The sequence below is a fragment of the Alnus glutinosa genome, chromosome 8 (assembly GCF_958979055.1).
Source record: "Alnus glutinosa chromosome 8, dhAlnGlut1.1, whole genome shotgun sequence".
Lineage (NCBI taxonomy): Eukaryota > Viridiplantae > Streptophyta > Magnoliopsida > Fagales > Betulaceae > Alnus > Alnus glutinosa.
In genome coordinates, this window is record NC_084893.1 from 7,827,720 (window position 1) to 7,971,898 (window position 144,179).

A 144,179-nucleotide genomic window follows, 5' to 3' on the forward strand; every position below is an offset into this window, starting at 1 on the left:
TTTATCAGTGTGCTCATTTCTTCTTTTACAATTCCTCTCTCCATTTCAGGTGTTGATCCCAATCTTGTAAGTAAGATATTGGATCCCTCTCACTTGAGCAAGATATCAGATACATTCAGCAATCTTCAACTAATTATTCAAAAGCATGGCCCTTGGGCTTCCGCATGGGTTGGAGAATCTGGTGGTGCATATAACAGTGGCGGCCGTCATGTGTCTGACACATTTGTGAACAGCTTCTGGTAATCTTGGTTGTCTCATTACTTCCATCATTTCCCTTTTCTTTTTGTACCTTTAGCATTTTATCGCAGCAAAAGAAGAATTTACTATTTTTTTTTTTTATATTAATTGTGTCATCCATTCCAGGATAATTCTTATCTATGTATGAATTCTAGGTACTTAGATCAGCTTGGAATGGCATCCAAGTACAATACTAAAGCATATTGCAGGCAGTCTTTAATTGGTGGGAACTACGGTCTCCTCAACACAACAACGTTTGTTCCCAGGCCTGATTACTACAGGCAAGAAGCCAAGAGCATTAACGTTGTTTCTTTTTTATTTTTTTGCCCGAGGGGTAGTTTACAAAGTGTTTGAGTATTTGTCCTTGACAAGCTTATCTAATTAAATATTGTTTCCTTCTGTTTGGTATCTTTTTTTTGAGTAGTGCGCTTCTATGGCATCGACTTATGGGTAAAGGCGTTCTTGCTGTTGATACCGATGCTTCATCATATTTACGCTCTTATGCCCATTGTTCGAAAGGAAGAGTAAGGCTCTATTATATGTTGATTTTGTTCCAAATTATTTAGAAGGAAACAATTTTGTGGGCAATATTTGGATTAATATTTGTAGGTCTGTCTTTTTTTTTTTGTCATTTCCTGTGACCATCGAAATCCAAGCTTTGGCATCAGTATTTTCATGACAGGCCCAGATTTTATTAGGTGCCAATTATTGCACATGCACCACTTGCGTTTCGTAACTGCACCAACTTGGCTCATCTGTGAGACCTTTTTGTTTTACAGTTGTAGGCTCAAATCTCCGGATTTGGCTTAGGTGCTGTAAAAAACACTACATAATTTTTTCAACGGTTCAGATTTAATTACACTCTTTCTCTTTTTCATGGAAAACTTAGAATTAAATCAGGACCGTTGAAAAAATTACATGATATCTCTTCCAGTTTTCCTAAGGTCACAACTAGGTTCTGGCGCTCAATTGAGGCATGTTGCTTACATGTGGCTTTGTCTATTAATTTTCAAGGATATTCAAGTTTTCTCCGTTTCTTCCTCCCCAAACATGGATTAGATTGGGAATTCATTTACTTGCAATTTTTTTAGATAAAAAAGATTTCATTGAGATTGAGACTCTTTCATAAGCTGTTAATTTTTCATACAGGTATTCAGATTGCTGTTTCTACAATATTGCTTCTTGTTGCTCTCTTATCATATCTTGTATTCCTTATTTTGATATGCTTATTCTGACTATTGTCATCATTTTTACAGGCAGGTATAACTTTACTCCTGATCAATTTAAGCAATCAGACTCGTTTCATAATTGATGTCGAAAATCATATGACCCTTGATTTCCATGCAAATGGGAAAAAAATTCAGATAGAAAGTTCTTTCATGCATAATCTTAAGAACACAGTTTCTTGGGTTGGAAGGAAAGCTTCAGATGAACCATTATACAGAGAGGAGTACCACTTGACTCCAAAAGATGGGTTCCTTCGAAGTGAAACCTCAGTTCTAAACGGAGTTCCATTAAAGCTTACAGATGAAGGAGAAATCCCCAAAATGGATCCTGTTCTTAATGCCCTGAATTCTCCATTATATATTGTGCCAAGGTCCATTGCTTTCATAGTGTTTCCCAACTTTGATGCTCCTGCTTGTGTATAGTTCTTCTCTGTACTCTCCTCTTAAGCTTATTTTAGTAGCTTAATTGTATAAGTGCATATAATAATGTCTGTGATAATTGTAAGTTATATGATGTATTAACAGCAAGTTAAAGCCTCTTGGATAAGAAATTTATGAGGAATAAGATACCATTTATAGTTTTGCTATTTGATATTGTTACTATTTTTGATCAAGGGATAATATTTATCAAGTTATTATCTTGAGTTTTGTTTTTATATCAAACCACTCGCTGAAATTTTAATTTTTGCAGTCAACTCACTGAAGTTTTTCTATTTACAAATTGGTTGTTTTCTTCAATTTGTCATCCATCCTATATTATAGAATTGACATGAACTTTCAATAATACCCTTAAAAATTGTAAAAAGAAAAATAAAATAATTTACGGCAGAGGAACAAACCTTAAGCCCTTACATTATCGAAAAACGAGAATTGGAAATTCAAAGGGGAAGCCTGGCGATTAGGCGCATCGTGTGCAAAAGTGAAAAAAATAAAAATAATGGTCAACGGAAATCATTTTTTATTTTCGTTTGATTGTAAAAGTTTCTTTAATATTTGAAAAACGACTTATAGTTTTCAAAACTGTAAATCATTTTTTGAATTTAAACTCTTCATTCTTGCACGCACGTTTGTGAAAATCCGGCTGGTGTCGGAATCTGATCAGTACAGCTGGTTACAGCCGAATGCTTGCCGTATGCCGAATTCCAGCCAAATTAGGCCAGATTTCGATGAAACTGGTCGACCAATTTGGCCGGATTTTGGCCGTACTAGTTAGATTCCGGCCATCTGGTTCGCCGGAATCCAGTGACAGCAGCCTGACGTAGCCGAATTCCGGTGGCGGTTGTCGGAATCCGTTTTATGTCATTGGTAATTTTTTCGTACGAGCCAAACGCCGAATAATATTTTTAGGGAAATCATTTTTTTTGAAAAATAATTTCGTTGAAAAAATTTTACGACGGAAAACATTTTACGTCGAAACAAATGAAGCATAAATCGCAATGCTAAACGCACTATAAATCTGAAATTTTAATGAGTTGCACATGTCTATGGTGCTGAAAGACCATGGCCATACATTTAAACATTTAATGTTTTATAGTTGAGATTTCAACAACGTATAGGAGTAGAATCTTGTTGTGCACGTGAGGAGGAGGAGAGGAGCAAATCCAAGGAAATGACAAAGGCATGTAACTGCAATAGATATAAGAAGATGTGTAGTGAGTTAACTGTTTTTTCCACTTTTTGTTGTTGCAGTGAATTTGGTTGCCATCGATCCAACAATGGGATTTATCATCACCTTGTTTCTCCTCCTGGTTTCTCTTCCTGCAATATTGTTGGCCCAAGAAATTAATTTTGCGAAAATGCTTATTGCTAAGATTGTTGTTAATGGCACTACAACATTAATTGGTGAAACTGATAATAATTACATTTGTGCAACAATTGATTGGTTTCCTAGTGATACATGTGGTTACAACCATTGTATGCAGCAAAATTCTTCTGCCATAACTTTGGTGAGTATATATATATATATATCCTCTCTCATCTATATTTATACAACATGGTTTATATATATATATTTGTTCTAACACCAAGAAATATTATCACTCGTTTCAAAAACTTAAATTTCTTAAAAATAATGAATTTATTCACTTAATTATCATTGTTTTAATGGTGATTACGATTGATATGAAATCATTAAATTGCATGCTGGACGACATTGAAATGATTTGAATCTCCTGTTCAATTAATGTGGTTTTGGTTTGTTCAGGACCTATCTAATCCTCTACTAGCCAAGACAATCCAAGGTAGGTTTGTCTGCTTTATTATCATTTAGAAACCTCTTCTATTCAAGACATTCTAGTATTCTTTAGTGGGATGAACGAGGATAAGTATATAAGAAATGATAAATTTAATCATTTTAATAAATATTTTAACATTCATCTTCATGTGTGGGTTTAAACTCACTTTTAATAAGTAATTAAGACCCAATATGTGACATATTTATTTAAATATTTAACGTGTCAAGCCTCACTTATTTAAATGAGGGATAAATTGTAAAGTCAGAGTTTGAATTCAAGACTGGTGGCTTTGACCATATTAAACTACTACTTATTTCAAAAGCTTAAGTTGATAGAAAATAATAAATCACTACAAAAATAGCTGCAGTTTGACACGTGTCTACAGTACCCGTTACTGTAGACACGCGTCAAATTTGACACGTGTCACTAGTGACACGTGTCAAATTGTGGAAGCGTCAAAAATGGACACGCGTATGAAATACACGTGTCCAATTGGACACGTGTATTTTATACGCGTGTGCAAGTGGACACATAAGACACGTGTCCAGTTCGACACGAGTATTTTATACTCGTGTCCACTTGCACACGTGTATTAAGACACGTGTCCAGTTTGACACGAGTATTTTATACTCGTGTCCACTTGCACACGTGTATTTTTACACGTGGCAAATTGGTATTTTTTGCCAAAATAAACATTAAAAAAAAAATCAGTGTTGTATTAATTTTTTAAAATTAAAAAAAAAAAATTAAACTCATTATCTTATTAATCATACAAATCTTTGAAAATACGGTGTACATAACTTATACACATAAAATTAAGTTTGAAAAGTATATGCTATATGTAAATTTTATATTTGAAATTTATACTTTTTAGGTTCTTTATTTATATGTATATAGTATACTATATTGTACTATATACATAATTAACCAAATTTGGTGCTATATATCTAATTAAACCAAATAGTTCAAATTAGGGTTCAGTTTTGTACACCATCTACGTTTAGAAACAAAAAAAAAAAATTTAAACATAACAAAGTTAAAAAACCTATAATTAATACTATATATATAGATATGCATGCATGTAAACGGTTTAGAAATTATATACAGTAACCTTTTTATTTATGGCTATATATAGTAATTGCAATTATTTTTAGAATTCTGCGCTACATAATGAATTAAATACTTATAGTTTAGTCCCTCATATAGTACATATATACATTTAGGGTTTATGGCTATATATAGTACATACCCTTAGGGTTAGGGTTTATAGCTATATATAGTATATACACTTAGGGCTAGGGTTTATACCTATATATAGTATATATACTTAGGATTATGGTTTATCGATATATATAGTATATACACTTACGGTTTGGGTTTTAGGGTTTATAGGTATATATAATATATACACTTAGGGCTATGAATTATAATTTAATTGATTTTACGTTTAATGAATAATAATGTCAATATATTTTTCACGTTTCATTATTGTACACTTTTAAATATATATATATATATATATATATATTAAATCATGAGCAGTTCAAAATTAAATAAAACCGATATATATAGTATATACACTTAAACTTATGATTTATAGCTATATATAGTATACATACTTAGGGTTAGGGTTTATCGCTATATATATTATATACACTTAGGGTTAGGGTTTATAGCTATATATAGTATATACTTAGGGTTAAGGTTTATCGCTATATATAGTATATACACTTAGGGTTAGGGTTTTATGTTGTATAGGTATATATAATATATACACTTAAAGCTATGGGTTATGATTTAATTGATTTTACATTTTATGAATAATAATGTCAATATATTTTTCATGTGTTATTATTGTATACTTTTAAATATATATTTTAAATCACGAGGATTAGGGTTAGGGTTTATGACTATATACAATACGTACCATTAATTAGGATTGTAGTTTATAGCTATATATAGTCTATGCACTTAGGGTTAGAGTTTAATTTTATGGTTAGATTTTAGTTTTTATTTTTTATTTAGCTATATGTACGGTATATACATTTCAGGCTGCATGGGTTTATATTTTTTTTTTTATGTGGTTAAATTATATATATATATATATATATATATATATATATATATATATATTTTTTTTTTTTATGCATGCAAATACATTTCGGGACGTGTATTTAAATACAAAATAATATATAGTACATATACTTAGGGTTATGGTAGTATAGTATATATACTTATACTTAGTGTCATGATTTAAATTTAGGGTTTATATTTAGTTTTAATTTATAGTTTATGTTTTAGTTTTAGGTCTTAGGGTTTAGCAATGTGTACATGCAGTACATGCAGTGCATACACGTTATGGGTTGCATGGGTTTATATAAAATATATATAATATATTAAATATATATATATAATATATTAAAAAAAAATAAAAAAAATGACATTTGGAGACGTGTATTTACATACACGTCCCCAATTGGGCACGTGTACTACGTACACGTGTCCAATTGATTGGCCAGGTACTGCGCGGGAGTTCTCCCGCGCGCCACCTGGCCAATCTTAGGATATAAATTATATTTAAATTATATATTATTCAAATTATATACTTTTTAAATATATTTTAAATTCAAAATTTTATATTTAATTTATATAAAAGAAATGGGTAGCTTCCAGAGGAAGCTACCCATTTCTTACGTAATTCTCTCTCTCTCTCTCACTCTATCTCTCTCTCTCTCTCTCTCTCTCTCTCTCTCTCTCTCTCCGTCGAGCTCTGGCCGGCGACGACAGCCCATTCCGGCGACCCTCCCTCTCTCTCGCTCTCCCTAGCTCTCTCACCTCCCGTTCCGGCCGGCCAGTACTGTCCAGTACCGGCCCTCTCTCTCTCTCTCTCTCTCTCTCTCTCTCTCTAGCTCTCTCTCTCTCTCAGCTCTCGCCACTGTCCCCCGCCACTGCACAGCCCTCGCGTCCGTTCAAGGTATTCCCTCCACTTCCGGCCTCTCACTCTCACTCATCTTCTCAATCTCTCTCTCTCTCTCTCTCTCTCTGTCTCTCTCGGTTTACAGTGCATATCTAACATTTTGAGCTTTAATTTTTTTTTTTTTTTTTTTTTTTTTTTTTTTTTTTTCTGTCAAAAATTCCAGGTACACGTACAAGCTTGCACTACAAAAATCACTGTGAGTTATTTTTATTTTTGTTTTCAATTTTTTGCTATAAGTTTGTATATTTTATTAATTTTTTTTGTGATATTTGTATAATTTTTTTCATTGTCTAGTTTGTGCAAATATGGAATATATACTTGCAGATTTTTTATTACTGATTTTTTTATTACTGAATCATTGTCTAGTTGGTGGAAATATGGAAAATATGGAATATGGAAATATGGAATTTATTGGTGATTATATTTAATTTTTTTTAAAAAAAAACTCTTGATGTGAGGATATTTGAGATATATTTTAGTGTGCTACTATGGATTTAATGTGCTATTGTGAATTTTGGTATTTTTATGAAGTGGCAAAAAGAAAAAATATCCGCTATCATCTTAATTTTATAAAAATATGATCGTGAGCAATAATGGCAAAGTAAAATTAAAATACAAAATTATAATCAACATATTGTGCTATGAATATATATAAATTGTGGGGAAAATAAATTGTGCTACTAATATATATAAATTGTGGTATTTTCGGGAAAAAAAAAACAAAAAAACAAATATTCCACTGTCCACCATTTACAATCATATTCGTAAAAAAAACCTTAAAACAAACGTCATAAATCATCAATTGCGACGAATTTGTTTTTTATCTTCCATTTTTAACGTTAACTATTCATGTGAAGAGACTACATATTTATAAGAAGAATTTGGTATCTTCGGATAAAAAAACTCAAAAAAAAAATACTAAAATTTCTCTCATATGCATATATAAACTTTATATCCTAAAATCATAACCATAAAACCAACACAATAATAAACCCTTAAATAAACTTTGAATCCTATACGTTCTAAAAAAAAACCCTTACCCTAAACCCTAAACCCTAAGCCCTACAAAAAAATCCTACACTTTCTAAAAAAAACCTAAACTGCTAAACCCTAAACCCTAACAAACCCTAAACTCTTATAAAAAGAATAAAATAAAACCCTAAACCCTTTAAAAAAAATAAAAACTTACTACACTTTCGAAAAAAACAACGAAAACCCTAAACCCTAATCCTAAATCCTTACAAAAAAAGATTCCTACACTTTCTTAAAAAAAACTCTTAACCCTAAACCCTAAACCGTAACAAACCCTAAAACCCTAAACCCTAAACCCTAATCGCTTTAAACCAAAATAAAACCCTAAATCGTAAACCCTAAACCCTTAAAAAAAAAAAATTTACCTAAAACCCTAAACCCTAAACCCTTAAAAAATAAAAACCTAAAACCCTAAACCCTAACCCTAGACCCTAGACCCTAACAAACCCTAAACCCTAAAAAAAAAAAAAACCTAAAACCCTAAACCCTAGACCCTAACAAACCCTAAACCCTAAACCATAAACCCTAAAACCCTAAACCCTAAACCCTAATCGCTTAAAAAAAAAAACCCTAAATCCTAAACCCTAAACCCTTGAAATTTTTTTTTTTACCTACAACCCTAAACCCTAATCGCTTAAAAAAAAAAAAACCTAAAACCCTAAACCCTAACCCTAGACCCTAGACCCTAACAAACCCTAACCGTAAACTCTAAACCCTAAACCCTAACAAACCCTAAATCCTAAACCCTAAACCGTAACAAACCCTAAACCCTAAAACCCTAAACCCTAAACCCTAATCGCTTTAAACCAAAATAAAACCCTAAATCGTAAACCCTAAACCCTTAAAAAAAAAAAAATTTACCTAAAACCCTAAACCCTAAACCCTTAAAAAATAAAAACCTAAAACCCTAAACCCTAGACCCTAACAAACCCTAAACCCTAAACCATAAACCCTAAAACCCTAAACCCTAAACCCTAATCGCTTAAAAAAAAAAACCCTAAATCCTAAACCCTAAACCCTTGAAATTTTTTTTTTTACCTACAACCCTAAACCCTAATCGCTTAAAAAAAAAAAAACCTAAAACCCTAAACCCTAACCCTAGACCCTAGACCCTAACAAACCCTAACCGTAAACTCTAAACCCTAAACCCTAAACCCTAAACCCTAACAAACCCTAAATCCTAAACCCTAAACCGTAACAAACCCTAAACCCTAAAACCCTAAACCCTAAACCCTAATCGCTTTAAACCAAAATAAAACCCTAAATCGTAAACCCTAAACCCTTAAAAAAAAAAAAATTTACCTAAAACCCTAAACCCTAAACCCTTAAAAAATAAAAACCTAAAACCCTAAACCCTAACCCTAGACCCTAGACCCTAACAAACCCTAAACCCTAATCGCTTAAAAAAAAAAAACCTAAAACCCTAAACCCTAACAAACCCTAAACCCTAAACCATAAACCCTAAAACCCTAAACCCTAAACCCTAATCGCTTAAAAAAAAAAAAACCCTAAATCCTAAACCCTAAACCCTTGAAAAAAAAAATTTTACCTACAACCCTAAACCCTAATCGCTTAAAAAAAAAAAACCTAAAACCCTAAACCCTAACCCTAGACCCTAGACCCTAACAAACCCTAACCGTAAACTCTAAACCCTAAATCCTAAACCCTAAACCGTAACAAACCCTAAACCCTAAAACCCTAAACCCTAAACCCTAATCGCTTTAAACCAAAATAAAACCCTAAATCGTAAACCCTAAACCCTTAAAAAAAAAAAAATTTACCTAAAACCCTAAACCCTAAACCCTTAAAAAATAAAAACCTAAAACCCTAAACCCTAACCCTAGACCCTAGACCCTAACAAACCCTAAACCCTAAACCCTAAAAAAAAAAAAAAACCTAAAACCCTAAACCCTAGACCCTAACAAACCCTAAACCCTAAACCATAAACCCTAAAACCCTAAACCCTAAACCCTAATCGCTTAAAAAAAAAAAACCCTAAATCCTAAACCCTAAACCCTTGAAAAAAAAAATTTTACCTACAACCCTAAACCCTAATCGCTTAAAAAAAAAAAACCTAAAACCCTAAACCCTAACCCTAGACCCTAGACCCTAACAAACCCTAACCGTAAACTCTAAACCCTAAATCCTAAACCCTAAACCGTAACAAACCCTAAACCCTAAAACCCTAAACCCTAAACCCTAATCGCTTTAAACCAAAATAAAACCCTAAATCGTAAACCCTAAACCCTTAAAAAAAAAAAAATTTACCTAAAACCCTAAACCCTAAACCCTTAAAAAATAAAAACCTAAAACCCTAAACCCTAACCCTAGACCCTAGACCCTAACAAACCCTAAACCCTAAACCCTAAAAAAAAAAAAAAACCTAAAACCCTAAACCCTAGACCCTAACAAACCCTAAACCCTAAACCATAAACCCTAAAACCCTAAACCCTAAACCCTAATCGCTTAAAAAAAAAAAACCCTAAATCCTAAACCCTAAACCCTTGAAAAATTTTTTTTTACCTACAACCCTAAACCCTAATCGCTTTAAAAAAAAAAAACCTAAAACCCTAAACCCTAACCCTAGACCCTAGACCCTAACAAACCCTAACCGTAAACTCTAAACCCTAAACCCTAAACCCTAAACCCTAACAAACCCTAAATCCTAAACCCTAAACCCTAAAAAAAAAATAACCTACACTTTCTAAAAAAAATACCCTAACCCTAAACCCTAAAAAAAAATCCTACACTTTCTAGGAAAAAAATCCTAACCCTAAACCTTAAACCCTAACTCCTAAACCCTAAACCTTAAAAACATTTTGACATACACTTTCTAAAAAAATACCCTAACCCTAAACCGAAAAAAAAAAAAAAATTCCTACACTTTCTAGGAAAAAAACCCTAACCCTAAACCTTAAACCCTAACACTAAACCCTTAAAAATAAAAAAACAAAATCCTACACTTTTAAAGAAACAAATAAAACCTAACCCTAAACCCTAACAAACCCTAACCCTAAACCCTTTAAAAGAATAAAAAAAATAAAAACACTTACACTTTCTAAAAAAAAACTAAAACCCTACATAAAATAATCCTACACTTTCAAAACAAACCATAACCCTAACCCTAAACCCTTAAAAATAAAAAATGAAATATATTTGTACACGTTTATACTGTAAGCCGTATGATTTGTCTTGTCCTCTTAACCCTATACAGATAAACATGGACAAGTCTTGGATGTCAACACCTAGGGGTACGACACGGTATAACGATGGGTGTAGGGCGTTTGTGGCATTTGCCGTTAGTAATTGTACGGCCGGCGATGGAAAAATTTACTGCCCATGCAAGTATTGTCGAAATAACCAGCGTCACACTCCTGAGTACGTTCTTGCCCACCTGACTGGAGGTCGGGGGATGAATCCGGGATACAATTTGTGGTATATGCACGGTGAGACTACGACTGGTTCCGCTACTCCTGGTCAGTGTTCGAGTCATCACAGTGGCACAGAGGCCGCTGACCGTAGCACTGAACATGGTGATCATGTCACAGAACAGGAGGGTGTTGCCGTGGAACAGGATGATAACATGCACGCCATGTTGCGTGACGCCTTCGGCGTGCACGATGTTCCTGAAGACGTCAGTACTCTTCCGCAACAAGTTGATGAAGATACCTCGTGCGGGGACGCATTGAAGTACCAAGAGCTGTTAAAGACTGCCGAGAAGCCCCTTCACCCTGGTACGAAGCACAGTAAATTGAGTGCTACTGTACACATGTACAACTTGAAGTGCGTTGGAGGTATTAGTAACAAGATATTTTCAGACATTCTCGAATTCATCAATCAGTTGTTGCCTCCTTGCGATGAGGCATTGCCAGATAACACGTATGAGGCGAAAAAGTTCCTAAGTGGCATGGGTCTGGGGTATGAGAAGATTCCGGCGTGCCGTAATGACTGTATGTTATTCTGGAAAGACAATAAAGAATTAGATTCATGTACCGTATGTGGAGAGTCTAAGTGGAGGGCTGATACACATATAGATGATGATGGTGAGATCATATCAGCGAGAAAAAAACGCCCGGTGAAGATCTTGAGGTGGTTTCCACTCATCCCACGGTTGCAGAGGTTATTCATGTCTAAGCATACTGCGCCCCATATGAGATGGCATGCAGAAGGCCGCACTAGGGATGGCGTATTGAGGCACCCGGCCGACGGTGAGGCATGGAGATCGTTTGACATTTTACACCCAGATTTTATGGCAGAGAGTAGGAACGTCCGGCTTGGTTTGACAGCAGATGGATTTAATCCATTTGGGAACATGAGCACATCCCACAGCACATGGCCCGTAATGCTTGTGCCGTACAATTTGCCACCTTGGATGTGCATGAAACAGTCGTCCTTCATCCTTTCCATGGTTATCCCTGGACCGAGCTCACCAGGTATGGATATTGATGTTTACCTTCAGCCATTGATTGATGAGTTGCTGGAACTGTGGAATGTAGGGGTACGAACATTTGATGCTTCAAAGAAGGAAAATTTTATTATGCGATCTCAGTTGATGTGGACGATAAACGACTTTCCAGCGTATGCAGATTTATCTGGTTGGCCTAACAGGGGTGCGAAGGCATGTCCTTGCTGTATGCAATCGACGCGTTCTATACGCTTAAAGAACGGATGCAAATTTTGCTATATGGGGCACAGGAGATATCTGCCGCCTGAACATCTGTGGCGGCTTAACAGGAGGACATTTGACGGTACTGAAGAATTTGACAGCGCCCCGATTGTGCCATGCGGATACGAGGTTCTCCAACAGTTGGACGGAGTTGCGTTTGGGGATGAGACCGCGGGTAAGAAGAAGAAACGGAAGAAGCGGAAGAAGGGTGCAGGGAGTTCCGATGTTATATGGAAGAAGAAAAGTATATTTTTCAGATTGCCGTATTGGGAAGACAATTTGCTTCGGCACAATCTTGATGTTATGCACATAGAGAAAAATGTCATGGACAATATACTTGGCACTATTTTGGATATAAAAGGGAAAACGAAGGACAACTTGGCAGCTCGGCTGGACTTGCAGGAAATGGGGTTGAGACCTAAGTTGCATCCGTTCACGGCCGCCAATGGTAAAACGTATATTCCCGCTGCCTGTCACACCATGACTAGAGAGGACAAAGAAAGTTTTCTGAAGGTTCTTCGAAATGTAAGGGTCCCGGACGGATACGCCTCGAACATTTCACGATGTGTTCGGCTGAAGGACCGTACAATTTTCGGGTTGAAGAGCCACGATAGCCACATACTGATGCAACAGCTTCTTCCAATTGCACTGCGTAAGTCATTGCCTGATAAAGTTGTTAGACCTCTTGTGGAGATTTCGGCATTTTTTAGAGGCATATGCTCAACAAAGCTATCACAAGAAGATATGGACCGACTGCAGGGTGACGTCTGTATCACTTTGTGCAAACTAGAACAGATATTCCCTCCAGGGTTTTTTACGAGCATGGTCCACTTGGTCGTGCATCTTGTGCGCGAGTGTAGACTCGGCGGACCCGTGCAGTATAGATGGATGTACCCGGCGGAGAGGTAAAATTCAGCGTAATATGTAAATATATAATTTGATTTAAATGTAACCATAATTGACGACAATTAAATTGTCGTGTATGTGTGTACACCAGGAGTCTGGGGCATTTCAAGTCTACTGTGCGCAATAAAGCGGCTCCTGAGGGGTGCATTGCGGAGGGGTACATAGCGACCGAGCTGGTAACGTTCTGTTCAAGGTATCTGAATAACGCACCAACATTCCACAACAGACCTCAGAGGAATCCTGATGGATCCAAGGGGGCGGGCACGCGTGTTACCCTGAACCGGTTGATAATGCACCAGATTCATCGTTATATTGTGTTCAACTCTGAAGAGTTTCACAATTTGCGGACGTAAGTAGTGTTTATATATTTAACAGAATTCGAATAACGCATCTAATTGATTTTACTACATAATTGTATACGCTGAATGTAGGATGCACAAAGACGCGCTTAGGCGATCATGCACTAGAGGTCGCATTACGGAGGCTCTTATTGAAGCAGAACATCATGAGCAGTTCTGCGAATGGTACCCTGCATATGTAAGGAAATAGTTGTAATTTTTAAGTTGGATAAAGTTATGCGGGTTCAATATAATTACCCAATACACGTGTTTAATATTTGTAATTATAACATAGGTCGATGGCCTTGACGATCAACGTAGGGAGGAATTGGGCCACAACTTGGTTATGCGTTGTAGAGGGCTGAAGGAGACAGCGGTCAAGTACAACAGGTACGTGGTAAATGGGAAATTGTTTCGCACGCTTGCCCATGATGTGGGAAGGAGGACTCAGAACAGCGGCGTATGTGTTCCTACCGTTGAAGGCGAAACGTACTACGGGCAGTTAACCGATATAGTTGAGGTCGAGTACTATGACAGGACTACGTACGTCCTATTTAAGTGCAATTGGGCAGACCCCACGATGGAAAGAGGATTCACAATAGACGAGTATGGCCTAGTGTTTGTCAACTTCAATCACCTCGTCCACAGGGGAGAACTGATTCAGGACGAGCCGTACGTGCTTACATCTCAGGTGGATCAAGTATTCTACGTCGAAGATGGAAGGAACCCAAATTGGGTTTGTGCGGTTAGGACCAAACCGCGCAACGTGTACGACGTTGGCCAGGGGGATGGGAGTAATGAGGATGGTACAACCTACCATGAGTGCGTACCGCTCGTACTAGCCACTGATGACCTACCTGATACGAATGATGAATTCGAGTACGACAGGCCCGATATTGATCCGATTGAAGCTCCCGTGATACAATGATTGATGTATTTCTTGTGAGTATAATTAGCTTGAACTCAACACACTTGACTGATATATAAATTGTTTGTACAATTCGCTTGAACTGAATAAGGGTTTCTATTATTATATGCAAATTTCGTTGTATAATTTGCATATTCATTAAAAATATATTACAAAAAATATTCTAATTAATTTGTCTACATTTATTCGCAGGTATTGATGGACCAGGGACGCCATCCTTATGCATATCGGGCACCTCGCCCACCCGTGCCCCCCATGACCACGCCCACTGATTCGACGCCAGTATATACTGCGGCGTGGCCACCCCACCCAGACGGGGCTTATAGACCATTGTTGCCGGGTATGGTGGCCGTGCCCACGTCAGATCACGGGCAGACCAGCACAGCTGGAGTTGGCAGCTCTCCATTGTCGGAGCCGCCGACATTATCTCAGTTAGGGTTCACCCAACCGGGTAACGCCTATCGATGGTGGGTGCAAGAGGGGGTGGGGTCACAGGGTTATGCGCCGTACTTTCCGTATACGTATAGTCGACCTATGACGTGTAACCCTGATAGTGAGACGCAGGATTGTAGATTTCCACTGTCACAGACCGGGGAGATGCAGATGCCGGCTGTGGGGTTGGGACAGATACCGGCACAGGCGGCGATGCAGGGCCAGATTTTGGGGCCGAGACAGATGCCAGCATCGGGGGCGAGTCAGGGCCCGGGGCAAGTAGAGAGGCAGATGCCGTTACCTGGTGAGAGCCAGATGCCGCTTTCCGGTGAGAGTCAGATGCCGCTTTCCGGTGAGAGTCAGATGCCAGATGTGGGGGGGAGCCAGACTACCCATGAGGAGGACGTTGCGATGTTGGGTACCGATCAGTTGGCCCCCGGTAGCCCCCAGGGTATGGATTCAGATGATGATCAGCATCCTCCACCAGCCGGAGAGGTTGGCGAGGAGGTTGCAGGCGACCCAGCGACGCAGCACATAGGGACTGGGCAGATTCGGTTGATGGGTAAGTACATATGTAGACATCCTTAAAACTCATATTATGTTACCAAAATATTTTTTTTGGTTTGGAAAAAAATAACTATTTGATTACATTTTGTTTATATATGTGTGTGTGTGTTATTTAATGTTAACCAATTAAATTAATGTTGAATATATTTTTTCATTAGGGTACAACCCAGACGGGACCATTTATTATGAGGTGATTGACGACCCAGCGAGAAACTGGGTGCTCCCGAGGGGGAAGAAGGTTGTATTGCAGTACAATGCTGCTATACAACCTGTAGGACGAGCCTGCAATCGTTTTCGGCGGGAAGTGGGCAAGATGATCAGGAGTGGGTCCTACATACACATGCGGGACGAATGGGCGAGGGTAAATAGGCAGATTAAGCAGGCAATGTGGAACGCACTGATGGTATGTTTATGAATATAATTTAATTATTTATTTGAATTAAACTTGAGCTTAATGTTTAGGTTGAAGTTTTTAAACCTATAATGCTTTGATTGAAATGTGCAGGAGGAGTTCTATCTACCTGTATCAGTTGACATGCGCAGGGCACAACAGGAGGCGTGGAATGATATTGGACGTAAGCACCGCTCGTGGAAGTCGAGGTTCAAAACCCAACTAGGAATTGGAGACGGTGACACGCCCGAGAGTATCCGTGCGAGAATGCCGGAGAAATTTTTTGAGCAGTATGATGCAGAAGATGTAGAATTCCTGCTGAGAGATTGGTGCAGAGAGCATAAAATCGTATGTAGGCCAAAAAATTGTCAACTATTTTTTAATAACAGTTCATTTAATTTTAGTTTTAATTTAAGTGTGTCAATTGTTACATGTTTACTTTCATGTTCAATGCGTAGGCAACCTCTGAACGGATGAAGAGGTTGCGGGAGCGGAATGACCTACCCCATTGTGCGGGATCTAAAAGTTATGCCAGATTTAATCACGAGAAGGTAATTAAATATATATGTTTATGTTTTTAATATTTGTTGGTAATTGTTTTTCTTTTTCTTTTTCTTTAAACTATTTTTATCGCTATCTGTTTGTTATATATGTCAACTGCATGACGACAGGCATGTACATCTGGCACGCCCCCCACTCGCGCCGCGTCGTTCGTGAAGACCCACACAAAGAAGGACGGCACTTTCCTGAACGACCGTACACGGGTCTTATGCGTATGCTACTGATTTAGTTTACTAATATTTTTAAATTATGTGTGATATGTCATTATTCAATATATGACTTTTTCATGTTGACGACGTACAGGAGAGGATGACGCAGAGTTTAGCCAGTGATCCAGCCGCCACGCAAAGCGTCTCCGCAGACACGGTGCGTTGGGCACCGAACGACGCTTACGAACAGGCGATTGGGAGGCCTGAGTATGCAGGGAGGGTTCGGCAGGTTGGCCCGAACGTCACACCTGTTCGAGGGACATGTTTTTCATATAGGCCTCGGTCACAGGGGGGACCATCTCAGGGGACGTCTCGGGATTGGGCCGAACAGTCTCGGAAGATGGAAGAGATGCAAGCGGAGCTACATGCTGAGCGAGCGAGGAATGACCGTTTGGAGCAGCGCGTGCAACAGTTCGACGGCATAGAGCAGCGCTTGCGAGAGATGGAGGTCTTCATGTCCTCCATGGCAGTACCAGCACCATGTGTTGGTAATCAGTCTTCTCCTGCACACGTAGGTAGTACGTCGTCCGTTGGTAGTGCATCTGCAGGTATGGTTTATATTGTGTATAGGACAAAATTAATTTCAATTTGTTTTCATTACCCCTTTAATTTTGCAAGTAATATTATATACTTTAATTGTCTATATTATTTGCAGGTAATTCGACAACGGTTGGTACGTTGTCGCCTGTTGGACGACAGCTGAGCCAGCACTCCACTGTCGCTACACCTTCGCCCGCTACACCATTCATTGCGCAGCAATCGCCGGTGGGCGAGAACACGCCTGGGACGGTACCTCGTGATTCGCAGAGACGCCTTTCAGATTTGTAGATATTTTGTGTAATTATTTTTTGTTCGTAAATATTTGCTTGTTAACGAATATGTTATTAATTATTTGTTTGTGTAGTATGATTTCGTGTTGGTTTTGGGTAAAATAAATGCTGCGTTATTTGTGGTCGAAAATTACAAAATTTGAAAAATTCAAAAAAAAATTTAATTAACCCAAATAAATTTTATAAAACAATAAAAAATTTATTTTTTTTTTAAAAAAAACTAAATTCAGTTTTTTATTTAATTAAAATTTTTATTTAATTTTTTAATTGTATTTTTATTTTAATTAAAAATACAATTAAATAATTAAATAAAAATTTTAATTAAATAAAAAACTGAATTTAGTTTTTTTTTTAATTAAAAACATTTTGACACGTGTATCGGAATACACGTGTCAAATTTGACATGCGTATTCCGATACACGTGTCAAAATGTTTTGACACGCGTATTTGGAATACGCGTGTCTAATTTGACACGTGTATTCCAATACACGTGTCAAAACATTTTGACACGCGTATTGGAATACGCGTGTCAAATTTGACACGTGTATTCCAATACACGTGTCAAAACATTTTGACACGCGTATTGGAATACGCGTGTCAAATTTGACACGTGTATTCCGATACACGTGTCAAAATGTGCAGTTTGTAACATGCACATTTGACACGCGTAATACGCGTGTCAAAGTACACGTGTCTAAATGTTTGACACGTGTACGACACTGTACACGTGTCAAACTGCACGTGGCTATTTCATACCATTTTTGTAGTGAATTTAGATCGAGTAATGCTAGAGACTATTTTTTTATCCTCCTAAAGTCAATGTGGCTTTTAAAATCAGTGATTTTAAAAGTCACATCAACTTTAAAAGATAAAAAGATGATACAATGATGGTTCCTAAGATTACTCGTGTACTTTATCATTAGCATATCCTTTTGGAACGTACACTTGGACCTATATATACAACATAATATTGCTCTCTTTCTTGTTGGATTAATAGCTTTCAAGAATTTGAGGCTTAGAATTGGAGGTTCTCTGCAAAACCAAGTAATTTATGACGTAGGAAGTCCAAGGTACCCTTGCCATCCATTTCAACAAGCAGCAGACGTTTGGATTAACAACCGGATGTTTATACATGTGGAGGTGGGATGAGCTGAACCAGTTTTTCAATAAGACAGGGTAAGAGAATACAAACCGTCTGTTAAATGCTCTCTTATTAACAATTTATTGGGCTATGCGCACTGGCGAAGTCAGGGACTTACCCGATCCGTGTGGAGGGGACACTTTGCACGGACTCAAGGTTTACTCGACAGAAGTGGGTACATAAAATGGCGGACCTGCCTTGGATGGATCCCTTGTTGATAATGAAAAAAAAAATGCTCTCTTGTTTGCCTGGTGAAATTGCAGTGATATTGAAGAAGTGTACGTGCATGCTTCCTAGTCATGTGATTTTAGTTTGACTCTTGCGTTTGCAGGGCAGTCGTGACATTTGGCTTGAATGCTCTCTATGGGAGGAAGAAGTAGGATACAAGTATACTCTGGGTAGGAGATTGGGACCCTAGTAACACTGAGGCTCTAATGAACTATACAATCTTAAAGGGATACCAGATTGATTCATGGGAATTTGGTAAGTAGTTGTTAAATCACTAATTATTCGCCTCTTATTTAATAACTGAGGCTCAACATGTGAAATATTTTATTGAAATGGAAGGTCAATGATGGAGACAAGATTCGAATTCATGACCTTTACTCTAATTCCCTGTTAAATCATGACCACTTATCCCAAAAGTTTAAACCGATATAAAATGATAAATTGAATCATTTAATTTATATTTTAACAGTACCAATGGACTAAGCTCTTTGTTGTTCCCATTACTGTAGGCAATGAGTTGAGTGGAAGTGGCATTGGTGCAAGAGTTGAAGTTGCACAGTATGCAAAAGATGTGATCAACCTTAAAAAAAATATGAATGAGTTGTATACAAAATCCAATTACAAACCTAAACTTGTAGCCCCTGAAGGGTTCTTTGACCAGGACTGGTATATATACTCAGCTTCTTTAGGATTAGGTTCAGGCATAGTCGATATTGTGACACATCATATCTACAATTTAGGTGCAGTAGATATGCAACCATGTTTCAATGCTGATGTGACAGTTTTTCCTTTACATGCCTTTAGCTTATACAATCTACTCCATTACAGGTAATGAACCCAAACTCATAAGTAAGATACTAGATCCTTCTTACTTGAGCAACAACATATTAGGCACATTTAGAAATAATGAAATATTGAAGGGATGATTCAAAAGAATGGTCCTTGGGCTTCTTTATAGGTTGGAGAATCTGGTGGTGCCTTTCAGAGTGATGGTCGTCATGTGTCAGATGAAATTGTGAATAGCTTTTGGTACTGTTGGTTACCTCATGTCTATTTATTGTTCTTTCGTTTTATTAGTGAAACAAAAACTTAATTACTCCAAAATGTTATGTTTCTTGTCTTCGAATTTTAGGTACTTGGAATGGCAGCCAAGTACAACACTAAGGTATATTGCAGGCATACTTTGGTTGATGCTAACTATGCTCTCCTCAACAGAACCACAATGGAACCTTGCCCTAATTACTACAGGCAAGAGCAAATGTTTAAAGATGTAGTTTTTTTTTTTTTTTTTTTCGCAAAAGGGTGGGTAGGCTTATCTAATTGAGTAGTGTTTGCTTTTGTTGAATGTCTTCTTTTGAATAGTGCACTTCTATGGCATCAACTTATGGGAAAAAGAGTTATTGAAGTTCATGGACTTGATGCTTCACCATATTTACGCCCTTATGCTCATTGTTCAAAAGGAAGAGTAATGCTCTATCATATGCTGATTTTTTTTTTTTTTGATTTTTTTAATTTTTTAATTTTTATACTAATTATATATAGCTATTGTCATCATCTTGTTGTAGGCGGGTGTAATTTTGTTGCTGATTAATCTGAGCAACCAGTCTGATTTCATAATCAATGTTTATAACCACACGAACATCAAGCTAAAGGAAAAGGAGAAAAGGAGAGGAGATAGTCCTTTCATGCGTAGTCTCAAGGAAAAAGTTGGTGCAAATGGAGAATCATTGATGAGAGAGGAGTACCACTTAAGTCCAGAAGATGGGAATCTTCAAAGCCAAACCTCACTTCTTAATGGAAATCCTTTGAATGTCAGCAATGGAGAACTCCCAAGATTGGACCCTGACTTTCGTGAAGAGTACGATCTACTATGCGTTGCACCTTTATCTATTGCCTTCATAGTCATTCCTAACTTTGAGGCTCCAACTTGTGCGTAGCTTGCTTCTTTAGCTTCATTTTGCTGTCTTTTATATACATATAATTGTAAAGATAATGGTGATTGTAAATTGAACTCCTAATATAGTTGCAACAAGTTATAGCATGAGAAATAAAAAGGTTTGTGTGATAAGATACTGTTAGAATGTTTCTATAATTATATATTTTGAATAAAAAACTGGTTTTGGTGAGATCACTTGTCATTCAATCATTCATAGACCGTTATAAATGCATGCCGATTTATTTCTTTAGGTAGTTTGATACTATTTTATAATATTTAGTAGATTATAGTTACTCTTCACGCTAGCTTATTTATCACACTCATTTCATATCGATTGACGTGATGTGTTTTAAATGGTTCCTATCAATCACTTGAAAAAAATAATAATTAAAAATTAAAAACATAAAATGTCAACTGATGTGAAATAAGTGTTAAATTCTCTAAAATTAATTTAACTTAAAGTGTTCCTCGTAGCGTCTCCACACTAATTAACACGTAATTACCTGAAATTACTACCTTTAACAGTAATTATCAGAGTAAAATATAGCGGAAAGCGAAAAAAAACAATTATTTGAGTTGAAGCTAAGTAATCTCAATAATGTCATTTATAATCAAATATAAACAAAGAGATTCCAAGAGAAGTAATTCATCTATCACAATAAACATTATTGTCTTAACTATATTATGCAAATCTACGTGCACAAGCTTATCGCTTAGCATCTTCAACCTTGTGAATCATTCAACTTAGCTTTCCTAAAAACCGGTTAAACTGGAAAACACCGAGATGTTTTACTGGTGGAAAAGTAACTGCTTGAATCTATGAATTAGTAAGTAAATTATCACAAAATTTGTCATGCAGTGAGACTTATTTTACATAATATAAGCATTGTACTTTAGTAACTAAAAATGTCATAAAAGATTGCCCAGTTATAACATGTTTGCATGATAAAAACAGATTATCCATTCCATAAGCATTTACTTACCTCAATCGTTTATCTTCAATTTCCGACATCTTAAAAAATTAACTTCACGTTTATGCAAATCATACTCTAATATTAAAAATACTAGCTCATAACCCGCGCTATGCGCGGGATTCTTCATTATAATTTAATTTCAAAACTTATATCACAATATATCCTAAAAGTTTAAGATGATAAGAATGAATAAATTTAGTACTTTAATTTTTAAGTACTAAGTTTTGAGAATAATAGCTAGATTAAGAACACATCCTAGCATAGATAATCAGGGTTGAAAATGTAACATTATCATGTTTAACCCCCGGCCACTCTCAAGCATTATCAAGTTTAATCACATTACAGTACTATCCTTAAGAACAATTACATAATCTTGTTCGAAATTCTATTTCATAACTTAAAAAAGATTAGATAGTTGTATGAATTCCAATTTATATTAAAATTTTTAATTTATATTTAAATGTAGCAAGACACAATATCTAATTTTTTAATTTTATTTTAGCAGACAATAAAGTTAAAAGATTGATATATTTTTAACAATAAATTTATAAACAGTATCATTTGAGCTCATAAATTAAAATTTTTATGTAAAAGAAAATCTATTGCGAAAATAGTACACTTTCGTATAAGAAAGAACATATAATTTGACCTCATATTTCAACTAAAAAGTATAATTATAATAGAAAAAAATAGCAAGAAGAAAACATGGTTTAATCTAATCACCAAAGCGTTAAAAAAAAAATTCTATGATATTGTTAGTCTAATAACTACTATATTTAAATACAAATAAAACCTATATAATTCTGAACATTTAAAAAAAAATACAAAACAAACTAAACAAAATATCTTTTATGAATACAAAATAAAACAAAATATTTAAGTGAACATTTAACACAATCAAATAAATCCTCACATTATGTTCAATGATTAATATCTCTCTGATGTTTTGAAAGTATTTATATTCCTTTTATGCACAACAATCAAATAAATTTTTGTCTTGTTTTACTTTCAAAAGGCATAAAAATACTTTAAAAAATGACTAAAATTGGAGTAAACACATGGTTTAATATAAATAAATATTAAAGTATTAATATAAAATTAGTAGGTATCTCTTAGTGTGATACCTATTTTATTTCAATACAAATAAAATGCAAATAATTCTGAATGTTTGAAAAAAATAAAAAGAAAAATAAACTTTTTCTTTTTCTTTTTCTTTTTTTTTTTATTTTTATTTTTTTTTTATTTTTTATTTTTATTTTTATGAAAATTTATTCTCAAAGCTATACATGGTTGAAAACGGAAAGTATAAAGAAAAAAAAAATAGCAAAAAGAATAACTGGATTATAATTATAAAAATGTATAGCACACAAAGATACAAAAAAGCTACAAAGTTTTTGTTTAAATAGAAAACCCAGACTAAATGAATGTCAAATTTAACCTCTGCAAAAGAAAAGAAAAAAAAAAAAAAAAAAAAGAAAGAAAGAAAGAAAGAAAATTAATGGTACAAAATAATTTAAAAACAAAAACAGTTTATGGTCTGTCAAAAAAGATTGAGATATTGCATGTTATAATTAAAATTTAAGATTATCTATGCAGGAGAAAACATATAATTATTTAGTTTTGTTTTAATTAGCAGACAATAAAGTTGAAGGAATGATATACTTTTAAGAATAAATTTTGTAAATAGTAGCATTTGACCTCATATTTCAACTAAAAAGTATAATTATATAACAACTCAATTTATAAATTAAATTTTTTTTGAAATGGTATTTAGTAAATAATAAAATCACATGCTATCCATAAGGAGAGAATCAATATATTGTATTGGATTAAAGAGAAAATTGGATTATACATTCAAAATATTGCATTGGATTGAAAAGAAATATTGGATTATACCTAAAGTACTTTCAAGTTTATTGTTTTATTTGTTGGTCAGACATATTGTACAAAATCAAAATCAAATACACAATTAATCTAATATTTCAATAAAAAATTAATTACAATTTAGACAAATTTTACTTATTAACCAAACTCATTTCTTAGATGCATGCAATCCAAAATAAAAAGAGAGAAGCTAGCTAGTTGAGATTTTTTTATTTTTTTTTTTAAAAAAAATAAAAAAAAATGCCGGTTGTTCTAAACAACCTAAAGAACAAATATCAAGGCCATAGCTAGTCTAGAAGAGCTAAAAAAAAATAGCGTGAAAAAAGAAAAAAAAATAATGTATTAATTGGAATAAGTAAAACATGATGCGGAATGCTTAATTAACCTCAAATACAGAACAAACTAAACAAAATATTTTTTATGAAGATAAAATAAAACAAAATATTTCAGTAAACATTTAACACAATTAAATAAATCCTCACATCATGTTCAATGATTAATATCATTTTGGTGTTTCGAATGTATTAGTATTCATTTTATGCACAACAATCAAATAAATTTTTGCCATGTTTTACTTTCAAAAAGCATAAAATCACTTTAAAAAAAGGGCCAAAATTGTAGTAAAACACATGGTTTAATATAAATATTAAAGTATTGATACAAATTAGTAGCAATCTCTTAGTGTGATACTTATTATATTTCAAAACAAATAAAATGCAAATAATTTTGAATGTTTGAAAAAAATATAAAGAATTTTTTGTTTTTTGAAAATTTATTCCCATAGTTATACATGGTTGAAAACAAAAAGTATAAAAAGAAATAAAAAATAGCAAAAAGAATAATTGGATTTTAATTATAAAAATGTATAGCACACAAAGATAATAATAATAATAATAATAATAAGCAACAAAGTTTTTGTTTAAGTAGAAAACTCAGACCGAATGAATGTCAAATTTAACCACCACAAAAGAAAAAAGGAAAAGAAAATGGTACAAAATAATTTAAAAACAGAAACAATTTATGGTCTGTTTAAGAAAATTAAAATATTGTATGTTATAATTAAAATTTAAGATTATATATATGCAAGAGAAAACATATAACCCATTGTCAACCACTGAGAGTTATCAAAAGGCAGATTTTCTTTTTTTTTTTTTTTTAAAAAAAAAAAAAATAAGAAAGAAAACATGTTAGGGTCAAAATTATTGTGAATTTGTGAGATAAGCCTGAAATAATTAACTTACTCCAAGTTATGAGTAGATTAGATCTTTTGAAGAAGGACTGAGGTGGAGAGAAGGGTAAAATGGAAAAACTCCTGAGCATTCAGTGATTTGATAGGATAAGAAGATGATGGATCGAGGACTTGAGGTGGGGAGAAGGGCAAAAGTTAAAATATAATTTTGACCCTTTCTAGCATTCCCGTGATGCCATTAAGGAGAGGATGGAATGAACTTTGAAGTGAGGAGAAGGGCAAAATGGAAGAAAGAAAAAAATGACGGAAAAAAATTGAGTAAATTTTTATGAAGCATCTCGAAACCTTGGGAGAGGTGTTGATGGATTGAGGTGAAATGCCTCTGTCGCCAAAGCAAATAAAAAGAAAAACAAATAAGGAGCAAAAAACGTCATATATGATTTCAAAACGCTTATATTTGATTTCAAAGAACAAAAAGACGCCCGGGTTTGTTTTGTTTGATAGAGCGCTTGCAACATGAGGACGGCGGGGATCGAGGACATGGCGGAGCTGTTAGAGAAGCAAGTGGCTTCTAAGATATCGAAGATGACCTTGGAGGAAGACTTAATGGACCCTTGCTCGCATTCAGCCACTATCTAAATTTGACGGGTATCACCGAAACCCATCACAGGTATATGGGTCTTATTGATGATTAGTTGGTTTTAGAAAGATTAGATGAAAATACTTCATTGTGTCAAGTTTCTTCTTTTTCTTGGTTGCTAAAAAAATAGATACATGGAGTTTCTTAATTTCAGTTTTTGGATTTGAAAGGCTTTGCAATGTTTTCTGTACATTTTCTCGACATAAAACCCACAAATAAATATAAAAGAAATCTAACTTATCAAAAAAGAATAAAAAAGAAATGTATAAAAAGAAAACTTACTCAGAGTGTGGGAGACGTCGTAGAAGATTGAACAGAGATAAGAGAGTTCCAATTTAATTTTCTAGGGAAAGTAAAGAGAAAACGTAAGAAACAGAGTGAAGAGAGTTTTAGAGGATGCCTGGTTTTAAATCCAGTAACACGAAGAAATCAAAACGCACGAAAACTAACGTTTTAAAAAAAAAATAATGAAAACGTTTGGAAAAAATTGAATGAAGAAATCAAAACGGATGAAAAGAAACGGTTTGAAATGAACGTGGAATGTGGCAAGGCACTAAAAGAATCAGCATTTGCAATAAGAGAGGCATTACTGTCATCGTTTCAAATGAAGAAAATCATTAGCTCAATCTTACCAATTAATGGGTTAATTAAAGGACCGGTTTAGTTTTTGTAATGACCGGTTCATGCCACGTGTCCATTGTTTAGGCTCTTTCTTAGGCAAAACTCAGCTTTTATATATATATATGATTACGTACTAAAAATCCTAATCTTACAAGTGAAACCCTAATTAACATATTCTAACTTCATCGATTGATCGATCCTCGAGGGTCGAGCGACCGATGCCCTGCCAGTAGCTATATTTACTTCATTTAATCTATCACAACCTAATTTCATGCTCAACTAAGACTCTTAATGATTTTTAAAAGTCCTAATATACATCGTACATCATGCACATACGTTTCAATCAATCATGGCCTCATACGTTGCTTTAAAAACATTAAAGGTACAAGCTTTTGTTCTTATTATAATAATACATTGCTAATCAACCAAGGAAAAGTGTCTTAAAGTACTACAATATAGATGCTTTGATACTGTTTTAACATTAAAAGAAAATCTGTCATTAGGGTTCATACTTTTCATGCAAGAATCAACTTCATTTCATAAAAATGCCAACTCTAACTCATGTGAGATGAAAACAACTACTCATGCTTAAGTACAAAAATCATACTAATAATCATGCATAAAAACTGAAGATTAAGGATTGGGTTAAGCCTTCACTACAAAAAAACTGGAATTTAATGATGTTTTTTTAAAGGATACTATTCAGGATAAAACGTCGTCAATCACTAGGTGTCATTTATTTCATGATGTTTCCGTTTGGTCTTGACGACGAACAATGAAATTTATGGACAAAGACGTTTCCATCCATACCGCACATTCAAAGAAACTTGCAACTAAAAATTTCATAAATTTTGCAATATAAGTCCCATATGTTGCTCGACAGAAAAAAAGAAAAAAAAAAAAGAAAAAAAAAGAAAAAAAAAAGAGGGAATAAAAAAATGGGAGAGAAGAGAAGAGAAAGTTACCTACAAAATGTTATCCTCTAAAGTGAGGAAGAGAGTGGTTGGAGGTGGATAGACGATCCTTACTCGGTGAAAGTGACAATCCTTATGAAATGAGAGAGAGAGAGAGAGAGAGAGAGATTGTGAATAACTTCAGTTTTGCTGCCAGCTCCCTTATGCCATGAACTTATACACTACAAAAAAAAAATTGGTGTTTAGTGTTGTTTAATTTAGCACCGCTTGTACTAAACGGCACTAAATATCACTGTTTACTGTTCAAACAACGTTAAATTTTGTGCCGTTTGTTTCCCAAACGACATTAATTTTTGTACAAAAAATTTAGTTATATATTTTTAGTGGAGAAAGAGAGAGAGAGAGAGATCCTGCGCAAGAGCTACTCTGGAGCTCCTGTGAATTAGCTCCAGGAAGTAGAAGAAAAGAAGAGGAAGAGGAGAAGTAGAAGGATGAGGAGGAGGATTTTTTTATTTTTTATTTTTTAACATTAGCATCGTTTAGGGGTTCAAACGACACTAACAATTTATTGTCGTTTAAACAGTAAACGACTCTAAATTATTAGCAGCGTTTCACTATTCAAACGACACTAATGATCATTTAGTGTTGTTTGAACAGAAATGCCATTAATTTGCACTGTTTGAACAGTAAACAATGCTAATTTGAAATCTCGTCCCTATGTTTAGCGCATTTTTCAAAGCGACACCATTCAAACGGCGCTAAATGAAAAGTGCCATTTTGTTTTCCAAAAAACGACACTAAATACCGGTTTTTCTTTTTTGGCAATATATGTTTTATATATATAAAAAGGATTGATTTCATGACTCATATTATTGGTAGAAAACCACATAAAAGCAATGGTAATATGCTTGGTATTATAATAAATGGTTGTGAAAAGTAACTTTACTGTAGAAGTATTATATGCTCAAGTTAGACCATAGAGTAAAAAAAGCTAGGCATGTTTATTTATCTAAGCATAAGTGATAAATAAAACTCAAGTGACACTTCCTTTCCTATAAGGATGAGATAAATGGTGAGGTTTTGGTTTAAAAATCATGGATTAATGTGAGTTCAATAATCAATAAGAAAATGAGCCAATGTGGATCTTTACTCAAGATGGATTAACTGAGGATATGATCATCTCCAAGATTTTCAGATGAAGACATAGTTGTGTTTGTTTCAATGAAAAATAATTCTTACCAAATGGGATGAATGGATTGCCATTTTTTTCTTTTTTGCCTACATTTGATGCTTATTTTGTATTTATGTGAAGCCTAGATAGAAATATATCTTATATTTTCAATTTGCTTTAAAAAAGATGAAAGGGAGAAAATGCATAATTCTCTTATTGATTTTCTTTCTCAATCAAACCTCCAATTCAACCCCACTTTTTGTGAATTCAATTGAAATTACACCCTAAAACATGAATTTCGACACTGATTCATTGAATCGATCGAGTTCTATAGAATTTTATTTAAGTTCTTTCCAGACAAGTCAAATTTAATGCATTATTGGGCAAGATTTTAAATTGTCCTACTCTTGATGGGTTGATTGTTGGAATTGGTGTGCCAAGCTCCAATTGCATTAAGTTGCTTTTCTATAAATTGTATAATATTGAACTATATATATATATATATTATTGCTTGAGTATTTCATATGATATACATGTAAGCATCCAAAGTTACATTGTATTTGATTAATGTGTGAGTAATGAGATTATCACACAGAAGATCATAGTCATATGTCGTTGTAATTTGTAAAAGATAGTTCGTGGTTGTAAATGGAACTGAGAAATTCATCTAGACTATAACATGTCAACCTTATCGATCTATCTTGATTAAGAGAAGCAGGTAGGGCTTCGAGTTGATATGTTGGTGTAAGTGCAAGGTAGTGCCATGCACCGAACGGTAACCACTTGAGTCATCATTCTTTCAACACTGTGATTAAGAATGATGTACATGCATGACAACTTATAACAGTTACTCTAAATCTTGAGAAGATTGTGAACTCAGATATGAAGTGTCGGTCACTTTGATGTACAAGAATGCGATCAAATCACTGGTCAAAACTTCTGTGCGTTGGGTGATCGCATCTAGCATTGTAGGAACACTTTCTTCAAGAAGGAATCCAAATCCTTTGTTAGAAAGAACAAAGGAATAAGGAATATTCCCCTTGATGTATATTTTATGAGGTTGATTATTCTAAAGCTCAGGCCTGAGTGTTTCAGTAGAATTTATTGAAACTTAATTTGTGCAAGGTGAGATGAAAAACTCACAAGGTACAAAAAAGATAAATCATGTAATTAAACCAGGATTATCAAGGAAAAGAGATAGTGAACTAAATAACAGTGTATTAACTTTGGTTCGACTACAGAATGATTCCATGGAGGAGTAATATGTAATAAATAAGTATGTCCTGTGAAATACTCAATTGTAATATGTAATAAATAACAGTGTTTAGTGGAATAGGGTCAAGTGAAATACTCATAGACCTATTTGAAGCTAATTGTATTTTTTCTGTTAGGTCCTTATTTGAGCTGATCTAAATTGACCAGATAATATTAGCATCGGTTATATATTTATATATGTTGGATTACTTTATTTAATAAAACATGGGCTAGAGGAATGAGATTCCTAAGTGGCTCATTACTTAGAGATGATTGGGCTTAGAAGCAATTTAATTGCTATAGGCTTAGAAATTAATTTCTATGGGCTTAAGCTAATTAAGAGCTATGGGCTCTTGGAATTAATTCCAAAGGCTTAAGTTGAGATAAAAGAAGCATTGTGATTTATGGATTAAACCTAAGCCTATGCTGGAAAAATATGTAGTAAAGGGATAAAGTAAAAACCTATCCTTGATGCATGGCAGGATGATGCACGATAGTGCATCCTAAAAGCTAGGAGGAGTTCTATTCCTCCTATGACTCCTATGCTATCTCAGCTACATCTTTTGAATTATCTCCTAACCCTATCATATGAGTAAATCCAAGTCTATAAATAGAGGGTTATAGTGAAGTATTATTTACTAATTTACTATTTCAAGTTGTGAGTCCACACTCACTATGGCTGAGTCAAGAACACGAAGAACACGTTCTTCAACATGCAAGGAGCAAATCAACCAAAGTGAATTGGCCCTAATAGCCTAGGAAAGGCCGATATCGATTGTGAGTACTCTAAATATGTTAGTTTAAATTATCTAGCCTTGTTTATCTTGAAGAAAAAATTTCTGGAATCAGTATTTTGCTGCGTCTAATTTGATTAATGCGTGATCCCTAGTAAGTGGTATCAGAGCCAACTTCAAGAAAACTTGGTATAGATTTTATACATGTCTTGTGTTTATCGGCTTTATTGATATATTGTTTTTGTTAAATTGATTCAACTGCTCCGAGGATTTTTGATTAATTGTTCTCGATCCTAAAACATGTTTTTAAACATGTAAGGATCTGAGTTGGAACGTTTCAACTCAATAGGAGCAACTTTGTTATTTGTTTATTACTTATTCTGTACCAAATTGTGTTGTTGTAATTTTACAACAATAGCTGCTGTAATTACAAATTTTTAAGGACGATTTAGACAAGTCCTAAAATTGTTTTGGGATTGTTTAATGCATGCAAAAATCGTAATCGATGTAATGGTTCGAACGGATTCAAGTTTCAATGAGAATCGAAAGAGATATGATCTATTCTTCATTTGTCGATAGATTTGAAACTTTTTGAATTCCAGCAGCAGCTGGTGTAATTTTTTATTTTTGAGGATGTTTTAAACAAGTCCTACAATTGTTTTGGGATTTTTTTTTTTCCGTATGTAAAAATCGTGATTGACACAATGGTTCAAACGGATTCAAGTTTTGATGAGAATTGAAAGAGATATGATCTGTTCTCCGTTCGTCAATGAATCTGATTTTTTTTGAATTCCAGCAACAACACTTTGATTTTGAATTTTTAAGCATGAATGTTGATTATTTAAAAATTGAAGTGACAAAATGGTATTTTGAATTTTTTCTCAACACGTTTCATGATATTTTCTAATGTGAACCAAGTCTAGAATTTTGAATTCCTATTACATGTTAAGAACTTGTATATTCTCTTGTTGATGCATAATCAAGGAAAGAAATTTATTTGATTATGGAATATGTTATATAAGGTATATAACTTGTTATTGATCAAAATAAAAAAAGGTTACAAGTTGCTTGGATGTGTTTTTTAGAAGTTCTAGGAATTAGATTTCAAGTTCTTGAAATAAAAGCACATTGAATGAAATCAATCTTGTTTAAATTTATTAGTGCATGATATTCATGTTGTCAATAATTTGAAAAGAGTTTCATATTATTGAAACATGATCTGCTTTCATAAATGTTTTTGGATGTATAATGATTTGATCACCACGTATGAATTGACACGAGTTTTACTCGTGATCAAGCAAATGATGAGATCCATGGGTCTTATCTAAAACTATGGCGTCGCTTGGTTCTGATGGCTGGCCGTCACTCTTGGAGTGCAATACCTAAGGTTTCACAACCTAAGGGGCGGGAAGCCAATGGATTATTTAGGGTTTTCCCAAATCCTAAAATTAATCCATAAATTCTAAGAGTATGGATCCAAAAATCCTAAACCTAATAATTTTGGGATCTAATTTTCCTAAAGTTATTTCAGGTTATGATAATTTCCTTTAGAAGAAGTTGAGATTTTTCACAAGACGTAAAACTTGAGAATTCCAACTTAGTTGGAATGAGATGTTTTAAGATTCACAATTTAGGAAAGTTATGAACAAGGACTCGAATGATGTAACTTAATTTGATTAGGGTTACCATGTCAAGTTCGGATGAAAGGTTTAGGATTGACAGTATTTTCCTTAATGGGAGTGGGAGATAAAACTCCAAGAACCTAGGAGATGGCAAAGTTTCTTTTGGAAGAATGGTTCCTAATTCGATTAGGTCCACCTTGTCATATAAATTAGGGCTTCTATTTTGGAAAATAAATTGGATTAAAGATTCTATTATATTAGAATGTCTATTACCTAATGAGAAAAGGAACCTAACGTAGTTAGGATCGCTTATAAGATTAGGAGGGTAATCTAATTAGAAAAGCAAGTTGCAAATGTAATATGATTACAATTGTTTTAAAGAAAGCCCCTAAGTTTAAAATATTAAGTGGGAGAAAGAATCAATATTGTTGATTCTTACAGTCTCCATCATAGGTCTATATGTAATGATGAAGTAAGGGTACCTCACCTTGGCCATGGGCCTTGCTCCCTTCGGAGGGTGTCTTTACTTTGCGGATTACAATGTTAGATTTCCTTTAGGGATAAAGGAGATTATGGTTATGTAATAAGAATGACCACGGTTCCATGGTGTTACTTGACAATCACATCAAATCTACTTGATGGTACACTTCACCCATCATGACTTAGAGAGTCACGGCATGCTGCAGGAAGTGTACCGTGCGATGTTGAGTCACTTTCAACACTGAAATCACCTATTGATGGTACATGGGTTAGAGGATTGAAGCTGTTGTCCTCCCTTGCTGCTATGATTGGAAGAGATGCTGGATGAGACACGTCTGTTGTACGTGTTACTTGTTGAGGAGTATCTCTAAAGTTGGTGTCCTTACTTGTTGTTTCATGCGTAGAGTCACAGGTTGAGCTCACATGGGCTAGAGGACTTAGGGAGTGGTCCTCCCTTGCTGCTAAGACTTAAAGAGATGCTTGAAGTGCCATGTCTTGTGTACGTGTGACCTATTGAGTAGTAGATTTTCGGTAGTCTGCAAAGGGAAAAATAAGCTCATCAAAGATAACATTTCTTGCTACATAGACACAACCAGTAGGTATGTGTAAATATTTATATCCACGATGTTGCAGGCTGTATCCAATGAAGACACACAACTTGGATCTGAACTCCATCTTATGTTTGTTGTAGGGTCGAAGATGAGGCCAGTAGGCACATCCAAAAACTCGAAGGATGTTGTAGTCTGGAGATCGAAGGAACAACTTCTCAAATGGAGAGATGTTATCAAGGATCTTTGTGGGTAATCTGGTGATGAGGAACGTGGCTATGACAAAAGCTTCATTCCAATAACCATGTGGGACGAACGAAGCAGCAAGTAATGTAAGCCCAGTTTCCACAATATGACGATGTCGTCTCTCCACTGTGCCTTGTTAGTGGTGACTATATGGACATGCCAACCTGTGTAGAATTCCATTAGTTGAAAAATATGGGATCAGAGAACAGAATTCACCCCCTCCATCAATTTGGATGGATATTAGTTTGCGAGAAAACATTCTTTCAACATGTTTTTGAAACTTTTGGAAAATGACGAGCACATCTGATTTTCTTTGAATTGGAAATACCCATATAAATTTGCTATAGTCATCAACAAAGGAAACATAATATTGATTTTTATTGCGTGATAATGCAAGAGAAGGTCCCCATACATCACAAAATATTAATTTAAAAGGAAAAGTGGAAACAGATAGAGACAACGGAAAGGGAAGACAATGACTTTTCCCTAATTGACATGCATTATAGATTGATGTAGTCATTCTTTTGGAGGAAAGCTGAAGTTGAAATGGGAAGCAATGTTATTGATGATCTGAGAGGATGGGTGACCAAGTCGTTTGTGCCACTGATCTGCAGAAGTTCTTTCACCAATGTAGGCGACAGGGGAAGATGTTGATTCTGTAGAGGGGATCAGTGGGTAGAGTCCATCTTTACTCCTGCCTTGAAGAAGTATAGTTCCCGTTGTTTTTTCCTTGATATAGAACAAATCAGAGTGAAATTCCACAATTGCGTTATTGTCATGAGCAAGTTTATGAATAAAGAATAAATTCTTGGTGAGTTGAGGAACATGCAGCATATTGGGTAAACAAATATGATGTTTAGCAAGTAAATTAAAAGCACCATAATGTGCAATTTTCAAACCTTGCCCATTACCAACTCTAACTTGCTCACTCCCTGTGTATTCCTCTACTTGTAGGTTCAAATTGTTGAGATTTGCAATCATGTGGTTTGTTGCAGCTGTATTTGGATACCAAGAGAGATCGGGTTGATTGGAAGGAGCCAACATGTATGCAGTCATGGATGAAGACTCATCACCCAAAAATGAGTGATCAAACCGTTGATAACATTTTAGTGTTGTGTGTCCAGTTTTGCCACAGACTTGGCACATAGGATGATTGTTAGAGGTAAAATACTGCTGGCTGTGTGGAGGGCCATGACCACAGTCACATTCCCTTCCTGTAGAGCAAATAGATGAATTGCCTTGGACAGAGTTGTAGTTTGAAGAACTAGAGCTGCGATTGTTTGTGGTTTTTGTAACCACATTGGCAAAAGGAAACAAAATATTAGGTACTGTTGTTTGTTGTTCCAACTGAGATTCAAATGTGAGAAGGTGACCATAGAGTTCTTCCATTGAAATTGGATCAAGCTGTGAGGTGATAGTGGTAACAAAAGAATCATACTCCGAATTCAGCCCAGATAAAATATAAGAGACCATTTCACAATCAGTGAGTGGTTTTTCAATAGCAGCTAATGTATCTGCAAATTCTTTCATTTTCTAAAAGTAATATGCGATAGAGAGAGTATCTTTCTTGAAAGTTGTGAGGTTAACTTTGATCTGTATCATACGGCCTTGATATTTCGCCTTGAACATTTTCTCTAAGGCTTCCCAAAGAGCCTGAGATGTTGACTGTCCCACGACTTGAGTAAGAATTGACTCAGTCATTGTAGATAGTAGAGCATTAAGGATCATTTGATCCTATTTTCGCCATTTTTGGTAACCTGGATTTGGAACCAAATTGGATGACAAGTCAGTGATGGCTTTTGGTGGTGGTGAGATATTGCCATCCGCATATCCAAGAAGATCCTGATTTTCTAGATATGGTGATACTTGGTGTTTCCACACAAGATAATTTGTTTGTGTGTGTTTGGTTTGAATGGAGTGTTGAAGAGAAACAACAACCATGGTGGAAGCAGTGGGTGCAGCCATGAGGATTGAGAATTTTATTTTATTTTATTTTATTTTTTATTTTTATTTTTATTTTTATTTTTATGGTGGTCAATGAAGAGGCTCTAATACCATAAAGAAACAAATAGACACACAAGACTTGATTTGGCTTCCACACCCATAGACGGCTTTGTTGCTTGTATTTTATTGAACTAATATTTAAACTAAGACACTCTTATCTTATCTTGCTTTTGTTGCTTACACAATTTACACAATCTTGCTGTTTGAAGTATCTTGTTACATGGTTTACTAACTATCCTCATAAACCTCAGTTTGTTGCGGAAGATTTGGTGTAACAGTTTTGGGTTCTCTAATACTCTCCTCTCAAGCTTATTTTAGTAGCTTGTATAAGTGCATATACTAATGGCTGTGATAATAGTAAGTTATATGATGTATTAACAACAAATTAAAGCCTCTTCGTGCGGTAAGAAATTTGTGAGGAATAAGATACCATTTATAGTTTTGCTATTTCATATTGTTACTATTTTTAATCAAGTGATAATAATTATCAATATATTATCTAGAGTTTTGTTTTTATATCAAACCACTCCCTAAAATTTTAGTTTTTGCTATTAACTCACTGAATTTTTTCGAGATTACAAATTGGTTGTTTTCTTTTCTCCAATTTGCCATCCATCCTCTAATTATAGAATTGACATGAACTTTCAATAATATCCTTAAAAATTGTAAAAAGAAAAAGAAAATTATATATATATATATATATATATATATATAGGTTGGCCACCCCCTAGCTGAGGAATAGGGGAGCCTTTCTCCTTGTGAGGGGTGGAGGTCCCCCTCTCAATGGCAATGGGGCAGCGTCCACCTCCTTAGGTCACCCTTCAACAAGGTTAGGGACTCGGGCCATCCCTATTTGTGAGCAATTAAGATTTTTTACAATTTTTTGTTCAAAGAGGAGGATTGAGGGGGCAGATAAATTATAAGGGGTGCGAATCCCTTCAGGCATTACACTTATCTTTAATTATTTTTAATAATTTATTAATATGAATTATTGGAATTTCGTATGAGTTTTGTTAGATAATCAACAGAAAAATGTTCAAAAAGAATTTATTTGGGATCCATGCAAATATCAAGGAGTTAATTACAAAAGCTAAACAATTTGTTATAAAGAGAAAAATCAGAGGATTGTAACTTGGCAAGGTTTGAGCTCGCTTAGGAAAAAAAAAAAAAACAAAAGAAAAAAGAAAAAAGAAAAAAGAAAAAAGAAAAAAGAAAAAAGAAAAAAGAAATTTTTAATTTTTAATTTTTTTTTTTCTAACTAAAGGAAAAAGAACTTGAGTGCAACAAACACACCCTTCCACTTTCTCATTCAATGACAGCCTGAAACAAAAAAAAAAAGAAAAGAAAAGAGTGTGCACCACATTTATTTAATCATTAATTGCTTTTACTACAACTTCTTTCAATTGAAGGAACGTACTGTTATTCTGTTTAATTTGGTTATTAATTAGAGCAATGTAATTAATTATTAATGTTAGTAATAGTGGCGTTGCTCCCACTTCTTGTATATATGAGTAATGCTACACATTATCCCCTTGTCCTCCTTTTGTCCTCCCAAAATTGATGTGGCTCTTAAAATCACCATTGAATTTTTGATATATCATTCTTGGATTTTAATCCAATGGTGATTTTAAGAGCCACATCAATTTTGGGAGGACAAAAAGAGGACAATGGGATAATGTGTAGCATTTCTCTGTATATATTACCTTTCTCTCAAACACTATATAAACTATTCTTTTATATTTCTTTTTTCAAAGCTTTAACAAGTCCTTTAGCCCCTACGTATCCTTGGTTAGTTTTCTTTTTCTTGTTTAATTTTTTTTTCTTCATATTTTGTGTCATCTTTTTGTCTAAATATGAAATTTGAATGAGTTATGCAATAGATATAAGAAGTTGTGTTGTGAGTTAACTGTTTTTGCCACTTTTTTTTTTTGTTGTAGTGAATTTGGTTGCCATCGATCCAACAATGGGATTCATCATCACCTTGTTTCTCCTCCTGGTTTCTCTCCATGCAATATTGTTTTCCCAGGAAATTAATTTTGCTAATATTGTTGTTAATGGCACTACAACAATTGGTGAAACTGATGATAATTACATTTGTGCAACAATTGGTTGGTTTCCTAGTGGTACATGCCGTTACAACTATTGTATGCTGCAAAATTCATCTGCCATAACTTTGGTGAGTGTATATATATATATGTCCTCTCTCATCTACATTTATACAACATGGTTTAAATATATATATTTGTTCTAGCACCGGCCAAGAAATGTTATCACTCATTTTAAAAACATAAATTTCTTGAAAATAATGAATTTAATCACTTAATTATCATTTTTTTTAATGGTGATCACGATTGATATGAAATCATTAAATTGCATGTTGGACGACATTGAAATGATTTGAATCTCCTGTTCAATTAATGTGGTTTTGGTTTTTACAGGACCTGTCTAATCCTCTACTAGCCAAGACAATCCAAGGTTTGACTGCTTTATTATCCTTTAGAAACCTATTCTATTCAAGATATACATTCTAAGTATCATTTAGGGGGATGAACGAGGATAAGTACCATACAAGAAATAATAAATTTAATTATTTTAATAAATATTTTAACATTCATTTTCATGCATGGGTTTAAACTCGCTCTTAATAAGTGAGAACCAATATGAGGGATATTTATTTAAATATTTAACGTGTCATGCCTCACTTATTAAAATGAAGGATAAACTGTAAAGTTAGATAAGTTTGAATTCATGACTGGTCGCTTTGACCATATTAAACTATTACTTATTTCAAAAGCTTAAGTTGATAGAATATAAATTATATAAATAAATATTCTAACACTATGTCCTTTAGAGTAATGCTAGAGACTATTTTTTTATCCTCCACATCATTTTTTAAAGATAAAAGGAGCATGCAAAGATAATGACTAAGATTACTTGTGTCCTTTATCATTAGCGTATCATTTTGGAACACTTGGACCTATATTGCTCTCTTTCAATGTTTTTGAGTTTTAGAAAAATATGGGATCAGAGAACAGAATTCGCCCTCTTCATCAATTTGGATGGATATTAGTTTGGGAAAAAACATGCTTTCAACATGTTTCTAAAACTTTTGGAAAACAGTGAGCACATCTGATTTTCTTTGAATTGGAAATACCCATATAAATTTGCTACAGTCATCAACAAAGGAAACATAATAGAGATTTTTATTGCGTGATAATGCAAGAGAAGGTCCCTATACATCACAAAATATTAATTCAAGAGGAAAAGTGGAAACAAATGTAGACAACAGAAAGGGAAGACAATGATTTTTCCCTAATTAACATGCATTGCAGACTGATGCAGTCATTCTTTTGGAGGAGAGCTGAAGTTGAAAACAGGAAGCAATGTTGTTAGCAATCCGAGAGGATGGGTGACCAAGTCGTTTATGCCAATGATCTACAGAAGTTCTTTCACCAATGTAGGCGGCAGGGAAAGATGTTGATTATGTAGAGGGGATCAGTGGGTAGAGTCCATCTGTACTACTGCCTTGAAGAAGTATAGTTCCCATTGTTTTTTCCTTGATATAGAACAAATCATAGTGAAATTCCACAATTGCGTTATTGTCATGAGCAAATTTATGAATAGAGAATAAATTCTTGGTGAGTTGAGGAACATGCAGCATATTGGGTAAACAAATATGATTTTTAGCAAGTAAATTAGAAGCACCATAATGTGCAATTTTCAAACCTTGCCCATTACCAACTCTAACTTGCTCACTCCCTGTGTATTCATCTGCTTGTAGGTTCAGATTGTTGAGATCTGCAGTCATGTGGTTTGTTGCAACTGTATTTGGATACCAAGAGAGATCGGATTGACTGGAAGGAGCCACCATGTATGTAGCCATGGATGAAGACTCATCACCCTTAAATGAGCGATCAAACCGTCGATAACATTTTAGTGTTGTGTGTCCAGTTTTGCCACAAACTTGGCACGAAGGACGATTGTTGGAGGTAAAATGATGCTGGCTGTGTGGAGGGCCACGACCACGATCACGTCCCCTTCCTTTAGAGCGAGTAGATGAATTGCCGTGGATAGAGTTGTAGTGTGAAGAACCGGAGCCACGATTTTTGTTGGTTTTTGTAATCACATTGGTAGAAGGAAAAACAATATCAGGTACTGTTGTTTGTTGTTCCAGCTGAGATTCAAATGTGAGAAGGTGACCATAGAGTTCTTCCATTGAAATTGGATCAAGCCATGTGGTGATAGTGGTAACAAAAGAATCGTACTCCGAATTCAGCCAAGATAAAATATAAGAGACCACTTCACAATCATTGAGTGGTTTTTCAATAGCAGGTAATGTATCTTCAAATTCTTTCATTTTCTAAAAATAATCTGCGATAGAGAGAGTACCTTTCTTGAAAGTTGTGAGGTTAACTCTGATCTACATAATACGGCTTTGAGATTTGGCCTTGAACATTTCCTCTAAGGCTTCCCAAAGAGCTTGAGATGTTGACTGTCCCACGACTTGACTAAGAATTGACTCAGTCATTGTAGATAGTAGAGCACTAAGGATCATTTGATACTGTTTTCGCCATTTTTCGGTAACCTGGATTTGGAACCAGATTGGATGACAAGCTAATGATGGTTTTTGGTGGTGGACTGGTGGTGGTTGGATACTGCCATCCACATATCCAAAAAGATCCTGACTTTCCAAATATGGTGATACCTGGTGTTTCCACACAAGATAATTTGTTTGTGTGTTTGGTTTGAATGGAGTATTGAAGAGAAACAATAGCTATGGTGGAAGCAGTGGGTGTAGCCATGAGGATAGAGCTTTTTTTTTTTTTTTTTTAAAAAAAAATATATGGTGGTTAATGAAGAGGCTTTGATACCATAAAGAAACAAATAAACACACACAAGACTTGATTTGGCTTCCACACCCATAGACGGGTCTGCTGCTTGTATTTTATTGAACTAATATTTAAACTAAGGCTATCTTATCTTATCTTGCTTTTGTTGCTTACACGATTTACACAATCTTGCTGTTTGGAATATCTTGTTATAAAGTTTATTGACTATGCTCACAGTTTGTTGTGGAAGATTTGGTGTACCAATTTTCTCCCCTCAAGCTTATTTTAGTAGCTTGTATAAGTGCATATAAAAGTGGTTGTGATAATTGTAAGTTATATGATGTGTCTTGGAGAAGGTAGGAACTGAAAATGAATGTCTAAGGAGCTTATTAATCAATTGATTTGCCTTTATATACTAATTCAGTTCCATTTGTGTTTTGATTGTGATTGATGGGCTGCCATAGCTCGAGCAAGGAGCAAGATTTATAATGAGAAAAGTGCACATTATTGTGAGGCAGCTTATTGAGACCGGTATAAGTTCCATGGAATGGGTGAGGTCAAAAAGGAATTTTACAAATTCTTTGACCAAGCCACTAGCAAGAAGGCTGGTGAGTAAAACATCAAGGGAGATAGGATTGATACCCAAATTATGACACTGTGATTGATACTTAACCTCTGTGATTGGAGATCCCATGAATGAGGTTTAATGGAAAACGAAGTCACAAGTGATCATGTTGATGTTTATTCTATGTTTATCCATTATCTTGTTTGAGAAGATAGTGATGAGTCCATCCCTATGGTGTAAGCCAGTACAAGATGCAGAGTGATTAAGAATGAGTTTAAAACTCTTAATGGATCCATAGTCCCTACATGTTGCGATGTGGTGTTTTCTGCACACACTCTTGATGGATGTCATTTATGTGAGTATGGAGGTGGTGTCGCCTCCTATGAGACTAGGGTAGGTCTCTAGAGCGCTCATAAAACCCAGGGGCGCATGACGTGTATAAGGCGCCAACTCGCTATAGAACAACCCAATTTTTTATTTTTATTTTTTTTGAGAAAGTTATGTGGATGATAAGTTTGGTCAACTTGTGAATTTGGTTAAAAGAGTTTAACTCTACCACGATTTCATTAAGTTCCTACTTATTTATCCTAGGTGTGGTTAAAACCTTCGAGTACCACATTGACGCATGCTTTCAATCTCTTTATATTCTAGTGTTCGTGTTCCAAAGGGATAGCTCAATCGGCTAGGAACCACGCCTCATGAAGCGGAGGTTACTAGTTCGAATCCCCCCTCCCCTCTCTTGTGTGGACATATCAAAAAAAAAAATTATATATATTCTAGTGTTTGTAACATATGGGGGATTGTTGTATTTGTTACAAACATTATTCCTTTTTTTTTTAGGTATATAAAACATATTACCGTTTCTTAAAATGTTTATGAATTTTTATGAAGAAGAAAAATCAGTTTTTAATAATTTGGTCTTAAAGTATTTCGACCGTTTTTTTCTTCTTCTTAAAGAATTATGACCATTAGTCATACAATCTCAAAATATATCTGTTTGATGTTTAGAAATCACTAAATCTTGCTTTGACCGTTTGGTTATTAAGATGCATTAACATTTTAAACGGTTTTTGACTATTAATATTTTAAAACGTTTTTTTTTTTTCAGTCATCAAATCCTTGTAACTGTTGGTCATGGGCTTTAAGATAAAATCTGATGCCCACTTCTCTTGCTTTACATGTTTTGTTTTTGAGCCTTAAAGAACGTACAGAGAAAACGTTTTGACTGTTAGTAATTAAAGTACACGTTTCTTTACCGTTGGTTATTTATTTTATAGCCTTTTGTTCTTCAACGTACAGGTTATGACCTTTTGGTCAACTTTTCATTTATGACGTTTAAAGCTAATCATTTTCAATGAGTATATATATATATATATATATATATATATATATATATATATATATATATATATATATATATATATATATATATATATAGCTTACAAAAGGTTTTAGAGAAAACACCGAAAGGTGTGTTGAAAAATATTTGTTCTTCAAGTCATGACTCATGAAGCCATATTACATGTTTGTATTTGTTACAAACATTATTCTTTTTTTTTTTTTTTTTGAGGTATATAAAACAACCAACAGTTAAAAGGATTTGATGACCTTGCTATGCAAGTCTGTTTTGAGAATCTCCAAGAGATAGCCCATCCAGCCAGAGTAAACACATAAAGCTACATACAGATTTTAGCTCATCTGAATCAGAATTTTAGTTAGCATCACAATATCATTTTAATAAAGGAGAATAACCACAATATGACAAATCAAAATCAATTGTGCCCTTTAAGTATCTCAACAATTTTGAGATAAGCATCACAATGCTCAACATTAGGATTATGAGTATATCTACTCAACATGCCAACAACATATGCAATATTAAGGCATGTAGAGTTTGTCAAAATATCAAGCTATCAATGAATTGTTCATATTTTTCTTGTAATACAGCATCCCCGTGATTCTTTATCACATGTATTTTTGAATCATATGGTGTAGACATAATCGCATAATCAAAGTGCTCAAACCTTTCAAATCTTTTAAGCATCTTTTCAACATAATATGTCTGACATAAAATAATGCAATCATTATCTCTAAGAACTTTAATGTCCAATATGACATTAGTTCTACCCATTTATTCCATATCAAAATTAGATGCACGAGATCTTTTAGCTTAATGCACACTATCAATGCTAGTTCGTAAAATAGATAAACTAGTCACCAACAAATAATGACACATTCATTATTGTAAAAAATTGCTATGCATTTGCCTTCATGGTTAATCTATATGCATTTTTGACATAATTACCTTGTCAACCTTTTAAATGCCATTATTTAGGAGCTTGCTTTAATCTTACAAGGATTTCACCAATTTGAACACTTGTGTGTTCTTGAACAAGGATTATAAGTCTATTGGGCTGCTCCATATAAATCTCTTCACCATTTAGAAAAACAACTTTGACATCCATTTGATTTACAACAAATTTATAAATAGAAGCAATGTCAAATAACATTTTATAGATGAAATTCTAATAACCAAAGAATTGGTATCAAAATAATCAACATGTCGCCTTTGCTTATGGCCTTTAGTCATCAAGTGTGCATTGTATTTATCTATTATATCCATTTGGTTTAAGCTGCTTCTTAAACACATATTTGCAACCAAGCTATTTAGTCTTAGGAGGTAACTCAATGAGTTCCAAATATGGTTAGATATAATCGATTCTAATTCATCATTTATAGCTTCTAACCGAAACAAATGCATCAAATAGATTTAATTGCTTCATCATAATAGGTTCGATCATCATCAACAATATAAGCAATAAAACATTACCGAAATTCCTTTCTTTTCTATCTCGCTTGCTTCTCAATTCTTGCACATCATCAACGGATTTATTAGAAGCAAGAGAAAATCCATGCTTTAATTTTTCCTTATTTTTTAAAGGAAACACATGCTCAAAGAAATAACATTTTCAGATTCAATAATAATATTGTAATCTAAAACATCAATCTTGATGACAAGAAATCTATAGCATGAACTATTACAAGCAAAACCAATAAAATCACAATAAAAAATTCTAGAACCAAGTTTCCTCATTTTTAGGCTCGGGTAACATATGAGCTCTAATAGGAACATCAATAAGCACATATATTTTATTTCTAATCAACATGTAGGAAAATTGAAAGCTAAATGATACCGATGAAAATTTAGCAAATATTTTTAAAGTATTCATGCTAATTTAGCATACCATAGCTAATGTAAGTGCTAGATGCTATTTCTTTTTTCAAATAGATCAATCAACGTATGTTGCTTATAAGATACAATATTCATATAATTATAATTTTTCATCAGCTTTAACTCAATCAAGGACTACCTTCATCACTTGATTTTTTTTTTTTTTTTTCATTTTAAAATAAATGAAATTATATATCATGTCTTAAAAAAAAAAAAAAAAAAATCAAGGCATATGAAACATAATTTAGGAACTCACAGCGGAGCCAACAATTTTACTCCAAGATCCTCTAAAATAGGCTAAGTCACCACACAGTAACTAGGTGTCATAAAAATCGAGCAATTCGGTATGCATTTATATCTTTCTCCTACCATTTGCTTAACTGCAAAAATCTTCAGCAAAGTGGAATTATTTGCACACAATTAGCAATGCCTTTTTTTATTCTTTACAACATGAGTAATCCTTCACTTTTGTTATTATTAAACGATGTGAATGTTCTCCAACAAACTCAGTACAACACAATAGAAATTGCAAAGTTCTAAAAATCTATAAAAGACTCAACTTTTATTGCAAGATTCGTGACCTAATAAGAAAAGATTATTTGACAAACAAATTAAATAACACAAATTTGAGTTCAAATAATCAAAAATTCTTTTAGTCAAAATATTTTTACTTCACATGAAATTAAGCTTTTCTTCTGACAAACAAATCAATTATCAGATAATTTTTTCACAACAAAGTCTTCATCTTTTCAACCAAAAATTAATACCATCTTTCTTGTATGCAAATTGCATACCTCAAACTCTAATAGTATTTGACTTCTCATAAGTTCAAATACCATTGTTATCACCCTAATCAAAATATTTGTGTAACCATCAACACAGATCAACCTTTAAGATTGTTGGAAATAATTTTGGATGGTACACAAAATTCTTATTGAAATAAAATAATATCAATCTGAAAAAAAAATCAACAATTAAATAAATTATTGTTACATAAATAATTGGTTGAAAATATTCTTGTTGATACTAGACCATATTAATCAGAAATAATAATAAAAAATAAATACAGTACAACAGATTAAAATTAAAGCAAAGAAATATCTCACAATGCTATAGAATCTGCAAGAGCGTTGTCCTTAAAGGAGAGTATATAACTCGGTGTGATCAGATCTCTTAACACACAATTTCCCAGGATTAGACAATAGCGTCTATCTTCGTTAAGGATACACTTCCAAGAACGAAGATCAAATAGAACAACCCTTTGATCAAAGTGTATGGGGGACTTCGAAATATTTTTCTTTGTAGAAAAACTAATAATATAATATATGGCCTCATGTCTTGAAGAACAAATATTTTTCAACACACCTTTCGGTGTTTTCTCTAAAACCTTTTGTAAGCTATATATATATATACTTGTTGAAAATGATTAGCTTTAAACATCACAGATGAATTACTTCTCTTGGAAGCTCGTTGTTTATATTTGATGATATATGATATTATTGAGGTTACTTAGTTTCAGCTCAAATAATTTTTTTTCTCGCTTTCTGCTATATTTTACTCTAATAATTACGGTTAAATGCAGTAATTTCAGCTAATTAGGAGTTAATTAGTGTGGAGATGCTACAAGGAACACTACAAGTTAAATTAATTTTAGAGAATTTAACACTCATTTCACATTGGTTGACATTGCATGTTTTAATATTTTTTTTTTTTTTTTTTTTTTTTTTTTTTTTTTAAAGTGATTGGGATGAACCATTTATAACACGTCACGTCTGTCGATATGAAATGAGTGTGATAAATAAGCTGGTGTGAAGAGAAACTTTAATCTACAAAATATTATAAAATAGTATCAACCTATCTAAAGAAATAAATCAGCATGCATTTATAACGGTCTATGAATGATTGAATGACAAGTGATATCACCAAAACCAATTTTTTATTCAAAATATATAATTATAGATACATTCTAACAGCATTTTCTCTCACAAAGCTTTTATTTCTCATGCTATAACATGTTGCAACTATATTAGGAGTTCGATTTGCAATCAGCATTATCTTTACAATTATATGTATATAAAAGATAGCAAAATGAAGCTGAAGGAGCAAGCTAGGGCAAGCTACACACAAGCTGGAGCCTCAAAGTTAGGAATGACTATGAAGGCAATGGATAAAGGTGCAACTTTTATAGGAGCGTGCTCTTCACGAAAGATAGGGTCCAATCTTGGGAGTTCTCCATTGCTAACATTCAATGGATTTCCATTAAGTAGTGAGGTTTGGCTTCGAAGATTACCATCTTCTGGACTTAAGTGGTACTCCTCTCTCATCAATGATTCTCCATCTAAACCAACTTTTGCCTTGAGACAACGCATGAAAGGACTCTCTCCTCTCCTTTTCTCATTTTCCTTCAACTTGATGTTCATGTGGTTGTAGACATTGATTATGAAATTAGTCTGGTTGCTCAGATTAATCAACAGCAAAGTTATACCCGCCTGCAGCAAGATGATGACAATGTATAAAAAAAGGAAATTGTATAAAAAAAGGAAATTGTAACTAAAAAAAAAAAAAAAAAAAATTCAGCATATGATAGAGCATTACTTTTCCTTTTGAACAATGAGCATAAGGGCGTAAATATGGTGAAGCATCAAGTCCATGAACTTCAAGAACTCTTTTTCCCATAAGTCGATGCCATAGAAGTGCACTATTCAGAAAAAGACATTCAACAAAAGCAAGCACTGCTCAATTAGATAAGCCTGCCCCTTTTGAAAAAAGAAAAGAAAAAGAAAAGCATATTTAAACATTTGCTCTTACCTGTAGTAATCAGGGTTGGGTTCCATTGTGGTTCTATTGAGGAGAGCATAGTTTGCACCAACCAAAGTCTGCCTGCAATATACCTTAGTGTTGTACTTGGCTGCCATTCCAAGCTGATCCAAGTACCTAAAATTCGAAGACAAGAAACAGAACATTTAAGAGTAATTAAGTTTTTGTTCCACAGAGAAAATGAAAGAACAACAACAAACAGCCAATTAGGCAACCAACAGTACCAGAAGCTATTCACAAATCTATCAGACACATGACGACCACCACCTTGAAAGGCACCACCAGATTCTCCAACCCATAAAGAAGCCCAAGGACCATGCTCTTGAATCATCCCTTCAATATTTTTGAATGTGCCTAATATGCTGTTGCTCAAGTAAGAAGGATTCAGTATCTTACTTATGAGATTAGGATCATTACCTGCAATGGAGTAGACTGTATAAGCAAAAGGCTTGTAAATGAAAAACCGTCACGTCAGCATTAAAACATGGTTGCACATATACCTGCACCTAAATTGTAGATATGATGTGTCACAATATCGACTATGCCTGAACCTGAATCCTGAAGAAGCTGAGTATACCAGCTTCGGTCAAAGAACCCTCCAGGGGCTGCAAGTTTAGGTTTGTAATTGGATTTTCTATACAACTCATTCATATTGTTTTTAAGGTTGATCACATCTTTTGCATATTGTGCAGCTTCAACTCTTGCACCAATGCCACTTCCACTCAACTCATTACCTACATTAATGGGAGCAACAAAGAACTTAGTTGATTGTTACTATTAAAATATAAATTAAATTATTAAATTTATCATTTTATATCAGTTTAAATTTTTGGGATAAGTGGTCATATTTTAACATGATCTTAGAGTAAAGTTCGTGAGTTCAAACTTTGTCTCCGTCATTCACCTCCCATTTTAATTAAATATTTCACGTGTTGGACCTTAGTTATTAAACAGAAGAATACGTGGTGATTTAATGGCTACTTACCAAATTCCCATGAATCAATATGGTATCCCTTTGAGATCGTATAGTTCATTAGAGCATTAGTGTTACTAGGGTCCCAATCTCCGACCCAAAGTATACTTGTATCCTGCTTCTTCCTCCCATAGAGAGCATTCAAACCAAACGTCACGATTGCCCTGCAAACTCAAGATTCAAACTAAAATCACATGACTAGGAAGCATGTAGGTACAATACTTTTTCGATATCACTGTAATTTCATAAGGCAAATAAGAGGGCATTTATTTATATGACAAGGGATCCATCAAATGCAGGTCCACCATTTCGTGTAACCAGTTTTGTCAGGTAAACTTTGAACCCGTGCAAAGTATCCCCTCCACAAAGATCGGGTTAGACCCCGTTAATAACAGAGCATTTAACAAACAATTTGTATTCTCTTACCTTGTCTTATTGAAAAACTGGTTCAACTCATCCCACCTCCACATGTATAAACATCCAGTTGTTAATCCAAACAATGAACCGTGTCCTGCTTGTTGAAATGGATGGCAAGGGTAGCTTGGACTTCTTACGTTATAAATTACTTGGTCTTGCGGAGAACCTCCAATTCTAAGCCTCAAATTCCTGAAAGCTATTAATCCAACAACATTGAAAGAGAGCAGTATTATATATGTTGTATAAATAGGTCCAAGTGTTTGAAAAAGAAACGCTAATGATAAAGGACAAGAGTAAACTTAGAGATCATCTTTGTATCCTCTTTTTATCTTTAAAAATTGATGCGGATTATAAAAAAAGATTGTCTCTAGCATTACTCTAAAGGACATAGTGTTAGAATATTTATTTGTATGATTTATTTTCTATCAACTTAAACTTTACAGTTTACCCATCATTTTAATAATTGAGGCTTGACACGTTAAATATTTAAATAAATATCCCTCGTCTTAGGTCTCACTTATTAAGAACGAGTTTAAACCCACACGTGAAAATCATTAAATTTATCATTTATTGTATACTTATGCTCATTCATCCCCCTAAATGATACTAGAATGTCTTGAAATAGAATAGGTTTCTAAAGGATAATAAAGCAGACAAACCTTGGATTGTCTTGGCTAGTAGAGGATTGGACAGGTCCTGAAAAAACCAAAACCACATTAATTGAACAGGAGATTCAAATCATTTCAATGTCGTCCAGCATGCAATTTAACGATTTCGTATCAATCGTGATCACCACTAAAACAATGATAATTAAGTGATTAAATTCATTATTTTCAAGAAATTTAAGTTTTTGATACAATTGATAACATTTCTTGGTGTCAAAATAAAAAAATATATATAAACCATGTTGTATAAATGTAGATGAGAGAGTACATATATATATACTCACCAAAGTTATGGCAGATGAATTTTGCAGCATACAATAGTTGTAACGACATGTATCACTAGGAAACCAATCAATTGTTGCACAAATGTAATTATCATCAGTTTCACCAATTGTTGTAGTGCCATTAACAACAATATTAGCAAAATTAATTTCTTGGGCCAACAATATTGCAGGGAGAGAAACCAGGAGGAGAAACAAGGTGATGATGAATCCCATTGTTGGATTGATGGCAAGCAAATTCACTGCAACAAAAAAGTGAAAAAAACAGTCAACTCCCAACACATCTTCTTATATGATCTATCGCAGTTACATGTCGTTGCCATTTACTTGGATTTGCTCCTCTCCTGCTCCTCACGTGCATAACTCATTCAAAATGTTTCAGATTTAGAACGTGTTTGGCATTGCAATTTAGTAGACAAAAAGTTGACACAAAATATGAAAAATAAATAAATAAACAAGAAAAAGAAAACTAACCAGGGATACGTAGGGGCTAAAGGATTTGTTAGAGGTTTGGAAAAAAGAAATATAGAAGAATAATTTATATAGTGTTTGAGAAAGGTAACAGATACAAGAAGTGGGAGCAACGCCACTATTACTAACATTAATAATTAATTGCATTGCTCTAATTAATGACCAAATTAAACACAACACCAATACGTTCCTTCAATTGAAAGAAGTTACAGTAAAACACAATTAATGATTAAATAAATGTGGTGCACAATATTTTTTTTTTTTTTTTGTTTTTTTTTTTGTTTTAGGCCGTCATTGAATGAGAAAGTGGAAGTGTGTGTTTGTTGCAGTCATGTACTTTTTTCTTTAATTAGAAAAATAAAATTAAAAAAGTTCTTTTTTCTTTTGTTTTTTTTCCTAAGCAAGCTCAAAACTTGCCAAGTTACAAACCTTTGAGTTTTCTCTTTATAACAAACTGACTAATTTTGTAATTAACTCCTTGATATTTGCATGGATCCCAAATAAATGAGAGAAAACAACCAATTTGTAATCTAGAAAAACTTCAGTGAGTTAATTGCAAAAATTAAAATTTTAGGGAGTGGTTTCATATAAAAACAAAACTCAAGATAATATCTTGATAATTATCATCCCTTGATTAAAAATAATAACAATATCAAATGGCAAAACTATAAATGGTATCTTATTCCTCATTAATTTCTTACCGAATTAAGAGGCTTTAACTTGCTGTTAATACATCATATAACTTACAATTATCATAGCCATTTTTATATGCACTTATACAAGCTACTAAAATAAGCTTGAGAGGAGAAAATTGGTACACCAAATCTTCCACAACAAGTCCCTAAGGAGTAGCTCAATCGGCTAGGGATCACGTCTCATGAAGCGGAGGTCACTAGTTCGAATCCCCCCTCGTCCTCTTGTGTGGACATGTCAAAAAAAAAAAAAAAAAAAATCTTCTACAACAAACTGTGGATCATAAGCATGGTCAGTAAATTGTATAACAAGATATTCCAAACAGCAAGATTGTGTAAATCGTGTAAGCAACAAAAGCAAGATAAGATATGATAGCCTCAGTTTAAATATTAGTTCAATAAAATACAAGCAGCAGACCGTCTATGGGTGTGGAAGCCAAATCAAGTCTTGTGTGTTTATTTGTTTCTTTATGGTATCAAAGCCTCTTCATTGACCACCAAAAAATAATAATAATAAATGCTCTATCCTCATGGCTACACCCACTACTTCCACCATAGCTGTTGTTTCTCTTCAATACTCCATTCAAACCAAACACACAAACAAATTATCTTGTGTGGAAACACCAGGTATCACCACATCTGGAACGTCAAGATCTTTTTGAATATGTGGATGGCAGTATCCCACCACCAGTCCACCACCAAAAACCATCATTGGCTTGTCATCCAATCTGGTTCCAAATCTAGGTTACCGAAAAATGGCGAAAACAGTATCAAATGATCCTTAGTGTTCTACTATCTACAATGATTGAGTGAATTCTTACTCAAGCTCTTTGGGAAGCCTTAGAGGAAATGTTCAAGGTCAAATCTCAAGGCCGTATTATGCAGATCAGAGTTAACCTCACAACTTTCAAGAAAGGTACTTTCTCTATCGCAGATTATTTTTAGAAAATGAAAGAATTTGAAGATACATTAGCTGCTATTGAAAAATCACTCACTGATTGTGAAGTGGTCTCTTATATTTTATCTGGGCTGAATTCGGAGTATGATTCTTTTGTTACCATTATCACCACACGGCTTGATCTTATTTCAATGGACGAACTCTATGGTCACCTTCTCACATTTGAAACTCAGCTGGAACAACAAAGAACAATACCTGATATTGTTTTTCCTTCTGCCAATGTGATTACAAAAACCAACAAAAATCGTGGCTCCGGTTCTTCACACTACAATTATGTTCGGGGCAATTCATCTACTCGCTCTAAAGGAAGGGGACGTGATCGTGGCCGTGGCCCTCCACACAGCCAGCATCATTTTACCTCTAACAATCGTCCTTCGTGCCAAGTTTGTGGCGAAACTGGACACACAACACTAAAATGTTATTGACAGTTTGATTACTCATTTAAGGGTGGTGAGTCTTCATCCATGGCTACATACATGGTGGCTCCTTCCAGTCAACCTGACCTCTCTTAGTATCCAAATATAGCTGCAACAAACCACATGACTGCAGATCTCAACAATCTGAACCTACAAGCAGAAGAATACACAGGGAGTGAGCAAGTTAGAGTTCGTAATGGGCAAGGTTTGAAAATTGCACATTATGGTGCTTCTAATTTACTTGCTAAAAATCATATTTGTTTACCCAATATGCTACATGTTCCTCAACTCACCAAGAATTTATTCTCTATTCATAAACTTGCTCATGACAATAACGCAATTGTAGAATTTCACTATGATTTGTTCTATATCAAGGAAAAAACAATGGGAACTATACTTCTTCAAGGTAGTAGTAAAGATGGACTCTACCCACTGATCCCCTCTACAGAATCAATATCTTCCCCTGCCGCCTACATTGGTGAAAGAACTTCTGTAGATCAGTGGCATAAACGACTTGGTCACCCATCCTCTCGGATTGTCAACAAAATTGCTTCCCGTTTTCAACTTCAGCTCTTCTCCAAAAGATTGACTGCATCAGTCTGCAATGCATGTCAATGAGGGAAAAATCATTGTCTTCCCTTTCTGTTGTCTCCATTTGCTTCCACTTTTCCTCTTGAATTAATATTTTGTGATGTATGGGGACCTTCTCCTGCATTACCACGCAATAAAAATCACTATTATGTTTCCTTTGTTGATGACTATAGCAAATTTACATGGGTATTTCCAATTCAAAGAAAATCAGATGTGCTCACCGTTTTCCAAAAGTTTCAGAATCATGTTGAAAGAATGTTTTTTCGCAAACTAATATCCATCCAAATTGATGGAGAGGGCGAATTCCGTTCTCTGATCCCATATTTTTCAACAAATGGAATTCTACACAAGTTGGCCTGTCCATATTCTCACCAACAACAAGGCACAGTGGAGAGCCAACATCGTCATATTGTGGAAACCGCGCTTACATTACTTGTTGCCTCATTTGTCCCACATAGTTATTGGGATGAAGCTTTTGTCACAACCACGTTCCTCGTCACCAGATTGCCCACAAAGATCCTTGATAACATCTCTCCATTTGAGAAGTTGTCCCTTCGATCTCCAGACTACAACATCCTTCGAGTTTCGGATGTGCTTGCTGGCCTCATCTTCGACCCTACAACAAACATAAGATGGAGTTCAGATCCAAGATGTGTGTTTTCATTGGATACAGCCTGCAACATCGTGGATATAAATGTTTACACATACCTACTGGTCGTGTCTATGTAGCAAGAAATGTTATCTTTGATGAGCTTATTTTTCCCTTTGTAGACTACCCAAAATCTACTACTCAGCAGGTCACACATACATGATACATGGCACTTCCAGCATCTCTTCAAGTCTCGACAGAAGGGGAGGACCACTCCTTAAGTGCTCTAGCCCATTTGAGCTCAACTTGTGACTCTACGTATGAAACAGCAAGTGAGGACACCAACTTTAGAGATACTCCTCAACAAGTAACACGTACAACAGACGTGTCTCATCTAGCATCTCTTCTAGTCATAGCAGCAAGGGAGGACAACAGCTTTAGTCCTCAAACCCATGTGCCATCAACACGCAATTTCAGTGTTGAAAGTGACTCAACACCTCACGGTACACTTCCTATAGCATGTCGTGACTCTCCAAGTCATGATGGGTCAGGTGTATACCTTCAAGTATAACCTTTTACTGTAATTACTTTGATAATTACTATTGAAGGTAGTAATTTTAGCTAATTACGAGTTAATTAGTGTAGAGACGCTATGAGGAACACTCCAAGTTAAATTAATTTTAGAGAATTTAACACTCATTTCACATTGGTTGACATTGCATGTTTTAATTTTTTTTTTTTTTTTAAGTGATTGACATGAACCATTTAAAACACGTCACATTAATCATAGACAGAGGGAGGGGGGGGCCAGTAGGGGCCATGCCCCCCCCCCCCCCCCCCCTCTCAACTCTTAAGAAGAAAAAAAATTTAAGATTAAAAGCAAAAAAACAAAAAAAAAAAAGAACAAAAATTATAAGGGAAATTAGGGGTGCGGATGTTGTAGGTCTGGATGGTGACGGAGCCGTTGGATTTGAAGGCCAGCAGGGCCTGTACCCCAATCATGCCAGCCGCATTGGGGTTGATGGCCACGACACCCAGCCTGCTGGCTTGGGGGGGGATGAAGGCCACCGACAGCGAGGAATTGGAGGTGTTGTAGCTCCAGTGCAAGTAGGCGCTCAGACGTGGGAGATCGGTGCTGTTGTGGTACACTTGCTTGTTTGTGAACTTTCTGTGAAGTATAGTTAAGAGACTCAACTGGTGCGACCAGCAGAGTCACGACAGCTAAAACTCCCAAGACAGCTCCACATGTAAAATAAGGCCTGCCCAATGTGTTGAAGGTGAACAGATCTAGAAAGATCGGATTCTATTGGATGTAAGGTACGTCAACAATGTTTTAGTTGAAAACATAGTTAGTTTGCTTAGTGTATTACAGTTGGCAAGTTAGTTAATTTTACAAGAGTTAATTGTATTGAGTTACTTTGTTCTTCAATATAAATGTAAGAAGCCTTTTGTATCATTAATTCATTGTTCAATGAGATCAGATTCTAGGAATTGGGCAGTACAGAAATTGAGATTTTTATTTTATTTTTTTCATTTTGGGAATTTTTGGATAGCGATTTTCATTACTTTTTTTTTTGTCAAAAAATTTTCTTTTTAATTTTCTTATTAATTTTTAACTTGAAAGGAATAATAAAAATATAAAACTAGGTTATGTTTAATTTACTTACAATTTGACTTTATATATATAAATTATTTGGCCCCTAACATTTAAATGTCTGGCTCCGTCCCAGAAATTAATCGATATGAAATAAGTGTGATAAATAAGCTAGTGTGAAGAGTAACTTTAATCTGCTAAATATTATAAAATAGTATCAAACTATCTAAAGAAATAAATCAGCATGCATTTATAACTGTCTATAAATGATTGAATGACAAGTGATCTCACCAAATCTAGTTTTTTATTCAAAATATATAATTATAGATACATTCTAATAGTATCTTATCTCACAAACCTTTTATTTCTCATGCTATAACTTGTTGCAACTATATTAGGAGTTTGATTTGCAATCACCATTATCCTTACAATTATATGTTTATAAAAGACAGCAAAATGAAGCTAGGGCAAGCTACACACAAGCTGGAGCCTCAAAGTTAGGAATGACTATGAAGGCAATGGATAAAGGTGCAACTTTTATTGGAGCATGCTCTTCACGAAAGACAGGGTCCAATCTTGGGAGTTCTCCATTGCTAACATTCAATGGATTTCCATTAAGAAGTGAAGTTTGGCTTCGAAGATTACCATCTTCTGGACTTAAGTGGTACTCTTCTCTCATCAATGATTCTCCATCTGAACCAACTTTTGCCTTGAGACAACGCATGAAAGGACTCTCTCCTCTCCTTTTCTCGTTTTCCTTCAACTTGATGTTCGTGTGGTTGTAGACATTGATTAAGAAATCAATCTGGTTGCTCAAATTAATCAGCAGCAAAGTTATACCCGCCTGCAACAAGATGATGACAATGGCTATATATAATTTGTATTAAAAAAAAAAATTGTACATAAAAAATTAAAAAAAATTCAGCATATGATAGAGCATTACTCTTCCTTTTGAACAATGAGCATAAGGACGTAAATATGGTGAAGTATCAAGTCCATGAACTTCAAGAACTCTTTTTCCCATAAGTCGATGCCATAGAAGTGCACTATTCAGAAAAAGACATTCAACAAAAGCAAGCACTGCTCAATTAGATAAGCCTGTCCCTTTTGAAAAAAAAATTATAAATAAATAAATAAAAAACAGCATATTTAAACATTGGCTCTTGCCTGTAGTAATCAGGGTTGGGTTCCATTGTGGTTCTGTTGAGGAGAGCATAGTTTGCACCAACCAAAGTCTGCCTGCAATATACCTTAGTGTTGTACTTGGCTGCCATTCCAAGCTGATCCAAGTACCTAAAATTTGAAGACAAGAAACAGAACATTTAAGAGTAATTAAGTTTTTGTTCCACAGAGAAAATGAAAGAACAACAACAAACAGCCAATTAGGCAACCAACAGTACCAGAAGCTATTCACAAATCTATCAGACACATGACGACCACCACCTTGAAAGGCACCACCAGATTCTCCAACCCATAAAGAAGCCCAAGGACCATGCTCTTGAATCATCCCTTCAATATTTTTGAATGTGCCTAATATGCTGTTGCTCAAGTAAGAAGGATTCAGTATCTTACTTATGAGATTAGGATCATTACCTGCAATGGAGTAGACTGTATAAGCAAAAGGCTTGTAAATGAAAAACCGTCACGTCAGCATTAAAACATGGTTGCACATATACCTGCACCTAAATTGTAGATATGATGTGTCACAATATCGACTATGCCTGAACCTGAATCCTGAAGAAGCTGAGTATACCAGCTTCGGTCAAAGAACCCTCCAGGGGCTGCAAGTTTAGGTTTGTAATTGGATTTTCTATACAACTCATTCATATTGCTTTTAAGGTTGATCACATCTTTTGCATATTGTGCAGCTTCAACTCTTGCACCAATGCCACTTCCACTCAACTCATTACCTACATTAATGGGAACAACAAAGAGCTTAGTTGATTGTTACTATTAAAATATAAATTAAATTATTAAATTTATTATTTTATGTCAGTTTAAACTTTTGGGATAAATGATTATATTTTGACATGATCTTAGAGTAAAGTTCATTAGAGGAATACGTGGTGATTTAATGGCTACTTACCAAATTCCCATGAATCAATATGGTATCCCTTTGAGATCGTATAGTTCATTAGAGCATTAGTGTTACTAGGGTCCCAATCTCCGACCCAAAGTATACTTGTATCCTGCTTCTTCCTCCCATAGAGAGCATTCAATCCAAACGTCACGATTGCCCTGCAAACTCAAGATTCAAACTAAAATCACATTACTAGGAAGCATGCAGGTACAATACTTTTTCGATATCATTGCAATTTCACAAGGCAAATAAGAGGGCATTTATTTACATGACAAGGGATCCGTCAAATACAGGTCCAATAAACTTTTTTAGGCACTTCTGTCATGTAAACTCCTAACCCGTGCAATGAATCCACTCCACATGGATCGGGTTAGACCCCATTAATAACAGAGCATTTAACAAACAATTTGTATTCTCTTACCTTGTCTTATTGAAAAACTGGTTCAACTCATCCCACCTCCACATGTATAAACATCCAGTTGTTAATCCAAACAATGAACCGTGTCCTGCTTGTTGAAATGGATGGCAAGGGTAGCTTGGACTTCCGACGTTATAAATTACTTGGTCTTGCGGAGAACCTCCAATTCTAAGCCTCAAATTCCTGAAAGCTATTAATCCAAGAACATTGAAAGAGAGCAATATTATGTTGTATAAATAGGTCCAAGTGTTCAAAAAAGAAACACTAATGATAAAGGACAAGAGTAATCTTAGAGATCATCTTTGTATCCTCTTTTTATCTTTAAAAATTGATGTGGATGATAAAAAAGATTGTCTCTAGCATTACTCTAAAGGACATAGTGTTAGAATATTTATTTATATGATTTATTTTCTATCAACTTAAACTTTACAGTTTATCTTTCATTTTAATAAGTGAGGCTTGACACGATAAATATTTAAATAAATATTCTTCGTCTTAGGTCTCACTTATTAAGAACAAGTTTAAACCCACACGTGAAAATCATTAAATTTATCATTTATTGTATACTTATGCTCATTCATCCCCCTAAATGATACTAGAATGTCTTGAAATAGAATAGGTTTCTAAAGGATAATGAAGCAGACAAACCTTGGATTGTCTTGGCTAGTAGAGGATTGGACAGGTCCTGAAAAAACCAAAACCACATTAATTGAACAGGAGATTCAAATCATTTCAATGTCGTCCAGCATGCAATTTAACGATTTCGTATCAATCGTGATCACCACTAAAACAATGATAATTAAGTGATTAAATTCATTATTTTCAAGAAATTTAAGTTTTTGATACAATTGATAACATTTCTTGGTGTCAAAATAAAAAAATATATATAAACCATGTTGTATAAATGTAGATGAGAGAGTACATATATATATACTCACCAAAGTTATGGCAGATGAATTTTGCAGCATACAATAGTTGTAACGACATGTATCACTAGGAAACCAATCAATTGTTGCACAAATGTAATTATCATCAGTTTCACCAATTGTTGTAGTGCCATTAACAACAATATTAGCAAAATTAATTTCTTGGGCCAACAATATTGCAGGGAGAGAAACCAGGAGGAGAAACAAGGTGATGATGAATCCCATTGTTGGATTGATGGCAAGCAAATTCACTGCAACAAAAAAGTGAAAAAAACAGTCAACTCCCAACACATCTTCTTATATGATCTATCGCAGTTACATGTCGTTGCCATTTACTTGGATTTGCTCCTCTCCTGCTCCTCACGTGCATAACTCATTCAAAATGTTTCAGATTTAGAACGTGTTTGGCATTGCGATTTAGTAGACAAAAAGTTGACACAAAATATGAAAAATAAATAAATAAACAAGAAAAAGAAAACTAACCAGGGATACGTAGGGGCTAAAGGATTTGTTAGAGGTTTGGAAAAAAGAAATATAGAAGAATAATTTATATAGTGTTTGAGAAAGGTAACAGATACAAGAAGTGGGAGCAACGCCACTATTACTAACATTAATAATTAATTGCATTGCTCTAATTAATAAGCAAATTAAACACAACACCAATACGTTCCTTCAATTGAAAGAAGTTACAGTAAAACACAATTAATTAATGAGGAAGTGGAAGGGTGTGTTTGTTGCAGTCATGTACTTTTTTCTTTAATTAGAAAAAAAAAAATTAAAAAAGTTCTTTTTTTCTTTTGTTTTTTTTTTCCTAAGCAAGCTCAAAACTTGCCAAGTTACAATCCTTTGAGTTTTCACTTTATAACAAACCGACTAATTTTGTAATTAACTCCTTGATATTTGCATGGATCCCAAATAAATGGGAGAAAACAACCAATTTGTAATCTAGAAAAACTTCAGTGCGTTAATTGCAAAAATTAAAATTTTAGGGAGTGGTTTCATATAAAAACAAAACTCAAGATAATATCTTGATAATTATTATCCCTTGATTAAAAATAATAACAATATCAAATGGCAAAACTATAAATGGTATCTTATTCCTCATTAATTTCTTACCGAATTAAGAGGCTTTAACTTCTTGTTAACGTTTAAAATATTAATAGTCAAAAACCGTTTAAAATGTTAATGCATGTTAATGACCAAACGGTTAAAGCAAGATTTAATGATTTGTAAACATGAAACGGATATATTTTGAGATTGTTTGACTAATGGTCATAATTCTTTAAGAAGAAGAAAAAAAGGGTCAAAATACTTTAAGATCAAATTATTAAAAACCGGTTTTTCTTCTTCATAAAAATTCATTAACATTTTACGAAACGAAAATATGTTTTATATACCTCAAAAAAATGGAATAATGTTTGTAACAAATACAACAATCCCCCACATGTTACAAACACTAGAATATAAGGAGATTGAAAGCATGCATCAATGTGGTACCTGAAGGTTTTAACCGCACTTAGGATAAATAAGTAGGAACTTAATGAATCGTGGTAGAGTTAAACTCTTTCAACTAAATTAACAAGTTGACCAAACTTATCACCCACATAACTTTCTCCAAATTTATTTCTTTAGATAGGTTGATGCAATTTTGTAATATTTTATAGATTAAAGTTTCTCTTCACACTAGCTTATTTATCACACTCATTTCATATCGACAGACGTGACGTGTTTTAATTGGTTCATGTCAATCACTTTATATATATATATATATATATATATATATATATATATATATATATATATATATATATATATATATATATATATATATATATATATATATTAAAACATGCAATGTCAACCGATGCAAAATGAGTATTAAATTCTCTAAAATTAATTTAACTTGGAGTGTTTCTTGTAGCATCTTCACACTAATTAACTCCTAATTAGCTGAAATTACTACATTTAACAGTAATTATCATAGTAAAATATAGCAGAAAGCGAAAAAAAAATTATTTGAGCTGAAACTAAGTAACCTCAATAATATGATATATCATCAAACATAAACAATGAGCTTCCAAGAGAAGTAATTCATCTATCACAATAAACATTATTGTCTTAACTATACTATGCAAACCTGTCTATATAAGCTTATTGCTTAGCATCTTCAACCTTGAGAATTGCTCAAATCTGCTTTCCTGAAAACCGGTTAAATGGTAAAACACCGAGATGTTTTACAGGTGGAAAAGTAACTACTTAAGTCCATGAATTAGTAAGTAAATTATCACAAAATTTTTCATGCAGTGATCCTTATTTTACAGAATATAAGCATTGTACTTTAGTAACTGGAAATGTCATGAAAGAATGCTCAGTTATAACTTTTTTGCATTATAAAAATAGATTAACCATTCCGTAAGTATTTACTTACCTCGATATATTGTTCATCTTCAATCTTGAACATCTTAAAAAATTAACTTCATGTCTATGCAAATCATACTCTAATATTAAAATATTACATACTAAAAATCATAATCTTACACATGAAACCCTAATCAACATATTTTAACTTCATCGATTGGTCGATCCTCGAGGGTCGAGCGACCAATGCCCTGCCAGTGGCTATATTTACTTCATTTAATCTATCGAAACTTAATCTCATGCTCAACCAAGACTCTTAATGATTTTAAAAGTTTTAATATACATCATACATCATGCACATATGTTTCAATCAAGCATGGCCTCATACGTTGCTTTAAAAACATTAAAGGTACAAGCTTTTGTTCTTATAATCATAATACATTGCTAATCAACCAAGGAAAACTGTCTTAAAGTACTGCAATATAGATGCTTTGATACTGTTTTAACATTAAAAGTAAATCTGTCATTAGGGTTCATGCTTTTCATGCTAGAATCAACTTTCATTTCATAAAAATGCCAACTTTAATTAACTCATGTTAGATGAAAATAACTACTCATATATGCTTAAGTATAAAAATAATAGTAATAATCATGCATAAAAAGTGAAGATTAAAGATTGGATTAAGCCTTCACTATAAAGAAACCGGCATTTAATGATGTTTTTTAAAGGATACTATTCATGATAAAACGTCGTCAATCAGTTGGTGTCCTTTATTTATTGACGTTTTCGTTTGGTCATCACGAAAAACAATTAAATTTATGGACAAAGACGTTTCCATCCATACCGGCACATTCAAAGAAACCTGCAGTTAAAAATTTCATAAATTTCGCAAAATAAGTCCCATGTGTTGCTTGACCAAATAGGGGAATTTTAAAAAAATAAATAAAAAAGAAATTAGGGGAATAAAAAATGGGAGGGAAGAAAAGAGAAAGTTACCTACAAAATGTTATCATCTAAAGTGACGAAGCAAATGGTTGGAGGTGGATAGTCTTGATAGACAATCCTTAAGCTGTGAAAGAGACGATCTTTGTGAAATGAGAGAGAGAGAGAGAGAGAGAGAGAGAGATATATTGTGAATAGCTTCAGATTTCCGGCCAGTTCCCTTATGCCATGAACACTACAAAAAAAATCGATGTTTAGTGTTGTTTAATTTAGCATTGCTTGTACTAAACAGAGCTAGATAGCGTCGTTTAATGTTCAAACGATGCAAAATTTAAATTTTGCATCGTTTGCTTCCCAAACTAAACTAATTTTTGTGCAAAAAATTTAGTTATATCTTTTTAGTTTATGGGGTTTGAGAGAGAGAGAGAGAGAGAGATCATGCGCAGGAGCTGCTTTGGAGCTCCTGAGAATTAGCTCCCGAAAGTTGAAAGAAAAAGAAGAGGAAGAGGAGAAGAGGAGGAGGATCTTTTTTCTTTTTCTTTTTCTTTTCTTTTCTTTTATTTTATTTTTCACATTAGCATCGTACAGGGTTCAAACAACACTAACAATTTAGCGTCATTTGAATAGTAAACAGTTCTAAATTATTAGCGGCGTTTCACTCTTCAAACGACACTAATCATTTAGTGTCAATTTGAACAGAAACGACATTAATTAATTAGTGTTGTTTGAACAACAAACAACGCTAATTTGAAATTTCGTCCCTATGTTTAGTGCATTTTTCAAAGTGACTATTCAAATGGCACTAAATGAAAAGTGTCGTTTGCCCAAAAACGACACTAAATACCCGTTTAAAAAGGCATGCATGTATATTTATCTATGCATAAGTAAAAAATAAAACTGAAGTGACACTTCCTTTCCTATAAGAATGAGATAAATGATGAGGTTTTGGTTTAAAAATCATGGAACGTGAGTTCAACAATCAATAAGAAAATGAGACAATGTGGATCTTTTAAAAAAAATAATGTGCTGCACATTTATTTAATTATTAATTGTGTTTTACTGCTACTTCTTTCAATTGAAGGGGAACTGGTGTTGTGTTTAATTCGGTTATTAATTAGAACAATGTAGTTAATTATTAATGTACGTTAGTAACGATGGCGTTGCTCCTACTTCATATATTTGTTCCCTTTTCTCAAAGACTAATAAATAAAATATTCTTCTTTTATATTTTATACCTGGTTAGTTTTATTTTTTCTAGATTTAATTTGTTCATATTTTGGTCCTCTTTTCTTGTAAAATCAATTAGCCTGGGTTCTGGGGTTTCTTTTTAACAAAAGATGTATCTAATTTGTTACCATTCTTATTGGCTTACAAATGAACAACCCCCCCCCCCCAAAAAAAAAATGAAGAAGAAGTTACTTTGTTCTTGATTTTTTTTCGTTTGGGTTTGGGATTTTAAAATGTAAGATTTGGAAAGCGTTTGGCCTTTAAAAATAAAAGTTTAGTCTTTTAAAATTGTATATTTTCAAAAAAAGCATCCATTGTCTGAAATTTGAAAATGCAGATTGTCTACGTTTTCATTCCAAACAATCCATTTTCTACGATTAATTTGGTTTTTAAAATTGCACTTTTTGTCTACTAACCGCAATCAAAACGCACTCTAAATTTGAAATTTTAATGAGTTTCATATCGGTTTGGTGCTGAAAAACGATGGCCATACAATTAAACAAACACGAGTAGGATCTTGTTATGCACGTGAGGAACATGATCGAGAAGACCAAATCCAAGGAAATAGCAACCGCATGCATGTAACTGCATGCAATACATATACGAAGATGTGTTGTGAGTTAACTGTTCTTTTCACTTTTTTGTTGTAGTGAATTTGCTTGCCATCGATCGATCCAACAATGGGATTCATGAGCCTCATCATCACCTTGTTTCTCGTCCTGCCTTCTCTCTCAGCAATGTTGATGGCCCAAGAAATGATTGTTGGTGATATTTTTTTTAATGCCAATACAACAATGGGTGAAACTGATGATAATTACATTTGTGCAACAATTGATTGGTTTCCTAGTACTACTACATGTCGGGATGACTATTGTATGCTGCAAAATTCATCTGCCATAACTTTGGTGAGTATATATATATATATATATATATATATATATATATATTTTGAAAAGTGTATATATATATGTCCTCTCATCTTCATTTACACAGCATGGTTTATATATATTAGTGAAATCCAAACAAATACATGATTATTCATAATGATAAATATAATCACTTAATAGATATGTAGACTTTTCACTTTTTGTTCAATTACCACTCATTTTTATAAGTTTAAGCTACTAAAAAAATGGTAAATTTAATCTCATTTGAATTTTAAAATCTTAATTAGGTGCACTCTTTTTTCGAGTTTGACTAATTAAGTAATTAATATAAAAAAATGAAGGGTTGGTTTATTTAACAATTTTTTGGAACATGTTTAATTAAGCCATCCATTTAACTTTGTATTGTTGCTATTTCACCAACATGAGTCATGTTAATTTCCATCATGAACATGAGAGTGCTTGATATGAAATGATTTGAATCACTGCTTATTAATAGGAAATGGTAAATTTAATCTTATTTGAATTTTAAAATCTTAATTAGGTGCACTCTTTTTTCAAGTTTGACTAATTAAGCAATTAATATAAAAAAATGAAGGGTTGGTTTATTTAACAATTTTTTGGAACATGTTTAATTAAGCCATCCATTTAACTTTGTATTGTTGGCATTTCACCAACATGAGTCATGTTAATTTCCATCATGAACATGAGAGTGCTTGATATGAAATGATTTGAATCACTGCTTATTAATGGGGTTTTGGCTTTTTCAGGATCTGGCTAATCCTCTACTAGCCAAGACAATCCAAGGTTTGTCTGCTTTGGAATCATTTAGAAGTTATTCTATTCAAGGCAATATTGAAAGAAAACATAAAGCTAAAAGAAAATAATGCGGAATAATAAAATAGACACAAGAATTTATGTAGTTCAGTCTATGATCTACGTTCTTAGGATAAAGCCCAAATGGCTACATTTTGCTTTTATTCCTTTATTATTTTACAATAAAAAGACTCATATTTATAGAAGGGTTGATACAAATAAGTATAGTAATCAAATCAACCTGATTATAATCCATCATTTAAAAGGTAAGTAACGCACAATATCATATTAATATATTTCTTATTAATATATATAGGAAATATATTCTCTAACAATTAAATTAAGTATCATTTAGAACAATGAATTAACTGGTTTAGATATAGCAAATTGATTGAAGATGCTAGAGTTATATTGAATTATCCTCAATAAGAAAACACTTAGGCTTGTTATCCAGGAACTTGTTCAGAAATACTGTAATGAAAGGAACATAGGAGTTTTCCGCTAGGCATTTGACCAAATAGGATTGTCCAGTTCCTATAGAACCTAGCACTAAAATACCCATAGAGGCTAGAGGGGGATAGGGCTAAGAAGAGCGAAAAGGGTTTTCCATGAGATGGGAAATGAAAACTATTAGCCCCACACGAGGTTTGTGAATAAGTGATTGTCTGATAATGAGCAAGGAATATCCGTCTTTCTGCTAAACAGGATGTATTGAACACATAATTCATTAGATACTTTTTATGAATGTCAACTAAGTATCGTAAGTAAATTGCTTTTAGTTGTTCAATCATTTGATAACCAGAGTCATTCTTTGATAAATGATCACTATGAGTCAGACTCAATAGAATTTGATCAATCCTTTTTTCTGTTGTTAAGGTGGAGAACTGGACCAAGAATTCTCTTTCTTTATCATCAATTGAATCACTGTTCGAGACACATGATTCTATTTTATCATCAATCCAATCACCGTTCACGTTTTTTCTTTTTCTTATCAATGAATAGATCTCTTTACTTGTATGACTTAGATGTCTCGTATTTCTCGAAAAAGCGATTGGATTGATGGGATTTGGTATGATACTTATGAGATCGATGAGATTGATATTCAAATATTTCTTCTTAGAACGTATTGATTTGACCCCATAAGTGGGACCACCACCTCATAGCATTTTGTTGCCAGAAGCATAACCCCGTACTTCTTCTATAGAATCTCCTAATTGTTCCAGAGCAACTAGAAAGAGATTCTTTAACTGTAAAGAATTCAATTCAGGGGTAGTCTTGAAGTGTGAATCGTGTTAGAGGGGAGGCGAATGGAATAGCTCATAGGTTAGTCAATTAAGCGCTTTCTCTTATGGACAAATAAATTCATATGGAGAAAGTCTTTCTTTGTATTCTTGACATTGGAACTGCTGAACACAGTATTCACGTTTTTCATATCAATGAAAATAATGCGTGACTGAATTCAAAAAACAAAAGAGTGATGAATTAGCTTAAGATGATAGGAAATATTAAATTTAATTATTTTAGTTAATATTCTAACACGTTTCTTCACATGTGGGCTCAAACACACTCTTAATAAGGGATGATCAATACATGGGTTGTTTAATTATATATTTAATGTATTGAGCCTCACTTATTTAAATGACAGGTAAACGGTAAAGTCAGAGTTTGAACTTATGGCCTCTAGCTTTAGCCATATTAAATCATATAGAAAATTATAGAAAATTATAAATTTAATCATATATATATATATATATATATATATATATATAGACACACACATACTTGACCTATACTTAACATAATATTGGTCTTTCAATGTTGTTGGATTTATAGCTTTCAGGAATTTAAGGCTTAAAATTGGAGGTTCTATGCAAGACCAAGTAATTTATGAGGTAGGAAGTCCAAAGTACCCTTGCCATCCATATCTACAAGCAGGAAACGATTCGTTGTATGGATTAACAACCGGATGTTTATACATGTTGAGGTGGGATGAGCTGAACCAGTTTTTCAATAAGACAGGGTAAGAGAGTACAAAACTATCTTGTTAAATGCTTTCTTATTAATAATTTTTTCTTTCCCAATTCGTGTGAAGGGGCACTTTGCATGGGTTCAAGGTTTACCCGATATGGGTGAGTATACGAAGTGTGACCATGCTTTGAAGGATTCCTCATCATAAAAATATGAAAAAACTTCACTTATAACCTCTGATCTTTTATCACTTTTGTAAAAATGTACCCAAACTTTAAAAAGTGTCAATTTAGGGTATCTATCTTCAAATTTTTTATTTTTTTATTTTTTTTCAATTTCAACCCTCCATTAGAATTTTCAATTAAATCCTATCAAAATTTCCAAAATACCATTCTTTTTTTAGGGAAAAAAAGAAGAAAAAAAAATCGCTAGGATTTAGGTGTTAGTTAGAATTTGCAAAAATACCCATGCCTAAATCTTTGAAATTCTTTCTATATTTTTTTTTTCTTTTTTTTTTTTCCTAAAAAAAGAAGAATGACATTTTGAAAATTTTGACAGGATTTAACGAAAAATTATAACGGAGGGTTGAAATTGAAAGATGGATACCCTAAATTGACACTTTTTAAAATTTGGGTACCTTTTTGCAAAAGTGATAAAAGATCAAGAGTTATAAGTGAAGTTCTCTCTAATAATGCATCCTTGTCATGTGATTTTAGTTTGAATATATCTTGTGTTTGTAGGGCAGTCGTGACAATTGGCTTGAATGCTCTCTATGGGAGGGAGAAACATGATAAACACATGTTTTGGGTAGGAGATTGGGACCCCAGTAACACTCAGGCTCTAATGAACTATACCATTTTAAAGGGATACCATATAGATTCATGGGAATTTGGTAAGTAGCCGTTAAATTACCACTAATCACAAAAGTTTAAGTTGATAGAAATGAATGAATTTAATAATTTAATTTATATATTTTAACACTTTCACTCACGTATTGGCTCAAAATACTCCTTAATAAGTAAGACTCAACACATGAAATATTTGATTGAAATTAAGAGGTGAATGATAGAAACTACAAGGTTCGAACTCACGACATTTACTCTAATACCATATTAAATCATGACCTATAATTATTTAATTTATATTTAACACTAACAAATGGACTAAGCTCTTTGTTGTTCCCAATATTGTAGGTAATAACTTGAGTGGAAGTGGCAATGGTACAAGAGTTGAAGCTGGACAGTACGTAAAAGATGTGATAAACCTTAAAAAAATTATGAATGAGTTGTATAGACAGTCCAATTACATGTCTACACTTGTAGCACCTGGAGGGTTCTTTAACCAGGATTGGTATATTCAGCTTCTTGAGGATTCAGGTTCAGACGTAGTCAATATTGTGACACATAGTATCTACAATTTAGGTGCAGGTATGCAACTATCTTACAATGCTGACGTATATGGTAGTCTCGTTACGTGCTCTTTAGCTTATAGTGTATTCCATTATCTTACAATGCTAACATGACAGTCTTGTTTACGTGCCCTTTAGCTTATCAGTTTACTCAATTATTTTACAATGCTAACATGATAGTCTCGTTTACGTGACCTTTAGCTTATATAGTCTACTCTATTATCTTACAATGCTGACGTACAGGACGGTCTGGTTTACGTTCCCTTCAGCTTATACAATCTCTTTCATTATCTTACAATGTTGATATGACAGCCTCGTTTACGTGCCCTTCAGCTTATACGGTCTACTCTATTATCTTACAATGCTAACATGACAGTCTCGTTTACATGCCTTTCAACTTATACAGTTTACTCCATTATCTTACAATGCTGACGTACATGACAGTCTCGTTTATGTGACCTTCAGCTTATACAGTCTACTCCATTATCTTACAATGCGAATATGACAGTCTCGTTTGCGTGCCCTTCAGCTTGTACGGTCCACTCCATTATCTTACAATGCAAATATGACAATCTCGTTTATGTGCCCTTCAGCTTGTATAGTCCACTCCATTATCTTACAATGCTGATATGACAGTCTCGTTTACGTGCCCTTCAGCTTATACAGTTTACTCCATTATCTTATATTGCTGACATGATAGTCTCGTTTACGTGCCCTTCAGCTTGTATAGTCTACTTCGTTATCCTACAATGCTGACATGACAATCTCGTTTACGTGCCCTTCAACTTATGCAGTCTACTTTATTATCTTACAATGCTGACGTACATGACAGTCTCGTTTACGTGCCCTTCAACTTATACAGTCTACTTTATTATCTTACAATGCTAACGTACATGACAGTCTCGTTTACATGCCCTTCAGCTTATATAGTCTACTCCATTGCAGGTAATGATCCCAATCTCATAAAGAGGATACTGGATCCTTCTTACTTGAGAAACAGCATAATAAACACGTTCACAAATATTGAAGGGATGGTTCAAGATTATGCTATTTGGGCTTCTATATGGGTTGGAGAATCTGGTGGTGCCTTTCAGGGTGGTGGTCGTCATGTGTCTGACAGATTTGTGAATAGCTTCTGGTACTGTTGGTTGCCTCATTGACTGTTTCTTCTTGTTCTTTCATTTTATCAATGGAAGAGAAACTTAATTACCCCAAAATGTTCTATTTCTTGTCTTCAAATTTTAGGTACTTGGATCAGCTTGGAATGGCAGCCAAGTACAACACTAAGGTATATTGCAGGCAGAGTTTGGTTGGTGCCAACTATGCTCTCCTCAATATAACCACAATGGAACCCAACCCTGATTACTACAGGTAAGAGAAAATGCTCATATATATATATATTTTGAAAGTATACTTTAACCTCCTAAACTATTGTCTTATTTTCATTTATACTTCCAAACTTTAAAAAGTGGCATTTGCATGTCAAATTAGAGACTTTTTTTTCTCACCAAAATACTCTTGAAGTTATTAAAAAATAAAATAAATAACTGTTTGAAAAAAAATTAAGGGAGCTAACATAAAAACGGCCAACAAAAAAATTAGGGAGCTAACATAAAAATTAAGGGAGCTAACAAAAAAATTAATAACTGTTTGAACAGTAAACGGCTCTAAATTATTAGCGCTAATAATTAGTTTTTTTTTTCTCTTTTTAAAAGATTTTTAATAATTTTAGGTTTTCCCAAATGGTAATTTTTTAATAACTTTCAGAGCATTTTTGACAGAAAAATGAAAAAGTGTCTAATTTGACACACAATAATAGTTTAGGGGGTCACAATGTCACTTTTAAAATTTTGGAGGCATAAATAAAATTTTGGTCATACTTTAAGGGGGCAAAATATATTTTTCCCTTTTTTTTTTTATTCTTTTCTTTTTAAGGGGGCAACCTTATCTAATTGAGCATTGTTTTCTTTTGAATAGTGCACTTCTATGGCATCGGCTTATGGGAAAAGGAGCTCTTGAAGCTAGTAGGCTTCATGATCAACCATATTTACGCCGATATATTCATTGTTCAAAAGGAAGAGTAATGCTCTATCATATGTGGATTTTTAATCCTTTTTTTTTTTTTTTTTCCTAAGCCAATAGGGAAAAGGTTACAAATGGGGGTTTTCCATTTTTTATCCGAACATAAGAGAAATGGGTGACCAAGTAGGAATATTTCCAAACACAAGGTTGGAAGTGGCCTATCGTGCTAAACAATGTGCACGGTAATTTGCACTCCTAGAGACTTTGCAAGCCTTCCAGCTATATAAAGAAAGAAAGTTAATGGTTATATAAAAAATAATGGCATCAAAATTCTAGTCTTTGAAAAGAATCAGATGGTGAATGGCAAGAATTAGATTGATAACATCTTCTTCCAAAATAAGCGAGTAGATCTCGAGAGAGGAAGATATTTGAGATGCTAAAAGAGCAGCTTGAACTTCACCAATAACGGCATCGGTAGTGGATAGACGTTTGGTAGTAGCATGGATAATTTTACCATTAGAGTCAAGGCAATAACTTTAAATCTTATTTTTTGATCAGTAGGTTTATCTTTAGGGAAATGCAATTTTGCATTTTCTCAGCATACTCGGACAATTTTCTCTTTTTATATTCATGACTGGTTGATCTTCTCATATATATACTAATTATAGCTATTGTGATCTTGTTGTGATCTTGTTACAGGCAGGTGTAACTTTTCTGCTGATTAATTTGAGCAAAGACACTGAATTCCTAATAAAAAATATCAACAACCACACGATCAATGGAGAATCATTGAGAGAGGAGTACCACTTAAGTCCAAAAGATGGGAATCTTCAAAGCCAAACCTCACTTCTTAATGGAAATCCATTGAATGTTACCAATGGAGAACTCCCAAGATTGGACCCTGTCTTTCGTGAAGGGCATGCTCCAATACATGTTGCACCTTTATCCATTGCCTTCATAGTCATTCCAAACTTTGAGGCTCCTGCTTGTGCAAAATACATTATAACATGAGCAATAAAAGGTTTGTCAAATAAGATATTATTTGAATATATCTAAAGTATATTTTGAATACTTATCTAATTGATGGCCTGATGTCAATATATTTTGGTGATGTTAAATATACTAGAGAAATATATGAACGAGAGATAGCGGAAGCATATAATGGACAGCATTGTATTGTAGTATATATAATAAGATTACATAGGTCTGTATTTATAGAGAGGCAATGAGCAGTGACTAGGAAAAGACTACATAAGGTAGGGAATAAAATAAATGTAACGACATAGGGAAAAGCGCTAGCCACATTTGCGCTATCACTCTAAAAGAACAAGTCAATTTAGAGCTTTCTTAGAATCTTTTATAAAGCTCAATTTCACCAAGTAACTAGGCAATGTGGGAGTAAGCACCCATAAGCATCTCCTATAAATCACTTACTCTATGTGAGCTACTCCTTATCTTCTCAATGTGAGACATGGGTTGTAATGTCCAAGACATTTCGTAATAACTAAAACACGAACTTTGGGTAAATAATTAATTAAAGTTAATTTAGTGTCTTTAAAATGTAAGAAAATATTTTTAGGCCTAAAGAAAAGAAATTACAAAAAGAAAAGAATTAAAGAATTAAAGAATTTAAATAAGAAAATAGAAAATAAAATAAAAGAAAAGAAATAATAATATATATATATATATATATATATATATATATATATATATATATATATATATATATATATATATATATAAAACAAAAAAAGAGACGTGGTGAGGTGCAAGACTTGCGCCCCACCACTAAACAAGGAAGGGCCACATGGCCCTTCAAAAGAAAAAAAGTAAATAAATAATAAAATGAAGAGAGGCGCACAGACGTGCGCCCCTCAAGAGAAAAAGAAAGGAGGCAGTATGCGTCCTCTCAGACCAGACCCATGAAGAAAAAGAAAAGAAATAAAAAAAAAAAAAAAAAAAAAAAAGGTGGGATTCTCTCTTAGTTTTTAAGGGAAAATCACGATCCACGAAGATTCAACAATCTGCTTCGGAAACGTGATCCTTGTCCTCGGATCTACGTTTTCACCGATCATTTTGAGGTAAAACACTAAACTCGTGTTTTTGAGATTTTTGGATTAAAATCTTGAAATTTGAGTTTAATTCTCATTGTTCTTTAGGTGTTTTGAGTTGTTGGAACTTGCTTAAAGCTACCCAAACCTTGGGTTTTGGTTTAGTGAACTTTTGGTAAGTTTTCCCTAACCCTAACTTTTGGGTATTTTATTTAAATGTTGTTTTATGAGTTTAACCCTAAGTAAATACTCATGGGTTAACATTATTGTGGCTAGATTATGGGTATTTAATTTAAATGGTATTTTGTAAAATTAACCCTAAAATTTTCTTATGAGTTAATATTATTTTAAATATGTTAGTGGATTAATATTTATTGTGATTAAGTTAATGAACATGATTTGGGAGTTATTATTATTGTGGTTATATAGCATTATTATGTAATGGGTTAGTGAAAATATAATTTGAGGATTAGTGTTTAATATTATGGATAATTATTTAGGATGTGATTTTTAATATCTAACCCTAAGCAAATATTTTTGGTTAGTATTATTTTGGTTTAGTTAGTGTCTAGCCCTAAACTAGTATTTTGGGTCAGTAGGGTTGTGGTTAAATTAGTAAATAAGGTTTATGGGTGTGTGTTTGGAACCCTAGAAAGATCTATGGATTTCCATGGGTTAGTTCTTGGGGCAATTTAAGAGCTAAATGTAAGTCCAATATTAGAAAAATGTTAATAATGTGCAACGTGTAATTTTACAGTGGCACATTGCAAGGATAATTTAGGAAACCTAGTTGAACCAAAATCCGCGCAGCCAAGATGAATATTTTACTTACTGAGAAAAATGTACTTGTACTTATTCAATAGATTTGCAAATGATATAAGATTTTATTACCGAACCGACAATATGTTGACAATATGTTTTGGATGTTTTAAGTAGTTTCAATTATGTTGAAATATCAATGATGTTTATGAATTGATGCATGAATGAAAGTGTGATTTGAATTGATTTGAAAAGTTTGATTGCCTGCTATTGTTGTGATTTAAATTACGCAAATATCAATTGATGAGTTGATGTGTTAAATTGTTTATGGATTTATATCAAAAGCATGAGTTAAAGATATGATCCATGAAATGAAATGTATTGTTTTAAGGCATGAGGCATAAGCATATGAACGCTAAACGTGCATCGAAGTGAGGTTCATAGCCCACATAAAACTATACATGGGTTAGATTCTCATGAGGTGCCTACTTGATTTAGATTCTCTTGAGGTACCCACGAGGTACTTACTTGGGTTAGATTCCCAAGAAGTGCTTCACCTTGGGTTCAATTCCCATGGAGTGCTTACTTGGGTTAGATTCCCTTGAAGCACTATACTTTGGTTAAATTCCCAAGACATAAAAAAATGAGAATGTGCATTGCATGAGCATATATAGCATTGTTTTATGAGTGTGATGTTTTTATACTATGAGTAGTTTTGCTGGACGTATTAGTACGCACAAGAATCTCAATGGGAAAGAGCTTATGTATATTTCTATCGAATGGTTGCATGATTTAAATGCCATTGTTTTCCAGCTTAAGGTCTACGTGCATGCGAACACCCTCATGTGTATGTAAGCCTAAGCTACTAAATCGAAAATATTATAGTAGGTGAGAATATATTTAGTTGTTTCCAACAATGAAACTTCTATGTATAAGCTCAGCTGCGTAGTATGCTTTAAATGTTTTCTATTAGTCGGTGTTTGCTGTATCTGCTATTGGGATTTTCAAACAAAAGTTTATAAAATTGGTAGCAGTTACAGTATATGCAAGACTAGAAAGAAAAGTCAATTCTTTGCGAAAACTCAGTCAATTTAATATCACTAAGGTCTCGGTATTATGTATTGAGACGGTGAACTCATCCTTTCACCTATACGGATGTGGCAAACCCCCCCCCCCCCCCAACAACCATATAGATGATGTTCATTTGGCTGCAGGTACTTCAAAGTTAGATGACAATGCAGTAGCACTATATATGGGATATTACGACTAGAGCTCGATGCGACAGTCGTAATGTGATGGACCACGGGTTGTCCATTCTTTTGGGTATTTTATATATGACTCGTGACATATGTGTCACTTATTCTTTTGTGTAACCATTCTTTTTTAATAGTTATAATGTTATTAAGCCTTAAACAAATAGACATGTGTATGACTCTTTTGTGTAAACAACATGTTTATTTTTAGATATGGTTTCCCCCTGAGTTAACGATTGTATCATTATGTTTTCCACTACATAGATATAACTTTGATTATCATGTGCATGTTATGAGGCATATGTCATATGTTGGCTGAGCGACATGCAGTCGTGCCACTAAGAAGACCCGTTCGTATGATTTCAAAAAAAAAAAGGGGTCGTCACATAGGCGTTACAATAAACTTGGGGAATAATATAATATTCTTAACAGGTGAGAGAACTTGTCATTCAATCATTCATAGACCGTATTAAATGCAAATTTATTTCTTTAGATAGTTTGATATCATTTGATAATATTTCTTACAGTAATATTATTCTTCACACCTATTTATTATACTCATTTCTTACCGACTAATGTTGCGTGTTTTAAGCGGCTCATGTCAATCACTTAAAAAAATAAAATAAAAGTCATTTAAAACACGCAACGTCAATCAATGTGAAATGGGTGTTGTAACACCCCAAAATTAATTAACTATGATAATTAACTTGGAGTGTTACTCGTAGCGCCTCAACACTAATTAACTCGTAATTAGTTGGAATTACTACATTTAACACTAATTATCAGAGTTAAATATAATGAAAAGAGGAAACACTTATTCGTCAAATATAAACACAAAACTTCCAAGAGAAAGTAATTCACAATAAACATTATTGTCTAAACTATACTATACAAACTTGCCTACACAAGCTTATCTTTTAGCATCTTCAACCTTACGAATTGCTCAAATCTGCTTTCGAGAAAACCTGTTAAACTGTAAAATACCAAGATGTTTTACTGGTGAAAAAGTAACTGCGTAAGACCGCGACTTAATAAATAAATTATTAAGGAACTTGGCATGCAATGAGCCTTATTTTACAGAATATATGCATTAGACTTTAGTAACTGAAAATGTCATAAAAAGAGTTGCTCAGTTATAACATATTTGCATGACAAAAACAGATTAACCATTATGTAAGTATTTACTTACCTTGATTGTTTATCCTCAATCCGAACATTTTAAAAGATTAACTTCACGTTTTTTCAAATCATACTCTAATATTAGACATATTTCATACTAAAATCTCTATCTTACATGTGAAACCATAATCATGTGTTTAGAAAACCCTTATCGTGCACTTAACCCTAATCAACATATTCTGACTTCATCGAACAATCGATCCTCGAGGTAGATGTTATGCTAATAGCTATATTTACTTAGTTTAATATATCAAAACCTAATATCAAGCTCAACCAAGACTCCTAATGATTTTAATGAGTCATAATATACATCATGCACATACATAATCAAGTATGGCCTTATACATGGCTTTAAAAACATTAAAAGAACTAGATTTTGTTGTTATAATCATAATCCATTGCTACTTAACAAGGAAAAGTGTCTTAAAGTACTAAATATAGATGCTTTGATACTATTTTAACATTTAAAAAAATAAAAAAATAAAAAAAATCTATCGTTAGAGTTCATACTTTTTTTGCAAGAATCAGCTTTCATTTCTTAAAAATGCCAACTTTAACTCATGTGAGATGAAAACAACTACTCATGCTTAAGTATGAAAATCATAGTAATAATAATGCATAAAAACTAAAGATTAAAGATTAAGTTAAGCCGTGTTATCACAATATATTAGCTTTTCAAAGCTTTGAGAAGCAAGTCCTCCAAGATGGCCTCTTTCTCTCTCTCTCTCTCTCTCTCTCTCTCTCTCTAGGGTTAAGTTAATTGGAACCTAAGTTAAATCTTTTTTTTTTTTATTAGTAATAAAGAGTTTTATTAAAAGTGTAAGGAGCCTCTAAGTACACCGGCAGTGTACAAAGAAAGCACCTAGCTAAAAAGAGAACAAACAAACCCAAAAGAACACCCAAGAAGCAGCCCACAAAATAAACCCAACTAAACCCACAAAGAAATAAACCCAAAACCCGAGTTAAATCTTTTTGCTGGATATATATGTAAATTCCCTATGAATTTTTTTTTTCTCTAAATGGACAAAAATGCCTATATATATATATATATATATATATATATATATATATATATATATATATATATATATATATATATATATATAATAATCGTTCTAAACACCATACTTAGTAATCACACGCATAAACAATGTTTGTGAATGCATTAATAACTGAAAACGTCTTCATATCTGTCTTAATAACTCATTGTATGTTTTATATATATAAAACATTGACTTCATGACTCATTATTTGTAGAAAACCACGTAAAGTGATGGCAGTATGCTTGGTGTTGTAGTATGGTTTACATTTAATAAAGATGCAATATTAACTAAATTATATTTTAAAAAGTCATGAAGTTCTTTATTCCAAAAAAGAAAAAAATAGAAATCCTATCGGATTCACTTTTGTATCAAACGAGCCTTATGTATTTGAATAGAGAAGCAAAAGAAATATTTTGAAAAACATGAAAGGATAAACTAAACATAGGAATCTCATATTTACAAAAATCTTATTAAATTCTTAATCATTTTCACATTCCCAATTGGACAAAAATTTCCTGAAATTTCATACAAACCAGCTTCTAATAGTGACATGTGTCTGTTGCATGTAAAAAGTACAAGGTTTTTTTAATTGTATGTCACATGCTTTTTTAATAGCTTAAAAAACATATATCACTTTTAGATGATAAAATTCAATTTGTAGAAAATTTATGTCCTCGTTGAAATACAGATTTGCAAGCATCACTGGTAGTGCTTTCACTGATGATTAAAAATAGTGATTTTGGTTTTGAAAACTAAATCGGCTTGAACGACTACGTAGATTTTAATATTTATAAACCACTCACAATAGTATGAATCTTTATACTATAGTGAGGGTGTCGAATCACAAGGATTGTGTATGTTGTTTTGCGTAATGGAATACTTAAGATGTTATCGAATTTAACCTTGAAAAGATATTTTGTTTTGATTTTAAAAACTAAGTTAACACAAACTAAGAACAATAAAAATGGAGAGACTTGAATGCAAAGTATAGGGAATTGATTTCACTCAATCCTCATACCAATGGCAGATTATATCTATCTTGGATTTCCTTTACATGCATAATACAAGCGCGTAATGATTGTCAATCACACGACGACCTCAACATGAAACTACTTAAGTTAAAAGGTAATAATAATCTATCCAGTTACACATTAATCATCCAACTAACATCTACTTATGAATGAAATATGCTCCCTAGCATAGACTATAAGACCTCTTAACAAGCATACATATCTATGGAAAAAGCATAAATCATCTTAGTTTTGCACGGATCATCCACATAAAAATTACATTATAATGAAAAAAACATCTTAAAAAGCATTTAAACTAAAATGATGTGGAGTAATATGTGTTCCCTAGCATGGTTTATCAAGTTCACATAGATTATGTCAAAGAGCATCATTACATAGTCATTGTTCCCTTAATTACAGAAAAATGAACGTTCAGTTCATTCAAGAATTGAAGGGTTCTTATAGACAAAAAAACCTTATTTTCAAGATTGAATATTGATTGAAGAACGTTTCACAAGAGTTTTGTAAACCTCTAGGCTATGTAATCATTACACATATATAGAAATCCAAAGAATAACATAATCACGTCACGGCAGTCGGATGGAGTTCCATTAATACCATATAATTAATTTAGCTACCCATGAAGAAATGAGATTCTCTTATTGAAGAAGAAGAATCCATTTCTTTAAGAGGAATTAGAAACTACAAATCAAAATTGCTTCTACCAACAATACTTACACAACAATTATTTTAATCTTTACAAAAAGGAAACTAAACTATAACTAAACAATGAAGAACAAGGAAATTGAAAAAGAAATACTAAAGAAAAGCATTAAAGAGACTAGGTTACGCTCTTTGGAATTTTCGGATTCCAGAGTTGTCTCAAAAAGAAAAGGAAACAAATACTAAAGAAATAAGAAAAGATTGTTGAAAATAAATAAGAAAAGAAATTGCATCAAAGTAAATCAAAGCTTTATTGAATAAAAACGGAATTAAAATGACTTACAAAATTAAAATAAATTAATCTAAGCTCTCTAGAAAATGTAAATGAAAAGGTTGCATCAAAGGATTGCAACTAAAAATACAAAAGAAAACTAATTATCAAAAACTATTTATCTCTCTCTCGGCTCTTATCTATTTATAGAAAATTTGATATATCAAATATCTCTCAAACAATCCATCTCAGCCGCATAAATGAAGAGTGTCGATATCTCATTTCAATCGCACAACTTGATTTTGAATTTTGAATAACATAAAGATTGTGTTGATATCTGCAGGTTTATCCGTAAAATTTGAAATCGCTCGATCGAATTCGCACGTCGATCAATCGATTTTAGATCGATCGGATGTCCTGTGTCGTACAATCGATTTTCGCTCGATCGGATATAAAGTCGATCGATCGAATTGTGATTTTAAGACTTGTCCGCTTTTCTCTTGGCAGGAACCTCTTAAATTAATCTTTTCAAGTCTACTTCTGATGATTTAAACTTGTTTCCAATTAAGACCTGAAAATAAGACAAAACACAAAAGCACACAAAAACATCATATTTACAACACAAACAAAGGATAACACGTGAATTAATGGGTCTTGAATAGAATATTTCAAGATTTATAAATCAAATTCTCCGAACCAAACAGTAGGGCTGAGCATGGGACGGGGAGGGGGCGGGGATACCCCTTTTTTGGCCCCGCCCCGCAGGGGTACGAGTTCCCTCCCACTAAAATCCTCCTGTATCAGTGCGGGGCGGTTGGGGATGGGGCGGGGATCCGCAGGTATGCGGGGATCTGCTAGGTTTCCTTTCTTTAATGCCGATCGCCATTCCGAAATTTGATTCCTTATTTCTTTGTTAAGTTCAACCCACTTCGGTGCACACCCGTTCTTTGAAAGGATTCTATACATGTTCTGATCTGCCCAAATCACACCCACGAAGGTCACACACCAGACCAGAATTCGTGTCAAACAAAGAAGAACACAAGAACACCCATTAATCAATGGTTTCAATTGCTGGGATTTTCACAAACCAGAATTGAACAAACATTCTCATAGTCTTAACCACATGATGGTTGATTAAAAAAGAACCGAAATTCTTAGTTACACGCATGAATTGCATAATTAAACTGAACCAAAAAATAATACAAAAAAGAAATTGACAAACCCAATTCTTTTTTAATGGGCTAAAAAAAAGTTGTTGAATATTTCAGCTTCTAATACACCCATAGACTGACATATATATGAATAAAGGAGACAGCCGATGAGGAGAACCTGACGGAGTTGCGTTGGCCACGAAGCTGAGGAGGGAGTTTACGGTCGTTGACGGCGTCTATGACGGTCGACAAATGGTCCGTAAGCTTCTTCTCCGTCTTGGGAGATGTGTTCGACGATGAAGGTGACGATGTTGATGAAGAAGAAGAAGAGGAGGAGGAGGCCCACCTAGGTCTGGACCCACCAAAGGCCACCCCCGCCGTCGATCTCTGGATCGGATCAGAGACCATGATCTCGGAGATGTTACAATTGTTCTCGCGAGCCGGATCACCATAGTTGACGAACACAAGTGGAAGCCTTCGGGCCTTCTTGAAGGCACTAGGGTTAGAAAAGATGAAGACTCTAGAAAAGATGAAAGTGAGGTGTGCAATTGTGCGAGGGTATACTTTATAACTTTTTTTTTCGATTTCTTTTTCTTCCCGGGGGTGGGGCGGGGCGGGTCCTCGGGGTCTTTTAAAACCCCAACCCGCGCCCCGCCCCGCACGGGTTGGGCAAAATCCAACCCGTACCCGCCAAAAAACACTTAAAACCCGTGTATTGAGGGGCGGGGCGGGGAGAGGCCTGCGGGTATGCAAGTTTTTGCTCACTCCTACCAAACGGCACCATCGCCTTTGGGCCCTATGAGTTTGCTTGCAGGAGGGTTAGGCCCAATCCAAACATAAGGAAAGCGAGCTGCGAGCGTGTCAGCTTTGGCCAGCTTCTTCTAGGCAGTCCTATACGATATCGCTCTCTCTCTCTCTCTCCCCTGCAGAGCAGTAGAGAAATGGCGTCAACTACAGCATCAATTGTACCGACGAGGTCGGAGGTGCTGTCGCTTTTCCGGGCGCTTCTACGCACGGCCCGGCAGTTCAGTGATTACAACATAAGGGAGTACACCAAGTGCCGAACCGTCGACGGGTTTCGCCAGAACCGGAACCTGACGGACCGGGACGTGCTCGCCTCCGCCTTCTCTGACGGCAAGGCCCAGCTCGAGATCGCAAAGAGACAGGCCGTCGTCTACTCCTTCTACGCTCCCAAGGTCAAGAGCATCATGGACATCAAACCCTGAAATCCAAGTCCCAAAATTTATGGTACTTCCTTGTCTTAGCTCTTGAGGACGGTCTTTTTCTTTCTTTGTATTTAAATTTTTGGCTAAATATTTTTTTGTTATTGTTATAGTAAAGTGACGATTTTGATTTTGGATTTATGGTGGTCTCTGAATTTACTGGATGATGGGTTTATTGAGTAATAATCATCTCTATGATTTTTATGGATTTGATAGCTTAGTTCGGCTTTATTTTGTGACTGGTATTTGAGTTGTTTCTAATGTGTTTTAAGGGTTTCATTAATGGGTTTTGATTTTTCTTGACGAGTTCTATGGATTCTGAGGAATACCCAGATAGAAGAAGTTAAGGCAAGTTATATACTAAGTGAGAGGAATTAGTTTGGGGTGTTGGAGGTGCGTTTTAGGATTAAGATGTGTAATCTGTGCGCGGTAATATGGGGAATTCAATTTGTTGAATAATTGGGTTTTGTATTATTTCGAATCAAAATAAGTGTTTGCACCTTGTTTGCTGATAGACTTATACAAAGTGAGAAATGTTTGAGCAGATATAGTTGTTGTACACTAATCAGTGTAAGTTACAGTAGACGTTTTAGGACTGTTTACTGAAAAAGCACAGGGTTTTCAACCTATATTTTTTCACATGATGTACTGGACTTATGGGGTTTATAATTGTGGATGGTGAACTCTTAGGGTAAAGGATTAGACTTTCAAGCTGGTGGTTTCAATTCAAAGTAGAATGTTCTAAAGGTTAAAATTTCATAGAAGTTTACTGGTGTATGGTTTATGGTTTAAACTTTTGGCTTGAGCAAGTGAAATACTTATAGTTGTCATGTGATTCATCGTTTTTCACTAGTCTGCACATACAACACATACGACGGGCTGAGCATCCAAGGACGCGCACCCACTTGAGAGACTTACAAGTTGGGCAATTTGTTTACTTAGAATAGTTTCTGTTTGTGGTTGAACAATAGAAATGTAGCTCATGCATGAAAAGAGATGGACAGGGGTTCCTTTGGTAGAACATTGCATGCATGTTGTAATAACCCATAGAAAGTACTAGTTAAATCTAAGCTATCACTGCAAATGGACTAGTCAAGTTGTTATTGAAACTCCTTGAAATCGTTCATAAAGCCCTATCTCACCTTGTAAAGAACTAATGTGGAATTTAGTACTCATGAGTATCACATTTGTAATCCACCTAATCAATGTAGGCAATTCATCTATTCAATGTGGGACTAGCTTTATGGAGTGTCACAATCTCCCCTCACTCAAATCATTAACGTCCTCATTAAGACCCATGTCTTGCAGTGCTTCATCGCTACATGGTGTTACTAAGTTACTCTGATACCATTCGAACGATATAGGAAAAGCGCTAGCCAAATTTATGCTATCACTCCAAAAGGACTGCTCAAGTTACAATTAGAGCTCTATAGGACTGCTCTATCTCACCTATTAAGGAATCAATGTGGGACTTAGTATCTATAAACACTTTTATAATCCACCCACTCAAATGCCATAGATCACTAATACCTAGCAACATCCAAGAGCTACTTCATTGTTGGAGGACTCAAGGGTGGGGACATCCCAAGCAGTCAATCTGTAAACTTATTCATGCATTCTTAATGTGGAGCATTTGGAAAGAAATGAATTGGCCCCTATTCGAGGATTGTAAGTCCAATGTGATTTGTTTAAGAGCCTTTTTGTTTTTTTTTTTTAAGATCTGTTTTGGATTGGGTTGTTCCTAACTTCTCTTTGAATATTTTAGATCTTGCTAATTTTTACGAAGACTTTTCCGTTTCTCTTTAATTTATCAAAGGTTGACAAGGTAGTGAATAGAAATAAGAGCTTCTGCCTGACTATAGACTTGGGGAGGCATATGCCAGGCCTTATAATTGGTCATGTATTTAAAGAGGAACAACACTATGACACTTCTCCTTCTCCTATGCTTCAGAGAGACTGATTGTAAGAGGGGAACATGTCCTGGAGCAACTTTTTTTTAAAATGCGACTAGAAATGGAATTAAGTGTGCCTAATGAAGAGTGGATATTCAAATTTCACTTAAAATTCTTTAGCACTCATTCTGGGGTCTGCCATATTTAAGGCCATATTGAAGTTTGGTGCTATCCAATAATTGATGTGGCTGGATCTTGCTGCAGAGGATTAGGGGGGCTTTTTGGCTGCCCTACAAAGTAAGAATATTTAAGTTTTAGATAAATTATACTTTACCCCTTAAACTTTAAATTAATGTAACTCAGAACTCAAATTGAAGTATTTGCTCCCTTCATCAAATTTCACTGTTATTTTGGATGGAAAAGGTTATATACACCATGGGATCCGGAAAGTACCGGATAGTAGCCGGATCCTACACCATGCATGTAAGTTTGAGCCCTTGCAAATAACTCTTGAAACCGCGAAAATGTCCAATTTTGATTATTAGGAAGTCGGGTTTCTATTTCAGGTCGTCTTCTAACGGCAGCTTTCCGGTGGTAGGGTTGGCACTTGTAGGCATAATCCCAGCAAAGAGGCTACCTTTAAAAATATCATGTTCATATTCAAAGAAGTATTAAGGCGTAAAATGGCATAAGACTGGAAGTAAGATCCTGGTATACAAATATTGTGTCAATGTTGTTTGTAGATGACAAAAGATTGTCTAATCCATGTCCATAATCGCATAACAAAAAAGAAAAAAAGAAAGAGAGAGTTTGAGCTCTGATGAATTTGGGCTCTACTTGTGAAGTAAATGACGAGCACGTCGATTACCCTCTTTTACACGGAAGCCCAGCACATCAACATCATCCTGGAGATGATCCAGAGCCTTGTTCTGGCTGCAATAAGCACGAGGAATGTAGTTAGATCTTTTCAGGATACAAAAAGGCAGAAGATGATACAGAAATTGACAGTTTCAAGAACATAGCATCCTTCCCCACTTTGTTTTGTATTTTTTTTTTTTTTTTTTTTCAAAAAAAATGGCTAAAAATCAAATAGACCAATGTAATTGGATCAACATAACCAACCTCCCAATTTCTGTCCCCATGTCCACAGCCATCCCCTTGAGCTCAACCAAGAGATTACTTAGATCATTTAGTCCATCATCCTGCTTCACCTTTTCCACCTGTAAACAAAATGATAAGATTAAATGAGAGATAAATAATGCGCCTGGAAAGCCACAAGAAAAACTAAGCAAACAGAATAGATTTGTGGCAGAATTTTCCAATTCAAGAATAGTTCCCATTAAACAAAGATGGCTAAATAAAAATAAAAGGATTTTCCTCTTTCTTTTGGGAAGAGAAAAAGGGAAAGGGATGATATTGAAGGTATGATATCGTGTGTTCAAGCTCAAGCCTCCGATATTTGAACCACAAGCACAAAACAAACCACTCTGTTAACATAAGTCGGGTATACAGGAAGAAAGAAAAAAAATAAAATTTATATGCCAAGCAAACAAAACGTATTGCAAGCATGGTTAGTTTTGGTTTGGGTTGGAGAAGAATCAAGAACCAAACAGTTTGGTTGGGAATCAAATCGAACTCGCCAAAAGAAAGAAAAATCCACAGAAGCAACATTTGGGTTGGTTCAATTTGTTTAATCAGGCTAGGCTGCCACCAGTCGTGGTTTAAATTAAATTACGAACTGAACCAATAACCAACCAAATTCCATCTCTTCCCTTTCTAATTGAGCCAACTCTGTAAACAAAAGTCAGGCATACACAACTCTGAGCCAACTTTAGTAAATTGATATACCAACCCATAATAGTGAAACACATGTTGAGTATGTCTGTTTACAAGTGCTAAAATGCACTTGTAATCAGATGACCCCTCAAAAATCAATGCAGACCAACTCAATGAGGGTGGTTTGATTGGGTTGTTTCATGCCGTCTTCAAAAGCCAGTAACTGTTGCTTAAATAATGAAAAGAAATACATGCCTCAACTTTCTGAAGTGCATTTGTTGGTTCAGCAGGTGGGTTTAGTGTGTTGGACCGTCCCCTGGGTGCAGAAGTTATGCCTAACTTCTCTCTCTGCTCCAAGTGGCTACCATTTCTTCTGGCTGAATTTTCTACAAAACCAAGTAATTGACACATTAAGAAAACAAAACAAAAGAAGAAAAAGAAGTAAAGTGCACACAAAGTTGTAAGGCAAACATAGTTCAGTCATTGCCAGTGTTCTTTTTCTCGTTTTCGAAAGCCAATTTAATCTTTAATATTTGAGGGGAACAAAATGACAGATGAGTCATGGAGAGTATAGAAGAAAGAAAATTAACCTCCTGTGATAACAGGGCCTTGTATTGGGCGTGTCTTCTTTGGCTTCCAAGTCTTAGAGAACATGCCTCCAAGACTACCCAGAAGCTTCTCACCCTGAAATAAGCAAAAACATTAATGAAATTGTCTCTTTCACTTCAGAAGATCAATATAAATTATAGAAAGGAAAAAAAAAAAAAAAAAAAAACAGGCAACAACAGCTTCAAAACCAGAGGACTATTGGAGTTGCCATCAGAGGATTGTGATACCAAAAGAAGCAATACTTAGTAGGTCAAGGCTAGTGAGAAGAATATACTAAGAAATTGAGCCTACAGGTCATCTGTCTTCACATTTTTAATTGATTTTCTTTTTATATCTTGGTATGTGATAATGTTTTAACTAACAATACTTTGCTTTTACTTTTGCAAATCCAGGAAGACGTGAAAAATAATCTATAATGAGAAACTCCACGATATGAAGTGAATGTAATGTTGCGGATGTATTTACTCGAGCGAGGGTGCTACAGGAAGAGAGGGAACAAACTTAATATCAATGCAAACAGGACTTGCTAGCAACCAGCTACATAACCACATCATTCATATTCTCAGACTGATAAATAGGACCACCTCCTATAATGGCCAAGCCTCAATATCTGAAACTCAGATCTATCAAGTGATCTCAAGCTCTCTTTCTCTCTCTCAAGATGAATTTTTTTTTCTTTTGGTTGGGGTGGGGACAATTGCTCACACAAATAAGGTCAAAGAATAAACATGTGAGTCTCCAAGAAGCATAGCATGCATACAATAGCTACATTAGAAATTGTGAAGATGACATTTGATAACTACATTAAAAATCCAATAGATCACCCACTCCATCTATCTTAAAAAGTACCAACTCTAGCAAGATATAATAACCTGTTTCTTGTTAAAATATTTATCTCGATGCCTACAGCATAGACTATTTTCTTACCAAAATATCTACATATTCTAGGTTATTTTTCTTTTTCTTTTTCTTTTTTTTTTTTTTTTTTGGGGGGGGGGGGGGGGGGGGGGGGGGACCGCAAAGCAGCATGAATGAACACAATGAGATGGTGCAGTTGAGGAGGGCGGTGCTGTAGGTAGACAGCGCAATAGTGGACTAGTTATGGTAATAATAGGGTTGTACAATTCTGGTGATATAGTTACCACAGCACCAGGTTAGAAATTGGTGGTACTCATCCTTGATTTGGTGTCCTCGATGTTCTTCCTCATTGTTTTCCACCCACGTAACTACATTTAGAAAGCATGGTGGAACTGAAAGGCTTGATAATTTTCATTGTATTTTGTGTGTGTGTGTGTGTGTAAAAGCTTGCTCAGTTATTAAAAAGGTTGAAACTAAAACTAATAAAAGTCATGACTCCTTTAGTTCTCAAACTAGGACGAGGATCAAAACCCATAAAATGAAAAGCTATTTCCCACACAGAGACATTCCTAATAAAATTCCTAAAGCATGCAAATTATATCCTAAATCAATGACTATCTACATATTATTATGAAGATTGAAGCGGCACAGATGGACCATATCAAAGACAATCATGTCATAGTGAACTGGTAAAACGGACAAATATTAAAAATTTACATGTAATAAAGGACGTAAAGCTCCCATGTCAAAGCCTATTAATTTCAAGATCAGTATTAATGCGGGTGAAGAACAGACGATATGCCAAGAAAATCTCAATGGAACATACCACTTTAGTTTTTTGTTTATTTATATGTACTATTTTCTTAAAGCATAAATTCTGATTTGACAAATAAGAGGCATACCCGACTAAGATCATGATCAATATCGGCAGCAACCATGTGGGTCCTGGTAATTTGCTCACCCTGCTGGTGCAAGACAACCAAAGTTTTGGTCGCATCCTCTCTTATGTCCTCTGCTATCTTCAGGCAGCTGTTGACTGACTTCGTGGTCTCCTCAGCCTTGTACACAGCAAGGTTCTCCAGTTCTTGCACTGATTGATTCTCTAATCCACCTGAGTCACGGAAATCATTCTTGTACCGGTTTCTCGCTGCTGAGGTATGCACATATGAAGATGAAGAAGAAGAGGTTGTTTTCCCCTCATCATCATCAAAAGGGTTGGTGCCAAAATTTGGTGCAAGTAGGTCAGGCTCAGAAGAAGTCCTCCTAGAGGAATTATGCTTTTTCTTAATATCCAAATCATCATCAAAAGGGTTCGAGCCAGAGTGAACAGGATATCCAGGGTCAACTGAGTTATGTTTAGCAATCTTCACAGGAGATTTCTTTAAACCAAACATTTTCCAATGAATAATATGCAGAATCCAGTCAGAAATATGACGGTGTACAAGATCTTGCAGATGAAACAACGATACTATAGAACTGTACAGAGATCAACAATGATCCTGTGGAAGCAAACAAGAACAATATGTGAGATTGTGCCACTAGTTACAAAGAGAGACAAATGAAAGCGAATAAGTGAAATTCAAAGAGCATTTAATATAAAAGCATGGAGTCTTCAAAACTAGAAAACAGCTTAATATTATAGCTGAGAAAAATCAAATAAATAAACCCAAAAGAGCAATACAGCCAAGGCTATCCATCACCACGAAAACAGGGGAAAAAAGAAAAATCATTACCACGAAGCAGGAGAGCTAGACATATAAAGTAAGAGTCCTAAAGCATGTCCCAAATTCCTATAGCAAGAGGTGATATAACCAAGGCAATCATGAAAAGTTAATCATGGTTTTCAAATTTATATTTTTGAAAGAAGAGATGTTGTGGGACACTTTGACAAAAAAAAAAAAAAAACTCTATTATCAATTTTATTAGAAATAATATAAGCACAATCAAACAATCAACATACCCATATGCTCTGCTAGGTGGAAAGGAAAATTCAGGGGAAAAAAAAAATTCTTGAATAAAAAATTTATTCATCATGTGAGAACCCAGAAAACTAAAACCAACTCTAGGATGAGCCTAAGACAAAAATTTGACTTGGCTGGCATGACTTTTATTCTCTAACTGCCAAAACAATAAAAAACATAAAACCCAAAACTTTGATTTCCCTTTTATTTTCCTCCAATTTCTCACCAACCAAACAGAGGATTAGGAAAACAAAATAACAAAAATAGCGCAACCCATGTAAGATATCAACAAATAGTACCTGAATTCCAGAAGTGAGAATTCAAGAACAAGTGTAGAAAATGATTATAAAGCACATACATACTGTTATACTGAGTTAAAAGGAAACATGGGTTATGTTTTGTTTTTATATCCCGAAAGAACTAGGAAAAAGAAAGGAAATTGGCATTGACCGAGCGATAAAAGCAAGAAAGCAAAGAAGACAAACGCGAGAACCCAGATAGATAGAAAGATTTAAGAGGTTAAATAATCAAAACCCAGAAACCAAATCCATCCAAACAATCAATAATCATCGCTGGTGAGCAGCACAATCTGGGTACCTCAGAAGTTCCACCAAATGAGGGAGATAGCCTCGCAAGAATGAAGAGTTTGCACCCGCCCACAGTCAATATATGTGTGAGAGAGAGAGAGAGACGGCTTCAAAGGAGGACTTTTAGCAAAAGCGTGGGTCAAGCGAAACACAAATCGCGTCACGAAAAGTCCTGAAGGTTGGAAACTGACATGAAAGTTCAGGGATGTCCACGTTAAAGCGAGAAAATCTTCACTGTAGACGTGTTTTTTTTTAAAATAAAAATAAAAAATAAAAAATTATTGTGGTTGAATAATACAAATCAAATTATAAACTTGATCACACCCACCTACTCTTCTCTTGATTTTCTTCATTTTTTTTACAAGTTTTTGGCCGGTAAACTCTATTAATTTCTCTCATCTCTTCCAGATTAAGGAAGACTAGTTCAACTAATTTGATTTTGACGACTTCTTCCTATAAAAGGTAAGACCTTGGCAAAGTTGAGGCTTGCACAATCAAGGATATTAATAAACCATCAACATTTGATAATTTGTATGCTAATATTATCTAGAAACTGACAAAAGATAATAGACAAATGTCACTTTTACTTGAGTATGAATTATTAGGACAAAATATATGTGCTAAACAAGTTACTAACTTTTGTGACTTAGCATTTGTATTTTGATGATTACAAAAGTCTATCTAACCAATGGGTACTTATTAATTTGTAGCAAGATGACGGTTGAGGTCGTGTCCCATCGGGCATCGGGTGTGCATGTAACTTACTATTAAAAAAAAAAGAGGTTTAAAAAGTTTACAATGTTAACCTTACCGTGAGAGTTTATGGTCAAATCAAATTGTAAAAGAGTGAAATATCCTTTATATTCCTGAAAAAAAAAAAAAAAAAAATTATCCTAATTAAATCATTTAAAAAAAACTTCGGTTGTGGCTCAGCCGTGGAGCATATCATTTTTTTTTAAAAAAAAAAAATGGTAATTTGAAAATTTTCACGTCGACCATTAAGATTTAACAGAAAATTCTAACGGATAAGTGACATTGCAAACTTTTTAAATTTGAATATTTAGCATCGAGAGTTTTTGAAATTTGGGAGAGTGATTGCAAAAGTATAAAAGATTAGGGGTAAGTAAAGTTTCCTTAAAAAAAATAAAAATAAAAAACGCATATTTTAGTAGTTTTCTAGTGTGTAATTTTTTTGTTTATCACAATACCATCAAAGCATTTTCAATCTAATCAAGGATAAAAACTTTCATCTAAACAAGTTAGTACTCCCCCTGTCTCAATTTAGTGTCTTGCTTTATTTTTTGAAATATCCCAAAATAAAATTTCCACTTTCTTAAAAGGGAATATTTATTTGATCTTTTTTAAACTTGTCTTTATCTTCTTCCAAAAAAAAAAAAAAAAAATTATCAATGAGTAAAGATGGTGCCCAATTGCCCATCTTTAATCATACCACTAAGAATCCAGACACTGATTTTATATTCTAAAAATAATGAGATATTTATTTTTCATATGTAATCATACCATTTAAAGTCGAGACACTTATTTTGTTAAACTTTTTAGTTTTCATTAATAACCATACCATTTAGAATTGAGATGATAGACAAGAGATTGAACCCCCCACCACAAAAAATAAAATAAAAAATAAAAAATAAAAAATAAAAAATAAGAAAGAAAAAAAAAAAAAGGTGAAAGGTCATAGTTATTATCATATGAATATTTCATGCCCTTATAGTTTCATCAAAACATACTCTCAAAGTGGAAAAAAAAAAAAACAAAACCATTGAAACCCCATAAACAGTACAAATTGCCTCCAATAAAAAATTAAATATTGGGCTACAAGTTTGAAAATGTCTGGCTAGACAGAGTTGCAAGATTTGAATAATGATTGTTCTAATAAGAGTTGGTAATGCGTTGGGTTTTATTTTTTCATTTTTAATGTTTAACTAGGTTTTATTATAAAAATATAATAAAAAAAAAAGTGAAAATGCCTTTTTTGGAGTTTCAAAAGGTTGATAAATGTAACTATTTTACGTTGTTAGTTGGCAATTTTGAAAATGATTTGAAAAAAAAAATTATCGGCCTTATGCTCGTATGAAAAATAGTCCAATATTTTTAAATATTTTCATATAATATAAGAAGTTGCAAGAAAGAGCGACAACGAAAGAGCTGCAGAAGAAGAAAGTATGAGAGAATAAAATGCATTCGGAAGTAGGATTGAAATTTAGTGCAATTGCCTACTCATATTACAATCGGGAAGGTGTTCAGATAGTCTAAGACCTATTCGGGAAAGTAAAGTCCATAAGAGACCATCTCACAATTAAGAAGCGTAAACTATTTTACAACACATGAAAATTATTTTTCTTAGTAAACTAAAAACATTTTCAAGTTGACCAATATTTTACGCAATGCTAAATACTCAAAAATAGGAAAAAAAAATTTCTATAAATATTTTACGTCGAAACAACCGGCCTGTATCATAAATATAAACAATCTTAGTTAAGAAGTACTAATCATTACATATTGAACAATCAAGGTATTTTATTATTAGAGAAAATTGCACCATTGGTCCCTGTGGTTAACCTAAATTACAAATCACTGCCTAGAGTCAAATTCCGTTAAAAATTTTGACAAATTTCATTAGGTGCCACACGTCAGTATCAATAAAATAGTAACACGTGTCGATCTTAATAAAAAAAAATATAAATCTATTAAAAATATCAAAAAATAAAACTTCAAAAAAATAAAAAATAAAAATATAAAAGAAAAAAAAAGGGCGGTTGGGAGTGGCTGTGCTCCACCCTCGGTACCTGGGGTTGGCACCCATTTTCTATTTTCAATTTTTTTTAAAAAATAATAATAATTTTTTAAGTTTTATTTATTTATATTTTCAATAGATTCATATTTTTTATTATGATCGACACGTGTCACTATTTTATTGAAGCTGACACGACACCAAACAGAATCTGTTAAAATTTTTAATGGTATTTGACTAAAGAGAGCGATTTATAAATTATATCAACCACAGGAATTTTCGAATTAATTTTGATACCGGAGGGAGTGATTAGTAATTTAAGCTAAGTGCAATTTTTCCTTATTTTTACATATTGAACAATCATGACATATACCATGATCTCATACGTTCCATGATGCTCAAAAATAGATAAATGACCAATATTCTCGACTGCCTTAAGCACTAACAATCCCATATATAAGTAGAAACACGAGAGCTATCTAACTATTTTTTTTTCACACCAAGTATATTTTGGCTATTAACTTAATGTGCTCAGTAGCATAAATATCTGCATCGATTGCTGAATCTTTTACCCAAAAATAAAAAGGATTTTCAGTGCAAGCACTCTGTAGCCGTATATCCATCTGCAATGCATTACATGGCTGCTGTAACAAACAATTTTATCCATACAAATTCCACTCATGACACAACACACCTTCCCTAACCTCTCTTCAATGCCTTGGTACATATGGCTGCTTTACAAAGTGCTGCATCATCTGCAGTACTCGATCAAGTTTTGCTTTCTGAAGTTCTTTCACAAAGCAATGCATAGAAAGAAAGACTTCCAGAGGATGGTAGTCTTGAGTCTTGACAGCTTCACACATTGTTTCTGTGTGGAGAGCATCACATATAACCCCTGCATGGAAAGATTAAGCATGCATTTAAGAAAAAAAACAATTGTTCCGCTTTCTTGTCAGAGGGTACTATGAATACGAATTAGAGCACCTTATATGGATGAAAAGCATCAATTATGAGCAAGGGGTGAAAATGGATGTGCAATTTAGAAAGAAACTTTAGAGTGATACAAACCTCAATAACTTCTTCTCTACATGGACCCCTACAGCTTTTGATACCAACATCTCTATACTTCATGGAGGTGCATGACAGCAGCAAAGGATTTTCTATTTTCTTTTTGAACCTTGATCACCAAAACAGGATTGTACGTTTTTACAAAAGTGTATTCTTCTTAAGGCATACAAGAAAGATTGCAAATCTAAACACCCATACCTGTGCCTCTAATTCAGCAATTCTCAGCAAAGATGCATGTTCGATGCAAGCACGGCGCTTGCACTCTTCTTCAAGCAAACCTGTAATTTGGTACCTTAGCTCAGCCATTTCTTGAGCTAGGTCCTCTGCTTCTTCTTTTGCTTTCAACTTTTCCTCTCTCAATTCTTCCTGGAAATCATTAGCATGTTAACTTCTACAAGTTAAGAATTGAGTCATGAAACCTCCAAGTTCAGAAAGGACAAGAACCTAGGGGACTGAAGTCTCACTTGAAACCTAATTTTGTTTATTCAACCCACTGAGATTGATCACTCACTGTCAAAGGCAATGCTTCCATGGATCGTCATACCTTAAGTTGCTTCACAAGCAGTTCATATTCTTGGACTTGTCGTGACATCTTTTCCATCTTCATTCTTGAATCTGCATCTGGTCCTGATACCACTGCCAATTTGGAAAGGATTGGACCCAAGACTTCTCCACAAGTGCTAAAAGTGGTATTAAACATTAATAAGGATGTCAAAAGACGAACTTTGAATGAAAATAAAGAGACAAAGATATACCCATATGATTAAAAGTTTTAAGGGTTCAAAACAAAACTTAATGCAGCATTTTCTCCTCAAGACAATTCTAACAATAATCCCTTAAAGACAGGTTTAACATCTACTCATAACGATGTTGGGTCAAGAATTATATAATTCAAAAGATAAGAATACTAGTGCCATGGAGACAAAATGGATAGAAACCAATTATTTATAATCTATTGGAGATAAGGAATGTCTTCTTTTATCTTCTAAAACCACCCCTCTGAAATGATGGGTATGTTTGGCAAGCGAGTGAACAGAACAGAATAGAGAGAAAAGAATTTTTGAGTTAGTAAAAAGTGATAGATGTGATATAAAGTAAAAATAATTTATATAGAAAAGTGAAAAAAATTTGTATTGTAATGGATTTTTTTATTTGAATAGTAATAAAAAATTATTGATATGATATAAAAAGTGAAAAAAGTTATGATGTTTTGATGTTGATTGTTTTTTAAAAATGTGAAAATGAAGTTGAAAATATTTATGTTGCTTGCCAAACAAGACCGATGCCTTTTGTTTTCTGATCTTAAGTGGATGTCATAGTAGGATTCAGACCCAGGTGAAGTTCTGACCATATGTTAGAAAAAAAGAACAAATAGATCTTGTAGGATTCCCACGAAATTCTTCAATTTCCTTTGGAAGCAGAGATGATTATTAGTCACCTCGAAACAACACTAACCAAAAATTTTCACCAATAGGACTCCACCAAGGAAGAGCTCAAGATCCAAGTCAAATCCCAAATGGAAGTACTATCCGGCGTCAAATAAAAAAAAAAAGACCTGGCTCATTGATTAATTTTCTGATTCTACAGAAATGTCTTGATAAATGGATATTGAATAAGAGAGATTACTCTAAACGGTGATTTTATTGTCAGGTGCATCTGGTCGGTCTAAAGAGTGGAGTAGAACAAAAGCTTCTTCCTATGAACCATTATAATATTATCTAGATAGAATATCTAATTGGGACATTCAAGTTACTGGGTAACAAAAAAAGCAATTATAAATTGTGATGTACCTCATTTCTTTAGATGTACTCATCTTGTTTGCCAGCCATTCTTCAATCCTTTGATAAAATACTCTAGCATTCATTTCGGATGTATCCAGCTTCTCCTTCAGTTTCTTATTTTCCTTATCTAGACATTCGATAATTTTTTGTGCATCCTGAAACTGAACCTCAAGCTCTTGAATCAACTCATTCATCCTAGCTTTTTCTTCAACAGTTTCTTCCCGGATTTTCTTAGCCTCGAAGCAACTCTGGTCCAAGGTCATGATATCAAGCTTCATGCTTTCTATTTCACATTGAGACTCTAATGCCATCGATGAAATTGACTCCTCTAGTTTCTCTATACACAAAGTTGACTTTTGTAAATCTACTTCTTTGCTTTCCAGTTCCTGCATCAAGAACAAGCGCTCCAAATCAGACCTCTTCAGTTCCTCCCTTAACCTGTTAACCTTCTCCTGTACATCTTCCATGTCTGCTAATTTCAGCTCAAGGTTGTGTACATGCTCTTCCAGGCGGTTCACCTCTGTGTTCCTTGCATTTAGTTGATCCTGCAGGTAATCTGCGATGAATGTTGTGATTGGGATAAGCCAAAGAAAACCACCAACAACTCAAGTCAAGGATGGAAAAGCATGCTGCCAGAGCCATCAATGTGCATACATTGTTATATTGTCATTGACAAATACACAAAGGATACATCTTAAGTAAACCATTGGGTGGCAGAAAGGATATTGGAAAGCAAAACATAACTTTAAGAATCGCATAGTTGAACACAATTGCCCTTATTTGGGGAACTACAGATACATAAACTGCTTTACCCTAAATCCTGCATAAATGCAGGATGAACTATATAGAAAATCAAGCCCTAACTCTTGATATAATTTGTCAGAGTACCTGATCAGGGAATGATTATCATGATGACTTACTTGCATAGTAAGGTGGTGCATGAATGTAACACAACTAGTTATCCTTGCATTCAATTATACTATTTTCTAATGGCTATGTCAAATTACAGTTTCCTTTAAATGTAAGGACAAAAAAAAGTCCAAAAAACACAGATACTGTTGCAGTTTCTACATTGCCCTAACTACCATTATAATGTGAGTTTCCACTACTGAGAAATGAGTGAACATATCGCAATCAATAAAATTCTTTGCACATAGGTTAAATGTTATTGCATCTTAATAGTCTCTTAATCAAAAGGGTTTGTAATACATTCATCAAATAATCAAATGCTTTACTTCAGATTAGAAGAAATCATATATTACAAGATATTGATCAAATAGTAGAATGAAGATGATCTCATCCATGGTTTCGATACCATGGGATGGAAAAAATTGGATTAGAGCTTGAGAAGTTAAAATAGAAGAAATTCATAAAATGCCACTGAGACATACGTTATAAAACAGAGTGCATGTTTCAGAGATGGACATCCATTATAAAATAGAATGCATGTTTCAGAGGTGGCAATTTATGATACATGAGAAGACATCATCAAATAAAGGAATGCAAACAAGCTATAATACTCCATACACAAGGAAAAATAATAATCAGCCACAAAAGTTGAACAAACTAAGCAAATACATGTCTTTATAAATGTAAGAATAACTACCTATTTCTTGAGAGCAGTTCAACAGCTCTTTTTCCAACTTTTGAATGTGTTTCTTGTCTTCTGTATGAGCCTTTGACAATGAATTCACATGTAGTTCTAGTCTCTGCATAAAAAAATAAATAATAATAAATAAATAAATAAAGGTCTTAAATCAGGTAAGTTTGCTGAAGATAATAACTTCTAGCACTTTTACTGATATTCTGCCAGAAAATATTCTTCTTCTTAAAAGGCAACTTGTTTACAGACCAAAGAAGAGGGATGGAGCAGAAGGTTAAAACTGCCATTTTTTACTTCTTTTGTATCCTTTCTTTTCTTTTCCCTTTTTTGCCTTCTTATTGACCTCTTCGCTTCAAATGAGGAGTTTTCTTCACATGCTTTTCTGAAAATTATCATTAGAATATTTGTGGACCATTTGGAAAAAAACTCTGCCAGACTTGGCACCCTTTTTCTAGCAGCTGAATTGGAAAATAAGCAGCAACAGTAAAAACGTATGTGTTATACCATTTACTAGGTTGTATTTTCCAATCTCTTTTTTTGATAAGTGATTTTCCAATCTATCTTTACATGTCATAATACAGGAATTTGTCATTAAAAGATAGGTATTCAAGAGCTATGAGAGGTCGACCACAACCAGCCTATGAAACATTACAACAGTTAGGTATACCTATACAATCGTATTAATGCAGTTCAAAACATGGTACAACCACATCCCAAAGCAGTATATTTCGCAGCACCAAAAAGTTTCTTTTCATGTCTTCACTAGTTTCTATATTACAGGACAATGTAAATAATAATGAACTGAAAAGCAACAGAGGTCAGAGAATGTTAGTAGGAGGACAATGAAATGGGAAAAGGAATGATTCAACGTCATGTCCATACTCAGTAAATTTATCCAAAGAGGAATCAAATAAATGACTTGAGCATATCAAAGATAATGATTGTCCTTTATGTTTCATAATCTGTAGAAATTAAAAATTAAAATAAAATAAAAAAATAAAAAACTGCTATAAGCATCTAAACATTACTCGGATCATTTCGAAGCTTTGGGACTGTGAATCTTTCAGCATGTCCTTTTCTTTCCTTAACTGCATACAAATAAGTGAATAAACAGATAGATCAATTACAAAAGGCACAATGTGTTAATTCAGATGACAACTACAGATATCCATATTCAAACTTGAATTGATAATAGAAACATTACCCAGCCAATGGCTGGAAAATATTACTATGCCAAAGTCTTCTGAAAATAGAACAAGTGGCTGCCAGTTTCAATTAACGTGCTCATGAAATCTATGAGGATATATTAGGAGTTCTTTTTTTTTTTTTTTTTTTTTTTCCCCACTAATCCTACCTCAAATTGATTGCAAATGGTTCATGGCAATTTTCGTATATACAATCCTAATATAAACTAATGTTTAGATCTCAACCCAGAAGCTAGCCAATTACAGTACTCTAGGATTACCTTAAGGCCACAGATTACAATTCCCTTAACAACATCTTAAAAACATACTCAAAAGTAGGTAAGATGGGCATAACATTTACCTCTCTACATCTAGTTCCAATCTGTAAGAGTTCCTCAATGTCTGAAGAGTTTTCACTATCACTCCTTGTGTGATGCGACATTTGTGCAAGAAAAATAAAGACAAATGCGCAAAAGGAATACCTGTATCCATTACTAAACTATCAGAGATGATCCCCAAGTATAGCATTAAATGCCGTCATCAATAATAAACAAATGACGGACATAGATGATACAACACGGTTTTTCAGATGCCTTAAAAAAAAAAAAAAAGGATAAACAAAGGTGAGAAATTGCTTATATTTGTCGTACCAAGTATACAAGAACGCACGAAATTAAATTAAAACAAAATCCCTAAAAAAGAAAAAAAAATTAATATGCGGAATTTTTCTCCCTCATATTTTATTTTTAATTTTTAAAAAGGGAAACAAGATTTGAAATTCATAAATTTATGTCGACATTTCGTCATTATTTAACCAAAAACGCATTTTGAGTACTCTTGAATTCAAACCCTTCAGTACGAATTCATGAAAACCAAAAACCCTATTCTTCAGATTCTCAATCCTTCATAACCTTAGCACAATATTAATGAAGACCCAAATAAATTAACAAACCAATACAACAATCTACATGCATGAAAGTTTTTACCTCTGTAGGTATGAATCAGAGTCTCACAGCTCCAAACTTTGCAAGCTGAGAGATTAGGGTTTGTGAACCTGTGATTTTATCGGGAAAAAATATTGAAACGTTGATAGAATTTGGATTGTGGCGAATCTGGCGATGGCCAACTCAAACTGCAATTTGAATGGGAGCGGTTTGAGCTGTCGAGTGGTTCGGGTCGGGCTAATAAGAAGTGGGTACTGGGTGGGTTTGTGTCCTATAAAAATAGTTCACTTTTTTTTAGAAAGCTTAAAAAAAGATTTAATTTTGAAAAACGACGTCACGGGAGACTAATGTCGAAGGAAATTTGATTCATTCACAACACCATCACAATAATCCTTCACATGAGAGTGGTCCCAGTGTGTGGGGCTCACCCTCATGTGAGGAGTTATTGTATGATTGTTGTGTTGGTGTTGTAAATTTAACATTTTTTTTTTTTGTTAACACTTCCTCCAACTCTTCCACCCCTTCCCACCCATCCTACGTGGCTTTTTTTTTTTTTTTCAAACTAAAACGAGTTGGGAGGGAAATTTTTTTCACTTTCCCTCCCAACCCCTCTCTCTCACTCTCTCTCACTCTCTCTCTCTATCTCTCTCTTCTCCGGTCTGTCGTCCTTCTTCACCGGCATTGTCTCTCTTCTCCGGCTGTCCGTCTCCACCAGCGAGTGAGACAGAACTAGATTTGACAGAACCAAATCATTGGGAGGGAATTTTTTTTTTTCATTTTCAACAAACGTCCTTTACAAAGCTTTTCTGTTAACACTCCCTCCCACTCTCCGACACTCTCGAATCTCGATGTTTGACTTTTGCCGAAGATTTTTCCTTGTTTTAAACAAATAAACAAGTTTCTTTCATCTAATCTCCTGGCTAAGCTAACATGGAAAATTTTCATGTTTTTATCCCGTTTGATTTTATTTTATTTTATTTTATTAATATTCAAGTTCCACAACAGATTCTCACAAACCTTATTTACCATATCATTATCATTAAAATTTCAAAAAAAAAAAAAAAAAAAAAGGAAAAAAGAAAAGAAAAGAAAGAAACAGCCAAGGGAAGGTACATGTGTCTGTGATTTGGTAGTTGGAGCCGTCTTTGTATGTGTCATCAACTGACGAAGTTGAGAGGCACAACTATAGGTAAGAACCGTGGTTCTCTGCAGGTTACTTTGATGAAGCAGCCTTCCTTCAGATTGTGAAACTTGCTGTTGTATGTTGAGAGTTGGTCCATTTTATAGAAGAAACCAGTGTTAGGAGTTGGAGATCAGGCAAGATTCGTACGGTTTGATGGATGAGGGGTTTAGAAGCTGGCTGAATAGGAGCCTCTCCTGTGAATCGTATGGCCTATATGTGCAGGTTGAGTAATGAAGGATTGAAGGGACAAAGAAGATTGAATAGATGAGATTATTTTTTTTGAAAGTGGAAGGTGAAGAATTGATGGAGAGAAAGCCTCACCTAAAGAGTCAGATGCCATTGCCGATGCAGCAACATGTGAAAGACTGACCATATTTTGCTCTAGTTTTTGCTCCTCGTCAAGAAGGTTGTGGGAAACGCAGAGGCTTTGTGCCAGAGGATTCCGAATCTAGTTGCAAGGAGAGATCATCCAAAGGGTACTAGTGTCAAAAATTTTGGCACATACATCATAGATAAAGCAACGCATGTGATGCCCTGGGGAATGGGCAAGCCAACTACATATTGGGCCCACCTAGTTGTGCAACGTACTGACTATGCACAAGGTTGCAGGGGAAAATTTGGGGGGAGGAAATTGTCAAACAGGGCCATGTTTGCAGAAGATTTTTCCGACTGCAAATAAAGTTTTGAAACTCATCATCATCGTCAATCCCTCGCACCTTATTTTCTGCTTCTCTTGTTTTTCTTTTTGAAAAAAAAATAATAATAATTGTTGGATTGCCGTTGGTGCTTGCTCTGAATTGTTGTAAGACAAATAAAACAAATAACCAACTTTCTCCGATTGTTGTAAGATAAAGAAAATAAACATAGGAGCTTGTCAGGTGTGCCAGCGGTGTTTCATGCCTAATTCAGTTTCTATAGACAATACGTATGGAGCAGTTTCTATAGACAATACGTATGGAGTACGCACAATAATTCAGAGTTCTTTGCATACCTGAGATAGGAACCTATTTATAGAGTGAGTCATATTCAATTTGAATTGGGATTACTGCTGAACTTTGGAGTCGAATTCAAATTGGATTGCTCACTATTTAAATTACTGGAACTCTTATACCAAATCGTGTGGGATAAGGGCTTATACCAAAAAAAATCTAGAATAGAAGCTTATCTAGGATAATAAGGGATAACAGCTAATCCCGAAGAATCCGGGCTTGAGACGTCGCTGCAAACTTAACGCCAAGATCAAACACTGATGACCATATCTTTTATTGGATCCATGATTCACATCAGTAAATCTTATTCCAAGTCTCCTGACAGTGGGATTCATCTTTATGGGAAATATTCTATAGACCAATTGTTGTTCTTCGTATGGATCTTTATATCTTCATGTGTATGGATCTTCGTGGATATTTTAAAAAATTGTATAGATTCTGGCAAATGGTGGTAAATGCATATATATATTTCTCAATGATGCAAAGACCGCCACTGAGGCCACTGCAGAGGAAATTGAAAAAAATTACAAAAAGGGAATCTCGGCTGCTTGGACAAGCACTACTACTCAAAAGTTGCCTAAAAAGAACAAACTAGTTTACAAAATTGACCAAAAGCTCAAACACCTTTCATTTGCCAAACGAAAGGCAGGTAGTTTCAGCTTTTTTCCATACAAGATCAACATTTTAGATATACAACAGAAAATGTAAGTAAAAGTTGCTGATAACAATGCAACTTAAGATCTCCATTTACTTTTACTGTTAGAAATTCAAGTCTCAGTGGCCCAACTGCAGCTGTATTCCTGGAAATATCAAATTAATATATGCTTAATAAAGCAGAAATAACAATTAATTTGAGGTAAGAGGTAGATATCAAGACACAGACAGAGGCTTTACCATCAAAAAGAACTTTTCAACGCTTTCGTTCTGGCCGCCACTTGTATACTGATTTAGAGGTGGGACAAACAATCTCATCTTCGCATGATTTTCGCTTCCGACCCTTTTTCTGTTTATGAAATGGTTTGTTTTTATTTCCTAAACTTCAAGCCACAACCCAACAGCCAATTAAAAAGCAAGGAGTTTAAGATGTCTATACCTGTAATTCCTTCTGCAACTCCATATCCATATAGAGTTTCTCCAACTGACTCACTCTATTCCTCCTTGCTTTTAGTTCTCTATAGGAAGCAGCTGTTTTCCTGTATATGGAATACAAAAGAAAATTTTTTTATAAGTAAATTTAGTCTTATTGAAAGCGTAAGGCGGCCCAAAGTACACTGAACGTATACAAAAGGAAACACCTGACTAGGAAATAGAAAAACGAACAAGGAAATCAACAAAACTAATCGACAGTGGGGACAAAAAAACCACCGTCAAAAGATACAGAATATGAAAGAACAAAGCTAAAATATCTTCTATGGAACTCCCCAAATGCTCAAAACACCCAAGATTTCTTTCATTTCAAACACACCCAAAAATGCAGATTGGCACCATCTTCCAAATTGCAGCACTCCTCAGCCTTACAAAAGAATGTCACTAACAAATAACTGCTCCCTAATAATAATACTACGAACAACAACAATAATAAGAGAAAAAGAAATCATAAGATTAAGAAGCATTCCGCACATTAAATCGTACGATACTTTACTATGCAAGATTTTAAATAACAATATGTGATTTTTGCTTGCACTAAATGAAACAAATGCATTTGGTAAATGTGTTTTTTCCTTCGCTACAATTTCCTCCGAAACTTGACTGACCCACCACCTGTAAAGCATGCATCTCTGCTCAGGGAGTAGGTCAAAAAAGAAATAAACAAATAAAAAATAAAAAAGATAAAAGCATTATATGCCTTGACCACCACCATCAATTAATGATAACCACCACCATGCTTCCACCAACTGGGTTAATCCCTCCACTATTGAGGCACCAACCAACAACATCAAATGCCTTCACCACCACCACCTCCCCACCATTCTTTCTTCGACACTATGGCACCAATCCCTCCACTATTGCTGTTACCAACAGCATCCATGCCTTCACTGCCACCACCCCTAATATAGTTTCACTATCAGAGTGACTACAACACCACCAATGCATGGTGGCCACTACACTGATACAGCCTACCACTCCCCTAATATAGTTGTCACTATCAGAATGACTACAACACCACCAATGCATGGTCACCACCAATGTCATCACCATAATCACAACAACAACAGTGTCACCACTATCAACATTGCCAGTATCACCACTACACTGATACAGCCTACCACTACCATATGTGCTGCCACCAACATCATACTAATGGCGCCAATTATGTCACACTTGCCACCATCACCATGTTTTAACCATCAAATTCATCAGTTTTTTGAATAAGAGGATCGAACTGAAAATAATTGGCCCCTTTACTGTTTCCCAAAAACAGGAAATCAGCAATATAACTGAATAAGCCTGTTAATCGAAAAAGTAATTTTATTGCTTCGAAGCAAAAATGTCCTAAACTTCTGCATAAAACATCAAGAACACCTTTTATATATATATATAAAACATCAAGAAAACCGATGCAGGGGCATCTAAGCCCAAAGCAAAGAAGCCCCCCTAGTGTATTTTATCCGGTCCATTAGTTATTTCAAGACCAGTTTTTTATTATTATGTTACGCTTTATATTATTATGTTCTTAGTATTTTAAAAAGGTCGTGTGACTAGCATGTGACTTTTAATGATGTTGGATGGTTAAGATTTCTTTGTTCTGTGCAAGATGAAGGGCTAGGATTCTAGGGTTACTATTGGCTATTATAAATAGCCTCTTTTGAGTCATTGTAAGCAGCTTTTTATTCTCCAATATATGTAATTTCAGATCTGAGTTCTTGGACTCTTTGGAGCCTAGAAATTGATCTTTTATTGTTCCAACTTCAATCTTATCTTCTTCACTTTGCTATAACCTTGTTTATTGCTGGAATTTCTTCCTAAACCCTTTTGTAAGCCTTAATTTCCTTGAATGGTGGCATCTTTGGCTGGTTCATATCAAATCTATTCTAGATCTAAGTTCTCCTTGCCGCATCAAAAACTTAGAACAGTTTGTTTGGATCTAGGATACTAGAGCGCAGACTGACGAGAGCAGGTGCAAGAGCTACCATCTACAAAGTGTGCATTGAGTGTGGGTGTATATATCGGCGAGCATAAGTGCGCCAATTTTGAAATTAATTTACAGGTCAGAGCATCTCTAAAGTAACAGCAAACATTTTGTCTATACCTCTTAACATCATTGAAACCATCATTAGAAGCAGGCATCATTTCGCTTTTCAAAGAGAGTAACTACATTTCTTTAGCCTCCTCCATGCAAGAGATAGGAAAGGGATAAAACATATCCAAAGATTTCATTATAGCTTCAAATTGACGAGGCAGGATTTGAAAAGTTATTGCAAATCACAGTTGCGAGGTGAAGGAAGGATAACAAGTACAATGATACCATACAACAGATGTACAACAAGGGATAAATTTCCATAACTTTTTCTTAAAAAATAAAATTTTCAAACTAACACAAAAACAAAATGAAGGGAGTGTGATACGGACATATCTTGGAGATCAGGCAGAGGCTACGTGGCAATACCGTAGGCCTCACGCTGGTAGTAAATAAGGAGGCAATCTCCATATATTATTTCAAGCCTTTATATCCTAGTCTAATAAGGAAAATATATTCCAAATAAGGTTATAAGCTATACGTGAGTATTCTTTCTTACTAGGGTCTAAGTCAATGACGGCTAAACCTAACCTTATAACATATAGCTATTATTCCTCTAGGGTTCCTACCCAATGTAAATGACGGCTAGACCTAATGGTTATGTCATTGTCGTAGAAAACAATCAACCGTGCTCTGATACCACTTGATGCAAATCAAATACCACAAGAACTAAGGGAAAAGGATATGAGCTACTTCGAGGGAGTCGTGACCTTTAAGACACCAAAAGATGTTCTAGGTTTTGATAATATTCAAGCATGATATTTTATTAATTAGGATTATGCTTAAATAGGAGACAGCGAGGTCATAAGACATAACCATTAGGTCTAGCCATCATTTACATCACGCAGGAACCCTAGAGGAATAATAGCTACATGTTACAAGGCTAGGTTTAGCTGTCATTGACTTAGATCCTAGTGAAAAAGAATACTCTCGAATAGCCTATAACCTTATTTGGAATATATTTTCTTTATTAGACTATGATATAAAGGCCGAAAATAATATATGGAGATTGCCTCCTTACTAACTGCAAATGTGAGGCCGTATTGCCACGTAGCCTCTGCTTGATCTCCAAGATATGTCCGTATCATTCCTCTCCCCTAACAACTTCCTTGTCCCCAAGGAAGAACTCAGGAAATTGAGCTTGGACCATAACTTGGTCTTCCCATGTTGCCTCCGCCGGAGAAAGACCTTTCTTGTAGTTGTTGTTGGGATCACTTGATCTTTCTTTCTTTTTTCCCATCAATATATTTTTTTTCCTAAATCAAAGTCAAATAAAAGCTCTCTTCTTTATCTCTCTCGCACCACAGTGAACACAAGTGACTCCTAGAGGCATGGAGGCGCGGCGTAAGTTGATGACGGCGCGTTTGGAAGGTTGGGTCCGATGTTGATTCAACAGCTCTTTTCTTCCTCTTTTTTTGTGACGATGGCAGTCGGTAAGGTAGGTGTTATGGGCAAGGATTGGCTTGCTTGAGAGGCGCGTGGTGGAGACAAACTTTTAATTTTTCTCATATGCTCCTCCCTCTTTTTGGTGAATTTTTCATTTCACGCGAGGAATTCTGACCGCATCTTTTCTAGCCTTGCTTGTTGCTCTGCACTCAAAAAAATTTGGAAAGACATGGTGGTGGGCATGGATCGGTGATTGTTGTAGAAAACAATCAACCTTACTTTGATACCACTTTATGAGAATCAAATAGCACAAGAACTAAGGGAAAAAGATATGGGCTACTTCGAGGGAGCTGTGACCTCAACACTCCAAAAGATGTTCTAGGTTTTGATAATATTCAAGAATGATATTCTATTCGTGAGTATTCTTTCTCACTAGGGTCTAAGTCAATGATGGCTAAACCTAGCCTTGTAACATGTAGCTATTATTCCTCTAAGGCTCCTACATGATGTAAATGACGGCTAGACCTAATGATTATGTCTTATGACCTAGCCATCTCCTATTTAGGCATAATCCTAATGAATAAAATATCATAACATCTTTTGGTGTCTTGGAAGTCACAGCTTCCTCGAAGTAGCCCATATCTTTTTCCCTCAATTCTTGTGCTATTTGATTCGCATCAAGTGGTATCAGAGCAAGGTTGATTGTTTTCTACAACAATCACCGATCCATGCCCATCACCATGTCTTTCCAAATTTTCTTGAGTGTAGAGCAACAAGCAAGGCAAGAAAAGACGCGGTAAGAATTCCTCACATGGAATGAAAAATTCACCAAAAAGAGGGAGTATATGAGAAAAATTAAAAGTTTGTCTCCACCATGCCCTTCTCCAGCAAGCCAATCCTTGCCTATAACACCTACCTCACCGGCTGCCACCATCACAAAAAAGAGGTAGAAAAAAGCTGTTAAAAGCGATAAAAATCCATCCACACCGGCGTCCCACGAAACCACCGTCGACCAGCCGCAAATCAGCCCACCTCAGCCGTAAATTTAGAAAGCACCGGACCCATCCATCCAAACGCGCCGTCATCAACTTACACAGCACCTCCATGCCTCTGGGAGTCACTTGTGTTCACTGTAGTGTGAGAGAGATAAAGAAGAGAGCTTTTGTTTGGCTTTGGTTCAGGAAAAAAAAAATATATTGATGAAAAAAAAGAAGAAGAAGAAGATCAAGTGATCCCAACAACTACAAGAAAGGTCTTTCTCCGGCGGAGGCAACGTGGGAAGACCAGGTTATGGTCCAAGCTCAATTTCCTGAGTTCTTCCTTTGGGACAAGGAAGTTGTTAGGGGAGAGGAATGATACGGACATATCTTGGAGATCAAGCAAAGGCTACGTGGCAATACCGTAAGCCTCACGCTAGCAATAAATAAGGAGGCAATCTCCATATATTATTTCCAGCCTTTAATCCTAGTCTAATGAGGAAAATATATTCCAAATAAGGTTAGAGGCTATTCGTGAGTATTCTTTCTCACTAGGGTCCAAGTCAATGACGGCTAAACCTAGCCTTGTAACATGTAGCTATTATTCCTCTAGGGTTCTTGCATGATGTAAATGGCGGCTAGACCTAATGGTTATATCTTATGACCTAGCCGTCTCCTATTTAAACATAATCCTAATGAATAAAATATCATGCTTGAATATTATCAAAACCTAGAACATCTTTTGGTGTCTTGAAGGTCACGGCTCCCTCAAAGTAGCCCATATCCTTTTCTCTTAGTTCTTGTGCTATTTGATTCGCATCAGAGTGCAACCCAAGTGGACAGTAATATACAAAGGAAACACACTGAAAGAGAAAAAAATAACAAAATTGAAATGAAAAACAAAAGGAGAGTTTACAATCCAAGCCTCAAGCATCAAGAAAACTAGAACCCATAAAAAGAAATAGAAATTCTGAAGGAATTGACAATGGATACCGGATAGTCAAGAGCAAAACACTATGAGGAAACAATTTTGAGTTCTCCCCAAGGATTGCTCGTTCCCCTCAAATGCCCTCTTATTTCTTCCAAACCAAATGCTCCAAATCAAACATTGAGGCACTGCTCTGCAAGCAATATGGCCACCTTATGTTAACAAGATTTCCCCTCCTACAATAGAAAGCTCAACAACAGAAAGCTCAACAACAGAACTTTGTGTCGTCCAAGACACTAAAAAGAGAAAACCATGAACAATATAGCTTAAGCTACTGAAAAATGTAGAAGTAAGTGGTCCATTGTTTCCCTTTGCTATTCACCATACTGATGCAAGCAGCGAAAAACCAATTTTACTTTAATTTAGTTTTATTTAATGTTACAAGTTAAGGGCTTTCTATAATTTTATATTTTTAGGCATGAACTGTACTTTTGGTTCATTGAGGTTTTATTTTGGGTTTTATTATGTTATTGGGCTTTTATTTGTTGGTTTGACTACTTATTTAGTTAGGCTTAGTAGTCAAAACCCAGAAAGATCCAAATCCAATCAGGTTATGTATTAGACACCTAGTAATAAATATAATTGTTTCTATTCACTGAATAATAGATTTATGAGAATTTTCAATAAAGATTGCTCTTGAGGATTGCGTAATGCAATCCTCTGCAAGGTGTGATACTAAGAAGTCCTAGGTGTGACACACCTATTCTGTCCCCAAACCTTAATCTTCAAAAAACTAAAGCCCCCATTACTCAAACAACTTTCAAATAACTACTAAAAGCCAAAACACTATACCCAGGTTACTGCTCAAACCCTCAGTGTTTTCCTTGTTTCATTTCAGATCCTACATTTTCCTTGTACAATTAAAAAATCCTGCACTACCAACCAAAAGCCCTAACTATCACAAAACCCTACAAACCTTTGCTGCCAAAATAAACCCTACCAAGCCTAAAAGTCCATTATTGCTGTTCTACACCGATTTTTCGTATTAGAGTGAGGTTCAAAGCAGGTTTACGCATTTGAGAAAATGAAGCTAGAGAGAAAACAGTAATCTCAAACCTACAAATCACACTGGGCTTCAAACCTGACACTTATTGTTTCCAAGGCAATTGATCAAGCAAGGGATTTTGACGTGATCATGGAGTAGATAACATTTACATGTGGAGGTTAAAACCATGAGAATTACGAAAACCAGCCAAACACAGTTTCATTACAGGACACTGATACAAACCATCATTATTTTTTTCCCCATTTTCTTGAAGCCTTACGAGTTATTAACAGAAACTGCACACTGGGATAATTGATAGACTTCTCATCCAACTGTCAAATTTACTTGACATTCGTTCCTTTTCTCATGCAACAAAGATGACATGATATAAGGAGCACAAACACAGCATTTTATGGAGATTTGAGAACACAGCAATTCCAAATCTTTTCCAGTGGAAAAGCGGAAGACAAAATTTGGCAGCAAGCGCTTTCTAATCATCATGCCAATCAAACTCTACTCAAATGGAATGAACATCACAAGGAAGATCAATTTGGAAATTAAATATATGTGGAAGTTCACTATTTGAGATATCTAGTTTGTGTCAAATCAAGTGAGACTACTGTGGTAAAAGTGGAAAATGGGAAGTAAGAGCTCTCTAATCATCAAGTTGATCAACAATCTACTTAAAGAGAATGAAAGTCACAAAGAAGATCAAGGATATAAAGCACTAAAATCATTCTTGAGAGGATACTGATGGCCCTTGGACCAAATGACATCTCCTCCCCACCCAAGGTAATACCACACATTTCAATGCCGTGTGGCTGTGTGAGTTGTATTGCATCTAAAAAAAAAACAGAAAAAAAAATAGCCTTTCTTAATAGGATTTGAGTCATTTGACAGCAATGTGTCATTGAACCAACCCACCTTTACATGCCACATATTCGCAAATTCCTACTCAATTATGATTTCAACAAAATCTTTTAAAATATTGAGTGTCATCTCATCTATACAGAACAAATAATTCCCTTTAGTCAACGAGGAGTTTCATGTGCAGCAAGAGAGTAAAAACAGATATCTACAGAAACTATAATATGTTGTGCCTAGTTTCTGCACAAACACATCCAAAATTAGATCAAATCACTGCACAAAATCAAGCCTAAGCGCCGGAAGAAAACCAATTGAAAACTTGATCAATGGTCCATTATCATTTAACCAAAGATGATGTTCACAGAAGTTAAGAAAAATATGACATAACTGACACAATAATCTAGACTATCAGTAATCACTACTAAAACGAGCAGCAACAAAAGAAAAAATTAAAGAACTAAAAAAAGAAAAAGAAAAACCCCCTGTTTTTTTTAAAAAAAAACTCCAAATGCTTCCTATTATAATTCAAGAACGCCTAAATTTTTGGAAATTGCAAACAGTGATATGAATTCATTACAATAAGAATTTAAAGATAGGAAGCTCAAACCTTTCTTCAACATAGTAAACACGTCTATTTGACGGCTGATTATCAAGAGAGTGCAGCACAGCAGCCAGCTTTTCAATTTTCTGCATTGAACAATGGAATGTCATAATCAACACCTTCAGGAAAGATTTGTTAAAACAATTTTTTTTTTTTTTTAGAAGTAATAAACTGGTCTTATGAAAAGTGTAAGGCACCCCTAAGTACACCGGAAATATACAAGAGAAAGCACCTAAGTAGAAAGCAAGAAAGAAATAGCTTAAACAAAGAAAGAAACCCAACAAACCCTCAAACCCAAAAGCCCTCAAACCCGAACCCTCAAGAATCACACCCTACTATAACACGAGAGGACGCACTTGTATCACCAAATTCATAATCTCCCTCCTATGAAAGTCCTCTTCAAAGGCATCCACAACCGTCTCTAAAAGCGAGGTATGAGTAGTTGAAGCTTTCACAGCTGGGCAGGGGTTAAGAAACCCCTGCCGAAGGAAGCCCTTCATCGAAGAAGGGTTCAAATTTGGAAGCAATGCCGCTGCTTCCTTAGCTGAAAAGCTGACAAGCAACCCCATTGCTACCAAAGACTCATCAACTAAATTCTCATCCAAAATCCAGATCTGTCTTCCCTTGCCTTCTGGTAGTACTTTTGGAAAGACTTAGAAACCGTCGGCACTGAAGCAAAGGCTGGACCAAAGACGTTTGTGTCTTTTAGAGTTGTGAGCTTGTTATAGTTGGCCTTAAAGGGAGAATCTTGCTGCTTGTTATATCCCTATGTTCTTCTTGATTGACCTAGGAGTTGTTCTTTGGAAGAAGAAGCATTCGCAACGGACCCAGAAAAAGCCGAACAAGGGGAAGAGAACACCGGCAACACCACACCTGGAGGCGCAGAGGCAGACACCGGATCAGAACAAATCGGCCCAGAGAGATTCGCAAATCCCTCTGAACCAGGTTGATCAACGGCCATCAAACAAGGACCGGCGTCTTCGGAAAGAAAGGAGAACTCAGCACGGGTTAGAATAGACAACCCAGAACTGGTTGGAGCAGACAACCTAGCACTGGTCGGAGCAAGCAACCTAGCACCTGTCGTAGCAGACAACCCGCCACCCAAGTCGATTGTCTTTGTCGCCTCCGGCTGTTGAAGACCCGAAGTAGACCCACAACCCACGGAGAACTCAAAACCCCCTTCAGAATCCAAAGGGTGCCCTTGACCCGTATCCTCAATCCACTTTTTTGCTTTGAGCTTTGCCAAAAGCAGGCCCAGACGGAAACTTTTGAATCTGAGATTGGGTCTAAGACCCAGCCCAAACCCAGACGAGCGACCCAACAACGAACCAACGACCCAACCCACCAAACTCACTAGAAAGTTCCTCCACGTCTGCAATTTCAAATGAGGCAACGGCTTCCTCGCTGATCCTGGTGTGCCTCGGGCAGAGGGGAGACGTGCTAGATGTCCTTTGCTCTGCAGATTTAGCAACCGATCCTTACCCAACGGTTCCTTCTCCAACACTGAGCAGTCCATGGTCACCCTCACCTCCTCCGATGCTGCTAGCCTCACTGCCAGGAGAAAATTCAGCTCACGCTTCTCAGCCGGCGAAATCTGCACCTTGACAAAACCCTCCGACCTCACCACCTCCGCAAACGATGGAAAAGCACCACCCAAAGAGGGCCAAAACCCACCCGAGCTTGGTAAGGAGGCCTTCAAACCCAAGACCTCCTTCCCATCCTTCTTTTCCACCGAAAATAGCACACCAACGGGAGAAGACCCAGACGAAGTTTCCAGGAAAACCAACACCTTGCCCAACTCATTAGCCACTCTATTCCATCCCCGCCCTACTTGCCCATTTGGGAACAAGATTACAATGAATTTTTGTTTTTAAGTATACATCTCCCTTTTTCTCATTCTGCAATTTCTGAAGAATGTATCCCATATCTTGGGTCTTCATCAGCATAAGTTCTTCCTGAGTGTATTTGTTTGCCTCACTCCTGTAACAGAAGCTTACAATATCAACTATGATTTACAGGCGACAAGTAAAAGATGCTAAAGAGGCATCGGAATCTCATTCGTATGTTACTCTAATTTATGGACTCCATCAACAGTTCTTGTTTTGATCATCCGGAAGTAAAATTCATATGGGTTTCTGAAAGCTGCTTTCTCCCTAAGTTTCTGCAGAGAAAATACAATGAGAATAGTAACCAATTAAAAGGTATATATGTACATGTATATCTATATGTGTATGTGTATGTATAAGTGTCACAAGTGTGTGTGTGTATATAGACATATATTATTTTTTTATATTGACTACTAGCTAAACATTAAGAAAAAAACAAGACAAAATTTGTAACTTTACTTGCAAAGTCTGCTCCTTTTTGTGGAATACTTGTGCATGCTCTACATAGTCCTTGTGCTTTTCAAGAAGCCCAAATTTTCTCCTTGAATGCCTGAGAAAACAGAAACAGAAAACATAAACTGGTCATTGAAAACGGGTGCAGAATTATATACTTGAAAGGTTCAATTAAGGGATTCTGTTGACTCACGGTTGAGCTCGTTCCTTGTGAGCTCGTCTACTAATAGCATTCCTTAGCGACAACATGTTGAATTAAAAGAAAGCAATCACCAACAACACCAACAAGGTAGCAAAGAAACTCAACTTCCTTCGGAGAGTACAAGCTGCTAGTTTCCAATAAGCTGCAAAATTATAATGACAACAGAAACTCAACTTCCTCACTAAAGAAGTCGATCGAGCGACCTCTTATCTTCCAAAAATATCTACAGATGTCGACATTTCTTTGTGCGGTGGAAATCAATCTTTAAGTTGAGCGGTTGAGAACAGATGACAACGCTAATTCTTTGTGCCGCTGAAATGGACTCCCTTGGATATTTTTGATGCTTCCTTTCTCTATAAAAAGAGAAGAGTCGAGAGAGTTAGTCTTTATGTAGTAATTTTTAGTGCATTTCTGTAGAATAATTCCAGTAGCTTAAACATTCTTTGGATGCAACTCTTTAGTTGTTTTTTTCCAAAGAGCTTTAGTTTAGTTTTCTTTGATGCTTCTTCGTAGTTTTCCTTTCCAAAATGTTTGTTCTTCTTTCTTTGCAACTTGTAGTTTGGTTTTTCAAAGGTTAATATATAATTCTATCTTCCTTTTATCTTGATTTTATACAGGCAGAAGATATAAGCTTCACTCGTGGCTTCCAAATTCTCTAAAAGAAATGAGTCCTTCTTTTTCTATAAGAGAATCCCACTTCTTCATGAGTAACTAATTTTATTATAAGGTATTGATGTAATTCCGTCCAAGTGCCGTGGCTTGATTTTGTTGTTCTTGGGATTTCTGTGTATGTATAATGATTATATAGCCTTGAGATTTGTAAAACTTTTGTAAAACGTTCTTCAAATTTATATTCAGTCTTGAAGAATCAACGTTTCCTTTTTCTGTGATCGAGGGAACGATGGATAATTTGTGTGAATTTGATGAACCATGGTATGGAACACAAATCACTCCACATCTTCGTAGTTTAATTGTATTTCATTGTAGTGTAATTTTACGTGGATGATTCGTGCGAAACTAAGATGATTTATTCTTTTTCCATAGATATGTATGCTTATTAGAAGGTTTTACAGTCCATGCTGGGGTGCATAAATCAGTTCATGACTAGATTTTAGGTGATGATTAATGTGAAACTAAGATAGGTTATTATTATCTTTTAACTAAAATATTTTCATGTTGAGGTCGTCGTGTGATAGACAACTATTACGCGCTCATATTATGCATAAGGAAAATCCAAGATAGACACAGTCTACCATTGGAATTAGGATTGATTGAAATCAATTCCCTATACTTCTCATTCTAGAATTCTATATCTATTAAATTCAAACAAAATACCTTTTTCCAAGTTAAATTGGATAGCATTTTAAATATTCTATAAAGGAAAACAACCATCACAATCTTGAGGTTCGATACCCTCTCTATAGTCCTATTCTGCAAAGATTCGTACTATTGCAAGTAGTTATAAATTTAAAATCTAGTTATTATTATCTTTTAACTAAAATATTTTCATGTCGAGGTCGTCGTGTGATGGACAATCATTACGCGCTCATATTATACATATAAGGAAAATCCAAGATAGACACAGTCTGCCATTGGTATGAGGATTGATTGAAATCAATTCCCTATACTTATTGTTTTTAATTTGTGTTGTCATAGCTATTAAGTAGTTATAAATTTAAAATCCACATAATATCAAAACTGAACAGTTTTGGAACACAAAATCAAATTTTTTTTAAAGTCTTGATTTGATCACTACCAATTTTCGGCGCCGTTGCCGAGGATCATAACGGATGTTTATGAAATATTTAAGATTGCATCTAGTTTGATTCTGTCTATAGTGTATATTATGTCCATAAGCTTTTCTTTTTTTCTTTTTCTTTTTTTTTTCCTGTCCATAAACTTTTTTTCTTTTGTGTAAAAAATCAGATTCTCTGTTTTTGCAAAGAATAGTCGATCGAGCGACAAATTGAATCGATCGATTGACAGAAGTGTAGATCGAGCGACCCTCCCAACCAGTAGCATTGAAGCTATTGCATCATTGGATTCACTATAGAAACTAGTATTTTTTCTGAATTCTTCTCTTATTTTTTCCTTCCTGTTTTGTAGATACTGTTACTTTAACTAGTTAGTTTATGTTTGGTCGTTGTTCCTTATCTTTGCCTATTTTTCGGTGCGACCTAGACATAGAATGTACTCTTAGACAACTCCGAACCAAAAGGAACTCAAGTCTAAGAGCATGTTCTGAAGAACACATGCCTAAAGAACCAAAGCCCGTGCTGTTGAGGGACCATTATGTTCCCTCTACATACACACCATCTTCATGCCTATAGCTGCCACACATTACAGCAGCTCAATATGAAATTAAGTCCAGCATTATTCAAATACTACCATCTTTTTATGGACTTAATAACTAGGATCCCAACAAGCATCTAGATAAATTCATTGAAATCTGCTCCACCATGAGATAACATTTCAGAAGACGCTTTAAGGATGCGTCTTTTTCCGTTCTTCTTAAAAGATAAAGCAAAACATTGGTTAAATTCCCTAGAGACCAATTCTATTACTTCTTAGGCTCAGATGCAACACGAGTTCCTTAAGAAGTATTTTACCCTAGGGAAAACTAATCGAATACAAAAAGCCATAACTGGATTTTCGCAAATAGAAGGAGAAAAGTTTCATGAAACTTGGGAAAGGATGAAGGACCTTTTACGAAAGTGTCCACATCATATTGTTCCTAAGTGACAATTTATATAGTGCTTCTATGATGACTTGACTGAGCCTCATAGACAAATGGTAAATACCTCGTGTGGAGACACTTTTATGTTAAAGAATGAAGATGATTATGCAATCCTAAAGAAGGTCCAGAATTCCCTGGAGCTTGAGCTCGCCTTGAGAAATTCGGATGATTTCTCCATCCGGGGTTATATGAATTGGAATATGGATCGTTAACCAGCCTGAAGAAGGTTGCATTCACTTGCTCAGGAGGAACTTTAGAAAATTGTCCTATAATGGAACAATCTTTCGCCTGATGCGACGGATTAGAGCAAAATGAACATGCTTCTTGTGGAGTAGGAACGTGAGGGGCGGTCGTAGGCGCAAAATCAGCGGCCATGATTTGATCTAATTTCCTTGATAAAGCGTCCATCTTAGTAGTTACAACTAAGGATGGCTTACTTTGAAAATGGTATCATTTTTCTGGTTCTTAGATGCAAGTGCCCTACAACCGAATGATGAATGGTGTACAGAGTTTTCAGCAAGATTTTCAAAAAGGATCCATGCATCATCTTCATTCTTTAACAAGTAATGCTACACATCATCCCCTTATCCTCCTTTTGTCCTCCCAAATTTGATGTGGCTCTTAAAATCACCATTGAATTTATGATAGATCATTATTGAATTTTGATCTAATGGTGATTTTAAGAGCCACATCAATTTTGGGATGATAAAAGGTGGACAAGAGGATGATGTGTAGCATTACTCTTCTTTAACATAAAAATGTCTCCACACGAGGCATCTACCATTTGTCTATGAGGCTCAGACAAGCCATCATAGAAGCATTGTATAAGCTGCCACTTAGGAACAGCATGATGTGGACACTTTCGTAAAAGGTCCTTCATTTTTTCCCAAGTTTCATGAAACGTTTCTCCCTCTATTTGCGAAAATCTAGTTATGGCTTTTCGTATTTAATTAGTTTTCCCTAGGGTAAAATACTTCTTAAGGAACTCGTGTTGCATTTGAGCCCAAGAAGTACTAGAATTGGTCTCTAGGGAATTTAACCAATGTTTTGCTTTATCTTTTAAAGAGAACAAAAAAATGCGCATCCTTAAAGTGTCTTCTGAAATGTTCTACAACCTCATGGTGGAACAGATTTTAATGAATTCATCTAGATGCTTGTAGGAATCCTCGTTATTAAGTCCATAAAAAGATGGCAACATTTGAATAATGCTAGACTTAATTTCATATTGAGCTGCCGTGATGTGTGGCAGCTGTAGGCATGAAGATGGTGTGTATGTAGGAGGAACATAATGGTCCCTCAACAGCACGGGCTTTGGTTCTTCAGCCATGTGTTCTTCAGAACGTGCTCTTAGACTTGAGTTCCTTTCAGTTTTAAGTTGTATAAGAGTACGTTCTATGTCTAGGTCGCACGAAAAAATAGGCAAAGATAAGGAACGGCGACCAAACATAAATTAACTAATCAAAATAATAGTATCTACAGAATAGTTAGGAAAAAATGAAAGAAGAATTTAGAAAAATACTAGTTTCTGCAGTGAATCCAATGATGCAATAGCATCAGTGCTACTGGTCGGGAGGGTCGCTCAATCTACACTTTTGTCGATCGATTCAATATGTCGCTCGATCGACTCTTCTCTGTAGAAACAAAACAGAATCCGATTTTTTACACACGCACACACAAAAAAAAAAAAAAAGAAAAAAAAAGAAAAAAGAGCTTATGGACATTATATACACTATGGACAGAATCAAACTAGATGCAATCCGAAATATTTCATAAACATCCGTTACGATCCCCGGCAACAGCGCCAAAAATTGGCAGCGATCCAACCAAGACTTAAAAAAATTGATTTTGTGTTCCAAAAATGTTCAATTTTGATACTAAGTGGATTTGAAATTTATAACCACTCGTAATAATACGAATCTTTGCAGAATAGGACTATAAAGAGGGTATCAAACCTCAAGGATTGTGATGGTTGTTTTGCTTTATGAAATATTTAAAATGCTATCCAATTTAACATGGAAAAAGGTATTTTGTTTGAATTTAATAGCCATGACAACACAAATTAAAAACAATAAGAATGGAGAGAATTATAGAATGAGAAGTATAAGGAATTGATTTCATTCAATCCTCATACCAATGGCAGATTGTGTCTATCTTGGATTTTCCTTATATGCATAATACGAGCGCGTAATGATTGTCAATCACACGACGACCTTGACATGAAAATATTTTAGTTAAAAGATAATAATAACCCATCTTAGTTTCACATTAATCATCCACCTAAAATCTACTCATGAACTGATTTATGCTCCCTAGCATGGACTATAAAACCTCCTAATAAGCATACATATCTATGGGAAAAGAATAAATCATCTTAGTTTCGCATGAATCATCCACGTAAAATTACACTACAATGAAATACAATTAAACTATGAAGATGTGGAGTGATTCGTGTTCCCTAGCGTGGTTCATCAAATTCACACAAGTTAGGTCAAAAAGCATCATTACGTAGCCATCGTTTCTTCAATCACAGAAAAAGGAAACGTTGATTTCATTCAAGAAGAGAAGAGTTCTCGTAGACAAGATAACCTTCTCTTCAAGATTGAATATAAATTTGAAGAACGTTTTACAAAAGTTTTGCAAACCTCAAGGCTATATAATCATTATACATACACAGAAAATCCCAAGAACAACACAATCAAGCCACAACACTTGGACGGAATTATATCAATACCCTATAATAAAATTAGTTACTTATGAAAAAGTGGGATTCTCTTATAGAAGAAGAAGAACCCATTTCTTTTAGAGAATTCGGAAGCCACAGGTGAAGCTTATATCTTCTGCCCGTATAAAATCAAGATAAAAGGAAGATAGAATTATATATTAACCTTAGAAAATCCGAACTACAAGCTGCAAAGAAAGAAGAACAAACTTTTTGGAAAGGAAAACTAAGAAGAAGCATCATAGAAAACTAAACTAAAGCTCTATGGAAAAAAACAACTAAAGAGTTGCATCTAAAGAACGTTTAAGCTACGAGAATTATGCTATAGAAATGCACTAAAAATTACAACATAAAAACTAACTCTCCCAACTCTCTCGGCTCTTCTCTTTTTATAGAGAAAGGAAGAATCAAAAATATCCAAGGGAGTCCATTTCAGCCGCACAAAGAATTAGCGTCGTCATATGTTCTCAACCGCACAACTTAAAGATTGGTTTCACCGCACAAAGAAATGTCGACATCTACAGATATTTTTGGAAGATAAGAAGTCGCTCGATCGACTTCTTTAGTCGATCAATCGACCCTATTGGTCGGTCGATCGATTTCGATTTCTTCAGGTCGGTCCAAACTTGACATTTTCTAACTTCTTTGATATTTTAGACCCATTTTTCAATGGTCTTGCTCTTGTTTTCCATTAAGACTTAAAATCATGATAAAACATAATAAAACATTATTTAACAACACAATTTAAGGTTTAACATATATAAATTAAGGAGCTTTGAATGTAAACATTCAACGCTTGTCACACTCCCAAGCTTACACAATTTAAGGTTTAACATATAGTCCCTTAGCATTGCAACAAGAAATGAAATATAAACAACTACTATAAATCCTCTTTCGTGGGAAACGCAATGGCATTTAGCATGTGCAATAAGCTTTTTAAACCCCTATTTTCCCTAGTAGACGAGTGAAATCTAGTGAAGGTTTAACAATAATGCTACCTACAAACATTTTTCATATTCATGTTATCCTTAAGAGTGAAGTATCATCAAAACAATGGATTTTTATTCATGAACAAGCTTAAATTAATAAACTCCATCTTCACACAGTTTAGGAAATTCGTGTCTAATCACTTACAAATGGCTGGCTAAGATATCACATGTTCAAATTGGTTCCATTCTGATATTAACACATAGTTTTGGGGCTTCCAAGTATTTTTTACATACATGCTTCAGTATATCAAGATTCTTCAAACTTCTCATCAGATGGAATAACCAAGGCATAGGCATAGTTTAATATTAATTTACAACATTTATATGGTTGTGCAATGCTTAACTCCCTTAAGCTTTTAATTGACCCATGTAACAAGTAAGTGACTCCCAAACCAAATGGCTTTAAGGCACTAGACATAAAACATTCCAAAGGACTTAATAATTCAAGTCAAAAATGCTACGAAGTTAAACTAGCCATTTTATTAATTACTCTCATCTTTTGACGGGAACACTCAATGCTTAATGAGGCAAGGAGTCCGGTTACTCAATGAAGCTAAAAGTTTTTTTTTTTTTTTTTTTTTTTTTTTTTTTTTTTTTTTTTATGTATATGCCATCATTATTACAATGCCCAAGTCATCCATCTAACAAGTCATTCAATTGCATCTAAGATACTGGAAACAGATATGTAAAGTATTAAAATTAAGCTCAAATCCCACAAACAATATGCCAATGTATTTTGTGATTTCAAATTTTTACAAGTGCACTCTCATAGCCAAAAGTAAGTAAGCAGACTTTGAATTGCTAATTGTGTGATCATGTGTTTAAAAGTTTAAATTTGTCAATGAAAAGCAATCCATAATTACAAATCAACCACATTCTAAGGAATAAGGTAAACATGTGCAAAAATTTTGGTCAAAATTCAGACAAAGTGTCGTTCCATACTCCCAAACTTAAATCACACATTGTCTTCAATGGGTATGTAAAATGTAAGCATGATATTAGGGAGGTATGGCTCATAGCATACCCCCAAACTTAGGATGTGGAAACACTCAGCCTGAAAAACAAAACTAAAAGCAAGAATAATACAAAAAAAACAAACAAATAAATAACAAATAACAAAAAGAAGTCTCATATTCCCACCGAGTCTCAAACACAAAAGAACTGTCTTTATCTACATGAGTATTTGACCTTTATTTTCATTAGTTTCCTACATTTTGATAGATTTTGGTATTTCTAACAATAAACGTCATTGTATAGTTTTTTTTTTTCTTATATTAATTGAATCACGTATTTGATTTTTTTTTTTTTTCATTGGTTGTATTGCAAATATGTTGACGATTTTACTAAATCATAGGGCTTGTCTATGTGGACCCCATATGGCCTATATTGAGGGAAAGGTCCACAACATGGGAGATGTTGATCCAGACCATTTGACCCTCATTGATACTATTAGTGCTATTACAGAATTGGGGTATAAGGACACTGGTAGTTTGTAACTTTGTACTGCAAGTTTGATGACGAGACTAACAAGGACATTTGTGAGTTGAGCAATGATGCAAAAAAAAAAGTGTTGCATGTTTATGTGCAGCACAGGGTGGATGAACCAACTATTACTGAACCTCCACCACACCCCCCCCCCCCTCCCCCCAACTATGTGATGTGCCTGCAGATTTTTGTCCATGACTACAGCCATGATGTGACTGATCTTGGGCATTAGGAGCCTATTCTCGAGCATGACCAACATGATGTTGGGCACGATGAGCTTTTACATGATGAGGGAGCTGTTGTACATAATGAATGCACAATTTTGCATGATGAGACTGGTGTTAGGGATGTGTACGAGGCTGGTGGTAATGAGGAGTCGAACGCTACCATTGAATTAAGCAATTTTCATGAAACAGATGACAATCAAGAGGACCTTTCTTCTTTCTTTTTTTGGTAAGTATCAAGAGGACTTATTTACAACAAACAATGCAGAGAAAACGCCAGCTGGTACAGATAATGCAGTAGAGTGGTTTGGACCATGTATTGATGAATCATCCAGCATAGGGGGTGAGGCTGGTTTGGAATCCGACTATGATGACCATGACGAATTGGTCAGTTTAGATGGGAGTGATGAGGATGGTCATGATCAACGTAGGAGGAAAAAGTATCTTGAATTCAATGGAGTTCATGATATAAAGGCAGTATCAAACTTGAGGTTGGGTTGAAGTTCAAGGATTGCTCGGAATTTAAAAAAGCACTGCAATTGTATGCGATTCAGCAGGGGTTTGATTACACCTACAAGCACAATTATAAGGTTAGAGTGACGGCTAGGGCTAATTATTGATGACTTGGCTAATTGTATGGAGGACTGATCCTCTATCGTTAGGGATGTAAACGAAGCAAAGCTACCCGTGAGCTCGCTCGGGCTCGGCTCGTGCGCGACTCGGTTATTAAATGAGCTACTCGTGGACACGAAACTATACTCGATTATTAAACGATACATACCTGTATAAAACCCGGCTTGCTCGTTTAAAGTTCGGGAACATACTCGTAAAAAGGCTCGGCTCGCTTATTAGCTTGACTCGTATATATTTATTAATATACATATTTATTAATAAGTATATGCATATATATTGATAAAAATAACTTATTTAGTATATCACTTTTTTTTTTTTTTTTGTTTATAAGTAAAAATATTAATTAAGCTATACAATATATAACTATTAATTATATCTATAAGTATCTATATAATATATGATTTAATGATAAAAAATAATTAAGATGGTTATATCTTATATGATCTAAGAGACTAAAACTCTAAGTTTAATAATTAAGTATCTAATGATTGTTGAATTAACAATAAATTGTTAATGATATGATTTGATGAAAATCTCGATACTTAATCATATTATTCAAATAATTATATCATATACAATGACAATGTAATTGGTATAATCCCAACTCAAGTGATTAACATTAAAATCAACAACGTGTTTCTTATAATTACAAATTAAGTATGATCATTATAATTCATATCATTAGATTATGCGATCATATGTATTATCACTAGAATTTATATAAAATGCATGTGATTTAACAATTTATATGATATTAAATCGTATGTAATATGATGCATTATATCTTTATTGTACAATGTAATAATCATAACAACAATACTTATTTTGTATCATTGTATAATTAAATGTGATCTAAATTCTAAAAATGTACTATGATCTAATAATAATAGGTGATGTGATTTAACAATTCATTTAATTAAATTTAAGTATGATCTAACAATTTATATGATATTAAATCTCAAGTCATATGACACAATGTATAATGTAATAATTATATCAACAATACTTATTTTGTATCATTGTATAATTAAGTGTGATCCAAGTTCTAACAATGTACTATGATCTAACAATAATAGCTAGGTGATATGATCTAACAAATCATTTGATTTAATTTAAATATGATCTAACAATTTATATGATATTAAATCTCATGTCATATGACACAATGTATAATGTAATAATCATATCAACAATACTTATTTTGTATGATTGTATAATTAAGTGTGATCCAAGTTATAACAATGTGCTATGATCTAACAACAATAGCTATGTGATATGATCTAATAATTCATTGGATTTAATTTAAGTATAATCTAACAATTTATATGATATTAAATCTCATGTCATATAACACGATGTATATTTATTATAGAATCTAATAATCTTATGGTCATATCTCCTATGTATCTTAATTATAATAATAATGCTTATCTAGTGATATTATATCATATAAATATTATTATTAGATACTAAGAAAGTTGTAATAAGTAATTAAGTATGATTCATAATTTTCATATTATATTAATAATATTATAAATAATATCATATCATATGATCATATGAATCATAATTCATAACTATATATAATTAAAAATTAAGGTATAACAACAAATTATTATAGCCACATAATGACATAGTCACATAACTACATAAGCCATAACTCATAAGTATACAATTTACACAAAGTAATTAATATACATTATAATGATTAATGATTAACTGATTAAGTATCTAGTTATTTAAGTAATTACTTAGATAATTTTGATACATACTTAATACTTTTAGCTTAAGTATAAAATAATAATTAAGTATTATTATTATTAATGTACTAATTTAAATATAATTAATAATCTGTAGGCTTTTATTCTTAAGGGTGCGTTTGGGGTTGCGATTTCGTAGAGAAAAAGTGTGATTTTAAACCAAATCGCAGAAAACGAATCGTTTGGAAACTGCGTTTTTTAAAAAATTACGATTTGAAAACGCAGAAAAGTGCTTATTCAAATCGCAAGCAATGTGGTGTTTTTTTTGAAAATGCAGTATTTTAAAAGGCTAACCTGTGATTTTAAATGTCAAACTGCGATTTTGCCAAACGCTTAATTGCGTTTTTAAAAATCATTTTTTTTAAATCGCATATTTTAAAGTCACTATTTTTAAATCGCACTTTTTGAAATCACAAATCCAAACGGATCCGAAGCCTATGAGTTAATGAATTATGATTAAGTGTAATTTGTATAAATGTGTAATTACTAATTATGTATTTATGATTAACATTTAACAGATTAACTAATTAAGTATAAATGTATAATTATATTAATATGTAACTTATGAGTTAGAATTAATTATTTAAAATATAAATAATAATTTTTAAAATTTTTAATTAGCTTATAAATATAAGCTTATAATTTATAAAGTTATAAGTTATTGGCATTACTGCATAAATGAGAAAACGTGCGTGAGGGTGTCAGTAGAAATGTAGAATATTTTTTTAGTTGTTTTTTGAAACTTTGAATCATTATATATCAACTAATTAAAAATTACTGTTAGATTTATTTGTTACTCAAGCTGATGTGCATTCCAGCTGTAGAGCACAATTGATAATGAAATTATTCAGTGTTTCGCACGCACGCTATTAATTAGATTCAACGACTGTTATTCAATCATCCAATAGCTATTTTATATAAACGCCCAAGATTTGTCTGATTTGCACTGTTGTAACTGATCAAACAGAAGTTGCGTGTACTGGATTATTTCCTGTTTGGGGAATTGCGTGCATGATGTGCATCACTGGTACTCTGGCAGAGTCGCAGTATCATGGCCTTTCAGTTTTCAACTTTTCACCTTTTCCTTTTTTTCAAAGTTGAAACTTCAACGTTCCTTTGCTCTTATTTCTTTCTTTCCCCTTTTTTTTTTTTTTTTTTTTTTTTTTTTTTTTTTTTTTTTTTTTGTTATTGAAATCCTGTGCTCTTATTTCACTCACTCTCTCTTCTCTCCCATTTCTTTTCTTCTTTCTCATTTTCATTCCTCTTGCGCCCGCTGCCTGGATCAGATAGATCTGAAGAGCTTGGACGAGCAGCTTCAGAGGCATCTGAGTAGGGCATGGACTATGGAGAAGAACAAGAGCAGATAACAAGAAGAAGAAGCAACGCCCACTGTCACCAGACACAAGTGGGAGATTGACCCCTCCAAGCTCATCATCAAGGGCGTCATAGCTCGCGGCTCTTTCTGCACCGATCACCGTGGCATTTATGATGGCCAAGACGTTGCTGGTTTTGGATTTTTGTTTTGGTTTTTTTTGTTTTTGTTTTTTTTTTTTTTGGTTCTATAAATTTCCATTTGGGAAAATAAACAAACCCATTTCTCAAGAATGTTAATTCCGTAGGATTTTCTCAGGCTTGATTTATGTTGAGATTTTGAGGCTTTTGTTCTTGCGGGTGTTGGCTTAGCTTGGTTTAGGTTACATTGAATTTTTTTCTCACGAGCTGGGCGAGCTGAGTGCTCGATAATGCACTCGGCTCGTCAAAAAACCGAGCTCGAGCTTGAGCTCGGACAAGAATTTACTCTTGGCGAGCCGATCCAAGCTCAATATTCAATACCCGTCAAGAGTTCGAGCCGAGCTCGAGCTCATGAAAATTCTCAACGAGCTGAGCTTGAGCAACCACTACTCGCCCGAGCTCGGCTCGTATACATGCCTATCTATCATTGGTCATATGAGACTAATCATTCCCACTACTACCCTACTCTAAATAACTTGCTAACATCTCCATATATATATATATATATATATATATGAAAAACAGAAAAAATTAATTTCGAACCACTAGTTTCAGGTAATCTTCATTCAATATTTCTGATGTCATCTCAGTCATTGGCCCTCAAGGTCCCATTTCCCTCCAAGAGAATTCTGAATCTTACATTTGAAAACCCAATTATTCTTGTTGCGCCACCCTAGATTACCTTTAGACCAACTGAAGTCACAAAGCTAACAACTAGAACTACTTAATCACCTAAAAGCGGTAGCTTCAAAACAGAGCAACAAATCTTAGAAACAAAATCCATCCAAAAATAGCCAAATTTATTCACAGAAACTATGACAATTGCCCAAGAAACGAAAGCACCAAGAGAATTTATTAAAAAAAAAAAATACCCAACAAAAAACGGATATAATACATAACCTGAGACTTGTTGTGAGAGAGAAATTCACAGTATTGGAACTGAGAAGAATCTTGACAAATAAAGGTGCTGCTTTCTGTTAGGTAGAGTATCAAACCGGATAATATACCCCAAACAGAAAGGCATGAGAGAGAGAGAGAGAGAGAGAGAGAGAGAGAGAGAGAGAGATTGCAGAAACCATGCTCTTTCAACTTATCTCTAGAAGAGACCCACAAAATCGATACAATATTGACACAAAATCGACATTACCTTGTCTAAATATTTTTCCTGAATCACCCTTCTTCAAACCTACGAAAACTACCGTCTATCCAGCGAAGTGCAGCGGTTGATGACCTCCTCCTTCGGCCAGAAGCGCAGGGGAGGGAGGGGGTAGGGGTTGTCGTGGAACTAATTTAAGAGGTCTAAAATTAACACTTTTAAAAACCTATTGATGGATCATATATTTGATAGCATTAAAATACCGTTACCGTTAGAATCGTCTCAAATTATTTGCTAATTTGAAAAAATTCAAGTAGATAATTATAAGAGATTATTTATGAAATTTATCTGACCAAATAACTGGTTAGATAACTCAATTTTTATTTAATTAGTTGAATTAATTTAAAAGGATTCAGATAGGTGATTGTAAAATATTATTGATGAAACTTATCTGACGGGATAACTGGTTGAACAGCTCAATTTTTATTTGATTAGCTGAATTTCATAAGTGACCTTTTACGAACACTTGCTCAAATTCTATCCAATTCGGACAATTTATATTTAACACTGCTTACAAAACAAAAAAATTATATTTAACACTTTAAAGTAAGTGGAAAGTCCTATTACAATTTTGAACGCTACCTATTATTTGATTATTTCAAGTCCGAGGATGAGTGTTCCCAGGAACAAATCCAAGACTCCTGGATTGAGCATTCCGAAGAGTAAAACCCTTAGATCTTTGTTTTGCTTATATTGTAAATTTTTGTTTTGAAATTCCGCTATTCCAAATTCTCTGTAATGAAATTTTCTTTTTGAATGAAAAAATTGCATTTTCGGTACTTTGGTGAACATGATGATACCGCCTTTCCGCTTTCAAAAGCTACTCCCTTATCCGAATGAAGATAGTAGCTTTCGGATTACCTCCTTATCCGAAAGAGGATAACCTTTCCACTTCCAAGAGCTACCCCCCTTATCCGAAGGAGGATAGTAGCTTTCGGGTTACCTCCTTATTCGAAAGAGGAAAACCTTTCCGCTTCCAAGAGCTACCCCCCTTATCTGAGGGAGGATAGTAGCTTCTGGGTTACCTCCTTATCTGAATGAGGATAACCTTTCCGCTTCCAAGAGCTATCCCCATTATCCGAATGAGGATATTAGCTTCCGGGTTACCTCCTTATCTTAATGAAGATAACCTTTCTGCTTTCAAGTTACCCTCTTATCCGAAGGAGGGTTTTACGAGCTATCCCCCATCCAACTTAGAGAAGTTGCTTTGCGGGAAGTAGACGCTTTATCCAGGCCACCTTTCAAGCCGCGGAAGGTGGCGTTCTTGAGTGGAGCTTGGAATCAGACCATGCCCTTGCAATAAGATAAGGATCAGTCATCACACCAAATGGAGCTGCCCTTCCGTTGAGACATGGGTATTGCAATGTCGCAATAGCCTTGAGGGACAAAAGTCAGTCAAATGAGCTTCGAAATCTTCGTGCAAATATATTGATGAAGCAGAATCTCAGACCGTTTGAAGGTTCATGTGCTGTTGTTGCTGCTGCATGAGGAGTGATTCGAGAGTAATAGGCCACGGGGCCGAAATAAGCCGCAATGCCGTTGAAAAATAATAGACCGTAGTGTCGAAATAGGCAGCAGCGTCGTAGCAGGCAGTGGTGCTGTAATAGACAACAATGTCGGTGAGAAGTAATAGGCCGTAATATCACAATTGGCGACGGTGCTATAATAGGCAGAAGTGCCGTTGAGAAGGCCATTAATGATCAAGCTACCTGCCGTCATCTGGCCAGTAGTAGTCATGTTGACAAAGTGAACGCTCATAGTCCTCGGAGGATAGACATTGGCAGAGGATCCGCGCAACTAGCTTCCAACGAGCCCACTAGAGGCCATATGGTAGAAAACTAGAAAAAGTAATGCTTGAAGCTAATAATGTTTGCATTCTCAAGGAAATGAATCCTGACAAGAAAATGCATAGGAGCCGGAGCAAACTGAAAAGCTTAAACCTACTCCAAAGAGTTATATCTAGGCACTGGAGAGGCTGAAACGCCAGCACACAGATCTGCATAGAGTCTGCTATTGCTAATAATGCATGTGTATATGCACACTTTCTCCGGTATATAATAATAACAAGTTAGTAAGAGAGAAGTAAGGCTTCAATTAATTTTTTGCATAGGCATTGCAGGTTCAATATGTAAAGACAAAAGAAAAGTTTGAACTTATTTGGTATATTCGATGGAGATGAACGTTACAGTGGTTGCAAGGGGATTTGCGTGATTGTGAGGGGGTTATAAAAGTGGTTGCTGAGTACAATAACAAGAATACTTCCTCCCCGCCCATGACTTGTGGGGCTTCCAAATTTAGACCTGAGCAGGCCTATAGGGAGGCATTAGGTCCTGTCAAGTAGTGTCTTGAATGCAATGAGCATAGGATCCCAGAATCCTAGGCTCAAAATTAAGGCGCATGAAGGCAGTGAATATGAATGAGATACCCCCCAGCACCCAATGTTTTCCTGGGGCATCGAGTAAGGCTGAAGAATTCTGCGCCTGTTGTTAGATAAGGCAACTATAGGCCACATCTTCCCAGTAGCACTAAAAGATTGCCAACTTTTCTTCTCTTAAGCCTTTCGGGAGGAGTTCCAGTAGTACACTGCACAAGAAGACAAGTATATATATATATATATATATATATATATCAGAGCATAAGCTCAAAGGAGATGCTTGAGTGATCAGTGATTCTTCTAGGCTTCTGGTTACAGCTGAGCGGAGAGGCATTAAAGCTTCTTCATATATTGCGCAAGCCCAGGGTAATGCAGCTTCTTGGCTGCTGTAATGTACCCCCACCTTTGCGACATGGCCCTCAAAAGTCTATAGAGAAGATGAAAATTAAGGTAGAACAAAGTTGGCAACGAAGCCCTAGACATTGCAAGTAGCTACCACATGTAGATAAACAGCCTTCAAATAAGGGAAAACCAATCACAGGATGGTGCTCCTTGGGAGATACCCTCGGAACATGCATTCAGAAGGTTGTCAATTCGGCATGGTGCTCCTCGGGAGATACCCTCAGAACATGCCTTCGGAAGGTAGTCAGCTCGTAGCTCTCAAAGTGTGTTGTTTTTTATCGCCTGCTCTTAGGTGCTATATATGCCGAAACTTGGGCTATGCATTAAGGGTACTTCTCGAAATGTAAGCTCAGACATATTCTGAGCTCGGTAGTCCTCCTCGGAATGTGAGCTCGGAATATGAGCTCATTGTACTCCTTGAAGGACTCGGGGATAATGTCCATTGTAAACCTTGAAGAAAGAACTCATAGAAGCAAATGAGACCAAAGGTAATATAAACTTTACCCTCATTACTTACGAGACATAATTAATGGTGCTGTCAGGAAAGCATCATTTTGAAATCTACATAAGAAAGTTGCGCAAAATCCAATAAAGCAACATTTATGTTTCTTATAACTTTCCCTTCGTTTGAGACTCGACCATCTCTCAACCTTTTGCTTTTAGACAATTCCCAACGATTCAAGCATAACTCTTGTGACAAGAAAACCAGACATTGAACTCTTTTCACCTCACACGTGCAAAACTACACATCAACTGCACTCAGTGCAGGGTTTGTGCAAATCAAGAGAATCTTCAATCTCTTTCTCAAGAAATCGTCTTCTTCTACCAAGATTGACGAAAATACAGATTTAAAATAAAAATCTCGCAATATGAGAACATAGATTAATAACTAATTCGAAGCATGATGAGGAATAGAAAACTTATCTCGCATGCCCACTGAGACAATCACCAACTTGGCGTTGGTGAATCCAAAATCACAGGTTTATAACTACACATTTGCACACTTAGCGAAGGCCAGCTTTGCTTTGGTGTGGTTACTAACAAAAATCTATATATGCCCATTTGCATATTTGGTGGAGATCACTCTCGATCCGGCACGATGGGACGTAAACTTGAGATGTACCAGCTTGGACCCACATAGATTTACGGTGTGTAAACCCAAATCTACGCCAATCTCCCTCTATTGACGAAAGGTGTATTCTGATTGCTAGTCACCATTCTAGATTTTTCTTTTTGCAAGAACGATTGAATTGTTCCCATAGACAGTACCAAACTGTTGATGCAGTTTTCGATTTGGTGACATGGCAGCCTCAAATTTGCTCATTCACCAGTGACCTACAACACAACAAAGACCCGCCTGGGGACTGGGGTTGGCCAGCAAAGCCTCCTCTGACGCCCAAGTCAGTAGGAAGCCATGTGAGTGAAAAAAGAGAGAGCTTAGATTAGATCAGATACCCCTTAACCAGATTATTAGATACCCTTTTTTCTTGGTTGGCATGTAGAGGAGGTCCTGTGGTTGTAGAATGTGAAAAATGACTTGTAACATCCGAGATGTTAATTAAATATTTAAAATGAAAATTAGAATAATGAAATGATTAGTGTAATGTCTAAGAAATCATTAATGAGTTTATTAGGAATTAAATTAAGGTAAGCCCACTTAGTGTGGTAAAAAAATCACACTTGAGCATTTAATTAAGTAGAGTGTAGAGACAGAATATTATTAATGAGTTTTTAGGATTAAATAAAAGTAAGTCTAATTAGTGTGGTAAAATAAACAAAGTGTTTATTTTTATCCTATGGGCTTGTAAATGATAGCCTGAGAAAAGAGAAAAATGATGATGCATTTTAGGCCTAAACTAGGAATTTCCACTAAATCCCTTAAAAAATCACTTAAGTGGAGGGTATTTTTAGAATTTACACTAAAGCTCCTTATCCCCTTATGAATGGCTCACGATCACACCCTCTCCCATTTGGATTTCACTCTTCTTTCTCCCTAAAACACAGCAACACACGTTCACCCTCATTCTCTTTCCCAACCGTGAACTCCCCCTCTCAACTCTCATATTTTCTTCACACCAACTCGGTTTAGCAAGGATTTATGGACGAAATTTCGTGAAGAAGGCAAGAGCAAGGGTTTCTAGGGGCTGAAATTTTAGGTGTGGCTTGGGCTTTGCTTCAAATCAAGTCCTCCATCATTTGGGAGCTTTGGGTAACGATTTTTGAATGTTAGAACATCCAATCTACCGATTAATCCAAGTAGCATATTGTGAGAAGTCGACTAGGAAGCTTGATATCCGCGCAGCCAAGTGAGTATTCTACTCACTGAGAGACCCTAGGAATGTAGATTTACATTTTTGGTACTTGGTTGTTTATGATTATGGAATTTGTTGATAAAATTGTTTGTGATTGAGTTGTGATATATTGGATTGTGAATTTTATGGATAAATGGATGTTAATGAATCTTGGTTGTATATGATTATGGAATTGTTGATAAAAAGTATTTGTGATTGAGTTGTGGAAGTGTTGAATTAAGAATTATGTTGAGATGATTAAAATTGATATGTGAGAATTATTAGGGATTGAATAACATGATGCTGGATATATATATATATGGTGGTATTGTGGTATGGGTTGAAAGGTGGATGATTGAGAATAATGTGATTGAATTGTGGTTGTTGGCACTTGAATATGAGTCTTGTGATAATGATTGTTATGAGTACTTGTATACAAGGTAAGTCTAGGGTATGTAACTCTAGCACTTGTATATTTGTTTGCCTTGCGGGCATGTGGCTTTACGGGTGGTGTTGTAAAAGGTAAGTCTAGGGTATGTGGCTCTAGCACTCGTGTATTTATTTGCCCTGCAGGTACGTGGCTTTACGGGCGGTGTTGTAAAAAGAAAGTCTAGGGTATGCGGCTCTAGCACTCGTGTATTTGTTTGCCCTACGGGTATGTGACTTTACGGGCGGTATTGTAAAAGCTAAGTCTAGGGTATGTGGCTCTAGCACTTGTGTATTTATTTGCCTTGTGGGTATGTGGCTTTACGGGCGGTATTGTAAATGGTAAGTCTAGGGTATGTGGCTTTAGCACTCATGTATTTGTTTGCCCTGCGGGTATGTGGCTTTATGGGCGGTGTTGTAAGAGGTAAGTCTAGGGTATGTGGCTCTAGCACTTGTGTATTTGTTTGCCCTGCTGGTATGTGGCTTTACGGGCGGTGTTGTAGAAGGTAATTCTAGGGTATGTGACTCTAGCACTCGTGTATTTGTTTGCCCTAGGGGTATGTGGCTTTACGGGCGGTATTATGGTAAGCCTAGAGTAGTAGCTCTAGCACAGGTGAGTTGGTATTCTCGGGTTCTATGCGTAAGCCTAGGGTTGTAGCCCCTAGCTGCGGAGTTGGTAAAAATTCAGACTATTGCTTATGGTATGCGTGAAATATTGTTAGTAGAAACCATGATAATATATAAGTACGTGATGTACAACATGACTTGTACTTGATAATGTGTTGTAGTGTGAGCTTAATGATTTGTGAATAACGCTGTTGAACCCTGCATGCATTTGTGTCTGTGTATATTGTACACCTAGTGAGTTTTATACTACTGAGACCTTAGCACTTCTTATTGAGGTGGTGAACTCACACTTTCACCTATACGGATGTGGCTATCACCACAACCGTATAGATGGAGCTTCTTTGGATGCAGGTACTGGTGATGCGGAGGATGACTCCGTTGTACACTATGTGGAGTACTACGACTAAGCACGTTACTTGAGTCGTAGGGGTGTCGGACTCGGATGGTTCCTTTTGTATATTTTGTATATGGCTAGTGTAACTTGTATCATGTAGATGTAGCCATTCTTTGGTATGCATAACTTATGCTTAAGCCTTAAACAAATAGACATTAATTGGCTCTTTTATGTAATGGACAGTTTATGATTATGATGTTGACTTCCGCAGATAGATTTTGTATTCCGCTGCATATATTATGTAACTCTGATATATCAAGTACATGTTAAGGAATGTGTACTATGAGTTGGCTTAGTGACACGTAGTCATGCCACTGTGATGACTTATTTGTATGTTTTCAAAAAAAAAAAAAAAAAAAAAAGGGTCGTCATATGACTAATCATGGTATTCTGACGCCCGGCAAGGTGTGCAGATATTAGGCTCGACGCTCTGTACTGACACCTGATATGATTTTTGACTTGATTTGGCTAAGTTAACAAGTACTGAAAATCCTAATAAATGTTGAGGATCTTGGCCATGCCCGACTTGTATGCAATCTGAGTGCTGTTGTGTATATCCGACCTGTGCACAACCTGAGGGTACAATCCGAGTGTGTAGTCCGGGCTCTGTCCGGCCCATGTATAGTCTGAGTGCTGTACAATCCGGGCCCACTTGGCCTAGGGAATAATAATTCCCCAACAAATGGTAAATTTGACATTTTATAAAAGTTTTAGGGGCATAAAAGGTTATTTTGCCGTCTGATTTAACGTTCAATCCTAACGGAGGGAGACATTGCTCAGTAAGTAAAATACTTACTACATTTCAAAAACATTAAAACCTTTAAGGCATTAAGACATAGTATCTTTGTTCAGTGAGTAATATATAGTATATACTCACCAAGATATGCTTGACTTTAAGGACAATACCAAACCCAAGCTTTGCAATGCCCAATTGCACAAGTTATATTGCAAATACACCATTAACTTTACATTCCCAACACACTTTGACTCTACACAACTCATTAATACTTGAATACCCCAAGTATTAATTACCAATGGCAACCCCTAAACTAATAAATATAGGGTTTATAAATATAGGGTTTACACTTTCTTCCCATAAAATAAAAAAGCTAACCCATAGAAAAACTATAGGGTTAACATTCAAGGAACCCCCAATTTGAAACTTAGAGAAAACTAAGGTTTAGGTCTTACCTTGATTTATAGAGAAAATCCAAAATTTCAGTCCATGAAACTCCTTCCCGTTGTTTTACCCAAACTTGGTACTCCACAAAACACAAGAACTGTAAAGAAATTTGTTGAATTAAGCATGCACCTAGAAATAACAAAATTTCAAGAAAAACTAGAGTTTATTGATTTACCTCAAATCGATTTGTCAAAATGATGTTCTAACACCGAGAATCGTATTTCCTGTGTCAAAATTGGCTTTAAAAACTCTCTAAGATCAATAGCCCGACTTTTCGGTTCAAACCCTAAAGAGAAAATTGAAAGGGTGGCGTGTGAGGGTGAGGAGAATGTGTAAAAATGGCTTAAAAATCATTTTGAGCCATTTTATACCCATTTATGGTGGTCCCCATTTGAACTAGTGGGGTTTGAATTGAAACTGTCAATTTAGAAGCTACTGAGGATGGGCCAGCTTCGAACCCAATTAGAACCTACTTAGGACGCTTCAGGTTTGAACTCAATTAGAACACACTTAGGACGCTCCTCGCTGGAATTGCTTGAGTTCAAACCCAAATGGAACGCAATTGGAATGCACTTCTCGGCTTGCCCAAAAATGCACCAAGTTCGAACCCACTTAGGACGCAATTGGAGCAGAGCATTCTAGAATGCCTAATTTGAACCTAATTGGAATGCGAATGGAACAGAGTATTTTGGAACACCCTAGTTTGAACCTAAATAGAACTCAAATGGAATGAAGCTCGATGGAAAGCTTTTCTTTGCATTTTAAATAGCCCTTTCAAATTGGAGACTCCCCAGTTCGAACATGAGACTTGAAAAAATGACTTTTCGTAAATTTTTCTCTTAGTTTATTAATTGTAATTACTTAATTAATTAATGTTTAATTACATTAAACCTTTTAATCAATTTCTTGGGTGTTACACTCTCGCTCTACGTCTTCCCAATTGAAACCCTAAATTTCCTCTATTGTAATCTCCTTTATCTGACCACCTACTAACTTTTACAAACAGAATCCCTTCATTTTATTCCCTTATTAAACTCTTGTGTCCCTTTGTTATCTCTACGATGCTCGTGGCCGAAGGCTACTATTAGGGGTGTAAACGAGCCGATCCTGAGTGGGTATTGCCTGTCCGGGATCGGCTCGTTTAAGTAACAGTAAAGCTCAAGCTCGAGCTCGGCACAAGCTGAAAAATCCTGTGCGAGACCGGCTCGCGTAGGAAAATATATTGTCCGAGCTCGAGCTCGAGCTCGATCATTTTGGTCGATCCCGAGCTCGAGTACTCGGCTCGAGCTCGGCCCGAGTAAAAAAAAATTCAAACAAATACAAACACAAAATAAGCACTACAATACAAACAAGGAGATCAAGAACCTAAAACCAAAATCCTCGACTCAAGCTCGCCTGAATCAAATATATATATATATATTTTTTTTTATTTTAGCATAAGACATACAAGAGAGAGAGAGAGAGAAACTCACCTCTTTCTTGCAAGGCCTAGGTTCAATGTGGTACGCGTCCTCCGTCTTTCACTTTACCGGAGCAGATCAGAGCACAAATCAGAAGAGAGAAATACATAAAACATCGAAAGAAAAGGACATCGAAGCCAAGAGAATCGCATAGAGAATAGACGTAGTGTGCATACCTTGGACATATGGGATCGGAAATGAGAAATGATGCTAATTTTGTTGAGCAAGAACGCCATTTCCGGTGAAACCCCTAAGTTCAGAGAGAAAGAAAAAGAGAGATTGGTGAGTGAAGGAAATTTGAATTTTTTTTTAGCAGCGTGCGACATGTGTGTTGCGTGTTTAGTGGACCGTGAGTGCCTCAGTCAGCATCTTGTCACTGGCAACTGGCGTGCATCGGTTTCTCAAAAGGCTAAAAACTGTGGGCGCATTGGGCGGGAATTTGGGAAAATGGGAAACAGAGGGCGAGGGACTAGAAAGTCTAGAATGGAGTCAAAGTTTAAAGATGAAAACGTAGATGCTGTAGTCTAAAACAGAAGCCTAGTGACTTAAATGCGAACCTTTCTCTTCCTAAAACTCTGAGCTTTCATTTTCTCTCTCCCTATCAATTCGTATACTAACTTTTCTCTCTACCTGATTTCCTTCAAGCTTCCTCTACTTGGGAGACTCTCTGTACAGCACTTGATGCTCTTTCAAATACCTAATATTTTGTTTTTCTTTCTTTCTTTCTTTTTAACTATTTTCATGCAATTTTAATTTATGCTTAAACTTTTAAAAATCATATTTTAAAATTTCACATTTTTTACTTCATTAATTTCATTTAAAATCATTTAATTTTAAATGGATATAAATTTCTTATAAATTAAGTGATTTGAAAGAATTCAATCTCTAAAAAGTGTTATGTCTCTTAGCATATAAAAAATAAATATTTTTTTTATTAATATTATTAAAAAGTATGTAATAAATACATACTATTAAATAAATATATTTTTCGCATATTAAAAAACACATGACGCTTTCAAATATTGATTTTTAAAAAAATTTTTACAATCTAATTTGTTAAAAATTTATTTCCATCTATTAATACCAGTGAGAAAAAGTGAATTGAAGAGGATTCTAATCCAATCACATTTCACGTGTTAAAAAAAATGCAATTTTAAAAACTAATAAATGAGTTAAAATCTTGCAAAAACTCAAAGAATAATAATGAAAGTTTCATCCAAATAAACACCAAGTGCCAGGTGGATTAAGCTTTTCGCTCTGTTTCGAGTAGTTCATGAGCTTTTTTTACAATTGGTTAAAAATGTGAATTGATTAGAATCCTCTCTAATTCACTTTTTGCTCTAGACATAAATTTTTAACAAATTTGGTTGTAAGAATTTTTTACAAATCAATCTTTGAAAGTAGCATGTGTCCTTTAATATGCGAAAAATACATTTATTTAATAGTATGTACTTATCACACGCTTTTTAGTAGTTTAAAAAAATATTTCTTTCTTATGTGCTTAAGGGATACATAACACTTTTAGAGACTGAACTCTTTCAACTCACCTTATTTGTAAGAAATTTATATCCATATAGAATTAATGTCAATTAATTTTAAATAGAATTAAGGAAGTAAAAAATGTGAAAATTTAAAATATTATTTTTAAAAGTTTAAGCATAAATTAAAATTGCATGAAAATAGTTAAAATTAATATGCATGCTAAGAATTAAAACAAAAATTAATTTCCTTCATATTTATTTGGGAATTATTTGATTCCACGAGTGAAATGATAGAAAGGACAAAAAAAAAATGGTCCCTAGAGGATTCGAGGCATTTTTAAAACTATAATATATATATATATATATATATATATATATATATATATATATATATATATATATATCACTTACATGTTGACTTAAATTTATTGTGTTTCACCACGGCATTAAAGGTTGCGTAACCAATAAAAAAATCAAAGATTAAAATAATTTGTTGATAATTCAATTGTAGACGTTAGATCAAATGAACGACTGTGTGTGAGAAACACCCTATAAATTTTAAAAATTTATTGAGTTAGAGTCTTAAAAAGATCATACAATTAATAGTCTATGAGAAAAAATAAATGATGGTTTATTATGTAAATTTGGTCAAGCAACTCAAGTCCATTCCCATTTCTTATATAATATTTGCATTTTCAATATCTTTTATAAGTATAAGATTCTAATTTAATATTTAATCTTAATACTTCATAAATTATGATACAACAATTCATAATCTTAATAATTACATACTTAATAAGTTAATATAGATATAAATATAATGATAGTATCATATAATTTAAGTATTATCATATAATTTCAAACAAAAAAGTATTATCATTTGAAATTTGATCTTAAATCATGTGAATCATGTGATATAACTTATAAGTATATTATATATAACGATTCTGTCGATTCATAAGTATTTAATTATAAAAAAAAAAAAATGTAACAATTGTCAACATAAATATTAAGTTAAAACACTAATAATGATAATTATTATATTTTCATATGGTCTTATATATCTAATGATAATAATATATATATATATATATATATATATATATTTTAAGTCTAATGATAATTCTTAGATCATATAATTCATATTTAATAGTTATATAGCACAATGTTAGATCATATGATTTAAATTCTAATGATAATACCTAAATTGTAATTATAATTAACACATTGGTAATTCCAATCAGACCAATCCTAATAACTTAATTTGGGATTATATAAATTACATTTCATTATATATGAAAAATATGATTAAGTTTCAAAGGTGTCATTATATCATACGATTAATGTGAATTCATACTTTTTTTTATTTTTTATTTTTGCTTGAATGTGAATTCATACTTATGTATGTAATCTATATACATAATCATTGTATTTAAGTATTATTAATAATTATTAAATACTGAAAATCTTACATCATACTTAATCAATGTATCTAAGTATCTAAATACTTAATCATTGTATTTGTATACTTATATGACATTATGTGCTATAATTTATACTTACAGCTTGATATATATGATTATGAATTATGAATCTTATCATATCACTTGACTTATGAGATTATAATTTATCTATGACAAATTGATGAGTATTATCATTATAAGTCATAAATATAATAATTTCTAACTATCTACTAATAATACTAATATCATATGATTCATATGATCTTAAATATAGGATTACGTGATAACGGTCATATAATGATTCATAAGTATTTAATAATAATACTTATAACATTGGATATAGTGAATCAGTGATTACATGTCATATGCTATAATGTTATATTATTATATGATCATATAGTCATATTATATTACATGAATAACATGATTAAGTATCTAGATTGTCATTATATCATATGACTAACAATTAAGTATTAATATTATTCACTTTTACTATTTTATATACATATAACCAATAAATTATAACCAATTAATATATATTGACCAATGACTATTTTTATTGGTTACTTAATTTTTTGCTTACATATAGTATATTGTTTATTAAAATATTATAATATAAAATAACTTATATATTAACAAATTATACGAGTCGAGGCTTAATAAACGATTCGATCCTTATATGAGCGGGTTCACGAGCTTTAGTCGAGTTGAGCCGAGTTTATACGAGTTTGAATCGTTTAATAATCGAGTTTGATTTTCGTGTTCATGAGTAGCTCATTTAATAATCGATTCGAGTACGAGTCGAGCTTATTCGAGTCGATCTCGGGTAAGCTCACGAGTAGTTCAGCTCGTTTACACCCCTAGCTACTATGGAATCGTTACAAAAGTCCTCTTACACGAAAAGTATTCAAAAAAGACAATCACCGTAAAGGCGTTTACAATCTAAAAAAAAAAAGAAAAAATCAAAGATGAGAATTTAGGAACATAAACTATAGCTCAATCCAAGGTTGATCTCAATAAATATGATTTTAAACATAGCACGTTGGATTTACAGTCCTCAAAGAGACGTTGATTCATTTCTCTCCATATGCTCCACGTTAAGAAAGCCATAAAAAACTTTCCAAATGACCTATTTGGAATGTCCCTGCTATTAGTTCTTTCAACATTGAATCAACTCTATAATGTTGTTAGGTGTAGCCCACAAACTCCTGAATAAGCTGAGAACCAAGTACTAAAGATCACTAGTGTACTCAAAATGAATGAACAATGTAATTTACAGTCTCCTCATTCTTTTTGCATAGGCAACACCAATTTAAAAGAGTGAAACCCCATCTTCTAAAATTATTAATCGTGAGGATTCCATCCAAAGCTGTTGTCCATATGAAGACAGCAATGCGGGGTGGAACCTTAATCTTTCAAACACTGTTCCAAGAAAACAAACAAAGGCTCTCTAGTCTGTAAATTTTTGTAATAGCTCTTCACTTCGAACTTATGATTGCTAGCTAGGTTCACAAAACTCTATCTACCTCCACTGGATGGGTTTTCAAGGAATATAAGAAATTGAGGAAAGAGTTAAGAGATTTCAGTTCTCAATCCTAGGTTTCACTAATGAAACTTGAATTACAATAGATATAAGAGTTGGAGGAATCCAAATAATCCGACACCAAGGCCACTTTGTTAAAAAAGTTATTGCTCTAGACCATGGCTCATTAACCAGCTCATTCCCTCCCCCCCTCTGTTTTAGGGGGTGTCTGAATGATTGCTTCTAATGTTTGATTTGATTTTGATGCCTAAATTGAGACCAAGTTATTCAAATCTTTGGCTTGGGTCTTGGGAGCAAGGTCTCAAGAATTCTTCACCCATGATTAAATCTTAATGCCTCATGGGACAACGTGGCAAAAATACTATACGATTTTCATGATAATTGATTTCATCAACGAAGGGAAAGACTCCATATAATCTAATAGACTAATGGGGTGGGGGTGCTGGTATTCCTAAATGAGATTGTAAGCAACAATTGAGCTTGGATCAAGGTTAGAACACTAGCAATATATTTTCTAAATCTCATTCTCTTCCTTAGATATAAAGAAAACTCTTAAAATCACAATTGCAATAGATTCCTTTGGTATTCCCTAATAAAGAAAACCCAAGGGAAGCAAAAGTGCTACCCTATATTATCTATTATTTTATTAAAAAAAACTTTTTATTTCCTCTTCCTTTCTCCTAACATTTATTTGAAAGAATATTTAAATGACTTTCTATTTCCTCTCTCTTTTCATAAGTATTTATTTGAAAGAATATTTAAATGGTATAGGAAAATGGCAAGAGAAGCTATTATGAACTTTATTTGAATAGAAAAGCAAAAGGTAGCTTAATTCCCTAAATTTAAGAAAAATATAAAGGAAGCTAGGGTTAATGCTCTTAGAGGGTATCCCTACAAAATTCCAAAAATTGGATCTTCATGCCATTAATGGGAGAAAAATAAGGAGGACAAACATACCTTATAACCCTGTTAATTTATCCCACCACATCCCCTTTTGCCTTAAATTCATCCTACTGATATTTTCTACAAGTAAACAGAACTTTTTTTAAAAAAAAATAAAAAATAAAAATTAGTTTTTAGTTTTTGAGCAATACATGAAAGGTGGAAAGGATTATAAGGAGTAAGCAAAAAGTTAAATGCTTTTGCTTTTACTTTTTATTTATTTATTTATTTTAAAATTAGTAGAAAGTCAAAAACGTTATCAAACGAACTCTTTTTGGATGAATTTTTTTGAAATAGTTTTTTGATTTAACATAAAAGTGAAAATAGTTCTAAGTATTTAATGAATAGTTTAAGTTTTGAGTTATTTGTTAAATGCTTTTATTTTTTAAGTAGAAAGCAAAAAGCTTGGGCAAATCCTACAAGTAAACTGAGCTGAATTCGTAGTTGGCAATGTCACAACATTTTGGCCTCCCAATCCAAAAATAAAAAAAAATAAAGACACTTAGACTACGTTTAGTATGCGGAATGATTATTCCATTAAAATAAAAAAGAGAATAACTTATATAAAAATTAGAAAATAATAAAATAAAATAGTCTTGGAAAAACCATTCTCATGATCCATGATGAAATGACTATTAATTAAATTGAGGAATAACTACTCTCAAATTGAGAATAGTTATTCCTCAAGTTAAGGAATAGTCATTCCCTTCATTGGCTATGAAAATGGCTATTCCAAGCGTTGAGTATATGTACACTTTAACATTAAGGCTATTTTATTTCACATTTTTCACTCTTAATAAGACTATTTATTTATTTTTAATGAAATATCCATTTCGCATACTAAACATATCGTTGTTTTACCCTAGAAACAATATAACCAATTATTGGAAACCATTGATGCATGGATTGTTGTAATACGGGAATTTTAATTCCAAAGAACATTGTTGTTGCATTTTTTATAAGGGAAAAATTAATGAAAAATACTAGGGATACCAAAGTTTTTACCAAGAGATTAGTACCAAAATAATGTGGAGCTTTTTCATTAGAGATGATCAAAACAATTAATAAAAAAAAAAGTTACAGGTTCCAATGAATAAGCTCCACATCATTTTGGTAACAATCTCTTGGTAAAATATTTGGTACTTATGTCATTTCTCAAAATTAATTAGCAAAAAAAAAAAAAAAAAAATTACAAGGGGAAAGAAAGGGAGCACGTACAAAGTCCCATTTCTAGAATTTCAATAAATCCCAAAAAATTAAAGAAAAAACAGAAAAGAAACTACAACATTTATAGATTATCAAACTAATCACAGGATAAATTGCATTATCTAAATACACCACAAAGGTGCCCTTTAACAATTATGCAATTTTGCTTTAACAAGTTTTCAAGCCAAGTTTCTCCGAGCTATGAGAAAGTACATATACTCTTTTCTATAAATAATCGAAATATTATTAGTATATTATAAATAATCAAAATATCGTTAAAAGCATAAGGCAGCCCAGATCAGAAAATGTATAAGAGAAAACACCTAGTAAGGGCAAAAACACGTATGCTAAAAGGCTACATCTTAATATTTCAAGACAAAAGGGGCATGTACAAGTCCTGAAAAAAAAAAATTGATCCTGATAAATCATAGCCTCCGAGCAATCAGGTTTAGGTGGCAGTTATCAGTTGAGGACCTGCAATTGCAATTCCAGCTTCTTACTGTTTCTTCACCATGGCAGCATGCTTCTGACCAAGAAGATGAGAATTGAAGACTGTCTGGCTGTTGCACACCACATTGCATATGGTGCACGTTCTAACAGCTCCGGCTACTGCTCCAACTTCCAACATCTTACGTTTCTTTGTCTCCAGATCTTCTTCTGATGCATGTGACTCGGCTATCTTCTTCCCTGAATTTTGCACAACACTCTTGCCCTTATTGGCCTCTGGATTTTCTATTGGTCCAATTACTGGATTTGTTGAGGCCAGAGGAGCATTTGAGGCGGGGGAACTGACATCGTTCTTTGATTTTGACAGTTTCTCCAGGTTCTTCTGGTGTTTCTTTCCTGATAGGTGTTTGACGTAGATATCAGTGCTGTTACAATTGATTTTGCAAACTTCACACCATGCAGATTGAACATTCTTGGTTTTCTTTGGCCATTTTTTCAAAGTGCCACTATCATGAGACCTGATTGCAGCAATATATGGTCCGATCCCATTAAGAGCTATTAAGCGAGCCTGCATAACCAAAATAGAGTACTATAGAAGCACAGAACTACTATGATTCCTTCACAGTTCTTCCTTTTATTTCTAAATTCCAATAACTCTTGCCATAAGTAATCATCAGTACATGAGATTTAGTGGGTGATAATTTACTAACAAAATACTAATATCAACAGAACCACAGAGAAACCATGCATATAACAAAAAATACACCGCACTGCATAAATCATGAACACAAAGAAACTTAGAGAAGGCAAGTTCATATTTTTATGAGAGCCTATGAACACAAAAAAAAAAAGATGAAGGTGCAGCATACAAAGTAAAAATATTAAAGGGGAAAGTACACTTTACCCCCTAATGTATCCACCTATTGACAATTTGACGCCCAATGTTTAAAAATTGGTAGATGACCCCCCAGATATAACAAACTTTGACACTTAAACCCTTCCGTCCACTTAATCCGTCCAAAGAAACGGAAAAGAGGTCACGTGCCACGCACATGACTACTTAAAGCCCAGCTTTCCAAAATTATCCCTGTTCAAAACGGTGAGTTTTCACTCAACTCCATTTTCTCTTTTTCTTTTATGCACATGGTGACCTGATGACCTCCCCGACAACCAAGTTAGAGAACGAGTTGCCATTGAAGCTGCAGCTCAAGCTTTTCAAGAACAACCGGATTCCAAACCAAGAGGGACATGCCGCCAACCGGATTCCAAACTCTCTCCCCCAAATTTCTCTCCCCCTCACCCCTCCAACCAAAGGCCCCACCACAACCACCGTTTGTCTGAAAGAGTCCCCCAAAATTTCACCAAAACAAATCTCTCTCTCTCTAAGCGCACGGAAATGGGTTCGGGTTCTCTGGCTGGCCGAGTCAAGAGGCTATTCTAGTCCTTCAACAGCTTGAAATCTGGGATTTGTATGCGACTTGTAACTGCATGGGCTCTGGTCGTAAATTGATCTTTTTGTTCATTCTCTTGAGGAACCAAAATGGAGGGTAGTGATCCTGGTCTCTCCAAACTTTCCTGAACCAGTTCCAGCTCAGCACCATTTGGGTAAGAGGCCTTAACAGGTCCCAAGCTTCATGGTCAAAGTAGTAATAATAATAATAATTAATGAGAAGTAGTAATATGATGGGCATCACGGTTTGGTGCCCATCATATGGAAAGGCTGCACAGCTTGGTTCGGTGGGCCAGTTATGGAAAACACACATGTCTCTCCTGCTGCACACCATGTTCGGTGCTGCTCTTGATGCTCAAGAAAACCGTGTCTTGATGCTGCCAGGTTTGCATGGTTCGGTCCTTTAGCTGATGGGATTTTTGTTATTCTTTCTTCATCCTATTGTAAATGGTGTTGCAGCAATATATGGGCTGAAAATCCTTTAAAAGTAAAGGAGTGGTCATCTAAGGCACAAGGGTGATGGCTGTGGAGTTAATTTACGCCTGTGACCGAGCTTCAAAACAATGATAAGAAAGAGGCACTGAAAGAACTCTCCAAACAAGCATGCTTTTAAGAACATCAAAATACCAACCTAGAAACAGACTCAAACACCGGTCTATGAACAGGCACATAACCACACGATTTGCTTGAGCCGCACGAATGGGATGCCATGAGAGCCAGAGAGAGAGATGTCTGCTTCTTGTTTACTTTGCATTATCACGTACGGTTGCACCTCCTTATCTCCTCTCCCCCACACCACATTTTAAATTCTTTTATACATATTATAATATTACTGCAAACAAGCAAACAAATACGTCATCATTATTCTTCCTCCCTCATCGGGAACTGCATGCACTTCCCAGTCCCAAAGCAGGAAAAGAAGAAGACTTTTATATTATAATACTATATATAATCAGAAAATGGTCCCATCTCTGATCTCTCTCTCTACATGATTTTCATTACTCTCAACTTGGATGGTTTTCTTGTTACCTAATTGCTCATGTCAGGCACTCAAAGAATCTTGCTAGCTGTTTGGTTTAACTTGAACCTTTGGTGCATCCATTTTCATGTCTAGTAAAGCCAGTCTTGGATTGAAAAGCGTGTGCCAAGGGGGGGAGTTTTGCTATGCTGCTGCCATTAATTACATCATGAAACCGGCTGGTGGTGATCTTGCCAGCTGGTTTTTGTTATAAGAAGCAAATATTTGGCTTTGCACTTTCTTGGGATTGAACTCATTCAAATTGATGGCTACCAGTTCAACAAGATAGGATGCCAGTTCAACGATTCTAAAATTGTGTGCTGCCAGTTCAATGAATCCCGGTGCTTGCCAATTCTGAAGAGCAATGTGCATGATGCTTCCACATCTCACTTCCATCTTACACGTCAAAGAGTCTACACTAGCATGTGGCAGAACCTTCTAGCCCCACCTCTCCCATGTCTTCTTTTCCAGCACACATGGGGGGGTCCCGACGACCTGGTGGAGAGCGAGCTCTTGGGGTGCTGCCGGCTATCGACAAGAAGGACCCGAACTATATATGTGAACGAGAAGGAGGAGAGGATTCTGAGGGGAGAGGACAACGACGTGGCCTACTCTCAGGACCGCTATATCTTCCATGTCGTGTTTATTCACCACGTCGATAGTGTTGATGTTGAAAGCATGAATGGCACCAGCCCTTTTTATCCAGCCCCAAACAGCAAGGAAGCTGGGAAGGATGACGAGAAAACACTGGTGCTCAGAATGCAACAGAAAGCCTAAATGAAACGGTGTGTTTTGAATAGAAGCAGGGGTGATTTTGGAAAGTTAAGCTTTAAAAGGTCATGTGCATGGCACATGACCTCTTTTCCGTTACTTTTGACAGACTGAGTGGACGGAGGGGTTTAAGTGCCAAAGCTGGTTATATCAGGGGGGGTCATCTACCAATTTTTAAACATTGGGCGTCAAATTGCCAATAGGTGGATACATTAGGGGGGTAAAGTGTACTTTCCCCAAATATAAAATTAGAGCAGAACAATTGTTAAAGGTGGTTATAAAATGCAAAAAAGAAAACTTAACAAAGCCATCCAACTAGATATGCATGCCTTTTTACTTTAACAAAATAGACCCCTCATTATCATAAGTACTTCTTAGAGAACTCAGTAACATCACACCACATAGATTATAATAAAAGTAGTTTTTAATACACACTGATGCTGAATAGAAAGAAAGAATTACATTGCCAATTCAGGGCCAAAAAGGAAGCAACTCGAATAGATTAAATGTGGCATGTGACATGAATATATTTTTCTTTTTTATACCTTATTTTAAAAAAACTAAAGGGATATCCAAAATAGATGACAAATTCTCCTTTTTGACAAGATAGACACCATCTGCAAGCACTTCTTAGACAACTCAGCTCCACCAAAGAGAACATAGTAGTGATTACAAATAATTGAATGGCACAAATCACAAGCATTTAAAAATGACGCTCCAATAATAGTTCTAGCAATGCAATATTTAGAGGACCTACTTAAGATAATTCAGTGCATCTAAGATGATTCATTATTTAGATATAACATGGAAGTTTTTTTTTTTTTGAGCATATAGCATGACAACTACAGATCAT

At 34.6% G+C, this 144,179-nt stretch overlaps 11 protein-coding genes, 1 long non-coding RNA gene, 3 other non-coding genes and 1 pseudogene across 16 annotated transcripts in view; 8 read left to right on the top strand and 8 right to left on the bottom strand.

Annotated features, from left to right (window-relative positions):
* Nucleotides 1-2,050, top strand: part of LOC133875644 (heparanase-like protein 1) — a 6,368-nt gene extending 4,318 nt beyond the window's left edge. For both annotated transcript variants that reach the window (XM_062313841.1, XM_062313842.1), the window contains exons 7-10: nt 50-239; nt 393-518; nt 662-761; nt 1,494-2,050. In XM_062313841.1, the coding sequence (XP_062169825.1) occupies nt 50-239; nt 393-518; nt 662-761; nt 1,494-1,886 (809 nt within the window). In that variant the 3' untranslated portion in view covers nt 1,887-2,050. The remainder of the gene's footprint in view (nt 1-49; nt 240-392; nt 519-661; nt 762-1,493) is intronic.
* A 1,128-nt stretch (nt 2,051-3,178) lies between these two features.
* On the top strand, nt 3,179-20,840 carry LOC133875702 (heparanase-like protein 1; annotated as a pseudogene).
* LOC133875705 (uncharacterized) lies at nt 6,533-11,169 on the top strand. Its single transcript, XR_009901478.1, has 3 exons — nt 6,533-6,671; nt 6,838-6,870; nt 10,921-11,169. It is a non-coding gene; the product is annotated as an uncharacterized LOC133875705 (long non-coding RNA).
* LOC133875703 (uncharacterized) lies at nt 12,975-14,026 on the top strand. The gene is made up of 3 exons (XM_062313910.1): nt 12,975-13,277; nt 13,370-13,627; nt 13,710-14,026. The coding sequence occupies exons 1-3, from the start codon at nt 12,997-12,999 to the stop codon at nt 13,825-13,827; spliced, it is 657 nt and encodes a 218-aa protein (XP_062169894.1). The 5' UTR covers nt 12,975-12,996; the 3' UTR covers nt 13,828-14,026.
* LOC133875704 (uncharacterized) lies at nt 16,582-17,655 on the top strand. Its single transcript, XM_062313911.1, has 3 exons — nt 16,582-16,707; nt 16,799-17,252; nt 17,360-17,655. Exons 2-3 carry the CDS (start codon nt 16,805-16,807, stop codon nt 17,530-17,532), a joined length of 621 nt encoding a protein of 206 aa, XP_062169895.1. The 5' UTR covers nt 16,582-16,707; nt 16,799-16,804; the 3' UTR covers nt 17,533-17,655.
* Nucleotides 20,841-34,468: 13,628 nt separating the features above from the next.
* Nucleotides 34,469-34,607, bottom strand: LOC133876590 (small nucleolar RNA Z247). The gene has a single exon (XR_009901583.1). It is a non-coding gene; the product is annotated as a small nucleolar RNA Z247 (small nucleolar RNA).
* Nucleotides 34,608-37,083: 2,476 nt separating this feature from the next.
* LOC133876073 (heparanase-like protein 2) lies at nt 37,084-70,271 on the top strand. The gene is made up of 9 exons (XM_062314367.1): nt 37,084-37,296; nt 37,559-37,595; nt 65,696-65,882; nt 66,571-66,722; nt 67,024-67,257; nt 68,184-68,376; nt 68,484-68,609; nt 69,216-69,318; nt 69,960-70,271. The coding sequence occupies exons 1-9, from the start codon at nt 37,084-37,086 to the stop codon at nt 70,269-70,271; spliced, it is 1,557 nt and encodes a 518-aa protein (XP_062170351.1).
* LOC133876589 (small nucleolar RNA Z247) lies at nt 39,300-39,438 on the bottom strand. The gene has a single exon (XR_009901582.1). It is a non-coding gene; the product is annotated as a small nucleolar RNA Z247 (small nucleolar RNA).
* LOC133875970 (heparanase-like protein 1) lies at nt 45,864-49,115 on the bottom strand. The gene is made up of 9 exons (XM_062314260.1): nt 48,903-49,115; nt 48,613-48,649; nt 47,963-48,149; nt 47,549-47,700; nt 47,064-47,297; nt 46,788-46,980; nt 46,555-46,680; nt 46,342-46,444; nt 45,864-46,235 (listed from the first exon to the last, which is right to left on the bottom strand). Exons 1-9 carry the CDS (start codon nt 49,113-49,115, stop codon nt 45,864-45,866), a joined length of 1,617 nt encoding a protein of 538 aa, XP_062170244.1.
* On the top strand, nt 51,050-51,188 carry LOC133876596 (small nucleolar RNA Z247). Its single transcript, XR_009901587.1, has one exon. It is a non-coding gene; the product is annotated as a small nucleolar RNA Z247 (small nucleolar RNA).
* Nucleotides 54,683-57,859, bottom strand: LOC133875971 (heparanase-like protein 1). Its single transcript, XM_062314261.1, has 9 exons — nt 57,647-57,859; nt 57,357-57,393; nt 56,712-56,898; nt 56,297-56,448; nt 55,887-56,120; nt 55,611-55,803; nt 55,378-55,503; nt 55,154-55,256; nt 54,683-55,054 (listed from the first exon to the last, which is right to left on the bottom strand). The coding sequence occupies exons 1-9, from the start codon at nt 57,857-57,859 to the stop codon at nt 54,683-54,685; spliced, it is 1,617 nt and encodes a 538-aa protein (XP_062170245.1).
* Nucleotides 70,272-79,504: 9,233 nt separating the features above from the next.
* On the top strand, nt 79,505-80,083 carry LOC133874717 (uncharacterized). The gene has a single exon (XM_062312595.1). The coding sequence runs from the start codon at nt 79,582-79,584 to the stop codon at nt 79,864-79,866; it is 285 nt and encodes a 94-aa protein (XP_062168579.1). The 5' UTR covers nt 79,505-79,581; the 3' UTR covers nt 79,867-80,083.
* A 2,329-nt stretch (nt 80,084-82,412) lies between these two features.
* On the bottom strand, nt 82,413-87,730 carry LOC133874716 (SNAP25 homologous protein SNAP33). The gene is made up of 6 exons (XM_062312594.1): nt 87,557-87,730; nt 85,901-86,497; nt 84,122-84,215; nt 83,787-83,917; nt 82,878-82,975; nt 82,413-82,688 (listed from the first exon to the last, which is right to left on the bottom strand). Exons 2-6 carry the CDS (start codon nt 86,390-86,392, stop codon nt 82,589-82,591), a joined length of 915 nt encoding a protein of 304 aa, XP_062168578.1. The 5' UTR covers nt 86,393-86,497; nt 87,557-87,730; the 3' UTR covers nt 82,413-82,588.
* A 3,044-nt stretch (nt 87,731-90,774) lies between these two features.
* Nucleotides 90,775-97,174, bottom strand: LOC133874697 (uncharacterized). The gene is made up of 9 exons (XM_062312576.1): nt 96,921-97,174; nt 96,296-96,416; nt 95,779-95,838; nt 94,754-94,856; nt 93,157-93,703; nt 91,911-92,046; nt 91,565-91,732; nt 91,367-91,475; nt 90,775-91,193 (listed from the first exon to the last, which is right to left on the bottom strand). The coding sequence occupies exons 2-8, from the start codon at nt 96,374-96,376 to the stop codon at nt 91,419-91,421; spliced, it is 1,152 nt and encodes a 383-aa protein (XP_062168560.1). The 5' UTR covers nt 96,377-96,416; nt 96,921-97,174; the 3' UTR covers nt 90,775-91,193; nt 91,367-91,418.
* Nucleotides 97,175-99,579: 2,405 nt separating this feature from the next.
* LOC133875781 (probable U3 small nucleolar RNA-associated protein 11) lies at nt 99,580-110,680 on the bottom strand. The gene is made up of 8 exons (XM_062314015.1): nt 110,625-110,680; nt 110,438-110,528; nt 110,162-110,253; nt 109,973-110,072; nt 108,099-108,178; nt 100,144-100,243; nt 99,945-100,053; nt 99,580-99,850 (listed from the first exon to the last, which is right to left on the bottom strand). The coding sequence occupies exons 1-7, from the start codon at nt 110,678-110,680 to the stop codon at nt 99,961-99,963; spliced, it is 612 nt and encodes a 203-aa protein (XP_062169999.1). The 3' UTR covers nt 99,580-99,850; nt 99,945-99,960.
* A 29,192-nt stretch (nt 110,681-139,872) lies between these two features.
* The window catches only part of LOC133875341 (uncharacterized), a 6,260-nt gene continuing 1,953 nt past the window's right edge, over nt 139,873-144,179 (bottom strand). The window contains exon 3 of the mRNA XM_062313447.1: nt 139,873-140,655. Coding sequence (XP_062169431.1) covers nt 140,137-140,655 — 519 coding nt within the window. The 3' untranslated portion in view covers nt 139,873-140,136. The remainder of the gene's footprint in view (nt 140,656-144,179) is intronic.

Bases quoted from the DNA above. Each gene is read 5' to 3' on its own strand.
- LOC133875703 (XM_062313910.1), top strand. From the start codon at position 12,997: ATGCAACAGCTTCTTCCAATTGCACTGCGTAAGTCATTGCCTGATAAA. The intron at 13,278-13,369 runs GTAAAATTCAGC...TGTGTACACCAG, and splicing joins TGGATGTACCCGGCGGAGAG to GAGTCTGGGGCATTTCAAGT. The intron at 13,628-13,709 runs GTAAGTAGTGTT...CGCTGAATGTAG, and splicing joins GAGTTTCACAATTTGCGGAC to GATGCACAAAGACGCGCTTA.
- LOC133875704 (XM_062313911.1), top strand. From the start codon at position 16,805: ATGACGCAGAGTTTAGCCAGTGATCCAGCCGCCACGCAAAGCGTCTCC. The intron at 17,253-17,359 runs GTATGGTTTATA...TATTATTTGCAG, and splicing joins CGTTGGTAGTGCATCTGCAG to GTAATTCGACAACGGTTGGT.
- LOC133876073 (XM_062314367.1), top strand. From the start codon at position 37,084: ATGGGATTCATCATCACCTTGTTTCTCCTCCTGGTTTCTCTCCATGCA. The intron at 66,723-67,023 runs GTAAGTAGCCGT...CCAATATTGTAG, and splicing joins TATAGATTCATGGGAATTTG to GTAATAACTTGAGTGGAAGT. The intron at 69,319-69,959 runs GTAATGCTCTAT...ATCTTGTTACAG, and splicing joins TTCATTGTTCAAAAGGAAGA to GCAGGTGTAACTTTTCTGCT.
- LOC133875970 (XM_062314260.1), bottom strand. From the start codon at position 49,115: ATGGGATTCATCATCACCTTGTTTCTCCTCCTGGTTTCTCTCCCTGCA. The intron at 48,150-48,612 runs GTTTGTCTGCTT...TTGGATTAATAG, and splicing joins ACTAGCCAAGACAATCCAAG to CTTTCAGGAATTTGAGGCTT. The intron at 46,981-47,063 runs GTATATGTGCAA...ACTCCATTGCAG, and splicing joins TATCTACAATTTAGGTGCAG to GTAATGATCCTAATCTCATA.
- LOC133875971 (XM_062314261.1), bottom strand. From the start codon at position 57,859: ATGGGATTCATCATCACCTTGTTTCTCCTCCTGGTTTCTCTCCCTGCA. The intron at 55,804-55,886 runs GTATATGTGCAA...ACTCCATTGCAG, and splicing joins TATCTACAATTTAGGTGCAG to GTAATGATCCTAATCTCATA. The intron at 55,055-55,153 runs GTAATGCTCTAT...ATCTTGTTGCAG, and splicing joins CTCATTGTTCAAAAGGAAGA to GCGGGTATAACTTTGCTGCT.
- LOC133874717 (XM_062312595.1), top strand. From the start codon at position 79,582: ATGGCGTCAACTACAGCATCAATTGTACCGACGAGGTCGGAGGTGCTG.
- LOC133874716 (XM_062312594.1), bottom strand. From the start codon at position 86,392: ATGTTTGGTTTAAAGAAATCTCCTGTGAAGATTGCTAAACATAACTCA. The intron at 83,918-84,121 runs GTTAATTTTCTT...TTGGTTTTGTAG, and splicing joins AGGCCCTGTTATCACAGGAG to AAAATTCAGCCAGAAGAAAT. The intron at 82,689-82,877 runs GTTGGTTATGTT...TGCTTATTGCAG, and splicing joins ATGGGGACAGAAATTGGGAG to CCAGAACAAGGCTCTGGATC.
- LOC133874697 (XM_062312576.1), bottom strand. From the start codon at position 96,376: ATGTCGCATCACACAAGGAGTGATAGTGAAAACTCTTCAGACATTGAG. The intron at 92,047-93,156 runs GTACATCACAAT...TACCACTTTTAG, and splicing joins AGTACATCTAAAGAAATGAG to CACTTGTGGAGAAGTCTTGG. The intron at 91,476-91,564 runs GTATGGGTGTTT...TTGGTGATCAAG, and splicing joins TTGCTGAATTAGAGGCACAG to GTTCAAAAAGAAAATAGAAA.
- LOC133875781 (XM_062314015.1), bottom strand. From the start codon at position 110,680: ATGTTGTCGCTAAGGAATGCTATTAGTAGACGAGCTCACAAGGAACGA. The intron at 110,073-110,161 runs GTAACATACGAA...CTTCTGTTACAG, and splicing joins GATGGAGTCCATAAATTAGA to GAGTGAGGCAAACAAATACA. The intron at 108,179-109,972 runs GTATACTTAAAA...TGTTCAATGCAG, and splicing joins AGAATGAGAAAAAGGGAGAT to AAAATTGAAAAGCTGGCTGC.